This window comes from Manihot esculenta, chromosome 5, assembly GCF_001659605.2.
Source record: "Manihot esculenta cultivar AM560-2 chromosome 5, M.esculenta_v8, whole genome shotgun sequence".
Classification (NCBI taxonomy): domain Eukaryota; kingdom Viridiplantae; phylum Streptophyta; class Magnoliopsida; order Malpighiales; family Euphorbiaceae; genus Manihot; species Manihot esculenta.
In genome coordinates this window covers 19,006,103-19,150,281 of record NC_035165.2, presented here as the reverse complement: position 1 = coordinate 19,150,281, position 144,179 = coordinate 19,006,103, and the positions used below count along the sequence as shown (strand labels likewise).

At 37.2% G+C, this 144,179-nt stretch overlaps 2 protein-coding genes and 1 long non-coding RNA gene across 5 annotated transcripts; all 3 read right to left on the bottom strand.

Moving 5' to 3' along the window:
* Nucleotides 1–40: 40 nt before the first annotated feature.
* Nucleotides 41–2,866, bottom strand: LOC110614860 (60S ribosomal protein L5). The gene is made up of 9 exons (XM_043956389.1): nucleotides 2,711–2,866; nucleotides 2,330–2,399; nucleotides 2,142–2,233; nucleotides 1,836–1,962; nucleotides 1,641–1,720; nucleotides 1,433–1,549; nucleotides 954–1,088; nucleotides 660–829; nucleotides 41–437 (listed from the first exon to the last, which is right to left on the bottom strand). The coding sequence occupies exons 1-9, from the start codon at nucleotides 2,711–2,713 to the stop codon at nucleotides 338–340; spliced, it is 894 nt and encodes a 297-aa protein (XP_043812324.1). The 5' UTR covers nucleotides 2,714–2,866; the 3' UTR covers nucleotides 41–337.
* A 22,414-nt stretch (nucleotides 2,867–25,280) lies between these two features.
* On the bottom strand, nucleotides 25,281–88,103 carry LOC110615324 (probable phosphoinositide phosphatase SAC9). Of its 3 annotated transcripts, none has more exons than XM_021757162.2 (14): nucleotides 87,791–88,103; nucleotides 87,046–87,133; nucleotides 80,376–80,974; nucleotides 78,012–78,144; nucleotides 71,262–72,475; nucleotides 69,174–69,272; nucleotides 68,804–68,974; nucleotides 66,032–66,274; nucleotides 64,450–64,890; nucleotides 52,320–53,156; nucleotides 45,738–45,935; nucleotides 26,615–27,070; nucleotides 26,306–26,536; nucleotides 25,281–25,775 (listed from the first exon to the last, which is right to left on the bottom strand). In XM_021757162.2, the coding sequence occupies exons 2-14, from the start codon at nucleotides 87,056–87,058 to the stop codon at nucleotides 25,494–25,496; spliced, it is 4,917 nt and encodes a 1,638-aa protein (XP_021612854.1). In that variant the 5' UTR covers nucleotides 87,059–87,133; nucleotides 87,791–88,103; the 3' UTR covers nucleotides 25,281–25,493. The 3 variants fall into 3 exon arrangements, with proteins under 3 accessions (XP_021612854.1, XP_021612852.1, XP_021612853.1); XM_021757160.2 differs by having other exon boundaries at nucleotides 87,855–88,103; XM_021757161.2 differs by having other exon boundaries at nucleotides 87,897–88,103.
* On the bottom strand, nucleotides 44,121–45,731 carry LOC122723738. Its single transcript, XR_006350854.1, has 2 exons — nucleotides 44,471–45,731; nucleotides 44,121–44,380 (listed from the first exon to the last, which is right to left on the bottom strand). It is a non-coding gene; the product is annotated as an uncharacterized LOC122723738 (long non-coding RNA).
* Nucleotides 88,104–144,179: the final 56,076 nt, after the last annotated feature.

Below are 144,179 nucleotides of genomic sequence, written 5' to 3'. Positions count from 1 at the left end.
AACCACATAAAGACAACCTAGTCATATTTTGTTCTTAATATATCCTGAATAAATTATTCCTTGGTATCTATAAATGAGATAGCAAATAGTATTCGAGGAGTCAATCATACAGGATCCATAAACCAGAACCACAGGGTGCAAGGTGAGTACAGAATCAAATAAGCAAATGCATCATCCGCCAAGACATCCAAAATCTCGTTACCCAAAACGTTACAGTCAGCAATACACTAAGTGATATAAAAAAAATCAATCAGAACATGAAAAAAAAAAAAAAAGCTTCAGGTTGTGTGCCAAGGAAAATTTGGCATATTGAAGCATAAATGCTGATATTATACTTCTATTCATCATCCTCATCATCAGCTGCAGAGTTGAGTGCCTGCAATCGTTCAATCAACTTAGCTTTCCTTTCCTCATATGTCAACTTCTTCAAATTGTACCTGTGAACCACAAGACAATAAGATTTCAATCAGGAGTTATGTACACCACCCTTGATGCTTGATGGAAAATGACAGATTGATTAGCTAATGAAGTAAAATATTTCCCAATGTTAGAACTGATCACATGCTAGCTGAATTGGATGTTTATGTTTATTTAATCAAATCAGGCAAACAATAAACTCAAGGCAAATGTCCATTTTTATTAACCAAATAGCAACAAACCTCTTGTGCTCCTTTGGTGGTTGCTTTTCTGACTTCTTGGCAGTGGGATCTGCTCGAATTGCTGCATGAACCTTCTTGTACATCTCCTCCATACCATCTGCCTCAATCCCCCTCTTGAGGTATTCACTGAAATGAAGCTGGTATTTCTCTGGCTCATCCTCCATCAATGTCTGCGTAAAGAACAAAGCAAGTCAATTGAAACAAGAATGTGTAATTTACAATTGCAAAAACTTATAACTGATAATACTATAGTCACAAGACATGAAGCATCATAAAGTGGGTCAGCCAGATTACCCTCATATATGCAGCAACATGACCACCATAGATATACTTTCGGTGAACTTCTGCATCAAGTTGTTTGCCATCCTTCGAAAATCCAGCAAACCTCTTATCACTGTGAGGAATATCCAAACCCCCATCTAGTGCTCCCTACAACCAATGACACATCAACAAACAAACATTCCAACCATCGAACGGGCGGGGGGGGGGGGGGAGAGGAGAAAACTCTTATTATCATCAAACACAAACACTGAAATGCAAGCATGTTAAAACAAGACCAAACACCTAAGAAATAAGCTCAATCATTGCAGAAAAATTTAAACCACCTCCACAAGAAATATCAATACATGAAGTTATGGACAAAAGTATAATTATCAGGACAAATAGTTAATAGATGGGAATTCTGCATGTAGGGGGGAAACGATCAAGTACTTCTTACAACATACAAGTACTTCTTACAAGCATCAATTCACAGTGACAATAATTTTACATACCTTGAGAGCACCAAATACACGGTTTCCAGTTGTAGTCCTGACCAGCCCAACATCAAGTAAAGCACGGAAGGGCCTCCTGCTTTCTGCTGGTTCAACTGAGAAGTCCTCCCCAGTAGCCTAGTAAAACAAGTTATTAAAACTTAATATAATAAAATACATTCTCAACTTTACTGGGGTATAGAGGGGATTGTTTTAGTTGAAAATATACCTCCACATTTCCCTCATATTCCTCATCCATCTCAAGCATTTTCAAAGTACGACGAGCCAACAGAAGTCCAGTACAGTAGGCTGCTCAGTTTGTAAATCAAATATTACACGAGAAACAAGAAAATGCCAGACAAATGGGATGGATACAAATGAAGGGCAGAGAGAATAGCACAAGCAATACACAAAAATAAGATACCTGCTGCATAGTTTGTAAGCCCCACTTCCAGACCATATCGAGGAAGCTCATGAGAATAGGCAGAAGCGAGAACCATATCTCCAGCAATACTAGCCGATATTATTTGTGCAACTATGTCCTTATTGGACTGTAGATGGTGTCAAGAATCAAACTTAAAGCACCAATTTGTTAAGCAGTTAACAAAAGGATGCAACACTACTAGCTCTTAGCGGACCAACAAAACAACATAAAGGGAAAGTGAAGTTGCGCAGTGGGCAAAGGATAAATGAGCATTAAAATAATAAATAAAACAAATCAAAGGGATACAAATCGCACAACAAAACGGTATTTCGGAGTGTTGTACTTATTCTTGTCCTGATTGATCAGGCGAATCCTGGCTCTATAGTCGGTCTTCCCCGCTGCCAGATGTTTCCAAGAAACAGAAAAAAAAGATAAGTGAACAATGAAAGAGGCACATGTTTAATTGTTTATGAAGATACACACTAAGGCAATACCTCTTCTTCTCTTAAACTTGACCTGAAACCTCTTAAAGTAAGCTTTGGTTTTCTGAGCCTTAACAAAGGCCTGCAATAAAAAATAAAATTGTTCAAGCACTCATTCAATCCTGGCTATATGTTAGTTCCAATGAAATACAACAACGAGAACAAAGACAGATTTGTTTATGTCTTCCTTTGACATTCCTTGGAAAATGAAAAAGAAATATAATTAAAAGGAAATAGAAAAAGAAGACACATAAATTATGCCATATTATTCTGTTAAACTATACTTTTGCTTTTCATTTTCCTTCCTTCCATTCTGCTTTCACACATTTTCTCAGGAACCAAACAGATAGTTACTACTGAAATGAAAATAAATATATAAACACATACACTCACCATTGCTGCTGCTGCTGCTCGATCTGCTGAGGGAGTGAAAAGGGGAGACAGCGCCCGGCTACAGCCTTTTATGGTGAAGAGAAGCAAGGGCAAATATATAAACCCTAAGGTCAGTTTGGTCTATGGAGGAATGGGAATTTTTTTTTTTTTTAGTCAAAGGTAAACAGTTCATTGGGAGGCCTGAAAAGTCCGAGAGGCTCTCAATATGACCCACAAAGAAAGAGCCCAACCAGAAAGAAAGAGCCCAAACAGCCATAACAAAAAATCTATCTGGCCGAATATCTAATTAATGGTAATGGGAATAAGACTATGCGATCAAATCGCCCTCAATATGACCCACAAAGTTTTTTCACCCCGAAAGTAAAATTTTTAATTAAATATTTTATTATTACTAGTATTTTATAATGTGTATTATACATTTTTTTTAGTACTTTTATATATCATAATTTTTTATATATATTTTAGGGATAATATAAAAAAAATGAAACTATTTGTATTTTAAAGATATATTCTTCTAAACTTGAAAAGTGAGCTATGACTGTGCGGTTGTTGAAATCGGTCAAAAATAATTTTTTTTTGTTATCAACAATTTTACAACCGTAGATAGTGGCAAAATGATCGAATCCATAGAGAATCGATACTTATCTATTTTCCTTATCAAGACTAAGTAAATAAACTGAAAGTAAAATAGAATGGAGCTTTTGAGATTGATTGAGTTAAACTAATACTGAAAGCAATAAAGTAAAGCAAATAATTAAAGTAAAGAAATTCAAATATGAAAAAAGCTCTAGTTGAAGAATTGGATCCACTTCAGTTATTGGGATTGATCATTGATACTTAGATTCATTCGTTTGATTCAATAAATTAGTTATAGAGATAGAAAACGCTTCTCACCACCATATCCCTCCTTAAACATAAATCAATTAGGGAACGTCATCTAATTAATCACTAATCAACAAGTTGTCAAGGAACGTCCTTGGGCCTTTGACATCTAACAACTGTCAATTGTATTAAGAAATAGAGAGACCTAATTCTAACTATCAGTTTTGAGATTGATTGAGTTAAACTAATACTGAAAGCAATAAAGTGAAGCAAATAATTAGAATAAAGAAATTCAAATATGAAAAAAGCTCTAATTGAAGAATTGGATCCACTTCAGTTATTGGGATTGATCATTGATACTTAGATTCCTTCGTTTGATTCAATAAATTAGTTATGGAGATAGAAAACGCTTCTCACCACCATATCCCTCCTTAAACATAAATCAATTAGAGAACGTCATCTAATTAATCACTAATCAACAAGTTGTCAAGGAACGTCCTTGGGCCTTTGACATCTAACAACTGTCAATTGTATTAAGAAATAGAGAGATCTAATTCTAACTATCCAAACGCATAGTGATATTGCTAGATAATGCAATTTTCTTAGTTTTTACACCAAGAGTTACTTATGTTTGAATAAATCCAAACAATTACAGACTTAAAACTATCCAAACTAACAAATTATTACCTTGCAATCAAGAATCAATTGGCCCTATTGATCTAAACCGCAAAGCAACAATGGAATTAAGCATGAAATTGCATAAATATTGAAAAACAAAAGATAAACAATGTATGTTCAGATCTTCCAATCCATAAAACAACTAAAGTTTTACCTAATCCTCAACTAGAAAAAGAGGTTTCAGCCACTCATGACTGAAACAAAATACAAAATAAAAGAAAGAGAAGAAGGAGAAGAGTAGCTGGCGACTTGGCCTTGGAGAAGGAGTGTGCGGCCGAATGGGAGAAAAAGTCCAAGTGGGAGAGAAGAAACAAAGAGGCGTGCGGCTTGAAAGAGAAGCTTTTATAGAGGAGAGTATTGCCTTAAGTTTTCTTGTGAGGTGGAGCCTTCTTTTGAATTTTGAATGCTCTCCTTTGAATTTTGAATTTTGAATTCTTGGGAGGTAAGTGCATCTTCTTGAGATTTGGCTTCCTCAACAAGGAAGAGACTTCTTGAATATTTGAAATTTGAATTTCAAATTACTTTGCTGAATGTGCTTTCCTTATTTAACTCCTATTTAGCTGCAACTTGGCTTGTGCAAACATGCTTGTTCTCCTTTATCATATTTTAGGCAGTTTTAAGAGCATTTTCATCAAATTACCTCTTTATACCATTTTCTGCAAAATAAGATCAAAACCACATAATTAAGTAGAAAAAGTGTAAATTAACATTAATAACAACATGATAAAATGGTTTAAATTTGGACTGATCAAATACCCCCACACCTAGTCTTTTGATTGTCCTCAAGCAAATAAACTTAGTCAAATAAGCTCTCTTTGTTACTTGATCCTTTATTTTCACTTGAGCTCTTATTCTAGACCCCTACTTTGAAGCATTGCTGTAACGACCCGAAAATCTGGACCGCTACCGGCGCTAGGATCCAGGTCGGCATAAGGCCGCTGGGACCCGTAGCAAGCCTAACATTCATCCTGTAAACCTGTTTAATCCCATACATGATCAACACATACATAATAATTTTGAACTTTTCCTTACATTCATTCATTCTTTCATTCATTCACCAAACTCAACCTGTGCATGCACTAAACATAAACATAATCATAAACATTAACCCCTCTTTGGAGTCTCATCAATGCCCCAATGGGGTGACATAACATGTATTGAGTTTGGTTACATAAGCATCATTAAAATCATGTACTCAAAGGGATTAACAACATACTAGGGTCAAGCACAACTATAAACCTCAATAGACATCATTACATTACATTTCTATACTATACTTTTACATTACATCACATTCATGTCCACATCTAGCTATTACATACAACATAACTCTACTCCTGCTGACCTCCTGGTCTACCCTGTACCTGCAAGTCTGGGGGTTAAGGGAGAGGGGTGAGCTATAAAGTCCAGTGAGCAGAATAATAAAACATAGTATTTAAAACATATGATAACATGGAATGCATCACAGCACAAACAATTCACATCAAGGATGAACTTGTCACCATTTAACCATCCATACAGTCTAATCATGCCAGGGGCGTAGTGCAGGCACGCCTGGACTTCCATAGCATAACATACATATCCAATAGTGCCGGGGGCGTAGTGCAGGCTCACCCGGTTTTTCTCTTACATAGTGCCAGGGGCGTAGTGCGGCACGCCTGGACTTTCATATCATAACATCATGTCATAACGTGTGAGGGCTAATGGATCATTCAACATTCATCCACATCCACAACATAATATGCAATGCAGCATATTCGTGAATTCTAATGCAAGCACCCTAGTATATCTCATGGCATTCATGATGCGTGTATCATGCTCGGAATTTATTTAATTGCTTTAAAACATAAGTGTTTATTCCACTCACCTCTGGCTGAAGCTCTACTGACTCTGAAGCGACTGACTCACTGCTGGGGTCCCCGGTTCCTCGAGTCCGAACCTACATAGGTGGACTCAAATGAGGGACCATACATTCATAACATGAATCTAAAATACTCCCCAAAAACCCCCTAAAACACCTTAAAACAATCGTAGAAAACATGCAAAGGAGGGCTGCACAAGGCACTTTCGGCGGCAGGTTCGGCGACCGAAAGTCCCTCCAGAGCCGAAAGTCATGCAGGTTCGGCGGCACCTTCGGCGGCCGAAAGTGCCCTCCAGAGACGAAAGTCCATTTTCGGGGGCAGGCTTCGGCAGCCGAAAGGCTTGCCTCACAGACAGGTTCGGCGGCCGAAAGTTCTTTCGGCTGCCGAACCTGGTTTCTCCCAAAAGGCAGAAACACAGCTTTTCAATGCACACTTTCCTCCCAAACCCTCCAATCAAGCATCCAACTCTCTTAAATCATGCATAGACACTTGCATCAACACATAGGGGTCTCAAACTATCCTAAACCCCAACTCAAACACATCAAACATGCATACCTAACACACATTGTCCATATAATCACATAAAACCTAACAAAGTTTAACTAACCCAAACATGCATTTCTACCCCATAGATCAACTTAAAATTTGTTTAAAACATACAATGAGCTCAAGATCGGCTCTTACCTCTTGAAGATCGAGAGAGAGACGACCTAAACTTGGAAACCAAAAGAAAAGAGCTCCTGAGTCTTCCAAGCCTCAAAACTTGCTCTTTGCTAAAAAATCTTCAAAACAAGGTAGAAACTCATGAAAATCATGAAAGATTTGAAGAAAAGGACTCAAAATCGGCGAGGGACGGCGGAGAACTCACCTTGGCCGAAAATGGGGAGAAAAGCTCGCCCATTCGGACAAGGGGACCCTTTTATAGGTGGCAGGCCAGGCCACTTTCGGGGGCCTAACGTGCCTCCGCATGCATGCCATGTTCGGCGGCCGAACATAAGGTTCGGCGGCCGAACCTGGACTTCCCTCATTTATGCCTTCCGGGGCCTAAAGCACTCCCGAAGTGCATGCATGTTCGGCGGCCGAACTTGAGGTTCGGCTGCCGAACCTGAGTCTTCCTTTCAAGACTATTTTCATTCAAAACTTAATTTCTTTCTTGTTTAAACCCATGAAATACATTAAAACATTTTATAAAAACATGATTTTACTCTTCTAGAGATTTTCGACATCCGAGATTCCACCGGACGGTAGGAATTCTGATGCCGAAGTCTAGCCGGGTATTACATTCTTCCCCCCTTAAGAACATTCGTCCCTGAATGTTCACCAAACAAACATAGCATGGCATAAAACATAAACATTCATACAAAGCACATAAAAACTCACCTTAGAAGAGATGAGGATATTGCCGGAGCATAGACTCCCGTGTCTCCCAGGTACACTCTTCGATGTTGTGGTGATTCCAAAGGACTTTCACCATCGGGATTTCCTTGTTCCTTAGCTTTCTGATCTGGGTGTCTAGAATCCGTACTGGCTGTTCAACATAGGTGAGATCCTCTTGGATCTCCACATCAGGCTCACTAAGAACCTTGCTCGGATCCGACACAAACTTTCTCAACATGGAAACATGGAAAACCGGATGGATTCTCTCCATCGAAGCAGGCAAGTCCAGCTTGTACGATACATTCCCAATCTTTTGCAAGACTTCGAAGGGTCCGATGTACCGTGGAGCTAGCTTACCTTTCTTCCCAAACCGAATCACCCCTTTCATTGGAGACACCTTGAGCAATACCAAATCCCCCTCTTGAAACTCTACTTGCCTTCTGCGGATATCTGCATAACTCTTTTGCCTGCTTGCAGCAGTCTTGATCCTTTCTCTGATGATGGGTACCACTCTGCTGGTGATCTCTACTAGCTCAGGCCCTCCTGCCAAGGGCTTTTCTCCTACTTCTTCCCAACAGACAGGCGACCTCCACTTCCTTCCATACAAAGCTTCATATGGGGCCATCCCTATGCTGGCATGATGGCTGTTATTGTAGGCAAACTCCATTAAAGGTAGATGCTGCCTCCAAGAACCGCCAAAATCCAGCACACACATTCTGAGCATATCTTCTATTGTTTGGATGGTCCTCTCTGATTGTCCGTCCATTTGAGGATGGAAAGCAGTGCTAAAATCCAACCTGGTACCCATAGCGTTCTGCAGACTTCGCCAAAACCTGGAGGTGAACTGGGGCCCTCTATCAGACACTATTGAAACAGAAACCCCATGCAATCTGATAATTTCATCAACATACACCTGCGCCAACTTGTCCACAGAATAGCCACTCCTGACAGGGATGAAGTGAGCAAATTTGGTCAGTCTGTCCACAATTACCCATATGGAGTCCAATCTGTTGGATGTCGCTGGTAGCCCCACCACGAAGTCCATAGCTATATTCTCCCATTTCCACTCTGGAATAGGTAGGGGGTTAAGTATTCCAGCCGGCTTCTGATGTTCCAGCTTCACCCTCTGACACACTTCGCAGGCTGACACAAACTGTGCCACTTCTCTTTTCATAGCTGGCCACCAATAGACCTTCTTCAGATCTTGATACATCTTGGTGGCTCCAGGGTGAACACTGTATCTGGCATTATGAGTCTCTCTCATAATGTCTCCCTTTAGCCCTACGTCATCTGGTACACACAATCTGCTCCCATAGCAGAGGATTCCCTTGCCGTCGAATCTGAACTCACTATCCTTGCCTGACTGAACAGTCCTGGCAATCTTCACTAACTCTGGGTCCTCATGCTGTTTCTGAGCCACCTACTCCAGAAACACGGGTGCCACTCTCATCTGGGCAATTAAAGCACCTGTACTAGACAACTCCAACTGTAGACCTTCATTCATGAGCTCGAAAAAATGCCTCACCACTGGCCTCCTCTCTGCTGAAATATGGGACAAACTGCCAAGTGATTTTCGGCTTAAGGCGTCTGCCACAACATTCGCCTAACCCGGATGGTACTGGATTTTGCAATCATAGTCACTAAGCAATTCTACCCATCTTCTCTGCCTCATATTCAGCTCTCTCTGACTCAGGATGTACTGTAGACTCTTATGATCTGTGAAGATCTCACATTTTACCCCATAAAGGTAATGCCTCCACATCTTGAGTGCAAAGATTATCGCTGCCATCTCTAGGTCATGTGTAGGGTAATTCAACTCGTGCTTCTTTAGCTGTCTAGAAGCATAAGCAATCACCCTTTCATTCTGCATCAGCACACAACCCAGTCCCACACGGGACGCATCACAAAACACTGAGAAGTCTTCATTACTAGATGGCAGAGCTAATACTGGAGCTGAAGTCAACCTCTTCTTTAGCTCCTCAAAGCTCTCTTCACACTGGTTGGTCCACACGAACCTCTGATTCTTCTTAGTCAGTCTGGTCATGGGAGCTGCAATTTTAGAGAAGTCCTAAACGAACCTCCTGTAGTAACCTGCTAAACCCAAGAAGCTCTTGATCTCTGTCACAGTAGTGGGTCTAGGCCAGTTAGCTACAGCTTCCACCTTCTTGGGGTCTACCTCGATTCCATTTTCTGACACAACGTGCCCCAAGAATGAAATGTTCCTCAGCCAGAACTCACACTTGGAGAACTTGGCATACAAGCCATGTTCTCTCAAGGTCTGCAGAACTAACCTTAGATGATGGGCATACTCATCTGCATTCCTGAAATACACTAAGATATCATCTATGAAGACAATAACAAAGTGATCCAGGTACTGGCTAAACACTATATTCATGAGATCCATGAATGCTGCAGGGGCATTGGTTAACCCGAACGGCATCACAAGGAACTCATAATGCCCATATCTGGTCCTGAATGCTGTCTTCGGCACATCCTCTTCTCTTATCCTTAGCTAATGGTGCCCCGATCTCAGATCTATTTTGGAGAAACAACCTGCTCCGGCTAGCTGGTCAAATAGATCGTCGATCCTTGGCAACGGGTACTTATTCTTGGTAGTGACTTTGTTCAACTGCCTATAGTCGATACAAAGTCTGAGAGATCCCTCCTTCTTTTTCACAAATAGCATTGGAGCACTCCAAGGCGAGGTACTCGGTCGGATAAATCCTCTATCTACCAACTCTTGCAACTGCTCCCTAAGCTCCTTCAATTCTGCTGGTGCCATCCTGTAGGGAGGGATAGAGATCGGTCTAGTTCCAGGCATCAATTCAATTTCAAACTCTATCTCCCTAGCAGGTGGTAAACCTGGCAGCTCATCTGGAAAAACATCTAAGAACTCTCTGACCACTGGCACTGAGGCGGGCTCTCTGACATGACTATCCAACTCTCTCACATGAGCTAGAAAACCCTGACAACCCCTCATGAGTAGCCTACGAGCCTGAAGGGCTGATATCAAATCTCTAGGTGTACTCCCCCTGTCTCCTCTGAAGACAATCTCTGACCCATCCTGACATCTGAACTTGACTACCTTGTCTCTGCAGTCCAAGGTAGCACCATGGGTAGATAGCCAATCCATCCTTAGAATGACGTCAAAATCTGTCAAATCTAAAACCACAAGGTCGGCGGACAGGCATCTTCCCTCCACAAAAACTGGACTATACTGGCAGACTGACTCTGCCACTGACGGGTCACACTTGGGTCCACTGACCCACAGGGGACACTCTAACCCAGAGACCATCAAACCCAACCTCTCGACGGCCCTCGGAGCAATGAAAGAATGAGATGCACCAGGGTCCATTAATGCATACACATCAGAACAACCAATGATGAGATTACCTGACACCACGGTGTTGGATGTGTTTGCCTCCTGCTGAGTCATGGTGAAGATTCGTGCTGGAGCTGACGGACCCTCACCCTTGAAACCCACTGAAGAAGAGGCTGCCCCTCTTCCTCTGCCTCTGCCACTAGCCTGAGTCGCGGCTGGAGCTACTGGCTGAGCCACACTACCAGAAGCTGTCTGCTGAGACTGTGCCATAAAAGCTGCTCTAGGACACTCCCGAGCCATGTATCCCTCCTGCCCACATCTGAAGCAGGCTGTGGTCCCAACCAGACATACTCCCTTGTGCGGCTTCCCACACTTCATACATACTGCATTATCTGCACCTGAGCTCGAGCCACTTCCTAATCCCAGACCTGACTTGATCTTATTCCAGAACTTGTTCTTCTTTGACTTCCTGGGGCCTCTGTCCCACTTCTTACTGCCTGAACTCAGAGAAGAAGGGTCTAACCTTCCCCCACCTGGGGTCTTAGAACCAGAAGGCTGTGCCACTGACTGCTTGACTTTCCCTTCGATGATAGCACTAGCCTCCATCCTCCGAGCCATATCCACTATGGCATGGAAACTCTCCCTCTCTGCTGACTGAATCAAGGAGGAATACCTGGAATGGAGCCTCATGATATACCTCCTTGACTTCCTCTGATCTGTGTCTAGATTCTGCCCAGCAAATGGCAACAGCTCCAAGAATCTGTCTGTATACTCATCCACGCTCATCTCATCTGTCTGCCTCAATTGCTCAAATTCAATCATTTTCAGCTCCCTGGAACTGTCAGGAAAAGCCCATCCTGCAAACTCATTGGCAAACTCCTCCCAGGATAGACTATCCAACCTCGGGTTCACATAATTCTTAAACCACTCTCGGGCCTTCTTGCATTTTAGTGTGAACCTAGCCATCTGAATGGCTCTACTGTCATCAGCTCCTATCTCATCTGTAATTGTCTTGACCCTCTCAAGGTACACAAACGGGTCATCACCAGTTTCAAATTGGGGAGCACCCAACTTCATGTAGTCGGTCATCTTGACCTTGCTCCCTCCAGATGAGCTAGGTTTAGGCATTTGGGTTTCTGGGACAGTAGGTGCTGGTGCTGGTGGTGGAGGAGGTGCAGCATCCCCTGGGGTAGGGTTTGCTGTACCTGGATAGAAAGATAGGGGTGGGTACATAGGGTACTGTGGGTACGGTGGGTAGAAAGGTGGGTACGGCATCTGAGAGTGATAAGGGATAAAACTGGGGTGATCCGATGTACCTCCCATCAAATACCCGGGATTATGAGAAAAGGGTGGGTAGTAAGGTGGCTGAACAAATCCTGAGGCCTGAGTGCCTCCTTGGGACTCTCCCATTCCCTCTTCCGACATACTTACTCCGAGACTGCCATCCCTTCTCTGATCCACATCCATCTGATCCCCCACATTCTCTGACATATCCCCTTGCACTGTTCCCCTCACTGATCTGCTTCTACCCAGATCCAAAGACCTTCTAGGGTCTCTTACTGCTCTTTCTCTGCTGGACCTACTTGACATTGCCCTAGGCAATGCAGGAGGACGGGCATCAGTGCCCTCGTCCTGGGGTGGTACTCCAGTCAATCGTGCAGATCGACGAGTTCCTCTCATCCTGTTTACTGAAAAACAGCACACATCACATAAACATTAGCATCAAATGGTTCATGTGCAAACACATGAACCCGCATCACATACATCACATACATAGCATACCATTAATGCAAATACATATAGTCATGGCATTTCACATCATCATTCAAGACAGGACTCTACATCCTATCCTAGTGGACATGATCTTCCTATTGTGCTTGACCTTCTATAACCTCTATGAGCCCGACACTCTAGGTCCGACCATATGAACCTAGGGCTCTGATACCAATTTATAACGACCCAAAAATTCGGACCGCTATCGGCGCTAGGATCCAGGTCGGCATAAGGCCGCCGGGACCCGTAGCAAGCCTAACATTCATCCTGTAAACCTGTTTAATCCCATACATGATCAACACATACATAATAATTTTGAACTTTTCCTTACATTCATTCATTCTTTCATTCATTCACCAAACTCAACCTGTGCATGCACTAAACATAAACATAATCATAAACATTAACCCCTCTTTGGAGTCTCATCAATGCCCCAATGGGGTGACATAACATGTATTGAGTTTGGTTACATAAGCATCATTAAAATCATGTACTCAAAGGGATTAACAACATACTAGGGTCAAGCACAACTATAAACCTCAATAGACATCATTACATTACATTTCTATACTATACTTTTACATTACATCACATTCATGTCCACATCTAGCTATTACATACAACATAACTCTACTCCTGCTGACCTCCTGGTCTACCCTGTACCTGCAAGTCTGGGGGTTAAGGGAGAGGGGTGAGCTATAAAGTCCAGTGAGCAGAATAATAAAACATAGTATTTAAAACATATGATAACATGGAATGCATCACAGCACAAACAATTCACATCAAGGATGAACTTGTCACCATTTAACCCTCCATACAGTCTAATCATGCCAGGGGCGTAGTGCAGGCACTCCTGGACTTCCATAGAATAACATACATATCCAATAGTGCCGGGGGCGTAGTGCAGGCTCACCCGGTCTTTCTCTTACATAGTGCCAGGGGCGTAGTGCAGGCACGCTTGCACTTCCATATCATAACATCATGTCATAACGTGTGAGGGCTAATGGATCATTCAACATTCATCCACATCCACAACATAATATGCAATGCAACATATTCGTGAATTCTAATGCAAGCACCCTAGTATATCTCATGGCATTCATGATGCGTATATCATGCTCAGAATTTATTTAATTGCTTTAAAACATAAGTGTTTATTCCACTCACCTCTGGCTGAAGCTCTACTGACTCTGAAGCGACTGACTCACTACTGGTAGGGGTGAGCACTATTCGGTTTAAACCGAAATAACCGACCGAACCGAACCGAACTAAAAATTTGGTTCAGTTTTATTTTTAATTCGGTTCGGCTCGGGTTTAATTTTTTGAAAAATCGGTGATTTCGGTTCGGTTCAGTTTTAGATTCAAAAATTTCGATTAGACCGAACCGAACCGAAATCACTAAACTACGTCGTTTTGAAATGTACCCTTATATTTGCCCTAAATCTAAAAGCCTGAGTCACGCTACCAATCTCCATTCCACGCCGCCTCACATCACAGATCACACATGCCTGTGCCTTTCTCTGAGCATTGAGCTCCACCACTTCCAGCAGTTCCACAGTCCACCGTCCGACCTCCACTCTCCTCCCGACATCGACCGATTAACTATCGCGGCTAACTTGGGTCATCGATCTTCACTACGTTGCGGATGCGCGAATTAGCAACGTTGACGACTCCTCACCTCACTGTCGCTCTCTGGTCTCTCTCTCCACGGAATCATCGGCGTCGGTCGTCACTCTCCACGGAATCGTCGGCCATCGCTCTCCAGTCTATCGGCTCTCCGCACCGTCAACAACTTGGTTGCCCTCGGTCTTCCTTGGTCTTCCTCGGTCCTTCTCGGTCCTCCTCGGTCCTCCTCGGTCCTCCTCGCTCCTCGCTCCTCCCTCCTCCCTCCTCGCTCCTCGCTCCTCCTCCGTCCTCCTCCGTCCTCCTCCGTCCTCCGTCCTCCGTCCCCGTCCCCGTCCCCGTCCCCAGTCCTCAGTCCTCAGTATTGATTTTTTATTTGTAAAAATTAAAATTAAAATATTTTAATTGGATTTTAGAATGAATGTGAAAAAAAAAAGTTTAAAAATCGAATCGAACCGACCGAACCGAACCGATCCAAATCAGTTCGGTTCGATTCGATTATTCCTCTTATTCGGTTCGGTTCGGTTTGTGTAAAATTCTGCAATTCAGTTTTTGGTTATTTCGGTTCGGTTCGGTTTTGAACCGAACCGACCGAATGCTCACCCCTAACTGTTGGGGTCCCCAGTTCCTCGGGTCCGAACCTACACAGGTGGACTCAAATGAGGGACCAAACATTCATGAACATGACTCTAAAATACTCTCCAAAAACCCCCTAAAACACCTTAAAACAATCATAGAAAACATGCAAAGGAGGGTTGCACAGGGCACTTTCGGCGACAGGTTCAGCGGCCGAAAGTCCCTCCAGAGCCGAAAGTCATGCAGGTTTGGCGGCACCTTCGGCGGCCGAAAGTGCCCTCCAGAGACGAAAATCCATTTTCGGGGGCAGGCTTCGACAGCCGAAAGGCTTGCCTCACAGACAGGTTCGGCGGCCGAAAGTTCTTTCGGCCGCCGAACCTGGTTTCTCCCAAAAGGCAGAAACACAGCTTTTCAATGCACACTTTCCTCCCAAACCCTCCAATCAAGCATCCAACTCTCTTAAATCATGCATAGACACTTGCATCAACACATAGGGGTCTCAAACTATCCTAAACCCCAACTCAAACACATCAAACATGCATACCTAACACACATTGTCCATATAATCACATAAAACCTAACAAAGTTCAACTAACCCAAACATGCATTTCTACCCCATAGATCAACTTAAAATTTGTTTAAAACATACAATGAGCTCAAGATCGGCTCTTACCTCTTGAAGATCGAGAGAGAGACGACCTAAACTTGGAAACCAAAAGAAAAGAGCTCCTGAGTCTTCCAAGCCTCAAAACTTGCTCTTTGCTCAAAAATCTTCAAAACAAGGTAGAAACTCATGAAAATCATGTAAGATTTGAAGAAAAGGACTCAAAATCAGTGAGGGACGGCGGAGAACTCACCTTGGCCGAAAATGGGGAGAAAAGCTCGCCCATTCGGACAAGGGAACCCTTTTATAGGTGGCTAGCCAGGCCACTTTTGGGGGCCTAACGTGCCTCCGCATGCATGCCATGTTCGGCGGCCGAACCTGGACTTCCCTCATTTATGCCTTCGGGGGCCTAAAGCACTCTCGAAGTGCATGCATGTTCGGCGGCAGAACCTGAGTCTTCCTCTCAAGACTATTTTCATTCAAAACTTAATTTCTTTCTTGTTTAAACCCATGAAATACATTAAAACATTTTATAAAAACATGATTTTACCCTTCTAGAGATTTTTGACATCCGAGATTCCACCGGACGGTAGGAATTTCGATGCCGGAGTCTAGCCGGGTATTATAATTGTAGTGAAGAGTGTATGCACCAAGATTACTCTCCTTCTTTCCTTGTCTCCCTTTACCTATCATGGCTAGTATTTATTTTCCTCAAGAGAGACATTATACACGCACATATTCTTGTTCAGTTTAGACTTCTCCTAGCTCTCGGAGTGATTTGCCTTTACTTGAAGCACTTTATTCAGCATTTTGCACTATATTCTTACTTGAAAAAGTCAGCAACCTTTTGATGTGAAGGTACATATTTATGATACCCATCCCCAGTTACTCAGTTGGTCACCTGCCTAAGTGGTTACTAGCTCTGTTCATAGTCTTTTGACCATTGGAATAGTTTTTAATTTCTGCTTTTGAAGTCTCTGCCTTTACTGAATTTCTTTCTCAATGAATTGGGCAAATCAACACCAATTGCTAAAATAAGCCATGTTTCATTGTTCACACATCTTTGTTATTCTCTCTAATGAGTAATGTCATATATTTTTCACCATAGCAAGCTCAAAGATTCAATTCAAAAGGAAATTTCCAAAAATGAATACAACTCACTACAATTGATTCAACTTAGGTTTAAAGAGTCATCACATCAATGGGGTCATGGAATACAACTCACTGCAATTGATTTAACTTAGGTTTAAAGAGTTATCACATCAATGGGGTCATAGAAAGAAAGCTCATTCAACATAGCTTATGTGTTTGAGTAAAGCATATCAAAACAGAAAAAAGAAAAAAAATTGTGGCTAAATGTGTGTGCATTAAAAGCAAAAATAACAAAAATGAAAAAAATTTCACCTAATGCGTTCAAACTAAAAATTAAAGCAAAAATGGAAGACTTAAAATAAATATTCAGAGATATGCACCCCCACACCTAATTCATGCATTGTCCTTAATATATTGAAAATATTAAATGTAATACCCGACTAGACTCCAGTATCGGAATTCCTACCGTCCGGTGGAATCTCGGATGTCGGAAACCTCTAGAAGGGTAAAACCATGTTTTATAAAATGTTTTAATGTATTTTAAGGTTTTAAGTAAGAAAGAAATTGAGTTTTAAATGAAAAAGACCATGGAGGCATTTCCAGGTTCGGCCGCCGAACCTCAAGTTCGGCCGCCGAACGTGGGATAGTTTAGGGGGGGCACGTTAGGCTTCCGAATGTGGCTCATGTTCGGCCGCCGAACATGCATGCGTTTTGGAGTCGCCTTCGGCTTCCGAAGGTGGCTTGGCTTGCCATCTATAAAAGGACCCATGGCCGAAAATGAGCGAGCTTTCTCCCCTATTTTTGGCCAACGGTGAGTCCATGCCCTCCCATGGTTAGTTTAGATGTTCTTCCTCAAATCTTTCGAGTTTTAACAAGTTTCAACTTGGTTTTGAAGATTTTTGAAGCTTAGAGTAAGTTTTGGAGCTTAGAGGTCCAAGGAGCTAGATTTCTCCCATCTCCAAGTTAGGACCGTCTTTCCTCTCGATCTTCAAGAGGTAAGCCTAGATCCTACCTTTTTTGTATGTTTTAAACAAGTTTTATGAAGTTTTTTGGGGTAGAAATGCATGTGTAAGTTAGATGATTGCATGTTAGGGTTAATGTTGAGTTATGAGTAATGTATGTTGTTTGAGTTGCCTTTTGTGTTTGTGTTGGGGTTTAGGATAGTTTGAGACCCCTAAATGCTTATTTGCTTGAGTATGCTTGTTGTAGAATAGGTAAATGCATGTTTGAATGGTTTGGGAGGCAAATTGTGCTTGTAGAGGCTGAGTTCTGCCATTTGGAAGAACTCAGGTTCGGCAGCCGAAGGACTTTCGGCCGCCGAACCTGCCTGTGGAGGCCAGCCTTTGGCTGCCGAACCCTGCCCCCGAAAGTGGACTTTCAGCTCTGGAGGGAAGATTCAGCCGCCGAAGGTGCCGCCGAACATGCGTGAGTTTCGTCTCTAGAAGGGACTTTCGGCCACCGAAGGTGCCGCCGAAAATGGCTGAGTTTCGACTCTGGAGGGACTTTCGGCCGCCGAACCTACCGCTGAAAGTGCCCTGTTCAGCCTTCCTTTGCATGTTTTCTATGATTGTTTTAAGGTGTTTTAGGGGGTTTTTGGGGAATAGTTTAGAGTCATGTTCATGTATGTTTGGTCCCTCATTTGAGTCCACCTGTGTAGGTTCGGACCCGAGGAACCGAGGACCCCAGCAGTGAGATAGCTGCTTCAGTGTCTTGTCAGAGCTAGCCGAAGGACTTTCGGCTGCCGAACCTGCCTGTGGAGGCCAGCCTTTGGCTGCCGAACCCTGCCCCCGAAAGTGGACTTTCGGCTCTGGAGGGGAGATTCGGCCGCCGAAGATGCCGCCGAACATGCATGAGTTTCGTCTCTGGAAGGGACTTTCGGTCGCCGAAGGTGCCGCCGAAAGTGGCTGAGTTTCGACTCTGGAGGGACTTTCGGCCGCCGAACCTGCCGCCGAAAGTGCCCTGTTCAGCCTTCCTTTGCATGTTTTCTATGATTGTTTTAAGGTGTTTTAGGGGGGTTTTGGGGAATAGTTTAGAGTCATGTTCATGTATGTTTGGTCCCTCATTTGAGTCCACCTGTGTAGGTTCGGACCCGAGGAACCGAGGACCCCAGCAGTGAGATAGCTGCTTCAGTGTCTTATCAGAGCTAGCCTGAGGTGAGTAGAATGACTCTTTATGTTTCAAAGCAAATAATGAAAGTTTTAGCATGATTCACGCATCATGAATGTCATGAGATATATTAGGTTGTTTGCATTAGAATTCATGAATATGTTGCATTGCATATTATGTTGTTGATGTGGATGAATATTGAGTGATCCATTAGCCCTCGTATGGTATGATATGATATGATGATGATACGGTATGGAAGTCCAGGAAGACCCATTCTACGTCCCTGGCACCTTGGAATGTTATGTAAGAGAAAGACCAGGACCCATTCTACGTTCTGGCACTAATAGAAATGTAGAGGGCTATTGGTGACAAGTTCATCCTTAAGGTGATTTGTCTGTGATGTGATGCATTTCATGAAAGCATGAACTTTAAATATAATGTTTTTATTATTCTGCTCACTGGGCTCTAGTAGCTCACCCCATTCCCTTAATCCCTCAGGTTTGCAGGTACGGGATAGATCAGGAAGTCAACAAGAATAAAGTTATGTTTTATGTAATAGCTAGTTGTGGACATGAGAAAGACAATGTAATGTAAAGTATAGTACAATAATGTAATGTAATGATGTTTATTGAGGTTTAGAGTTGTGCTTGACCCTAGTATGTTGGTTAATCCCTCTTTGGTACATGATCTTTTTAATGAAATGTTTTATTGATGTTTATGTAAACCAAGCTTAATGTATGATATGTCACCCCATTGGAGCATTTGATGAGGGCTCCAATGTGGGGTTTTATGTTTATGAGTTTGTGCATGCACAGGTTAAGCTCGGTGAATGAAAGAAAAAGTTTAAGTTTTTATGTAAATATTGATCATGTATGGGATTTAACAGGTATACAGGATGTATGTTAGGCTTGCTATGGGTCCCGGCGGCCTTATGCCGATCTGGATCCTAGCGCCGGTAGCGGTTAGGTTTTCGGGTCGTTACATTAAAGTTCAAAGGAAACTGAGTGCTCCCCTGGTGTGGTTTGTGTAGTGCGATCCACTAAGCAAGCTGTGGAGGGTGGTTTAGTGGAACTTCTTCCACTACTTGCACTGCGAACCCTTCATAGTATGGTTTTAGACGATGCCCATTCACCTTGAAGATCTTCCATGTCTCTATGCTGCGAATGTCTACGGCTCTATGGGGATAAGTATGCTCCACAATGAATGGTCCAATCCACCTAGACCGTAGCTTTCCTGGGAACAACTTCAAACGAGAATCAAAGAGTAAGACTTTATCACCAACCTCAAATTGTTTTCTTGAAATACGGTTGTTATGGGAGGCTTTGGTCTTAGCTTTGTAGTTCCAAGAAGTCTCATATGCATCTCGTCTTATCTCTTCTAGTTCTTGGACTTGCAACTTCTGATGGTGTCTAGCCTTCTTAAGGTCCATGTTGCAATTCTTGACAGCCCAGTAAGTCTTGTGTTCAAGCTCAACTGGAAGATGACAGGCTTTTTCGTAGACCAATCTGTAAAGGGAAATCCCTATGGGCATCTTGTAGCTTGTCCTGTATGCCCATAAGGCATCTTCCAATCGTACACTCCAATCTTTTCTGCTGGGGCATACTGTCTTTTTCAAAATGGCTTTGATTTCTCTATTAGACACTTCAGCTTGCCTATTCGTCTGAGGGTGGTAGGTTGTGGATGTTCTATGTATGACATTGTACTTTTTTAGAAGGTTTTCCACTACCTTGTTACAAAAGTGAGTCCCTCTATCACTGATGATTGCCTTGGGTACTCCATGCCTAGCAAAGATGTTGGTCTTCACAAAGTCCATTATCGCCTTTGCATCATCGGTTCTGGTTGTTCTAGCTTCAACCCATTTGGACACATAATCCACTGCAAGGATGATATAAGTGTATCCAAAGGATGGTGAAAATGGCCCCATGAAGTCTATGCCCCATACATCAAATATCTCACAGACCATGATGGGGTTCTGCGGCATTTGGCTTATGTTGCCTAGATTCCCAGTCTATTGGCATTGTGCACATGACCTGCAAAACAAATAGGCATCTCAAAAAAGAGTAGGCCAAAATAGTCCACTTTCAAGTATTTTATGGGCTGTCTTTTGTGGTCCAAAATGTCCATCGCAACTGTATGAATGGCAAAATGTGAGTATTGAGGCTATCTCTTAATCTGGAATGCATCTCTTTATCATTTGATCAGAACAGTGTTTCCACAGGTATGGTTCATCCTAAACATAGTGTTTTGCACTCTTCTTTATTTTGTCTTTTGTGTGCTTGGGCATATAAGAGGGTAAGTTACCTGTGGCTAGGTAGTTCACAATGTCTACATACCATGGTTCATCAGTTTGGGCATGGAAGATTTGTTCATAGAACCCATTCTCACTTTTTTCAGATTCTGGAGGGTGTTGCATGGGGAGCTTCTGTTTGGGTAGACAAGATTCTACTTGTGTCAACTGCATGACTTGTGTGGGCAGACAAGTGTTGGCCTGCATTGGATTTCTGGCTGAACTGGATTCTGCTTGCTCTTTTTGGGCATTGCCTGTCTGCGAACTGAGCTGAAGAGGTGCGGGTGGCCCTTTATCTTTTTGCGTTTGGTCGCAGTCCACCTGCTGAATGTAGTAGACTGTTGCTTTCAGTTTTGGCTCTTTTTGGCCTCCTTCATATTTTTGGCTAGCCTCCCTGTAAAAGTCATTGTTTAGCATATCATCTTGATTCATGTCAAAAACTTCTTGGCTCAAACAATCAATGATATCTAAACCATAAACAGGGAACATGTCATGGGGATATTTCATAGCATCATAAACGTTAAATTTTATTACTTCCCCTTTAAATTCCATGGTCAATGTGCCATTATGAACATCTATCTTAGTTCTGATTGTGCTCAAGAAAGGTCGTCCAAGTAGGATGTCTGAAGTAGTGTTGCTATTGTCTTCCTTCATATCAATCACATAGAAATCTGTTGGAAAGACAAGTTGATCTACTTACACTAGAACATTTTCTAAAACTCCTTTTGGATATACTACAGATCTGTCAGCCAATTGAATGACTACTCTAGTGTCTTTCAGTCAACCTGCATTCAAAGAATTATAAATAGAAAGAGGCATAACATTAATTGATGCACCTAAGTCACTCATGGTCTTTTTGATGCCCACATTGCCAATTTTACAAGAAACAGAAAACATCCCTCTATCTTTGCACTTGGCTGGGAGTTCTCTCTTTATGGCAGCTGTCACAACTTCACCTACACTTACCTTTTCTTTCTCAGCAAGCTTTCTTCAGTTAGTGCATAGTTCTTTCAGAAAATTTGCATACCTGAAAATTTATTTCACAGCATCTAGCAACCACTTTCTTAAAGGTTTCAAGGATCTCTCTTTCTTCTTTTTCTTTTTGTGATTTTTTGAACCTTTTTGGAAAGGGAGGTGGAATTTTGAAACTTATTTGTTGATTTGTATTCCGCTGGTGTACTGGTTCTGTTTGACCAGTTTATTTGGACAAACAGTGTTCTGGTTGTTTTTCTTCAGCAGCTTGTCTTTGCACTTGTGAACTTCCATCATCAGCCTTGACATCCTGAAGCTCTTTACCACTTCTTAACATGATAGCACTTACATTTTGTCTGGGATTAGCTTCGGTTTGGGAAGGTAACTTACCTTGGGATTCAAGCTTGCTCACTGAGATGGCTATTTGACCCATCTGCTGTTGGAGACTTTGCACATAATTTGCCAATCTCTTCATCATCTTCTCAAGGTGCATATTGGAACTTGGAGGTGCTGGATTTCTTTGATAATTTTGGTAGTTGTTGGCCCTTGCATAGCTGAAGTTCGGATAGTCCTTCCAACCTGGATTATAAGTGTTAGAGTAGGGATCATGCCTTGGCTGGCTATTGAATCCTCCAATTGTATTTACTAGCTGGTCATCCTTATGAAGTGTAGGACATTGATCAGTTGGGTGTCCTACATGTGCACATATCCCACATTGTCTAATTTACGAAAGTTATTGAGCTTGTTGAGCTAGACCTATGACAAGACTTCTCACAGTAGAGGTTAGTTTACAAATTTGAGAAGTGAGAACAGATGTACTTACCTCATTGACTCCTCTTGACTCCTCTTGACAGCTGCTTCTCATCTCCATATTGTCTACATGCTGCTGTAAGTGTTGAAATCAACTCTCTGATTGCTTGAGGTGTTCTATCTTCAATTGAACCTCCACATGCTACATCAATGAATTTCCTTTCAGATGGTAGCAAATCTCCATAGAAGAATTCTATGAGTGATTTATCTGAAATGTCATGTTGAGGACAGCTTATACACAATCTCTTAAATCTTTCCCAATAATCATACAAATCTTCAGTTTCTTTTTGTTTAATACCACTTATCTCTCTTCTTATGCCTATGGCTTTAGAAGTTGGAAGATATTTATTCAGAAAAGTTCTTACCATACCATTCCAAGAAGTAATTGATCCAAGTAGCAAGTAAAATAACCAATCTTTGGCATAATCATCAAGTGAGAATGGGAACGTTCTCAGTTTCACATGCTCTTCAGTTATGCCTTGCGACCTCATGGATGAACATACTATGTGAAATTCTTTCAAGTGCTTATGTGGATTTTCATTCTCCAAACCTCTAAATTTAGGTAGTAGATGTATCAAACCTGTTTTGAGCTCAAAAGGGACTGTCAAAGGTGGATAGGTGATGCAGAGAGGTGCTTGATCACCTATAGGGCCTGCCAACTCTCTCAGAGTTCTTTCTCTTTGCATTGGTGGCCTCATTGCTAGATTTTCTGGTATTAATTCATCATGGACAGCAGGTTCAGCATGGGCAGTAGGTTCAGCATGGGCAGCAGGTTGTGTATAGACTTCAACCATTTCTATGGTTGTTTAGTGAGGTTCAGAAGATTCTGAATCAGTTCCTGCGATGGCAGGTTCCTCTGTGGCAGATTCGGTGGGGCTTGCTCCCAAAGTCGGGTTGCTTGGTTCCCTAATCGCTTGATTGTACGCTCAATTTCTGGATCGTAAGACAGAGTTTCCTTATGTCCAGATCTGGTCATGAAAGAAAAATAAATTAGTTAAATCAACTCATCGGCAACGACGCCAATTTTTGACTGTGTGGTTGTTGAAGCCGGTCAAAAATAACCTTTTTGGTTATTAACAATTTTACAACTGTAGATAGTGGCAAAAGGATCAAATCCACAAGGAATTGATACTTACCTATTTTCCTTATCAGGATCAAGTAAATAAACTGAAGGTAAAATAGAAGGGGGGTTTTGAGATTGATTGAGTTAAACTAATACTGAAAGTAATAAAGTAAAGCAAATAATTAAAGTAAAGAAATTCAAATATGAGAAAAGTTATAGTTGAAGAATTGGATCCACTTCAGTTGTTGGGATTGATCATTAATACTTAGCTCCTTCGTTTGATTCAACAAATTAGTTATGGGGTGGAAGACGCTTCTCACCACCATATCCCTCCTTAAGCATAAATCAATTAGGGAACGTTCTCTAATTAATTACTAATCAACAAGTTTCCAAGGAACATCCTTAGGCCTTTGGCATCTAACAACTGTCAAGTACATTAAGAAATAGAGAGACCTAATTCTAGCTACTCAAACGCATGGTAATATTGCTAGATCATGCAATTTGCTTAGTTTTTACACCAAGAGTTACTTGTATTTGAATAATCCAAGCAATTACGGACTTAAAACTATCCAAACTAACAAATTATTATCTTGCAGTCAAGAATCAATTGACCCTATTGATCTAAACTACAAAGCAACAATGAAATTAAGCATGATATATTCATCAAATCCCATGTCACTGGTCCACTAGTAAACGCCCTCTGAATTTGATGATGTGGCAATTTTAAAATAATTTAAAATAATGTTTAATATATAAATTATACTACAAAATTTTTCCGGATTAATAATAGATTTTTCCGTTACTAATAAATGAAAAATCCATTATTAACCTATTTAATAATGAATTAGTAACAGAGGTTGCTAATGCAATAGTAATGAATTAGCAATCTGTTATTAATAGTAAGACTAAAGAAGCTGGAAGATATTACGCCTAGCACTAGTAATGAGGATAGTGATTACTCTGGATACATCAACAACTAGTAGGAAAATAACGATTAGTTCTCAACTATCCCAAATGTTGGTTTGGGGAAGATTGAATGTGACGTTACCAATAATAAGAAGGTTCTGAAAAAGACCCTGAAGAAAGGAGAAGGATACCTAAAATTTTGAAATTTAGATAATAGAGCTAAATATTTTCAATTTGTAATAAATATAGTTAAAATATTAAATTAAATTTTAAAAAATTAACAATAGTTCCTAAAATTTAATTTGATTAATTAAAAGTTATTAATTTACATATTTTTACTTTAATAATATTATTTTTTTATTAATTTCATTATTTACTCTCCATTTTTATTTTAATATATATTTCACAGATTAATAAAAATTTAAAATATAAAATAATAAAATTTTACGGACTAAAAAATATATAATATTTTATTTTATTTAATATTATTGATATAAAGTAGAGTTTTCCGCATATTAAATTATGCACAAAACTTTAATATACAATATTATAATTTATTATCAATTTTCTCATTATTTATGCAATGTTATTCTACCGGTATCTTGATTTCACTACTACATTGTAATTAAGCTGTAATTGTTAATTAAAATCAGCTGCAATTACTCGTCACATGTTACATTCATATCAAGGAAACGTGTGAATCAGAAATCTCAAAGGAAAGAATTGCCATATTCTTTTACAAAATTTCTCTTGTAAAGAAGAGACGTTATTCTGATTTCTCAACACCAATGAATTATAGAACTTACATTTTTCCTAATATACAGTAAAAACAATTGTAAAATAGCAACAACAAGCAATCACAATCAATGCTCAAAAGTCAAAATCCTTTTTGTCAAAGCATGAATGGCAATCAAATTGCAGAAAGACTAGCCCATTTTCCAAGTTCATAAGGATCAGCGTAGTAATATAACTTAATCCTATTTGACAAAGACAACCCTGCTGCCAAAGGCACAGCTCGTAAGCTATTATCATCCTGTTCGGCTGGGTCATCTGTGAATGCAGTAACATCACCCAGAAGCTTGAAGGACACTCTGCGCGTTTGAATCTGTCTGGGAAAGTCAAAGTACATCGAGGTTCCGGACTTAGCCTCTGGCAGTCGATATTCACCAATAATTACCATGCTGTGTGGTTCCTGCGATTTTTTGTAATTTTTCAGTAAGTGCAAATTACTTGATAAGACAAACCACTGGCCAGCAAACTGGTGTTAACAAACCACAGCCCAGTGCACTGGTGCTGGCCACGCTTAATAAGAGTGAAAATGGGAAAGGAATAGAAGAAGGCAATTGCTGATGATTTCACAACGCTTAGGCATTTTACAGTCATTTTAATAAATGGATCAACCCTATCTCGCTCTCTTTTCATGTGGTTTTTCAACTGCTTCTTACAAGCACAGGAGCAAGAATAAGAATGGGCAAAATTTGCAATAAAAAGCTCCTAAAATCTGTGAACGGCCGGCCAGAAGAATTTATATTGTGATATTTCATCCACCAAAAAATGGGCAGACATCTACATCCGCTGTGTGTGTTGTAAAGGTGAGGAACCTAACAATTTATTTCCCTCCCACGCAAGTCCTACAGGCGACATCTACTTGCACTAACAAACTAGTATCAATTCTTTGGTTGCAATGCTTACTAAAAGTTAAAGCTGGTCTGATGATAATACCTGGAGTGCAGAAACTTGAAGATATAACACAGCAGGAGAGATGTGTCTGTCTTCCAAAAATGTGACTGACGTATCCCACGTATCTACATCTGAGGATGGAGAATGGGTAACCCGAGGCTTTATTGCAGTGAAGGCCTCAAAGCGAAATCCAGCAAGTATAGGTGAAGCGGGAGGCAAATATTGTTCCAAGGCAAGATCATTGTCCATTTGCCTCTCAGCCTCAATTGGAATCTGAGAAATGAAAAATATATAAGGGTCAGAAGAACGAGTTATCATGTACCATAACCAGATGTGAGAGAAATTTGATACCTTGAATCTATTCAACTGAGGAGTCCTCTCCAGCAAGCTATTAAAATTCATCTGGTCAGAGCCCTGTGATGTAAGCCCCATCTCTTTTTTCACTGGAGTTCCAACTACCAGAATTCTTCTAGCATGAAGACACAGGTCATTTTCAACTGATCCACCAAAAGAAGCACGTCGATTCACTTGTGCAAAAGGGTTCTCCTCCAAGGATAAAAGATTGAAGTCCCTCTCAAAATTAACAGAATTTGATCCAGGTCGTTGAAGACGTAATGTTATCCAAATGATTCGGCATCTAACAGGATTCTTAAAGGAAAAATTCACATGCCTAGGTACTCTATCATCTCCACCTGACTTTTCCGGTCCATAAATTTCTGAGGAAGATGGAACCAGTGATTGAACATCCCATTTTCCCATGCACGACCTTTCTTCCTTCTGTATTTTATTGCTTGCCCAGATTTGAACCTGTGAATAACAATTAGAGGGAACTCATTCTAGTTCAAGTAATGTAAAAGAAAAACAAAGTGCAGACAAAATAATTGCCACAAGGAGATAATTACTATGGATAATGGCGATAGAGTTTAACACAATAGAAAATTGATATTCATATAATAAAAATAACACAAATTAAGCAAAGCCACAGTAAACAGCTAATGAAGAACCAAGAAAGCAGAACAAAGAAACGAAAGGACCAGTCTTATTCAATCTTCAATAATTAGTTTTAGATGCATTAACGCTCCTTCAACTCCAGTATGACTAAACTCCCTAAAAAACAAAGGGGTAACGCATGACTAAACTACAGGCTATTTTCAGTAAGGTGCCAATTTTTTTCATTTGGTGACAATTTGTTGAGGATTATGAGTATGAGAAGACTGATAATTAATGCCCGAGAAGACAATATTTAATCACAGTATTTCAAGGACGTAGCTTAATCAAGAATTTATGCTCCATGAAAGAAAATCTTACAAGTTTATCAATCATAGTACAAATTTAAACATGATATCACCATACTTTTGTTGCAAAGACAGTGAAAGCCACAAGTATCAGTATTTAAAATTGAACACAGTTTAGAATTATATTAGAATCATTGGAAGAGTTTTAGATGCATGCTGAACAGCTCATGAGTAGAATTAATTTCTAATAAAGACAAAACATTTGAACCTAGTCTTGCCAGCTAGTGATTTGCTGAAAAATCTATACCCACATATGCATGACAGAAATTCAACATCATTTTTATTTTTGGGTTAGAACCTCATCAACTCTTTGATGCCTGATGAGTGATAGAGTTAGGAAGCATTCAAAATGTAAATAGAGAATTTGTAAAAGAAACCTGAGACTCGTATTGCTGTAATAATGGCAGAAAGCCCCTTTTACATTCACTATTTCAACTACAATGAGTATTCTGAAATATAAAAAAAGAAACAAGGAGAAAAATGGTTGATTAGCAACCCCCAGGAGAACACTTCCTGTATTAGCACAGCTAGTCCCAGCAATAGCTGAAAGAAAAACTAAGAAAAAGCATGCCCTAACCAATGAGAATAGCCTCTATATATAATATATTTAAATCCCTTTTTGCTGGTATCTCCAGATGGCAACACCCCCACATTTTTCTCTAACTGATTAATTTCTTTGCTAACCTCTTCCAGCTGTATATTTTTGGAATCTTTCCCTTTTTTTTTTTCCCGCTCATGTCCTTTTATTTGGTTTAAGCCTAATTTCCTAGCTTCAAGACTCCTTGCTATGTTGCTATCATTGCCAACCTCTTGAAGACCAACCTTGTCCTCAAAGCTGAAATAAGTACAGTTCATACATGTAACTTCATAAATCTCATTGGTTTTCTCAAACACCACTTTCGCGTTTTGAAACTTAGTCCAGAAATGAACCTTGGAAGCCTTATCGCCAACTTCTCTTGCCATGGGTAATGTAGCTTGCAGAGCTGCTATCCATAGTCCGCAAATATAAGATTCAACAAGACTTAAGGTTTGACACATGACCTTGAAGAATAACCACAGGCTTGTCTCTTGAATAATGGGCTTCAATGGTTGATTCATCAAACACTTTAGCCTTATTATCAATGGCCCAATTTCCACTAAAGTGAAATTAAAAACTATCATGAAAACAATTGTAGGGGTCATTGATTTTATCACAGTCCAACCTCCTTTTTCCATTGTATACACAAGATAAAATGATATACTGAAGATTAGAACCATGTTAGGAAGCTAAGGATTGAAAGAAATAGCACGGGAATAAAATTGATTTTCAGCCTCCAGTCAGCTATGTGAGAAATGAAATATGGAAGCAACAAATCTACCATGCTCCAAATATGAAGGTTAATCACTCCTATTGTTGCACTGAACCATTTCCATGATCAAAAAATGATATCTATCTCACTTGATTAAGTGTTTGTGGATACTGATCTAATTACTCTTCCAAAAAACAGTCCACCTCTCACTATAAAGTCATTTTGTATGGTTTTATGATTAATAGAAATTTTGGGTGTAATTTTCGAATTAATTGCAGCAGCTATGAAAGGATAAAATGCTCTGCAACAACCCAAGAAAATACCTAGCGACTGAAGTGTTGAGGAGGATGGGGTGTTGGTTTTGGTCTTCCTAAATCAGGAGGTTCAGGTGTTAGTTTTTTAAAGTGAAATAGAAGTGGGCTTGGCATATATTGGGCCAACAGTAGAGTGATGCAACTTTGTTTCTGAAGAATTTTAAGAGGAAGAGAATCCAATTGAATTGATTTTTACAAAGTTTGGATATTTATACACAAAGAATCAATCTAAATTAGGAATATTCATAATAAGAATAAAATTTCTATAATCAAGCCTTATAATTAAAACCTAATTAGGATCCCAAAAATTTGAATCCTACTAATTAGGAATCTTCTATATTGGTCAACGCTCCCCTCAAGTTGGTGCATAAATATCACATATGTCCAACTTGCTAATCAAGGTGTGATAGGTCTTATTGTTGAGCCCTTTGGTAAATATGTCAGCTAGCTGTTCATCATAAGTCACATGATTTAATTTCAAGACACCATTTATTAATTTCTTTTTAATGAAGTGTTGATCTATCTCTATGGGTTTCATTCAGTCACGTTGAATTGTGAGTGTTAAATTTGGGTCAGGCCTAACTCACCTCAAAAGCTAGCTCAAGGGGGAGGAGTGTCTATGGCTCATATAAGGGGCAAGTTACCCCCTTTCCACAATCGATGTGTGATTCAATACACTCCCCTCACACTCAGAATTTTACTGGTGTGTGACATATTTATAAGAGGTCCAACATTGGTCGTGGAAAGGGGGTAATGTGCCCCTTATATGAGACATAGTGTAACGGTCAGCTGCCTACTTCCGCTGCGGAAGCCGTCCCACATCGGGAGATTATAGAAAATCAGAATCGTATATAATAGCTAGCACGAAACTACTAAATATCTTGGGTTAACCATTTTGGGTCAAATGGAAAGTGGGTCCAAAAGTTATTTGAGTCAGTTTGGGCCGGACTGTTTCACATAGGCACTCCTCCCTCTTGAGCTAGTTTTTGGGGTGAGTTAGGCCTGACTCAAATTTAACATGGTATCAGAGCCACCCTGAATTAGACAAATTGTGCAGAACTAGTGGGTCTATGAGGAAATGGCTATCCGTGTGAGACGAGGTGGAGCCGCCTGAGGTACTAGCGAACCACAATACCTAAAGGTCCGGCCCATATAAGGGCCACATTATCCTTTCCACAACCAATGTGGGATTCAACACACCCCTTTATGTCCAAAATTTTACTGTAGCGTGACATATTTATGGGAGGCCCAATATCGGATGGGGAAGCTCTGATACTGTTATAAGTTATAAAAAGTAAATATGTTAATATGTTAATCTCTATTGTGATATACAACAATAAATATTATCTTTCTACATGGTATCAGAGCCTTTCTCATAGAGATTTTTTTTTTTCTCTTTTCTCTCTCGTAAAGTTTTAAAATTTTTTTTTGGAGACTTAGAGCTCCGTTCATTTGGGTTATCCATAAAGGGTAACATTTGGATCTCACCATCGCTGGAGTCACCACACCGACTCCTTGTCAGATTTGAGGTTTGTTTGCCGTTAGGGTGTTGGGTGGAGGTGTTTTATTTGGTACTGTTTATCGGCACTGTTCACGGCACTGTTCATCGGTACTGTTCACGTGGTACTGTTCACGCCGGGTACTGTTTTCTGATTCTGTGTTTCTTTTGTTGCTATCGTTTTTGGGTGGGTTGTCCTTATGGCTGGAGTTAAAACCACCACCGTAACTGATGTGATTCCTATGATAACTAAAATCATGGAACACAAATTGAATGGATCTTCCGATCAGGGAATTTTGATATCTGCAGATGAGTATGCACAATTCATCCAATACCAGGCATCTATAAAATCTTCTAATTCCTCCTCTATCACTGCAATTGCTGAGTCAGGTAACTCTACTGCATGTCTTGTGTCTTCATCCTCCAAATGGGTTATTGATTTTGGTGCTACCGATCATATGTCAGGTAATTCTACCCTTTTGTCCAATCTTGAGTCTCATACATCACCTTCTTATGTTACTCTTGCTGATGGCACTAAATCGTCTGTCATGGGTTCTGGTCATGTCAACTTAACCCCTTCTCTTTCTGTATCCTCTGTGTTATGTCTCCCTAAGTTCGCATTTAATTTGCTTTCCGTGAGTAAACTCACTCGTGCATTGAATTGTTGTGTCTCATTCTTTCCTGATCACTGTGTTTTTCAGGATCTTTCGACGAAGCAGATTATTGGTAGAGGAAGTGAGTCAGAGGGTCTTTACGTCTTGGATCAGCAACTACCTCGATCTCCTCGATCTCTGGTATGCTCCACGCGTTTAACACCTTTTGATGTTCATTGTCGTTTAGGGCATCCTTCTCTCTCGGTTTTGAAGAAGTTATATCCACAGTTTCATTCTTTGTCTATTCTAGATTGTGAGTCTTGTCAATTTGCCAAACATCATCGTTTACCTACACTGTCTCGAGTCAATAAACGGGCTTCGTCTCCTTTTGAGTTAGTCCATTCAGATGTTTGGGGTCCTTGTCCTGTTGTGTCTAAGTCTGGCTTTAAGTATTTTGTTACTTTTGTTGATGATTTCTCTCATACTACTTGGTTATTTTTAATGAAGAGTCGTTCAGAATTATTTTCTATTTTTTGTGCATTTTATGCTGAAATCCAAACCCAATTCAATACTTCCATCCGTATATTGCAAAGTGATAATGCTAAAGAGTATCTCTCTGGGGAATTTCAATCTTATTTGTTACAAAAATGGATTCTTCATCAGTCCTCTTGTGTTGCCACTCCTTCACAAAATGGAGTTGCTGAAAGAAAAAATCGACATCTTCTTGAAGTAGCCAGAGCCCTCTTATTCCAAATGAAGGTACCTAAATGTTTTTGGGCTGATGCTGTATCCACTGCTTGTTTTTTGATCAATCGCATGCCTTCCTCCGTCTTTCATGGTGATATCCCTTATAACATTTTATTTCCCACTAAATCTTTGTTTCCTATTGAGCCACGTCTCTTTGGTTGTACTTGTTTTGTTCGTGATGTTCGTCCACAGGTTACTAAATTGGATCCCAAATCACTCAAATGTGTCTTCCTTGGCTACTCTCGACGTCAGAAAGGGTATCGTTGTTTTTCTCCTGATCTGAATCGGTATCTTGTGTCTGCGGATGTAACATTCTTTGAGTCCACTCCGTTTTTTCCGCCATCATCTGTTTATAACACCCAGGAGGAGGAAGATGACCTCTTGTTATACACTGTTCGCTCTTCGTCTCCTTAGACTACTCCTACACCTTTCGCTCATGTGCCAGGTCGCCCTCCCATCTTTCATGTGTATTCCAGACGCTTAGAGGACTCTGACTCTGTTTCGCTACCCGCTTCTTCGTCGACCGATCCTGCTCCTACTGATCCTTCATTGTCTGATTTGGATTTGCCTATTGCTCTTCGCAAAGGTAAATGTACTTGCACTTATCCTATTTCATCTTGTGTCTCTTATGATCAATTATCCTCCTCTTCTCGTTGTTTTGTCACTGCTTTAGATTCTATTTCAATTCCCAAAACTGTTATTGAGGCTTTGTCCCATCCTGGTTGGCGTGCTGCAATGGAAGAGGAAATGATGGCCCTTGACACTAATGGTACTTGGGAGTTGATGTCCTTGCCCCCAGGAAAGCGGGCTATTGGGTGCAAATGGGTGTTTGCAGTGAAAGTAAATCCTGATGGATCTATTGCTCGCCTCAAGGCCCGTTTAGTGGCCAAAGGTTATGCACAAACTTATGGAGTTGACTATTCTGATACATTCTCCCCAGTTGCCAAGCTCGCATCTGTCCGATTGTTTATTTCCTTGGCGGCTACTCATGATTGGCCTTTGCATCAACTGGATATTAAAAATGCTTTTCTTCATGGTGATCTTCAGGAGGAGGTTTATATTGAGCAACCACCTGGTTTTGTTGCTCAGGGGGGAGTCAGGTAAGGTTTGTAGACTTCGAAAATCGCTTTATGGCTTGAAACAGAGTCCTTGGGCATGGTTTGGCAGGTTTAGTGAGGTGGTCCAACAGTTTGGAATGAAGATGAGTAAGTGTGATCACTCAGTGTTTTATAGAACTTCTGATAGTGGAGTAATTCTGCTTGTAGTATATGTGGATGATATCGTTATCAAAGGAAGTGACATTGCTGGCATCACATCCCTAAAAGAATTTCTTAAAACACAGTTTCATACAAAGGATTTGGGTTCCTTGAAATATTTCTTGGGAATCGAAGTTATGCGGTGTAAGAAAGGCATCTTCTTGTCTCAAAGAAAATATGTTCTTGATTTGTTGGCAGAAACAGGAAAATTGGGTGCTAAGCCTTGTAGTGCCCCAATGACCCCTAACCTTCAACTTACCACAGAAGACAGTGAGCCATTTGCAGATCCTGGAAGGTATAGAAAATTAGTTGGCAAGCTGAATTATTTGACGGTGACTCGTCCTGATATTGCATATTCAGTGAGTGTGGTAAGTCAGTTTATGTCTTCTCCTACTATTGCCCAGTGGGATGCTCTGGAACAGATTCTTTGTTACCTTAAAGGGGCCCCAGGGCGAGGCCTATTCTATGGTAACCATGGGCACTCAAATATTGAATGCTTTTGTGATGCTGATTGGGCAGGCTCGAAAGTTGATAGGAGGTCAATTACTGGGTATTGTGTTTTTGTGGGAGGTAACTTGGTCTCATGGAAAAGTAAGAAGCAAAATGTGGTCTCCCGTTCTAGTGCTGAATCTGAATATCGAGCTATGACACAAGCCGTTTGTGAAATCTTGTGGGTACGTCAACTGTTGGAAGAAGTTGGGTTCACAAATTCGGTGCCTGCTAAGTTGTGGTGTGATAATCAAGCAGCTATCCACATTGCCTCCAATCCAGTATTTCACGAGAGGACTAAACACATCGAGATTGATTGTCATTTTGTTCGTGAAAAGATCCAACAAAAGATAATGTCAACAGGATATATCCAAACTGGAGAACAATTAGGAGATATTTTCACTAAAGCTCTAAATGGGACTCGAGTTGATTATATATGTAACAAGTTGGGCATGATTAACATTTATGATCCAACTTGAGGGGGAGTGTTATAAGTTATAGAAAGTAAATATGTTAATATAGGAAGTAAATATTGATAGATGGCTCAGTTGCTTAATCTTAGAGATTGTATAATTATAGGCTTGATTTTCCTTCCTGTTTAGTTACCGTCTCTCATGTATAAATAAATTGTAATCTCTATTGTGATATAAAACAATAAATATTATCTTTCTACAGATACCATGTTAAATTTGGGCCAGGCCTAACTCGCCCCAAAAGCTAGCTCAAGGAGGAGGAGTGCCTATGCCCCATATAAGGGGCACATTACCCCTTTTCACAACCGATGTATAATTCAACACACTCCTCACATGCCCAGAATTTTAATAGTGCGTGACATATTTATAGGAGGCCCAACATCGGATGGGGAGGCTCTGATACCATGTTAAATTTGAGTCAGACCTAACTCACCCCAAAAGCTAGCTCAAGGGGGAGGAGTGCCTATGACCCAATATAAGGGGCATATTACCCCCCGTTTCCACAACCAATGTGGGATTCAACACACCCCCTCACGCCTACAATTTTACTGGTGCGTGACATATTTATGGAAGGCTCAACATCGGATGGGAGGCTCTGATACTATGTTAAATTTGGGCCAGACCCAACTCACTCCAAGAATAGAAGATTTGAGAGTTAGAAGTGGAAAAAATAGTACAATCCTTGTGACTCATATCCTGCTCCAATCATCTTTCCAGTACTCCGGTCCTGCACAACCACAGATTCAGTAGTAAAGATGATTGAACAGTGAAGATCTTTAGTCAATTTGCTAACAGAGATTAGGTTGTATGGACAGTCAGGGATAAATAAAACATTAGTCAAGGGGATAGAAAGAAGGAGATATACGTTACTGATCCCTTTAACTTGAGTTTGTGACCCATTAGCTAATGTGACTTTAGATAGTGTGGAAAGTGAAACAAGAGCAGAGAAAAGAGAGAGATTACCAGAGATATGATCAGAAGCACCAGAGTCGAGGATCCATGAACCAATGGGTAAACACTTGGTTAGATAAGTAAAAGAATTACCGGAATGGACAATATTTGATTGGACCATGGAGACTGAATCTGAGAAGGATCTGCGCCTGTGAACAGTAAATCCGACGTTAGACGGGCTGGGAAAGTGATCGGACCTACTGGGCTAGAGTCGCCGGTGCCGGGCGATGCTGGAGGAAGAGTCGTCGACGTGAAACGGTCGTCGGAAGATGGTGCATGCATCTGCGCATGGCCGGAGGGCGTGTGAAGGCGGGCTGAATAGGCGACCGGACTTGCTGAGTTGGAGTCGCCGAAGCAGAGCGATGCTGAGGAAGAATCGCCGGCATGAAACGATCACCGGAAGATGGTGCACGCGCGGAGGGCATGTGAAGGCGGGCTGAACAGGCGACCAGACTTGCTGGGTTGGAGTCGCTGGAGCAGAGCGATGCTGGAGGAAGAATCGTGGCATGAAACGATCACCGGAAGATGGTGCACGCGCTGGCGCGTGGCCGGAGACAGGCTGCTTGGGGTGGCGTGTGGGGCTGGATCTGGAGGCAGTGTCTATAGCCCATATAAGGGGCACATTACCCCTTTTCGCAACCGATGTGGGATTCAACACACTCCCCACACGCCCAGAATTGGCCCAATATCGGATGGGGGGATCTGATACCATGTTAAATTTGGGACATGCCTAATTCACCCCAAAAGTTAGCTCAAGGGGGAGGAGTGCCTATGGCTCATGTTGAGATTATTTCTGTAAATAGCCTAGATTTGTAGTAATAATTGGGGATATGATTGTGTGATATGATTGGGATATGATTAGGCTATAATTAGGGAATTAATTTATTTTCTTACCTAGTATGTACTCTTGTAAGTAGTATATATACCTCAATTGGCTTGAGGGGAATAATCAAGTATTTTCTCTCAAATCTTCCATTCTCTTTTTCTTCTTTTCATCAAAGGTTTTATGGTATCAGAGCCAAGAAACTTGGTTCACCTTTGAGTGGCAGATTTGCCACCTTGTTCTGGTGACTTTCTGGAAATCAGTTAGTATCACGACCCAATCCATTCTCCACGCCGGCTTCCGATCTACTTTCCGGTGAAGCACCACCTCCAGATCCAGCCCCACGCGCCACCCCTAGCAGCCTGTCTCCGACCACGCGCAGCCCATTCTCCACACCGGCTTCCGATCTACTTTCCGGTGAAGCACCGCCTCCAGATCCAGCCCCACCTGCCTCCACGCGCCTCCCCAAGCAGCCTATCTCCGGCCACGCGCCGGTGCGTGCACCATCTTCCGGTGACTATTTCACGCCGGCGATTGTTCCTCCAGCATTGCCCGGCGCCGGCGACTCTAGCCCAGCAGGTCTGGTCGCCTGTTCAGTTCGCCTTCACACGCCCTCCGGCCACGCACGGACGTGTGCACAATCTTCCGGCGACCATTTCACACCGGCGACTCTTCCTCCAGCATCGCCCGGCACAAGCGACCCCAGCCCAGCAGATCCGGTCGCTTGCCCAGCCTGTCTTCACACGCTCCTTGTGAACAATAACGTCAGATTTAGTGTTCACAGGCGCAGATCCTTCTTTTTGGTATATTCAGATTTAGATTCAGTCTCCATGACCCAATCAAATATTGTCCATTCTAGTAATTCTTTTGCTTATCTATCCAAGTCTTTTCCTATTGTTTCATGGATCCTTGACTCTAGTGCTTCTGATCATATTTCTGGTAATCCCTTTCTTTTCTCTACTCTTGTTTCACCTTCTACACCATCTAAAGTTACATTAGCTAATGATTCACAAACTCAAGTTAAAGGAATCGGTAACGTATGTCTCCTTTCTTCTATCCCATTGACTAATATTTTATTTACTCCTGACTATCCATACAACCTAATCTCTGTTAGCAAATTGACTAAAGTTCTTCACTGTTCAGTCATCTTTACTGCTGAATCTGTGGTTGTGCAGGACCGAAATATTGGGAAGATGATTGGAGCAGGATATGAGTCACAATGATTGTACTATTTTTCCACTTCTAACTCTCCCATTGCTTTTGTGTCTTCCACCTCCGCTAAACTCATTCATAGTCATTGGGGACATCCAAGTCTGAACAAGTTACAAAAATTGGTTCCTATTCTCTCTTCCTTGCATTCTTTAGAATGTGAGTCTTGTCAATTTGGGAAGCAAACTCGAGCTTCTTTTCCCAAACGAATCAATAATAGGGCCACTTCTATATTTGACATTGTTCATTCATATATTTGGGGTTCAAGTCGGGTTAGTACAACTCTGGGATTTCAATATTTTGTTACTTTTATTGATGACTATTCTCGTTGCACTTGCTTTTTCTGATGTAGAATCGTTCTGAGTTGTTCCCTATTTTTCAAAATTTTTATACTGAAATCCATAATCAATTTGGTGTTCGCACAAAGATAATGTGAAGTGATAATGCAAGAGAATATTTGTCTTCCTCATTCACTCATTTCTTGTCTACTCAGGATATTACTCACCAAACTTCTTGTTCTTATACCCCACAACAAAATGGGGTTGCCGATCGAAAAAAATCGGCATTTAATTGAAACAGCCCGCACTTTACTCCTACATCACAATGTTCCGTTGCGATTTTGGGGGGAAGCTGTCCTCACTGCCTGTTACTTGATTAACCGAATGCCTTCATCTGTTTTGCAGTATTAAAGTCCTCATTCTGTCCTATTTCCTAATCAGAATTCCACCCAGTTGTCTCTGCGTGTTTTCGGATGTATATGATTTGTTCATAATCAGACTCCTGGTAAATACAAACTCCAGCCCGAATCAGTTAAATGTGTCTTTCTTGGCTATTCACGACTTCAAAAAGATTACAAATGCTATGATCCTACTATTAACAGATATTTTGTGTCTGCAGATGTCACCTTTTTGAAACCTCTCCTTACTTTTCTTCTAGTCCAACACACAAAACTTTTATCCCTAGCGCTTTGCCTATACCTCCGAATCTTATTTCTCCTTTACCGCAAGTGTGTCGATCTCCCACTCCTATGCCACCTCTTCAGGTCTACACACGTCGGTCTCACCCTTCTGCTAATAACAATGACATTTTTGTCCCTAATGCAGGTACTTCTAATGTCTCACCTCCCATTCTGTCATCACCTACTTCAGTCATGCCTTCAACAACAGCAGCTACTCCTCTTGCTCTTCGAAAAGGTATTCGCTCTTCTTGAAATCCTCATCCCATTTATAATTTTGTGAGTTATCATCGTTTGTCTCCTTCCTACTATACTTTTGTCTCTGCTGTGTCTGCTGTCTCCATATCCAAGGCAGTTAGAGAAGCATTGGATCATCCTGGTTGAAGAAATGAATGCTTTGCATAACAATAGAACTTGGAAACTGCTATCCTTACCACTTGGTAAGTCTACTGTTGGTTGTCGATGGGTTTACATGGTTAAGGTGGGACATGATGGCAAAATTGATCGCCTTAAAGCTCGCCTTGTAGTTAAAGGTTACACACAGATTTTTGGGCTTGATTACAGTGATACTTTCTCTCCAGTATCCAAAATAGCTTCTGTTCGCCTCCTTATCTCATTGACTGCAATTAATTACTGGACCCTGCATTAACAGGACATTAAAAATGCCTTTCTTCATGGAGAGCTCGCTGAAAAAGTTTACATGGAGCAACCTCCAGGGTTTGTTGCTCAGGGGGAGTCACGCTTAGTATGTCGTCTTCGGCGCTCTTTGTATGGGCTAAAACAGTCTCCAAGAGCATGTTTTGGACGATTTAGTACTGTAGTTCAACAATTTGGAATGTCTCAAAGTAATTCTGATCGTTCCGTATTTTTTCGTTATAATGGTGATAGATGCATCTACTTGGTGGTCTATGTTGATGATATTGTCATTACAAGAAATGATTATGATGGAATCTCTTAGCTTAAGCAACATTTGTTAAGTCATTTCCAAACTAAAGATCTGGGGAAACTGAAGTATTTCTTGGGAATTGAAGTAGCACAGTCTAAAATAGGTATTGCAATTTCTCAACGGAAATATGTTTTGGATATATTGGAAGAAACAAGCATGTTAGACTGTAGACATGTGGATACTCCTGTGGATCCAAATGTCAAACTTGTTCATGAATAGGGGGAGCCACTTAAAGATCCTGCTAGATATAGAAGATTAGTTGGCAAGCTCAATTATCTCACTATCACACGACCAGATATTTCCTTTGCTGTAAGTGTGGTTAGCCAATTTCTTCAAACTCCATACAGTAGTCACTGGGATGCAGTCATTAGCATTCTCAGATATATCAAAGGAGCTCCAGGACAGGGTCTACTCTATGAGGACAAGGGTCACTCACAAATTGTTGGCTATTCTGATGCAGATTGGGCAGATTCTCCTTCAGATAGACGATTTACTTCAGGATATTATATTATCATTGGAGGGAATTCTATATCCTGGAAAAGTAAAAAACAGGGAGTGGTTGCAAGATCAAGTGCAGAAGCAGAATATCGAGTTATGGCTTTAGCAACATGCGAACTCATTTGGTTGAAACAACTCCTTCAAGAATTGAAATATAGCGATACTGGCCAAATAAAGTTGATATGTAATAATCAAGCTGCCCTCCATATTGCATCAAATCCAGTTTTTCATGAGAGGACGAAGCATATAGAGGTAGATTGCCATTTTATTAGGCAAAAGATTGAGTCCAGATGCATTTCTACTAGTTTTGTCAACTCAAATGACCATATTGCATCAAATCCAGTTTTTCATGAGAGGACGAAGCATATAGAGGTGGATTGCCATTTTATTAGGCAAAAGATTGAGTCCGGATGCATTTCTACTAGCTTTGTCAACTCAAATGATCAGCTAGCTGATGTTTTCACAAAATCACTTTGAGAATCACGAATCAAGTATATTTGTAACAACCTTGGAGCATATGATATGTACGCTCCAGCTTGAGGGGGAGAGTTGAGATTATTTCTGTAAATAGCCTAGATTTATAGTAATAATTAGGAATATGATTGTGTGATATGATTGGAATATGATTAGGCTATAATTAGGGAATTAATTTATTTTCTTACCTAGTATGTACTCTTGTAAGTAGTATATATACCTCAATTGGCTTGAGGGGAATAATAAAGTATTTTCTCTCAAATCTTCCACTCTTTTTCTTCTTTTCATCAAAGGTTTCAGCTCATATAAGGACACATTAACCCCTTTCCACAACCGATGTGGGATTCAACACATCCCCGAACACCCAGAATTTTACTGGTGCATAACATATATATAGGAGGCCTAACATCGGTTGTGGAAAAGGGGTAATGTGCCCCTTATATGAGCCATAGGCACTCCTCTCCCTTGAGCTAGCTTTTGGGGTGAGTTAGGCCTGATACAAATTTAACAGTGAGCTATACTGATGGCAGCTTTATTGTCACAGTACAAGAGGTGTTTGTTCCTCTCCAACAGATTCAATTCCTCCAACAGATTCAATTCCTCCGATAGTCTCTGCAACTATTGGAGTTCACAAACAACTTGTGGCATTGGTCTATATTCCGCCTCAGCACTTGATCGAGTAACAACACTTTGCTTTTTGCTTCTCCAAGTGACAAAGTTTTCTCCCACAAGTGTGCAGTAACCACTAGTCGACCTCCTATCAAGGGATCCAGCGCAATCTGCATGAATGCGTATATGCAGAGATAACCATGTATAGAGAATAGGAGACCTTTTCCGGGAGCAACTTCAAGTATCGCAAAATGCGAAAAACAGCTTGCATGTGAGACTCACGAGAATCATGCATAAACTGACTGACTAAGTTGATTGCATATGCTATGTCTTCGAGTATGCAGAAGATAAATCAATAAAGTCTACCAACCTCTAATATCTGCCAATACACACTTATTCACCAATTCCTGCTTATAGATTGTAATTGCCCTCAATTGGAGTCTCTGCTAGTTGCAATCTGACATACTAGTTTCTTCCAAAAAGATCAAGAATGTATTCTCTAAGAAATAAAAATTCCCTTTTTTGACCTGGCAACCTCGATTCTCAAGAAATACTGCATTGTTCCTTGATCTTTAATTTCGAACTCTTGAGCTAAAAGCTTTTTCAGCCGAGTCATCTCTTAGTGTCATCCCCTGTCATTACTATGTTATCAACATAGATTATGAGAAGAGTAATTTTAGCGTTATAATGTTTGATAAATAAAGTATGGTTAGCATTGCTTTGTTGATAGCCAAAGGAAACCATAGCTCTGTTGAATCAATCAAACCAAACTCTGGGTGACTGCTTCAACCCATACTGAAGAATTTTGGAAAAATTTAGAGTATTCTTGTATTTCCACTCTTAATCTTTACAATTGGTCTACATGACTATTTATACACAAAGAATTATATCAAAACAGAAAACAAATAATCAAATAATAATTACAGAGATAATTAAGGATCATAATCAAATCAAATCATATCCCTAGAATCAGCTAGGATTAGCAAATAAGTCAACACTCCCCCTCAAGTTGGTGCAAAAATGTCGCACATGCCCAACTTGCAAATCAAATTATGGTAGATCTTATTGTTGATTCCTTTAGTAAACACATCCGCAAGTTGCCTAGTAGAAGTCACATGATCTAGGCTCAAGACACCGTTTATCAATTTTTCTTTAATGAAGTGCCGATCAATTTCAATGTGCTTCGTCCGGTCATGTTGGACTGGATTTTGTGCTATACTTATAGCAGCTTTATTGTCACAATACAAAGTTATTTTGTCTCTCGAGAGCAACCTCAATTCCTCCAATAATTTCTGTAACCATAAGAGTTCAAACACACCTTGGGCCAGAAGTATTCTGCTTCAACACTTGACCGAGCAACAACATTTTGTTTTTTGCTCCTCCAGGTGATAAGGTTCCCTCCCACAACTGTGCAGTAGCCAGAGGTGGATCTCCTGTCATCAAGAGATCCTACCTAATCTGTATCTGTAAAAGCTTCAACTCGGAGGTGACCACGTTTGGAGTAAATAAGCCCTTTCCCTGGCGCAGACTTTAAATATCTTAAGATGCGAAGTGCAGCCTCCATATGAGTCTCGCAAGGGTCATGCATGAATTGGCTGACTAAGCTAACAGCATAGACTATGTCCGGTCGAGTGTGTGAGAGATAAATCAACCTTCCTACCAATCTCTGGTATCTTTCAACATCCACGGACTCACCAATTCCTACTTCCAGCTTGTGATTACTTTAATGGGAGATTTTGCTGGTTTACACCCCATCATACCGATTTCTTCCAAAAGATCCAGAATGTATTTTCTTTGGGAGATGAAAATTCCTTTTTCTGATCTAGCCACCTCGATACCTAGGAAATATTGCAGTTTTTCTAGATGTTTGATTTCAAATTCATGAGCCAACAACCTCTTTAGTTGAGTCATTTCCTCTTTGTTACCGCCTGTCACCACTATATCATCAACATACACAATAAGAAGGGTGATCTTACCCTTGTGATGTTTGATAAACAGAGTGTGATCAGTATTGCTTTGTTGGTAACCAAAGGACATCATGACTCTGCTAAACCTGTCAGACTAAGCTTTGGGAGATTATTTTAGCCTATACAAAGCCTTTTTTAATCTGCACACATTTCCTTGTGTCTTCTCATCAGCGAACCCGGGAGGAATTTTCATGAACAAGTCTTCCTCTAAATCTCCATGGAGGAAAGCATTCTTCACATCAAATTGTTGCAAGTCCCAGTCCAAGTTGGCTGCGCAAGATAACATAACTCTGATTGAGTTATTTTTGCAACTGGGGCAAATGTCTCTTAGTAATCCACTCCATAGGTTTGGGTGAATTCTTTAACAACCAATCTGGCCTTATACCGTACAATTGTGCCATCAGCTTTGTGTTTCATTGTAATCACCCATTTATAGCCAACGAGTTTCTTCCCAGTTGGGAGAGTGACAAGCTCCCAGATCTCATTTTTAGCTAATGCTTTCATCTCTTCAATCATTGCTTCCTTCCATTTAGGATCTGCAAGAGCTTTCTTCCAATCCTGTGCAGAGGAAATAAACAAGGCAAAGGCTCTATAGGAAGGGGACAAGAATTCATAAGAAACAAAGTTAGAAACAATCGTAGAGGAATGCATTTTTTACATCAAAGTGTTATAGGTCCCGATCAAGGTTGACAGCGCAAGATAATAATACTCTGATTGAGTTCATTTTGACAATAGGGAAATATATCTCCTGGTAATCTACTCCATAGGTTTGAGTGTATCCCTTAGCAACTAGTCTAGCCTTGAATTTTTCAATTGATCCATCTACTTTGTGTTTCATAGTAAACACCCACTTACAACCAACCAGTTTTTTCCACGTGGAAGAGATATCAACTCCCAAGTCTCATTTTTAGTCAAGACTTCCATTTCTTTAATCATTGCTCCCTTCTAATTAGAATCTTTAAGAGCTTTCTTCTAATCCTGTGGGATAGACATAGAAGAAATAGACAAGGCAAAGACTCTATAGGATGGAGACAAAGAATTATAAGAAAGAAAGTTAGGAACAGAGTGCTTTGTGCAAGACCTAACTCATTTTCTTTGAGCAATTAGTTTATTTATTATCAATGGGCTCAAGGTTTAGGGATGACTCACCAGATGGAGAAAAGGAAGATTCATGACATTGAGTAGGTTGTACAATGGCTTTTTCTGCTTCTGGTTTGTCTCTTCTTGAGTATCTCATTAAATCTGGTTTATCCAAATGCCCAATTTGGTCACTGTTGAGATGCTTCATGTAAATGCCTAGATTTATAGTAATTGTGTGCATAATTAGGTGTTTAGATTATGTGATATAATTGGGATATGATTAGGCTATAATTAGGGGATTGACTTATTTTATTTCCTATTGTATATTCTTATCAGTAGTATATATACCTCAATTAGCTTGAGGGGAATCATCAAGCATCTTTTTTTCAAATTCTCTGCTTCTCTCTCTTTTTTCATCTCTGTTTCATGGTATTAGAGCCAAGAAACTTGGCCTAACTATAAGTGGCAGATCTGCCACCTTCGTTTGGAGACTTTCTGGAAGTAAGTTGGTCTCACCATCTAGCCCACTGCCCACCAATCTCGCCGGCCTCCGATCGGCGACCCTCTGAAGCGCTGCCACCAGAACCGACTCCATATGCTGAATTGTCTTGGAGAAATCTTCTTCCTCACAGGACTGCATGAATTTAGCTTCTAAACTAGACCAAATTAATTTAAAACAAATCCAATAAAATACTAAAATACCAAAATAACAAAATTAGCCCAAGTACAATTCGGTCATACATGCATTACGCGATCTGAAATTGTATTGCGCATCTATATGTGTTGAAGAGTGTGTTGCTTCTTTCCTTATTCTCTCATGGTTCCCAAATATAGTTCTCATCTCGAATACCTTTCTCCACATATGATAATATGATATTGGATGATTCAGAAGTTGGTTTCGAGTTTCATAACTTGTATGTTTGAAGATTTTTTGAACTCTTGTGTGCCTCAGTTTGTTGAAAAGTAATGCTCTTGTGCATGCATCACTTGGTAATAGCTACTCTTGGCTCTGCCTTAAGGTTTAGCTCATTTGGCTAGCCATGGACCCATTTACGTCGTGCTCAATTAGTTCAGCTCACAAGTCTGGCTCATTGGGGCTGAACCCAATACGTGCTTGCCTTCCTAGAAATACTGCATTGAGGCCTTGCTGCTCTAATATCATGTTAAGAATCACAAGTCCAGGAGTGTGGATCAACAAACAGGAAGAACTTCATATTGAACTGGGAACTTCATTAACAAAATGGCCTAAGCCATTTCTGTTTGGTTTGCCAACACTTGTGCCCTTCAGTTTTCTTGTACATTGCATCTGCCACTAAGGGACTTGTGCCCACAAGCCACACTAAGATTACTCTCATCTACAAAATTAGCAGCTAGTAATTCTCATAAAAGGCTTACTTTCCATTTTAATTTAGTAATTCAAAATACCACTCTATACCAATTTATCACTTCTTCAACTAGGTCACAAGTTTTACATCGCAATTGCATATTCTTATATAATAATGTCTTTATACACTAAGTGAGTGCAGGTATAACTGAAAAAGATGAGGAAAGCATTTATAGACAATGATCAATGTTCCAAATAAAAAATTTTCAAATTGACCATTGTTAACAAACACTTTGTTTCCCATTCTCTCAGCAAATTGTCAAATTGCAAGTTTACTTCAAGGTATGCTTTCTTGAGATAAATTCTATCCAGACACAGGAAAGGAATAAGACCCTTTCTATGCTAAGATATTTGAATCTAACGCTAAATAGTTGTGGCATAAAAAATAGCCTAGAACTTGTTTCAATTCCAATAATTTTTATGATATAAAAACAGTATTTCAATTGAATCATAAACCTATACATGCATTGCATATGTCCGCGTATTAGGCTAAATATAGGGCTCCATTAATTGCAGCATTTAACATCAACAGAAAATCATTAATTGCAGCATTTAACATCAACAGAAAATCAAATAAATAAGAAATGGTCAGAGGAAACATGGAAAAAGGGCAGGTATACATACAATGGGAACATCAGCTGCAGAATATCCACAAGGACTGACAAGAAGGATAACTCCACTGACATCAGAAAGGGTACTAAGCACAATAACAAATTCGACAGAATTGGTAGTTGAAGGGGCTTTCCAATATGACTGGCCTGACCCAGATTTCAGTGGAGCAAGCAACGAGAAGAATGGAGCTGAATCTGCTGCTGTTTCGACCTACAATCACAAATAGATTATCAGCACCATGTAAAAGTACCAAAATGTTTTTCAACAAAAAGAGTACCATATTCTAAAAATTTACACAGCATGAAATCTTTAATCTTGTAGCAAAATACTCACATCTAGGCAACCATGGGTCATTCTATCAAGACTAACATTTGTAATATTTGCACATTTACTTCTAAAGCTTATTACCTCAACACACACACACATATAAAAGCACTGTTACGCCAAAGAGAAAAAGTATAAATGGTTTATTCTCTTATACACTGAATACATCAATTAATCAAAAAGCATTGCAGATAAGACTGTAGTGGGGTACAACAAAAATTTTTTGAGGGCCAGGATATAAAGAAACACAACAAACCAACTGTATATATACGTTATATTAAGTCAAAATTTCCCCTTATAACCTTTCTTGTTGAAGAATTTGAGAGTTCTATTGCTATTGAAAGTTATTTTTACAAGCTATGTGCACTCTAATTTATACATAAAGAATCAAAGCTAATAAGGAAATTACAAGGAATAAAATCTCTACAATTATGCCCTATAATTTAGTCTACAAATATGGCATGAGATCAACTCTTAATCTTTATAATTATGTCCTAAAGATCTCCTCATTAGTCAACACTCCCCCTCAAGTTGATCCCCTTCAAATTGGTGCATAGATATCACACAAGCCCAACTTACAAACCAAATTGAGGTAGATCTTTTTATTAAGCCCTTTAGTGAACAACATTAGCTAGCTGCTAGTCAGAAGTCATATGGACAAGATTCAAGGCACCATCTATTTATTTTTTTTTAATGAAGTTCAGTTCAATCATGTTAAAGCGGATTTTGAGCAATACTGATGGCAGTTTTATTGTCACAGTGTAGGAGTGATATGCCCTTTTCTAACAATTTTAATTCCTCCAATAATCTTCACGACCACAAAAGTTCGCATATTCCTTAAGTCATTGCTCTATACTCAGGTTCAGCACTTGACCTTGCAATAACATTTTGCTTCTTGCTTAGTGTGCAGTAACCAGAGGTTGATCTCCTATCATCAGGTGATCCAGCCCAATCTGCATCTATAAAAGTTTCTACTCTAAGGTGACCTTGTTTGTAGAAAAGGAGACCTTTCCTAGAGCAAACTTAAAGTATCGCAAAATGAGGAAAACAACTTGCATATATGAATCACGAGGATCATACATAAACTGACTTACTAAGCTGATTGCATATGCAATATTTGATTGAGTGTGTGAGAGATAAATCAATCTCCCCACAAATCTCGGGTACCTATTGATATCCATAGACTCACCAATCCCCGCTTGTAGCTTGTGATTGCTCTCGATAGGAGACTCTACTAGTTTGCTGCCTAATATACTAGTCTCTTCAAGAAGATCCAAAATATACTTCCTTTGAGAAATAAAAATTCCCTTCTTTGTTTTGGCAACCTCAATTCCGAAAATATACTGAAGCTTTCCTACTGAGCCAAAAGCTTTTTTAAATGAGCCATTTCTTCTCTGGCATCTCTTATCATAACTATGTCATCAATATCGACTATAAAAAGAGTAATTTTACCCTCATGATGTCTGATAAACAAGGTATGATCAGTATTGCTCTGTTGATAGCCAAAAGAAATCATGGCTCTGCTAAATCTGTCAAACCATGCTCTAGGTGATTGTTTAAGACCATACAAGGCCTTCTTCAGTCTGCACACCTTTCATTGTGTTATTTCATGAGCAAATCCTGGAGGAATTTCCATATACACCTCATCTTCCAAGTCTCCATGGAGAAATGCATTTTTCACATCAAACTATTATAAGTCCCAATCCAAATCAGCAGCACAAGATAACTTTCATTGAGTTCATTTTAGCAGCAAGAGCAAATATTTTTTGTTAATTCACACCATAAGTCTGAGTGAATCCCTTAGCAACCAGTCTGGCCTTGAACCTTTCAATTGAGCCATTAACTTTGTGTTTCACAATGAATACCCATTTGCAACCAACTAGTTTTTTTTTTTTTTTTTTTGGTGGAAAAGACACCAACTCTCGGGTCTCATTTTTAGCCAAAGCTTTCACTTCTTCAACCATTGCTCCCTTCCACTTAGAATCTTTGAGACCTTTCTTTCAATCCTGTAGGATAGATACAGAGGAAATAGATAAGGCAAAAACTTTATAGAATGGAGACAAGAAATCATAAAAGAGAAAGTTAGAAATAGGGTGTTAAGACATGACCTAACTCCTTTTTCTTTAGCAATTGGTCTATTTAGATCAGTAATGGGCTCAAGAGTTAGAGATAACTCATCAGATGGAGAAGAGGAAGATTCTTAACACTGAGAAGGCTGCACAATGGCTTTTTCTGCTTCTATGTTGTCTCTTCTTGAGTATCTCTATAAATCTGGTTTATCTAGATACCCATTTATCTCTCCCTGATCAATAATAGTCTCTCCATGTACAATAGTTTCCTCTTGGGTAAAATACTCTAGAGTTGTAGGATTAAAAATAATCTATTTTCTCTTATTGTCCTCCCCTGTAGAGGTAATGGGGCAGTACTGAAGTAAAGTTCAATTTTTCTCAACGAAATATCCATACTGACAAAATATTTTCTAGATGAAGGGTGGTAATACTTGTAACACTTCTGTGTGGGAGACAACACAACAAACACACATTTAAGAGCCCTCGAATGTAGCTTTTCACTTGTTCTAGCATGAATAAAACACGTGCATCCAAACACCTTTGGTGGAACAGTATAAACATTTTTCCTTTGTAACACCACTAAAGGGCTTTTAAAGGTAAGAGCTTTGAAAGGCATTCTATTAATGAGATAAGTTGCAACTAAGACTGTATCTTCCCAATAGTTTTTTGGAAGATTCATGGTGAAAAGAAGAAACTTGGCTATCCAACAGATGCTTATTTTTCCTTTCAGCAATACTATTTTGAGCACTAGTGTAAAGATTACAAGTTTGATATAGTATCTCATTAGACTCCAGATAAATAGAAAAACGACTATCCATGTACTTTGTGCCATTATCAGTTCTCAAAATTTTTATTTTAGCATCAAATTGAGTACAAACTATCTTGTGAAAATATTGAAAACAAGAAAATATATCACTTTTTGTTTTTATTAAATAAATCCAAATCACTTGGGTGCAACAATCAATAAAAATAACAAACCAGCGACTACCAAATAGGGAAACGGTCTGTGTAGATCCCCAAACATCAGAATGAATAGTCGCAAAAGGGATTGTACTCTTATTATTACTCACAGGATAAGAGTTTCTTCTATACTTAGCAAACTCACAAGCATCAAAACATAAATAACCAAACTGAGTCTTGGAAAATAGGCCAGAATAAAGTTTTTCTAAACATAAAAGGATGGATGTCCTAATCGTCTATACCATTATATGTTTTCATGGTTGACATCCGTCACATACCATAGCAGAAAGAAGAGAGAATTCTTGAATAAATGGTTATGAACTTATGATGAGCTGGACAAATGGGTTTACCATAGCATTCCCTAAAAGAATATTCTGATTTGATTGCATGCATTCTATTACACAGTATCAGTATATATTGTAGGAACAAGAAGGACAAAATCAATTTTTTATGAGAAATATACACACCCTTTCTCTACCTTCTTCTTCTTCTTCTTCTTCTTCTTCTTCTTCTATCTCTCTCCCTTCTTCTTCTTCCTTCCTCCTGTGCATCTTACACTGGTATTAGAGCAACAATCCACCCCTGTGGCCTCATAGCGAAGTATGAGCCGAAGCACAAAAAGGAACCAAACACCATCAACAAGGGAGATGGAAGCAACGTCAATCGAGGAGCAAATAATAACCCTTAGTCACAGGATGGAGATGATGAACTAGGATTATAATGCTCGGTTCAAGAACTTTCAGAGGGAACAACAACGCCTTCATGAACAGGTCTGCACCGAACAGTAATGTCTACACGACCAATCACAAAATGAGCAAATCAAAATCAACAGCCAATTGAATAAGTTATTACAGGCAATGAAAGGGGAAGATAAGGGAAAGGAAGCGGAAACGGATCCAACGCAGGGACAATTTGTTCCTCCTCTGGTTCCGATTGATTCTCGAGGATTACTGCCGTTGCCTCATAGACCTGGAGAAGGAAAGACAACCCATATATAGAAGTGCAAGGACATGGGTTTCTGAGCAGGCTATTACCCAAGATGGAGTTGTCGGTGTTTGGAGGACAAGAACTAGAGGGATGGCTTAGGAAATGCAGTAAGTATTTTGAGGTTTATGAAGTAACAATCAACCGAAAGGTGGATTTGGCGAGCTTGTATTTGATTGAACAAGCTGAGTATTGGTTCTCGGGTTGGAAGAAGGCGAACGAAACAGGGACATGGGAAGAGTTTTCCACCGCCCTAACAGCGCAATTTAGAGAAGTGGTGGTGGAAGATGTAGTAATCGCCTTCAAGGAGCTCTGGCAGTTGGGCACAATGGTTGAATATCAGGGCGAGTTTGAGAAGACGAAGTACCAAATGGAGTGGTTGAATCCCTTGTTCTTAAAAGCTTATTTCGTTAGCAATTTTATTGGCAGGCTGAAGAATGAAATCGCAATGGCAGTGAGGATGTTTAAACCAGCGACGGTGCTTGAAGCTGTTGAACAAGCCAGGTTACAAGAGCTGGTGTTACAGGCCCAGCAAACCGGTAGCGATCAACCCAAAGTTCTTTCACTTCAACCCAATGTTGTGTACAAGGCTAGACCCAAAACATACCCTGCCCACCAGCCCATTCTCTCTCCCAAACCCATCTCCTCTTATAATCCAAAGAACAATCCTAATCCCCAGCATTCAGCTGTCGTTCAGCCTAAACCGGTCGTAACTTCTCTCCCACCTACTTCCCAAAATGCTCCCGCAGTCTGATGAAACCCCAATACTCATTTTAGATGCAATGATCGCTACTTCTTGGGGCACTGTTGCACTATCAAACAGTTAATGGCGGTAGCGGCGGAGGAGGAGATTGAGATCAATGGAGAAGAAGTTAGGGTAGATTGCATGGGGGAAGATGAGCACGAAGGGGAAGAAGAAGAGACAACTCCCGTATTATCAATGAATGCGGTGAGTGGAGTCATTAGTAATAATACACTGAAATTGAAGGGTCATTTAAAGGGAAAGCCAGTGATGATCTTAATTGATAGCGAGAGTACACATAGTTTCATAGATTCGAAGGTGGTGACGAATTTGAAGCTTCTGGCCATTTATGTTTCTCCGGTGATAGTGACAATAACTGACAGCAGAAGGCTCATAGTGGATCAGAAACTCCCTCAAGCTAATTGGGTAATGCAAAGTCGTTCCTTCCAGTTTGATTTCCGAACCTTCGAATTGGGAGATTACGACATGATACTAGGGGTCGATTGGATGAAGAAGCATACTCCGATTACGTTCGATTTCGATGACAACACCCTCACAATTGTCTGAAAGGACCAACAACTGATTCTCAAAAGGTTAACCGAGCAAGGCACATTGAGGATGATTAGTGACAATTCCATCCACAAAATGGTGAAGAATGGTTGGAAGGGCATCTTTTGTAAACTTTTCATCCTTGCAATAGAGAATTCTAGAGAAAAGAGCAAAGATACTCAATCAGACACCCCGAATGACTTACAACCACGGCTGCAACGGTACCAAGAAGTGTTTCAGGAACCCAACAAACTAGATTCTATTAATATGGGATATATAGGGAGATAGTGTATACATATATATAATCTATTTAGATAGAACAAACTAGAACTATATAAACTATAACTAACTAATTTAATTAGTTAAATTATATAGTTAGAAATCTATAATAACTAACTAGAATATATGATTATTTTATATTGTTAAAAACTATTTAATAGTTATTATATAGTTATATATGTTATAATAATATATAGCTGTTATAATAATATATAGCTATAGCTATTTATATAATATACTAAAATGTAAGAAAAAAAATAGATATGTATAAGTAAAAGCCAATTATCTATTCAATCACTATTTGACTTATTGAATTCCTGTCTTAAAATAATAATTTAATATCACAGTTCTGGAGACGTTGCCCTCTTTTGTACAATATTCATCAAACCTGGCTTCATCAACTAGACCAAGCAAGGCATTCAGTTTGAGGAGAAGACAAGAAAGATGCAACATCTTTATCTATGTGAGAAAACAAATTAGTGTGAATGGAAAAATGTTATCTACTTAAGAAAATAATTGACCAATTAATAAGTTGAACACATAAAATACAATAGCAAGATTGGCTCCAGGTAAAAATAGAAAGAACTCTAAAAATGCATAAAGATGGACATCTAAAACCAGGAAATATCACAGCAATTACTCATACTCCAAAATATAAAAGCATGTTTGTAGAAGGAAAGACCATACCGAGTGTAAAAAGCTAGCCAATGGGAATTCTGCAAGCGATTCTCCCCCAGAAAGCAATTTTTGTAAGGCCTTAGCAGCTTGTTGACTATCAGAAGATGAGATTTTTTCATGGACACCACCCCTTAAGGGAGATCCTATAACATGGTCCAAAGCTTTGTAAGCAGCACTGTCTGCACGATCCCTTCTTCGTAGACTAATCAAGACTCTCAAATAATCCAATATCAGTGCATCAAGGACAATGTCGCGGCAGCATTGTTTACAAATAACACTATCCAGTGGCACTGTACGACTAGTAGAACTGTCAATTTGGCTGCCATGGCTTGACCCACCCTGACTCGCTAGACCATTATAATTTGTAGTCTCCCTCAAGTTACTGTTCATAAGCAAAAGAGCTCCTCTCCCAGCACAACAAACTTCACAAACTTTTCTTCCACATTCAGAACATATCAAGATGGATTGTGAAGCTCCCACAGGGGACGTGACAGAGGATGTATATGCTGGTGCCGTTGCTTCAGCATGCACCTCACATATGCTACCAGAACAGCTACCCCCAATTCCAGTAATATTCCAAAAATCTATTATATTATCATCAACATTACCCAGACCAATAGCAGCATTACGTTTGTCCTCAAGTGAAGCTTGCCCAAGTAAAGCAAGGGTGTTTGCAACCCTGCACAATCTGCCCATGTATAATTCATCAATCAAAGCATTTGGATTTATCGTAGCAGGGTCAATACCAATGGACAACAAAGCTCTATCCCTTTCAGCGGCAGAAAGATTCAGACGGAGCCTTTCAATTTCAAGTTTCATAGCTTCTATAAAGTCAAACTTTCTTGTCTGCAAAATTAAACTAAATTAGTTCAATGAATTTTCCAATCTATCATGTTATAAATGAAAATATGTCCACAATCCTAATTTAAGCACTTCAAAAAAGACACATGCATAGGCACATTAAATTTGTAGCATATTATTGATAATTGATATATGGTAATTTCATGTAGTTCTGCTTCTAAAGCATATGCACATAATCTTAATGAGATACATTCATACTTGTGAAGTGGATTACTGAGAGACATTTGCTCCTGTTGCCAAAACGAATTCAATCAGAATTTTGCTATCTTGCACTGCCAATCTTGACTGGGACCTATAACAATTTGATGTGAAAAATGCATTCCTCCATGGAGACTTAGAAGAGAAAGTATATATGGAAAATCCTCATGAATTTGCTGATGAAAAAATACAAGGAAAGGTGCGCAGACTACAAAAGGGTTTGTATGGGTTGAAGCAATCACCTAGAGCTTGGTTTGATTGATTTAGCAAACCTATGATTTTCTTTGGCTATCAACAGAATAATGCTAACCATACTCTATTTATCAGATATCATAAGGATAAAATTACTCATTCTCATAGTCTATGTTAATGACATAGTAATGATAGGGGATGATACTGAAGAGACGACTCAGCTGAAAAAACTTTTGGCTCAGAAGTTCAAAATTAAAAATCTAAAAAAACTTCAATATTTCCTGAGAATCGAGGTTGCTAGATCAAAGAAGGGAATTTTTGCTTCTCAGAGAAAATACATTCTAGATTTTTTGGGAGAAACTAGTATGCTAAGCTGCAAATGAGCAGAAATTCCCATTTAGAGTGTAGAAAGATAATATTTGTTGTGTATTACAATAGAGATTACAACCTATTTATACATGAGAGACTATCTAAACAGGAAGGAAAATCAAGTCTATGATCATACAATCCCTAAGATTAAGCAACTGACACATCTATCAATATTTACTTCTTATATTAACATATTTACTTCCTATAACCCATAACACTCCCTCTCAAGTTGGAGCATAAATGTTAATCATACCCAATTTGTTACATATATAATCAATTCGAGTCTCATTTAGAGATTTAGTGAAGATATCTCCTAGTTGTTCTCCAGTTCAGATATGTCTTGTTGATATTATCTTTTGTTGGACCTTCTCACGAACAAAATGACAATCAATCTCGATGTGGTTAGTCCTCTCTGAAATACTGGATTGGAGGCAATGTGGATAGCTGCTTGATTATCACACCACAACTTAGCAGGCACCGAATTTGTGAACCCACCTTCTTCCAATAGTTGACGTATCCACAAGACTTCAAAAACGGCTTGTGCCATGGCTCGATATTCAGATTCGGCACTAGAACGGGAGACCACATTTTGCTTCTTACTTTTTCCATAAAACCATGTTACCTCCCAAAAAAATACAATATCCAGTAGTTGACCTCCTATCAATCTTTGAGCCTACCCAATCAGCATTAGAAAAACATTCAATATTTGAGTGTCCATGGTTACCATAGAATAGGCCTCGCCTTGGAGCCTCTTTAAGGTAACAAAGAATCTGTCCCAGAGCATCCCACTGGGCAACAGTAGGGGAGGACATGAACTGACTACCACACTCACTGAATATGCAATATCAGGACGAGTTACCGTCAAATAATTCAGCTTGCCAACTAATCTTCTATACCTTTCAAAATCTGCAAATGGCTCACTATCTTCTGTGGTAAGTTGAAGGTTACGGGTCATTGGGACTGTTGAATCCCACATCGGTTGTGGAAAGGGGTTGAGCAAGAAACAATTGACGTATTGTGACAATAAAGCTGCTATAAGTATAGCACAAAATCCAGTCCAACATGACCGAACCAAGCACATTGAAATTGATCGGCACTTCATTAAAGAAAAATTAACAGACGGTGTCTTGAGCCTAGTTCATGTGACTTCTACGGGGCAACTTGCGGATGTGTTTACTAAAGGGCTTAACAACAAGATCTACCATAATCTAATTTGCAGGTTGGGCATGTGTGATATCTTTGCACCAACTTGAGGGGGAGTGTTGACTTATTTACTAGTCCTAGCTGATTCTAGAGATTTGATTTGATCTGATTAGGATCCGTAATTATCTCTGTAATTATTATTTGATTATTTGCTTCCTGTTTAGATACGATTCTCTGTGTATAAAAATAGTCATGTAGACCAATTGTAAAGATCAAGAGTGAAATACAAAAATACTCAAAATTTTCCCAAAATTCTTCAAACAAATCAAGAATATATTTTCTTTGAGATAAGAAGATGTCTTTCTTACACCGCATAATTTCGATTCCCAAGAAATATTTCAAGAAGCCCAAATCTTTTGTACGAAACTGTGTTTTAAGAAATTCTTTTAGGGATGTGATGCCAGCAACGTCACTTCCTGTGATAACGATATCATCCACATATACTACAAGCAGAGTTACTCCACTATCAGAATTTCTATAAAATACTGAGTGATCACACTTACTCATTTTCATCCAAACTGCCTGGTATTGGGTGAATTATGCATACTCATCTGCAAATATCAAAATTCCCTGATCTAAAGAGGTCCCAATTGCCATATGCGCCATTTGTGTGCGCTGATTCTTTTTCTGTAGTTTCTGACATGTCTTCTTAGTATGTCCAGGTTTGCGGCAGTAATAACAAATGATTCCTCCCAAGTCAGAAGTAGAACCTGTTTCCCCAGAACGCTGAGATCCTTAACCACCATTAAAACCTCCCATTTTCCCACCTCTGTTATTTTGCTTGCCACTGTCATTGCGACTAACAAGGGCACTAGTGGGGTGTAAAGGAGTGTTGACTTATTTACTAATCCTAGCTGATTCTAGAGATTTGATTTGATCTGATTAGGATCCGTAATTATCTCTGTAATTATTATTTGATTATTTGCTTCCTGTTTAGATACGATTCTCTGTGTATAAATAGTCATGTAGACCAATTGTAAAGATCAAGAGTGAAATACAAAAATACTCAAAATTTTCCAAAATTTTTCAAACAAATCAAGAATATATTTTCTTTGAGATAAGAAGATGTCTTTCTTACACCGCATAATTTCGATTCCCAAGAAATATTTCAAGAAGCCCAAATCTTTTGTACGAAACTGTGTTTTAAGAAATTCTTTTAGGGATGTGATGCCAGCAACGTCACTTCCTGTGATAACGATATCATCCACATATACTACAAGCAGAGTTACTCCACTATCAGAATTTCTATAAAATACTGAGTGATCACACTTACTCATCTTCATCCAAACTGCCTGGTATTGGGTGAATTATGCATACTCATCTGCAAATATCAAAATTCCCTTATCTGAAGAGGTCCCAATTGCCATATGCGCCATTTGTGTGCGCTGATTCTTTTTCTGTAGTTTCTGACATGTCTTCTTAGTATGTCCAGGTTTGCGGCAGTAATAACAAATGATTCCTCCCGAGCCAGAAGTAGAACCTGTTTCCCCAGAACGCTGAGATCCTTAACCACCATTAAAACCTCCCATTTTCCCACCTCTGTTATTTTGCCTGCCACTGTCATTGTGACTAACAAGGGCACTAGTGGGATGTAAAGGAGTTGGAGACTCTGTACGCAACACCCTAGTGAACACATCATGTAACGATAATATTTCAGAGTAAGAAAAAATCTGAGATTTAGCTGTCTCAAACTCTAGAGGGAGATCTGTAAGAAAGCTCATAACAACCATTTGCTCTCGTTGAACTTGTTGAGTTCTCACATCTGTACTAAAAGGCATCAATACATTAAGTTCTTCGTAAACTCTTTTAAAATCCATAAAATAGGATGTCAAAGTTCTATCATTTTTCTCAGCTCGGTAAAACGCCTTACACACATCATAAATACAGGAAATATTCCCTTTGCCAGAATAGAGAAATTCCAAATGCTCCATTAACTCTTTAACAAATTCACAGTGATTAATAAGACTAATCACCTCACTATAAATAGAATTTCGGATCTGCAGACACAATCAAGCATCATCCCTCATCCAATCTCTATGAGTTTCATCAGTTGGAGGATCCTTGGTAAGATGATCATCCATTTCAATACTTCGTAAATAAATACAGATAGTCTTACTCCAATCCAAAAAATTAGATCCATTTAATTAGTGTTCCGTGATTTTAGTCATCGCAAGAATCACATCAGCTATGGTGGTTTTAACTTCAGCCATAAGGACAACCAACCCAAAGCAATAAAAATAAACACAAAATCAGAAGTAAACAGTACCCTGTGAACAATGCCTGAATATGAACGGTACCAAAAACACTTCCACCCAACACCCGAACAACAAACGAACCTTAGATCTGACAAGGGGACGATGTGGCAAATCCAGTTATGGTGATCGGAGCAGGGACGCGCCTTCACGCGCCTGTGCGTGGAACTACAATAGGTTGTTGTGGCAGCGCGTGAGGCCCACTCGTCGGCTGAACGCCCGTCGGCTCTTCAGGGAAGATTTGCAGGCGTCCTTCCTAAAGGGGCGGTGAGATCCAAATGTTACCCTTTATGGGTAACCCAAATAAACATAGCCCTAAGTCTCCAAAAAAAATTTAAATCTCTATGGGTGAGGCTCTGATACCATGTAGAAAGATAATATTTGTTGTATATTACAATAGAGATTACAACTTATTTATACATGAGAGACTGTATCTAAACAGGAAGAAAAATCAAGTCTATGATCATACAATCCCTAAGATTAAGGGACTGACACATCTATCAATATTTATTTCCTATATTAACATATTTACTTTCTATAACCTATAAAAACAGTGAAACACAAAGCTGATGGCACAATTGAACAGTTTAAGGCCAGATTAGTTGCTAAAGGATTCACCCAAACTTATGGAGTGGATTATCAAGAGACATTTGTCCTAGTTGCAAAAATGAACTCAATCAGAGTCCTATTATCTTGCACAACCAACTTGGACGGGGACTTACAACAGTTTGATGTGAAGAATGTTTTCCTCCATGGAGATTTAGAGGAAGAAATGTTCATGAAAATCCCTTCTGGGTTCGCTGATGAGAAGACATAAGGAAGGTGTGCAGGTTAAAAAACGCTTTGTATGGGCTAAAACAATCTCCCAGAGCTTGGTTTAACAGGTTTAGCAGAGCCATGATGTCCTTTGGTTACCAACAAAGCAATGTTGATCATACTCTGTTTATCAAATATCACAAAGGTAAGATCACCCTTCTTATTGTGTATGTTGATGATATAGTAATGACAGGTGATGACAAAGAGGAAACAGCTCAACTAAAAAAGTTGTTAGCTCAAGAATTTGAAATCAAAGATCTAGGAAAACTGCAATATTTCCTAGGTCATCTCCCAAAAAAAGTACATCCGGATCTTTTGGAAGAAACTGGTATGTTGAGGTGTAAACCAGCAAAATCTCCCATTGAAAGTAATCACAAGCTGAAAGCAGGAACTGGTGAGTCCGAGGATATTGGAAGACACCAGAGATTGGTAGGAAGGTTGATTTATCTCTCACATACTCGACCGTATGTAGCTTATGCTATTAGCTTAGTCAGCCAATTCATGCATGACTCTCGTCAGACTCATATGCAAACTATACTTTGCATCTTGAGATACCTAAAATCTGTGCTAGGGAAAGGGCTTCTTTACTCCAAACATGGTCACCTCCGAATTGAAGCTTTTACAGATGCAGATTAGGCAAGATCTCTCGATGACAGGAGATCCACCTCTGGCTACTGCACAGTTGTAGGAGGGAACCTTGTCACCTGAAGGAGTAAAAAACAAAGTGTTGTTGTTCGGTCAAGTATTGAACCAGAATACAGAGCAATGGCTCAAGGTGTGTGTGAACTCTTATGGTTGCAGAAGTTATTGGAGGAGTTGAGGTTGTCCGATAGAGACAAGATAACTTTGTATTATGATAGCAAAACTGCTATCAGTATAGCACAAAATCCAGTCCAACATGACCGGACAAAGCACATTGAAATTGCTTGGCACTTCATTGAAGAAAAATTAACAATGACGTCTTGAGCTTAGTTCATGTGACTTTTACTGGACAACTTGAGGATGTGTTTACTAAAGGGCTCAACAATAAGATCTACCATAATCTGATTTGCAAGTTGGGCATGTGCGACATCTTTGCACCAACTTGAGGGAGAGTGTTGACTTATGTGCTGATTCTAACTAATTCTAGGGATATGATTTGATTTGATTAGGATCCTTAATTATTTCTGTAATTATTTTTTGATTATCTGCTTCCTGTTTAGATATAATTCTTTGTGTATAAATAGTCATGTAAACCAATTGTAAAGATCAAGAGTAAAATACAAAAATACTCTAAACTTCCCAAAATTCTTCAGACGTTAAAAGTGCCTTCCTTTGTGGAGATTTAGAGTATGACTTCCTTTGGATATTGACAAAGTAATGTTGATCATACCTTGTTCACTAGACACTACAAAGGTATGATTACACTACTCATTGTCTATGTTGATCACACTATGGTAACTAGAGATAATAAAGAAGAAATGTCTCGACTAAAAAATCTTCTCGCTCAAGAGTTTGAGATCGGAGATCTAAGAAAATTGCAGTATTTCTTGGGAATTGAAGTAGCCAAATCAGAGAAAGGAATCTTTATCTCTAAAAAGAAGTATATCCTAGATCTCTTAGAAGAAACTGGCATGTTGGGTTGCAAACTTGCAGAAACTCCTATCGAGAGCAATCATAAACTACACTAAGGAATTGTTGATTCAATTGACCAAGAAGGATATCAGAGATTGATAGGAAGATTGATATATCTATCTCACACCACGCCTGATATTACATATGCATTGAGCTTGGTAGCCAATATATGCATGATTCTCAAGAGCCTCATTTGCAAGCTGTTTTTCATATTCTACGGTATTTGAAGTCTGCTCCAGGAAAAGGATTTATTTCCTCCAAACATGGCCACCTTCGAGTAGAAGCCTTTACAAATGCTAATTGGGCTAGATCTTCAGATGATAGACGATCAACTTCTGGCTATTGTACTCTTATGCGAGGAAACTTAGTCACTTGGAGAAGCAAGAAGCAAAATATAGGTTCTCGATCAAGCGCTGAAGCAGAATATAAAGCAATGGCTCTTGGAGTTTGTGAATTACTATGGCTACAGAAATTATTGGAAGATTTGACATTGTTAAGGAAAAATAGTCGTTTATTCTGAGACAACAAAGCTGCCCTCAGTATAATTCACAATCTCGTCCAACATGATCAAATAAAACACATAGAGATTGATCGTCATTTCATAAAGGAAGAAGTGACAGATGGTTCTCCTTTAGTATACTACATGTGACATCTGATAAACAGTTGGCTAATGTACTTACGAAAGGTCTTAGCCACAGGACCTTTCACACTTTGATTTGCAAGTTGGACAGGTGAAATATCTTTGCACCATCTTGAGGGAAAGTGTTGACTAGAGCAAGATTGTAGGACTATTCAGCATAATTCCAACATGATTTATTTGATTTGATTAGCTTAATTTATGTGGATATTGTGATTGAATAATTAGTGTATTTTCCTTTTTGGACTAGAGAACATGTATAAATACTCATAATTTTCTCACTTCAATATACAAGAAAGAAAGAGTCTTTTTACTCTATAATTCTTCACAATTGGCACTTTCATCTCCTTAGCCACTTGCTCATTCAGGTGCCCCACTATCTATCAAAATGTGCAGCTTTCTGTTCTTATAATGCCCTACCATTCTTATAATGTCAACCCCTTGACTCCTTTCTAATGCATGGACTGAAAGAGTTGCCTCTTTTTGTATTTCATTCCCCTCACCCTCCACAACATCATGCCACTCCTCTTCACCTTCCTCTACATTATGACTCACTATCACCTCCCCACTATCCCCTTGCAGTGTCCTGACTTTACAAACATACCCAAGAAAATATCTATCTCCACACCTATAACAGAGTTTAGGTTGTCTAATAGCTGTAGGGTTGTTGGTATTCTGGTTTACTGAGGTTTGGTTGGCTGTAGGTGAGTTCTTCTGCAAGTGATTTGGTCTATTTATTGAGGTTGTATTGTTTATATTTAGGGGCTTAGTTGCTGAAGAATAACTTGGCTGAGAGGGTGCAGTTTTATAGGAATAGTTGGTAGAAAAGGCTGAATCAGTTGGTTTAAAATGGGCACGAATAGGTTTCATTTGGAAATTGGTCTTTTTGGAGCTGTTAAGGAGTTGCTCTTGAAATTTAACTATTTGGAAAGCAGTACAAGGGTGTTTGGCTTGGGCATTCTCAATACAGGCCAAATTTCATCTTTTAACCCTCCAATAAACACCGACAAAAAATAGGCTTCTATCAAATTAGGCATTACCCATTCCACCCTAATCCTTATGTCTTCAAACTTATCTTGATATTCCCATATAGTCCCTTCTTGTCTAGTTCTCATTAACTCCTCAATTACATCTTCCAACCCTTCTTCCCCAAACCTCACACAAATATCCCTATCAAAATCTGCCCAAGTATGATCTCTTTCTTCCTTGATCCAATTATAGTACCACGCATCAGCCTAATCCACCGAAAACAAACTAGCTATAGACACCATTTGCTCTCCAAAAACATTATAGATTTCAAAATATTTGAGGCATTTCCTAATTCAAACTCTAGGTTCCTTACCATCACTTAGTCACCAATTTAATTTTAGGGATGAATCTAGTCATACCTTGAGCATTTAATTTTAGAGATGAATCTAATCATACCTTGAGCATTTAATTTTAGAGATGAATCTAGTCATACCTTGAGCATCAACCACAAAACCCATGCTATTGGAGTCTTGCAAAGAAGAAGGATGACTAGGACCTCTCAGGCTCGGCAGAAGACCTCGACCCCCAAGAGACCCCATCGTAATGCCAGCTGCTGCAGTAGGCTCTCCCGCACCCTCACTGCTCTCGCATACCACTCCTTTTCCTTTATTTATGATATTAGCCCCAAATATGCTTCGCAACTCCTCCAGGATAGCATTCCTGTTTCTCAAAGCATTCTTCTTAATTTCTTCCCGCAATTCTTCTTTGTCCTTAACACTTTCCTGCAGCACCCGGATCTGCTCCACCATTTCCACCAATCTAGACTCCTGATTTACTGTTGTGGATCGAGTCATTCTTACAAAAATCTGGATTGTATTTCTTGCCGTAAAACACAGATCTGGAGTCAAAACGCCAAATCACAGCCTCAGCATCAAGGCTCTGATATCAAATTGTTAAGAACTAGAAGAGAATTTGGGGTGAGAAATAGGAAAGATTAGATAAGAAAGAAAAGAGAGGAAGAGATGCAGAAACAGAGGAGAGGGAAGGATTGGTTATTTCATTCATCAATATCTTGGCTGTTTACAATCTTCCCCTACTATACCCGTAGGTCTAGTAACAAATTGTTAACAAACTTGCAACAAACTTTTGACTCGCTAATCCCAATTCCCTCAAAAAACTCACAGCTGAGCTGTGATCTAATTATTCTTATTTCTTCTAGAATATGTAACATAACTCCTCACTAACAGCCACCCTATATATCAGTGCACGACCAGAGTTGTTGAGGAGCATCATGCAAAAATCTACTGTGTGGCCTCAGCCTATATACTAGATGTTATCATTTTTCATGTCTTCATTTAAGGGATCAGAATTGCTGCTTAATTAATCAGTTGATATGGTAAATACATGAGAAGGGCATTCTTGATAATTATAGATTGTGGCCTCTGTTGACAAAGTTGAGAATCACGGGCAAAAGAGCATGACCATCAAACAGGTAAGCTTCCATTGGGTTCCATATCACCAAAATGGCTAAAGGTATGCTTCACCACTGGGCTAACACTTGAGATAGAGAATTAGGGACCCAATTAACCAAGTTATCAGGTGTAAGAGTTGATAAGATGCATACACCATCTAGTAAAAGATTTTAGAGTGGTTTTAACAAAATTTATGGCATGATATGAGGATGGGTCTGTTTGGAATTGTTGTTTCAGTTGCTGTTGAGAAAAAAAAAATTAGATAGAGTATAAAAATTGATTCAAAATTAAATTTAACGTGTTTTAGTCATAAAAATTCTAAAACAACAAAACAACTTTTTCAACGTCATCTAAAATGGTGTTTTTTTTCTTAAAAAAAAAAGTGCTTTTTTGGCTTTGAACTTCAAAGCTGAATAGACACAAAATACTGAAAACAGCTAGCAATCACATTAAAAATGGGATGAACACACCTGACTTCCAAACATCAACCCAAAACTAGAAAAAGGAAAGGAAGGTAGAAAAGGTGGGCCATAGGGTGCAGTTTAGTTGTGGAAAATATGGCCTGCTTTCCACAATATTATTCTAAGAAACTGAAAAAAAGAACAGGTTGTTTAGTTATAAAATTTTCCAAATGAAATAGAAACTGCCTTTTTACTTTTTCTCAGTTTATTTGGGAAAGCCATTTGAAATTGTTCTCTATTTTCCCTCACAACAAAGTGCCAAAATGGAAAACAAGGTTTTAGTATCTTTGCTTTGAATCCAGCATATCTGCATTTCAAAATTTTGGTTTTAATTTCCTTCAATTTTTTCTTCCAATTTCATTTCTCACATATATGTAAAAGATAGTTAACTATTAACATAATCAAACTGCCTAGCAATTGGCCATGTGCTTTCACTTTTGTTGGGTTCAATAAACAAATTTTATTATGTTTTATATTTTTTAAATCCTTTTTATAATGTTATATATTGATAACATATAAATTTGAGATATTAGAAAATTACTTTTAAATAAAGATCTTTCATGACATTTTTTTTTTCCGTAAACAATTTGCTTGTTAATACATAAATTTAAAATTGATTTTTGAAATGATAAGACTACAATAGCTTTATATTAATCCTTAGGTTTAAAATATATCTCTTGATCAAAAAAGCATATATTAAATTATTAATTTTCTGAAACTATTTATATAATTACATTCAAATAATTATTTTCTAATACTATAATGGAAAATGTTGTAATATAATCTTATAAAAAGAAAATAGAAATTGGAGAAATGAACATGTCTCATTTTTCAACTTTCTATTTGGAAAATAGAAAGTAGGAAAGCAAAGGAAGAGAAGAGAGAATTAGAATGAAAATAGAAAACATTTTCTACAACTGAACAAGCCCTAGATATCTCAGCATTTAAAGACATCAGAATGAGACCCAAGATTTTTTTTTCTTTTTTATGAAGAAGAAGAAAGAAAATGTTAAGAACTACAAACACAACCTTACATGGATAAAGCAAGCAGCCAAGCACCAATTTTACTACACAGGAAAAGAAGCAACAACATACCATTTGTGGGCCTGCAAGGGTCTTCAGACAATTAATGTACTTCTGTACATTATTTGCATCATGTGATGAAGAAAACTTATTATCTCTTTCAGCACCATGATATTCAATGACAGCTTGGTCCAAGAAATCCAGCGAGTCACTTCCCTCTTGGACATTATTTTGTGCTAGTGGATGAGAAAAGGGTTCTGAAACAGGTTCTGAAATCTTATCCTCTCCAGTCAAAAGATCAAGCCAATTTGCAGAAGAACTATTTTGCATTGATGGCATCACAGTTTCATTAGTTAAAGAAGTGTTAGAAAATGGATTGCTCTCTGCACCAGATAAGAATGGATTAGCTTTAGTTTCTTTAAGACTCTTTTTGGCCGCTTCAGCTATTCTAGCACCAGAGCCTTCATTATTAAATACACCACTCCATGGAAGAGAAACTCCAAGGACTTCTATCTGTGACAAAATGCAATAAATCATCAACATCCCAACCAAACCTAAATAGCAGAATAAAACAAAATAAAAGAGAAGTTAAATCAAAACTTTATGATATCAAGCATGACAGACAAAATAAAAGATATTGCCTGACCATCCAAACCTCCCCACCATTCAACAAGGGAGGAAAATCATGCAAAAACATACACAAATCATGAAGTAGAAAAAACTGCTTCTGCAAAACATTCACCTTAATCAAGACATGCTGTGTTTGGGAGAGGGGGGAAGGGGAGGGGGTGAAAAAATTGTGGCCATGGGCCCACATATCAAGAAAAAATTCTGTGGGTCCTACCGTCCTACAGCCTATTTTCTCTCCCCTCCCCTTTCCCAAACATGGTCAATGATTCAGGCAAAAAGAAATTGCTCTAGACAAAGTCAATCACAACTTGCAAAACTAGAAAACAAAAGGGCATAGCAAGTTTGAAAACAAAGATTCAGCCAAATATGTCATTGAAATTGAAGAAGAGGTCTTAATTCTTATAAATGAAAGCCCAAACTTAGTACTATACATATGATATGTCCATCATCTCCATATCTGCTCACCAGAGACGCTCTAATGCCAATTCCACCTCCAGAATCTAGCCACTGAACTTGGCTAATACCATTAACAAATTGCAACAGATAAGCCTGCTCAGAAAAATACGAGCCACTCTGTCCAAATTCCAACAAAAATATATGTTTACATTGTTCTAGCCTTTGTATCTCATCTAAGAAGTAGAAACAACCAATAGAGTAGAGGTTGAGAGACTAAACACTTAAGATATGGTATATGACATGGTATTAAGCCTTCTTTACAAGGTTAATTCTATTATCCAGAGCAGGAGAGGATTAATGTCTCCAAGAATACAAATGGAAGGTCCACCCCTAGGTTCCTAATGCTGGATCATATATGTAAGGGCTTTTGTTTGCTCAGCAGTTCTTACATGCACAGATTTCCTTGATAACAGTTTTCATAAGCCAGTCTACTCTGGCAATACATTTAAAGAAATAAAACAAATTACTGAAAAATATTTACCATAATTCACCACAAAATAAATATTGATATGAATATGGAAAATAACATTTGATGCATCAAGAACATTTCAATGAAACTGATCTTTACCTCACCAAGAGTCATAGGACTTCTTCCACAGACAGCAGGATAAAATGTAATTGCCACTACACGAGTAAGGAAGTCTAATTCTCCCTCTAGTTCTTCAAACTCATACAGTAATGGCAGGGTGGCTGTATCTTGAGCATGAAGACGTGCACCAGCTCCTGTGATAGCCATATCCTCAGCACTAATTGGTCCTGGCAAGGGTATCAAAAGGTTTGTCCCATTTGCACACTGAGGTATTGAAGCACCCTGTAAAAGTTCACAAGTCAAAAGTAATACTCAAAACTGCAAAAGTTTGTCTCTGAACTTATTACATGCAAAATTCTCTTATTTTTGGTATCTATGCATGTACTCGTTGAAAACTCCTTCATTCTTCTTTGGCTGGGTAATAATAAATATATGCTAAAATTGAAAAACACCATGACCATTTGTTGGAATTAATATGTCTATTTGTGGAAACTAATGAGATTTCCCCTTGAGGATATTCTCATATTATAGATCTCATGATTAAGAACAAAAAATCATGTATTTGGTTAGCACAAACAATGGCTTAGGAGTGAGTTACGGTTTATTGATATCATGCCATATATTCCATTATAATATTTACTCTTATGTATTCTGTAAAGTGTAAACAACACAAGTGAATGAAATGTAACTCTTTGAGGTCATGAGTCCAAGGACGTGGACTCTCAATAGTTGAACTACATAAATCCTTCTCTTGTTATTTTCTCCCCATCTTTTCTATTATTTTAAATTTCAACACTATTAAAATTACAAAAATTGTTATCCACAATATTAGAATTGGATGCATAGTTGGATCAGGAACAAATTGCCAAGCAAGCAGCCATCATTTCCTCCTTTTTCTAATGCCATCAATCCCATCTCTTCCTCTTCCAAATAAGCTTCTACTCCTGATACTTTAATCCAGTAGGGACCACATCTCTTCTTCCTCCAAAATAAGCTCCCACTCCTCACTTTAACCCAAAGGGTAAAAGAAGAAGAAAGTAATCAAATTTCTAGTTAACCTATCAACTTACTAATAAACTAAAAAGTGAGGAAAATCTATATTCTTCATGTATTGCCAACAATTACAGGCTTAAGAGCGTGGAACATCAAGATGGCAGAGCTACACACTGAACTGAGCTTGAAACTAAATCTGCTTCACCAAAATGACTTAGGCGATTTGGATTGTGGTTATACCCGAAGAAACAGATAATTTAGAGAAGAGAAAGAATATAGAGAGAGAATGAAGAATTAGAGAGAGAGAGAGAGAGAGAAGAGATTTGAAGAATAGGAAGGAGAAGAGTGAACCAGAAACAAGATTTGAAGATATTATTCATTGACTTTTCAGAATAGTTCTACAGGCTTTCTTGATCCTTATTATACTCTTTACAACAAGAATAATTGCTCCTAACATAATCAACAACTTGCTCATAACTACCAATCTTCTAGAAGCTACCACTCACCAATCAACAGTTCTCTCATGCAACAATTCGATGCATGTCTCAATGACTTAGCTCGGCAAATTTCTAAGCTAGTTCGAATCTTCAATAGAGGAGTGAACCAGAAACAAGATAGAACAAGTAGCAACTAGCCAAATATTGATCAACACGCTAATGAGAGGACAAAAGGACGTGTAGTGTCCCACTATGCCAAACTTGACTTACAATCATTTGATGGCATAAATGACCCATTATTATCATACATTATGGAATCTATAAGAGTGGAGGTAGTATGTCATGCTTCAAAATAACATGATTTAGTTTTGAGTGAAATCCAAATACACTTATAGCAAGCATAGGCACAAATGAAAAAGTACTATGATAAGGTCACAGAGATGTAGACTTTGAACCAAGTATATGGGCTTGGCAAGTATTAGACAATTAGCAAGGTTGTCCTGATCCCGAAGCCACGTGGGAATCTATCAATCATTTCTAGGCTGGATATCCTACCTTTGAGCCTGAGGATAAGTTTTTTTCTCTAAGAGGGGAATGATGTTATGGATAACAGATAGACCAAATCCATAAAAAAACAAATTATATTTATCTTAAAAGTTTCTTATTAGATTTCTATTTTCTTATTCTAGTAGTTTTTTGTTTAATGGTTGCTTGTATTAGGCTTCTACTTTACTATATAAGGAACCTTTTTTTTATTCAATAAAGCAAGCATATTAATTTCAATCATATTTGAGATTTAAGACTCTCTCATTAATGAGTCTCATGTGTTAAGAGCTCTCTTAGATGAGCTCCTTCCCCATCAATCTTCCCACAATCCGATCCGTGACCTAAGTTCATAACAGCTTCACATGCCCAATTGTCACTTAGTATTACATGGAGTGAACAATCTACCTTGGGTCTAGCTCCTTTTGGATCTGCCCTCAAGGTCTAGCTCATTAAGCTAGCCCATGGATCGATCTAACTCTGGCTCAATTAGCTCAACTCATGGGTCTGCTCATTGGGTCCCAATTGATAATGCTTTCAAGTCCCAAATCAATAATTGTTAGGGCTCAATGCTCCAATACAATGTTAAAATCAATGGCCCGAGAATGTGGATCATCAACTAGGTAGAGCTACAACTGAATTGGATACCCATCATCAAAATTCTGGTTTTGCCAACACTAACATGCTTTTTAATTTTCTTGTAAACTGTTGATGTGCAGCTTCTTCCCACAAGGCACATTCCAACAATAATTAAGAACATATCATTTCCACCATAAAAATAGGTGACAATAAAGTCTAGACAATTTTCAAGCAGCGAAATGTAAGAAAGAGACAATACCTCTACAACAAGTTTAAGCCCATCTAGATAACGTCCTGTCCTCACATCAACTGTTGATGGATAAGTTGAATCATCTACCCCATGAGATATTGTTAGAAGAACTTGACAGACATGGCAAGGCTCCCCAAGATAGATAAAAAGTTCAACCACATCTGTAGCTTGTGGGCAAACCTGTTAGACCAAAAAATGACTTGTATCATGTGAATTTTAAGATCTAAAATGACCAAAGAAAAGCACTAAATGATTTCAATATGAATGATATAATGACAGCTGAACAAGGAGAAGCTTTTGCTGCAATTCATAACATTTTTCTGTAAAATTTAAGTATAAAAGAGAGAGAAATGAAAAAGAAGAGAGAACATTCAAATACCCATATAAGATCTTTTTTCTTGAAGCTCAAAGGACTAGACCCACTTGGAAACATGTTGGTAACTGACTTAAGAAAGAAACCACATGGTCGAGAAGGTACCTGTAATGGTCAATGTAATATAACATAAGGTGAATCACATGAAATTTGAATATAAGTTGGTCCTTGAAATGAAAACTGCTTACACATAATTGAATATTTCAAAAGAGAATGAGAAGTCCACTCATACTTGTTAAATTTGGGCCAGGCCTAACTCTCCCCAAAAGCTAGCTCAAGGGGGAGGAGTGCCTATGGCCCATATAAGGGGCACATTACCCCTTACCACAACCGATGTGGATTCAACACCCCCCTCACGTCCAGAATTTTACTGGTGCATTCAACACACCCCCTCACGTCCAGAATTTTACTGGTTCATGACACATTTATGGGAGACCCAACATCGGATAGGAAGGCTCTGATACCATGTTCAATTTGAGGTAAGCCTAACTCACCCCAAAAGTTAGGTCAAGGGGTAAGAGTGCCTAACTGCCTATAGCCGGGCTATATAAAGGGCACATTACCCCTTTCCACAACCGATGTGGGATACAACAATAATAAATGCTCTTGCATACCAAAGTTAGTAATTCTGTGAGCAATAGAGTTACTACAATGTCCAGATCTCTGAGCAATAGACATGGTTTGCTCAAGCCAAAAGTTCAAAAAAGTTGTTTGATAGGCAATAATATCAAAAGCTAAATTAATCAGCTTTAAAACCAAATTAGTTGTACAAAGAGCTAGCAACAAAGGGAAAATTTTGGTGCAAGGTGCTCTAACCTAAATGCAAAAGCCAAATCCAATAACCAGGAATCACTTCCACACATCAAATAATTGAAGACTAAAAGATAAATCCAATAATTTGGACTTGTCGTCTGTCTTACAACTACATTTTCACCATCTTAGTCTCCTGGTTGACGAAAAAATAGAAGAGGCTTTAGAGCACCTAAAAATATGCAGGTTTACAAGTAACTACTACTGATAACATCACAAAAAATTGACAATAATACGTATTGGAGGATATTTTCTATTTTGGAGACCTTTCCCACTAGGTGAAACTTTTCTTTTAAATTTCCTAATGATACAGAGGATAATTATATTCGTGATGCATTTCATTACTTAATCCTGGATCACTAAATCTTGAAGAGAAAAGATTAGCCATAGATTCACAGAATCAAAAGGGTTAAACTTTAAAGACTTAAAGCTTAAAACTCCACCAACTGATGTCTGCATTCTCTTATGTATTAAGAGTTGTCCATTTCCTTTCTCTGTCAGTCTGTCTCATTTTTATTAAAAAATTAAGGGAAAAGGGGGGAAAAGAAAGAAAATGAGTGCAAAGAGTTGAATAAGGTCTTATCCAAAAAAAAAGATGTGAATGGAAAATAACCACGAACACAAAAGGGCTCTGTAATCCTTGTTTATATCTACTAAAAACATCCCTCCACAAATCTATGACATATAAAATCATATAAAGCTAAAGAAGCAGTCAAATCCTAAGGAAGTTGCAAAGTTATATATGATCTTCAAACTATAGCATTATGCACCGGCCAAGTACACTAGACAAGTAAAAACATGTGACATCTCCAAAGCACCCTTGTTTCTTTCTTTCTCCTATGAAACATACCATATACAAAATACTAGAGAAGGGCTATTCCTATCATCGACTAGACTAAATAAAAACTTAACCTCAAAGGAAAAATAATTTGAATTGGAACGTGTAAACAAGAAAGGTTGCTTTAAACAAAGATGATGATCCAGAAGGCCCAGAACAATTCAAATTCCAAACCCAAATCTATTTATCAAACCTGAGATTGCAGAAAGCAACAAAGAATATTAAGCAGATCATAAACAACAAGAGAGAAACAGTAATCTTTCATAAGTATCCTAAGTTTTGAAGAGTATTCTCCTTTTAGTTATACAAATTCAGCAGTCTAACAATGTTGCTCATCATCTTGAAAAAGGAGCTAGAGCTTCTCTCTCATATTTTTCTCTCCATCATGACTTCTAACTTGTAAAATAAAGTAAAATAAAATAAACAAAAATGAGATAAGAACATACATGTAGAGGTTTAGCTAGAATTGATGGAAGATGCTTGAATAATCTTATTCCAAGAAAGATTTCCAGTTGCTTCTGACGAGAACTATCCACAACTGCATTTTTATATCTTCTTTGTAAAGTAATTTTCATATTCTGAGCTGCAGAAAACTGTTTAAACTTTCCTGCTTCTTCGTTGAATATGCTAAGAATCTGGCTATGCATGGCTTTAGAACCAGTATATAGTGTTGCATGAATATCACCAGCAAGAAGAAAAAGATCAGCTAGCTGAGATACAGGAGATAAAATTGTTGATCTCTTGAACTCCTCAAATGACATATCAAATCTCTTCCAAGGTTTATCTGGGCAAGGATGATTCCATGTTGTGGTCCTGGTGTTATGATCAATGTAGTATGTCTTACCAGTTACAGCATCAGATCGTTTCTCCCATCCTGGTGGCAAAGGACCACTATATCCACCATAGTTATCAACTGACTGATAAGCATATACCATATCACTATCAAGTGATATGGACAACCTCCTGCATTGTTCCACAAAAACTTGGAGGGCACCAAAGTAACTAGCAGCATTAGTTCTATCCAGAGAATCTGCACAATTAAATCGTATAACTCCATTTTGATGTGTTCGTAAGCAGAAGGCACCAACAACATCATCATTGCAGATGATTTCACCTCTGCAATCCTTAAGTCGTTGCCGTGAAGGTAAATAGTCCCCTTCAGATATGTCTATAGCAACAGTGGGTGCTTTTAGAAGTTTCCACAGTCCTTCAATTGTTTGTTGTTCACCTTTTAGTTTTACACTGGCATGCCAGTCATAATTTATTAGATGTAATCGAGTACAAGGAAGTTTTCCATTTGATCTAATATAATTTAGAGATTCCTCAAAATGCTGAACTAGGAGAGATTCTGACTTTCCTTCTCCATTCCTGAGCAGGTTGATGCACACAATGGGAACAAAGGCTTTTTTCTTTCCTTCCCCAAAAGTTGCATCAAAACTTCGAGCATCATATCGTTTACCCAACCTCTGATAATACTGTGAGCTTCCTTTATAAGGATCTCGATCTGAAACATAAATTTCTGCTTCTGCAGCTGTAATCTTTAGTTCTGCACCCCACCAGATTGGAATTGTGCCCCTCCGCCAAATGTATGTGTTAAAAGGAACACTCTGACCAGTCTTTTTGGGCACCCATACAAGTTGCTCACACTCCACTTCATTTCCTGTTTATGTGCATTCTTCACAAATTCAGCAAAACCCACTTAAAGCTCACAAATAAATAACATGAGATAAAAGACAATAAAATGAAATGGAAGCAATATCATTGGTATAGAGATGACACAAAAATGTAAACCAAAATAACCCAATAAATATATGTTGACTTATTTGCTGATCCTAGCTGATTCTAGGGATATGAATTGATTTAATTAGGATTCTTAATTATTTCTGTAATTATTATTTGATTATTTGCTTCCTGTTTAGATATAATTATTTGTGTATAAATAGTCATGTAGACCAATTATAAAAATTAGGAGTGAAATACAAGAATACTCTAAATTTTTCCAAAATTCTTCATGGTATCAAAGTCTTCTCCTGATTTTAGGGTTCAAATTCAATTTTTTCCTCTTTAGGGTTTCAAAATCCTAGATCTACTTTTTTTTATACTAACTCATTTAGGTGCCTTTCCTCCTCTCACCGCCAGCACTAGGAGAATCGTCGGACTGTCGCCAGCCGATCGCCCAGCTCCAACGCCGAAAAAAACCCGCGCGTGAGGCTCACGCGCCTCCCCTTGCCAACGAATTCCCGGCGCGTGACCCATCATCTAAAGCTGCTTTGCCGCTCCAATCACTCCGGCGACGATTCCGACCATCTTTCTGGCCTTCCCGTGTTGCTACCCGGTCTTTTGGTGAATCAATTGGGCTTTCTTGTGTGTACAACCTTGGGTACCCCTATTCTTTCACGGTTCATAAATCTTTTACCATGGCAGAAGGTAAAAGAGTCTCGATTCCTAACTCTGATAATCCTTCCTTGCAAATTAGTCCCATAAAACTTGATAGAACCAATTATCTTGCTTGGTCAAGGTCTTGTTTGTTGTTTATCAAGGCTAGAGGACTGCAGAGCTATGTCACTGGTAATAAACAACAACCAGATGAGAGTGATCCAGATTTTCCTCAATAGGACTCGAATAATTGTCTTGTTATGACATGGTTACTTAATTCTATGCAACCTCATATCTCTAAGTCCTATTTGTTAATTGATAATGCTGCAAAAATATGGAAGGCTTTGTCCTTAACTTATTCCAAGATTGGAAATGATGCCCAAATTTATGATATTCGGAATAAGATTCATGGTACTAAGCAAGGAGAAATGACCATCTCCCAATTTTATTCTGAGTTATGTGGCTTATGGCAGGAACTTGATTACTATCAAGACTTCCAGATAGACTGCACTGGAGATACAGTCAAATTTCAGAGAATGATTGAAAAGGAGCGGGTCTATGATTTTCTTGCAGGGTTGAATAACGAATATAATCTAATTTGGGTCCAAGTGTTGGGAAGAAATCATTTTCCTTCTCTAGAAGAGGCCTACGCCCATGTTCAACAAGAGGAAAGTAGTCGACATGCTATGCTCTATACAGCCCCAGTTGAAAAGGTTGGATTGACTACTAGTTTGAGCACACCACAACCTCCTATTTCTGAGAAAGATCACTTACACTGTGACTATCGTGGGAAACCAAGGCATACCAAAGAGACTTGTTGGAAGTTACATGGTCGTCCCACTAAAGGCTGTGGAGGAAAACGAGGTACCTCCAGAACTCAAGCTAATTTAACAGAAACTATGGAGGAGCCGTTTAAGGAGACAATAGCGACTGAGTTCCTTTCCCCTAATGAACTTTAGAGTCTCAAGCGCCTCCTGTCTCGTATTGACACCTCTTCATCCTCCGATGCCACATCTAACTTTGTAAAGTCAAGTAATGCTTCCTCTCTTAATAATGTTCCATGGATTATCGATTCTGGTGCAAATAGACACATGACAGGTTCTTTTAAAGGCTTTCTCAATTATTTTCCTTCTCTAACCAAAGATAGTGTCAGAATTGTTAATGGCTCTTTTACTCCCATATCCGGAACAGGTTCTGTTATTTGCACATCCAACATTAAATTGGCATCTGTCCTTTATGTTTCCCACTTTTCTGTCAACCTTTTATCTGTCAGTGCTATCACCAATGCCCTTAACTGTAAATTTGAATTCTTTCCTGATCATTGTGTTATTCAGGATCTTTGCACAAGGAAGAAGATTGGCAATAGTAGGCTGCATGATGGCTTATACACGTTGGAGGGTGATCCAGGTTCTTCGATATCTCAAGCCTGTTTTGGAGAAAATAAGGATGGCAATGAGGAAATAATACAGTGGCACAAGGGTTTAGGGCATCCATCATTTTTTGTCTTAGAAAAACTTTATCCTAATTTGTTTGCTAGCACTCAGTTTAGTTCTTTATTTTGTGATGCTTGTGAGTATGCTAAACACACTAGAACATCCTATCCTTGGAGTCATAATAAAAGTCAAATTCCTTTTGCGACTATTCATTCTGATGTTTGGGGGCCTACCCAAACTGTCTCCTTATCTGGTAATCGATAGTTTGTCACCTTTATTGATTGTTGCACCCAAATGACTTGGGTCTATTTGATTAAAGCTAAAAATGATGTCTTTTCTTGTTTTCAATCCTTTCATAAGATGGTTTGTACTCAATTTAATACTATGTGAAAATTTTGAGAAGTAACAATGGAAGTGAATACATGGATAGTAGCTTTTCTGCTTATTTGGAGAGTAATGGGATAGTACATCAGACTAGTTGTCCTTATACTAGTGCTCAAAATGGCATTGCTGAGAGGAAAAATAGGCATCTATTGGAGGTAGCTCGATCTCTTATGTTCACCATGAATCTACCTAAAGCATATTAGGGAGATGCAATCCTTGTATCTGCTTATCTTATCAATAGAATGCCTCTCAAGACCCTTGACTTTATGAGTCCTTTGGCAGTTCTACAAGAGAAGAATTCATACGTTATTCCACTAAAAGTATTTGGGTGTGTTTGCTTTGTCCATACTAGGATGACAGGAAAATTGGATCCCAAGGCCCTTAAATGTGTGTTTGTTGGGTATTCTCCGACACAGAAGGAATACAGGTGTTATCACCCTCTCTCTAGGAAATACTCCGTCAGTATGGATGTTACTTTCTGAAAAACTGAACCCTACTTCAGTACCATCCACTCACCTCTCCAGGGGGAGAATAATGAGCAAGAAGAGGTGATCCCGAATTCTGTGATTCTGGATGATATGGTTCAACTAGAGAGTTTGAGTTCTAGTAGACAGGGGGTGATGTCCAATCAGGGAGAGAGAATTGATCGTTTGGACAAGCCAGACTTGAGAAGGTATTCGAGGAGAGACAAGACAGAATAAGCCATTATGCAGTCTACTCAGAGTCAAGAATCTTCTTGTGGTGAGTTGCCCACAACTCTTGAATGCTCTAAAGACTTAGATAAACCTATTGCACAAAGAAAAGGGGTCAGATCTTGTACTAAACACCATCTTGTACTAAACACCCTATTTCTAACTTTATTTCTTATGAATCCTTGTCTCCTTCCTATAGAGTCTTTGCCTTATCTATTTCCTCTGTGTCTATTCCACAGGATTGAAAGAAAGTTCTTGCAGATCCTAAATGGAAGAAAGCAAAGATTAAAGAGATGAAAGCATTGGCTAAAAATGAGACCTGGAAGCTTGTCACTCTCCCACCTGGGAAGAAACTCATTGGCTGTAAGTGGGTGTTCACAATGAAACACAAAGCTGATGGCACAATTGAAAGGTTTAAGGCCAGATTGGTTGCTAGAGGATTCACCAAAACCTATAGAGTGGCTTACCAAGAGACATTTTGCCCCAGTTGCAAAAATAAACTCAATCAGACTTCTTTATCTTGTGTAGCCAACTTGGACTGGGACTTGCAATAGTTTAATGTGAAGAATGTTTTCCTCCATGGAGATTTAGAGGAAGAAGTGTTCAGGAAAATTCCTCCTGGGTTCGGTGGTGAGAAGACACAAGAAAAGGTGTGCACGTTAAAAAAGGCTTTGTATGGGCTAAAATAATCTCCCAGAGCTTGGTTTGACAAGTTTAGCAGAGCCATGATATCCTTTGGTTACCAACAAAGCCATGTTGATCACACTTTGTTTATCAAACATCACAAGAGTAAGATCACCCTTCTTATTGTGTATGCTGATGATATAGTAGTGACAGATGATGACAAAGAGAAAATGGCTCAACTAAAGAGGTTGTTGGCTCAGGAATTTGAAATCAAAGATCTAGGAAAACTGTAATATTTTCTAAGTATCAATGCGGCTAGATCAGAAAAAGGAATTTTCATCTCCCAAAGAAAGTACATTCTGGATCTTTTGGAAGAAACTAGTATGATGGGGTGTAAACCAGCAGAATCTCCCATTGAAAGTAATCACAAGCTGGAAGCAGGAACGGGTGAATCGGTGGATATTAGAAGATACCAGAGATTAGTAAGAAGGCTGATTTATCTCTCACACACTCGACTGGATATAGCCTATACTGTTGGCTTAGTCAGCCAATTCATGTATAGCTCTCGCGAGACTCATATGCAAGTTGTACTTCGCATCTTGAGATACCTAAAGTCTGCGCCAGGGAAAGGGCTTCTTTACTCCAAACATGGTCACCTCCAAGTTGAAACTTTTACAGATGCAGATTGGGCTTACAGATGCAGATTGGGCAGGATCTCTCGATGACAGGAGATCTATGGCTACTGCACAGTTATGGGAGGGAACCTTGTCACATGGAGGAGCAAAAAACAAAGTGTTGTTGCTCGGTCAAGTGCTGAAGCAGAATACAGAGCAATGGCCTAAGGTGTGTGTGAACTCTTATAGTTGCAGAAGTTATTGGAGGAGTTGAAGTTGTTCGAGAGAGACAAGATAACTTTGTATTGTGATAATAAAGCTGCTATAAGTATAGCATAAAATCTAGTCCAACATGACCGGACGAAACACATTGAAATTACTTGGCATTTTATTAAAGAAAAATTAACAGACAGTGTCTTAAGCCTAGTTCATGTGACTTCTACGGGGCAACTTGCGGATGTGTTTACTAAAGGGCTCAACAACAAAATCTACCATAATCTGATTTGCAAGTTGGGCATGTCCGACATTTTTGCACCAACTTTAGGGAGGAGTGTTGACTTATTTGCTGATCCTAGCTGATTCTATGGATATGATTTGATTTGATTAAGATCCTTAATTATTTCTGTAATTATTATTTGATCATTTGCTTCCTGTTTAGATATAATTCTGTGTGTATAAATAGTCATGTAAACCAATTGTAAAGATTAGGAGTGATACAAGAATACTCTAAATTTTTCCAAAATTCTTCAATATGGAATAAAAAATTCATCAATGCACGTCAACAGGACCAAAGTAATTGTAATGCTTTCTAAACAATTATGAAAGCACTTGAAAAAATGCACTTGCAATTCTTTGCATGATAGTATATTTCTACAAAAATAAAAGTCTTAGCCAATGGACTCACTACATAGCCACAGGTTGTGAATATTCAAAACTATAGAAAAAGGCAATATACAGTTAGAAGAAAAAACAAGCAGGATCCTTTATACTTCTCCACCATTGTGCATAATAAGTTGGGCATGTCCAACAAAAAAAAAGAACAGATTCGTAGAGGTGCTACTGGAGTATATTACCTGTGCTAAAACATGAATTTAACCCCCTAGCCAAGTACCGAGTGCCAGGATGTAGCCTACTACGACGTGCTATAAGAGCTACAAGCCCTTCTAACTGACCCAAGCTTCCAAAACTTCGACATTCTGCAAAGCCCTATACATTAATATCAAGCAAACAGAATCAAAATGTAAAACTTAAATCTCGATGACTTATTTATCTCCTGTTAAGATAAATAAGACTGCAGTACATGTAAAACTTGATAAGCATAAGTTAGGCGAAAATAAATGCAAAAAAAGAGAAAATACAAAGTAAAGCATGCAGATGTAGTTTACATTCAGACAATGATGAAGTAGCTGAAACTGGACTAAGAAAACTACAGGTTGTAGTTAGTCATAAGCTTCCAATAGCACGATTCATCAAATAAAAATTTTATCAGGTAAAACATAACAGGGAAAATGGAGCAACTTTCTATGGCTTGTGTGGTGTCAGAAGCTCAAAGAAAAATCATAATCGAAGATGAATAGAAGTAGAGAAAACTGCTTACTCCCAAACATTTGAATAGAGAAAAGAAAACAAACAACCCAAACTTCAACTTAAAGTTCATTTATACAAACCCAAATAATTAGAAAAAGTCGTGCAATCATAGTAATCTGAAACAAAGTAGTTTTAGCAATAAAATGGATTGGATAAGTTGATAAATATTTATATTACATTTTCCAAAAGGATTAAGTTAAAACTATAATTTCCTCAAACAAATGGAATGAAGCAACTCTAAGTTATCTGGTAGTGAACTGGAAGTTGCAGAGACATCCAAACTGGACAGTGTAGGGATTACTTCAAGATGATCTTCTGCCTGGATTTTAGGATGTGATCAGTTAAAGGATTAAAGAAATTCTAAGTTAGTTGTAGTGAACTGGAAGTAGCAGAGACATCCAAAATGGACAGTGCAAGGATACTTAAGCTTCATTTTGGAGCAGGTAACGTATAGCCTTCAAACTGTGTCGGATAGAGATGGCTAAAAGGCTATCGATTCTGAGGTGATGTTCAAATATTGTTACCAAACTTTTGCCATGTATATGCTGATCCATCAGTTTGGAAATCTGCCAATAAGATAAAATTAGTTTTGGAAGAAATGTGTAGGGTACAAATTTGGTTGACCAGACAACCAGTATAACCTACCTGCTCCAGCTAGGATTAGTTAAGCTTTATAAGTTTGTTGAGTTGCTTTTGACTCCCAAAAAAAGAACAACTGGGACAAGTTGTTTGATGAACCAATCTAATAGAAAAGTAAACCTAGAACATCCAAACCTATGTCTGTAAGTATATTATATTTGACATTCATTAAGAACTCTGTTGTCATTCTCTCCCATGACAAGACTTTATCATTTGTTAACCTAGTTCTCAAAAAGAAAAGTAGTTTGTGATTTTTTAGTCTCTAATCCAAGGTGTCTGTTCGTTAGGATTTTTATTTTGTTAGTGGAAAGCACATATTTTGGCTTTCACATCTTTATTTATCATATTTTAAGAATCAAGCCAGCCTGAACAGTCCACTATATATCACATTTATCCACAAGTATTATGGACAAGGAAAATCGCGAAAGAAACATAAAAGAATTGTGGCAACAGGACAAACCAGAACTAGTATAGTTGGTTTGATTCCAATTGTTTGCAAGTTAGCCAGGTCAAACATTTGCAAATTTGTTGATCCCTACTATAGATTTTCCTCTGGAGTACTTGAATATGGGCAGAAATAACCAACAAGTGATCATGAAATGAATAATGATTAAAAAATGAGAAAATTCTAGTGCCACATTTCATTCCTAATTTTTTCCTGGATAGCATACCCTACCTTTGTTGAATATAGTGTCAGCAATACTATCTATCAAATCAAGCTTTTAGAGGAAGTAGTTGTTTTAACTTGACATCATGATATAAAATTACTTTTCCAAGTCACAGACCATCAGTTGAACTCTCCACTCTCCAGTGTAGGGTTGAAACTTGAGAGTTAAGACCCCAAGGACAAGTGCAGATCAAAACATTTGTTTACAAATTATCAGTTTAAGCTTTTAGGGGAAAAAAACATTGTTCAACAGCCTGAGGAAAAAGAATGGAGTTTGACCGTCTAGCTGTCTATTCTACAGGCTTGCACCTAAAAACTAACAAAGCCGACTCATTAGCAGAAACCATTACATTCCTTTGTTTAATAATTTCCTGTCACTTCATCAGATTCAGTATATCATGCATGCATACTCAAGCATACAGCTCTGTAATCTGTATTAAATATACAAATATACAACATAACTGAAAACATCAACCAAGAGACTGTAGATATTTGGAAAAAATGTTAGGTTAAAGGCATGGGGCACTGAGTTCTGAATCAAAACCTGCAGAAGAGTGACACAGTGCAGCGGAAGTCCAATGTCTTTGAAAGCTGTTGAAAACCATCCATTCCAAACAAATTCATCATCAGGATTTTGCAAGGGCATTTGGCTTGGAAAAGGTCGAGTGATGTCTCTTGTCTCACAGAAATAGTGTTTCCCATCAATGTCAAGCTCAGTTAACTCTTGAATATTCTTTATTTCTCCTTTACCCTGCTGCTGAGGATTCTGAAGTGATATTTTGATCCATTGAGACTCTGTCACAGTATACACACAACCTCCACCAGGCAAACTAGGAATACTGGCAGTTAACTTTGTAGCTACAAGAAGCAACCCAAAGCTTCCTAGGGCAGCATAACCTAAAATTGCCCTTGCATAAGTTGTACTCCTGCATAGCCATCGGGATCCATTTGTGATGTAATATAAAGCTTCATCTTCAGATTTGAAGACATCAACTCCCAGATTTCCACTGTAGCAAAGTGCTCCAGTTGTTGGATCAATATATATCACCTGAGTGTCAGTCCTCAATGACAAACTGGCAATAATATAAACCTCACCAGAATCCAACGTCACAACAACAACAGACGTATGTCTTGAACCACCAACTGGTAAAAGCCAGACAGAAAGGAGTAAGTGAACAGACCACACTATATGAGCATTTACATTCAGTTGAAGTAATCATGAAATAAATAAAAAAATGCACTTTTGGGTATTATCAAAGTGAAAAACAAGAAGTGAATCATGATAGACCTACAAAAACAATAAATACAATTAATGAAAATAAAAAAGAAACAAAATTATATGAGATGAAGCATGAGGTCTGAAGCAACGTCAATATTTTGCCAACTGCAAGTTAAAGTAAACACCATACACCAAAAGCCAACAATGTTTTTGTTAGCAAATAATTCAAGTTAATTTTTACAAGTTAGTTGTCTTAATTTCAAGAGTCATATAATTAGTGGTTTAGCCATGTTCTTAGTGGTCAACTCATGATGTAGGTAGTGCAAATTAATTTTTATTTTTCCTTAGTGGTAGGACGGTAATCCTCCATGTTGCTTAATGGTTTCCTGTATTTAGGAGATGATTATGTCTCACTTTAGTATTTAAGTGCAACAATTCAATAAAAGAGGGATGAGAAAAAATTTTCAAAAAAAGGTCTTTGAGTACTCCAAACTCAAAAGGTCCAAGTTCTCTCTAACGAATCTGAATATTATCTCCAACATAGATCGCCGAAAGAAAACACCCTCAATCCTTCATAACCTTCACCCATCCAACCAAATACCCCAATACATAGACCCATAACTAGATCCGTATTAGGGGACATAACAAATTGGTATCAGAGCCAATAGTTATGGGCGAATTAGTTTAAGAACAACTTAACAAATTCTTCAACTTACTCTTAGCCGAGCAGTAAGCCAACTAGTCTAGAAATGAGAAAGTTGAACAACTTCATGCCAAATTGGACGCCACGTCTCTCGACTGAGAATCGACAAAGAAGGGGTTGTCTTCTTCAAGTGTTGAAAGTCAAACGAAAACACAAAAAGATAAGGAAATTTCTAGTGCGACAGTTTCTGAAAATTCTGGAGGAAACTCGATTGTGCCAAAATTCACAAAACTTAACTTCCCTCACTTTAATGGGCTAGAAGACCCTTTGGGTTGGCTTAGCCGTTGTCAACATTTTTTCCGCCATCAATCAACACCCGAGGAAGAAAAGATGAGCTTAGCCTCCTATCACTTAGAGGGAATTGCTCAATTGTGGTATATGCAGTTGTTACATGATGTTCCTAATCTGACTTGGGAGGAATTCTCTCACCAATGCAACTTGTGTTTTGGCCCCCAAACCGGAGCAATAAATTGGGCGAATTAGCAAAGTTGAAACAAATGGGTACTATTGATGAGTATTAAACCCAATTTGAAAAACTTGTCTCATGAGCCGGCCTCCTCAACCAAGACCAGAAAATACAGTTGTATATCAGTGGGTTGCAGGAATACATTGTTAGTGTATTTGTCCTAGGCCATTATTTTGGATCTTTTTGTATGTCATTTTGGTTATTAATAAAAGAGATTTTACTATCATTATTATTTGTTTGCATGTTACATAATAATAATTAACATCCCTGGTTACTTATTATGGTGACTAATCACATAAATAACTAGGGATGTTAATTATTATTATGGTGATAATAATAAAATATGACTAGTATGATTATTGATTGATAATCATGAGATGATTATGTGTATGTTGATATAATTCAATAATCATAGATACTTGTTAGAAAATAAAGTATTGCATGGACCCACATTGAGATCACTACATGGGTTATTGTCATAAGTGAATCTCAAAATAGTTATGTTTGAATCCTTTGACTTGAGATTGTCATAGTTTCCAACATAAAAACTGTTATGTTTTGACATAACCAAATATTGTCTTTAATCGGATAATCATAAAGGTTATGATTGAGCATAATAGAAATTATGTAGAGGAAATTAAACAATCAAGATAGAATTTGTCCCTCTCTTTGAGAGAGATATCTTCTAGACCCCTCGATAAGTCAGACTGAGAAATGCACGGCCGTGCTCGAATGAATTGATAGTGTGATCAATATCATTTGGTTTTATCAGTCTACTTAGAGATCGAGAAATCATAAGTTTGAACATTATAAGTTTGCCATTGACCATGACTTATGTTCAAACCAGATATCGTGTGACAAAGGGATTAATACATGTGTTTATTAGGCTTTATCGGACTATGGATCCTCATATTAATTGGATAGTCATAATGTCTTGCTAGAGACCGTTTATGATTTATGGGCCTTGTAGGACTGAGCCTATTGCCAATTAATGTGAGCCTATTGCCAATTAATAGCCTATTGCCAATTAATGTGAGCCTATTGGGTCACACATAAAAGAACGTCGTTGATATGCTATGTCATATTAATGGGCTAAAAGCCCATTAGTATAATTAATAATAATAAAGATGTTAATATTATTAATATTAATTATTTATTATTATAAGATAATAATATTTAAAAGATCTGCATTCTATCTGTAACTGTTACAGATAAAGGATTTTTCTGTTTTCTTTTCCAAAAAGGACTTATCACATAGATATTTGAGTATCTGCGAGATTGTGATAGTTGGTGATGAACACAAAAAACTGAAAAACAAATAAAAGACCTTTTTTGAATCGTGGGAGTAAGGTTTTTTTGTGTGATCGTTTTTCTGGGCTGCAGATTGGAGAGGACATAGCGTATCCATCCGTTGAGAGAGCTAGCACTCCAGACGGAAACGTTCGTGTGGATACCATTGAGGGTGTTTGTTTCAAAAGCAGCACCGTTCAGTCCGGAACTGTCTCTTTTTTCAAGTCTAAAAGATTAATCTCTTATCCTTCCTTTCGAATTAAACGAAGCACTCGGATCCTGAAATGGGAAACAGAGATTTTTATTTTCCGCTGCATAGTTTTTTGGGTTGCAGTAATCTCTGGGTTTCCTTACAGACATTGCAGTGGAAGTTGAGCTTCACCAGCCCAAGACTTGGTTTCAGCTATAAGCATGTCTCGACTCTATGAACGGAAAAATTGGTCCATATCTACTGCAAGTCCTTCAACTAATCATTCATCTCAACAAACAATGGAAGCAAAAGGTACGCGAATCATTAAGCACTTGAACCACGAGAAGATGGAGGAATGACGATAGAAAAGGACTTTATTTTAACTGTGATGAACCCTTTGTTCGAGGACATCAGTGCAAGAAATTATTCTGGCTGGATTTAGCAGATGACAATCCAGGAGATGTTGCAACGGACTAACTACTGGCTGAATAGTTTTTAGAAATTTCCCGAGTTTGCACTTGAGGACAACCACATAGTGGAAGAGGGAGTAATGTAAGCAAATAATGCTAGTTAGTTTTTGCAAGTTAGTTGTCCTATTTTTCAAGAGTCATGTAATTAGTGGTTTAGTCATGTTCTTAGTGGTCAACCCATGATGTAGATAGTGCAAATTAGTTTTTGTTTTTCTTTAGTGGTAAGAGGGTGTTCCTCCATGTTGCTTAATAGTTTTTTGTTTGTAGGAGATGATTATGTCTTACTCTTGTATTTAAGTGCAACAATTCAAAAAAAGAGAGATAAGAAAAATTTCCAAAAAAAGTCTTTTGAGTACTCTAAACTCAAGAGGTCCAGGTTCTCTCTAACGAATCTGAATATTATCTCCAACACAGGTCACCAAAAGAAAACATCCTTAAATCCTTCACAACCTTCACCCATCCAACCAAATACCCCAACACATAGACCCATAACTAGATCCGTATTAAGGGACCGTAACAGTTTTCCTCTATTTCTTTCTCCCAGTATTAATTTTCATCAACATATTAAATATGCACAATTCATAAAATCATCTAGATATAGTAAGATCTAGCCAAATGACTAATCACACAAGTACCCTATCTAAAAGGCATGAGAACCATTAGTATAGATTCATATAGTTCACAAATTTTTTACGATCTGATATTACATTAGCTATTCTCCAAGAAGCCCCTACTAACCAATAAGCCACAAGTAACCAATCTTCTACTAGAAGAAATAGTGGAACTGCTTACTTATGAGACAAGTTTGAGAAAAGGGATGTTGAACTCGCATCAAACTAATTTAGATTTATGGTATATGGAATCTCCAATAACACAATCCATAGGAATTTCCATTATCAACCGAAACCATCAAATTTGAATTTGACCCAATTGTGAATGAGATGTATCAATGTTCAGCCCATTGACGCAATTATACAAATCAATATTCTTCAAAGGCTTCAAAATTTATTCCTCAAGACTCCAAAAGTAATCCAGTTTCTTCTCAACAGCCTAAAAACAGAAAACTAAAGGACTGACTGACTTTTTACCTCCAGCAACCCAACAACAAGGGTTCTTTTCTAACATGTTGTTGAGATACTCAACGCTAAATTCAACTACACCCATGGGCTGTTTTAAATCTTAATACTCAAATATCTAATTTCACTTGACATATTGGCCGCACCAAATAGCAAAACCATTAAAGGTTCTTTTGGGCTGATGTTGATCAACATAACACTCACTTGCATAAATAGCTTAAGACTTACCTAAGGGAAGAGGAATAATTTACAGTAAATCTGTGAATCATGAGACAAATAGCATGCTGCTTGTCCACTAAAACCTCCTCAAGTGATGCAAGCGATAAGAGTTGTACTTCCCAAATGAGATAAGAACCTCCATCCACACTAGGGGAAAGTTCTTGCCAGTTTATGTGGCAAGTGATCCACAAAGCATGAAAACACAGTCACATCCCTCAGAAGGTCCTAAATCAGAAGATGGATCTTCATGGATGTCTTTGTACCCTTAGGTGATCTATGTTACTTGGACTTGAATATGGGTGTGAGAAATGGGTGCATTCCCTATGTCTGACTTGTCAACTTTCTAAATAGAAAATATGGGGATATGGATCTAAATTTACACATAGGTGCTTGGATATTCTATATCATATAAAATAAACTAGAATAAAAAATAAAAAGTTATGTAGTAATAATTATAGTCTAAATATATGATCGAATACAACCAAATGCATCATTTAAAATACAACCAAATAACTATTGTTTATCTAAATGCATGCTCTAGATGAAAGAAAAAAAAAATGCTCTGTTAACTATATGTCACTCAAATGTCCCAGCGCACAAATATGTGCCGGACACATATTTAATATCGTATCCTATGAAGTATCATGTCCACACGGGTAAAGCATGGCAAAATGAAGAGTCAGAGTATCAGAGCTAGTGATCATTCTTCTAGCCACCAAGTTAGAACCTCTAAAACATCCCTAAACTTTAAGAACTAATCTCCAATATGGGTCATAACTCATAAGTCACAACTACTAGCACATAATCAAGCTATAACGAGCCACAACATTTCGGCATAACTGTTAAAGCCAGCTAACACCCCTTGGAATGTGCTAAAACCTAACCTTCAAACATAATATTTGTAAAATCTCATAGAATGTTAATTTCCAAGGAGTCGGGAGTCCTCAAGCGTACGCTAGCTCTTTAAAATTCTGGACTTAAATCTCCAATGTGAGTCACAACTATTGACATATATCAAGCTATAATGAGTAAGAACACTTCAGCATAGCTGCTAAATTCACTTAACATTCCTTGGAATGTGCCAGAAGCTAGGCTTGAAATAGTAAGCTAATAAAATCTATTACAATGTTATTTCAAGGAGTTCTCAAGCCTATGACATCTCTTTAAAATGCTGGACTTAAGTTCTCAAAAACCCATTATAAGACATGTGGCTACGTAATCTGGGAGCCCAACATCACATCTTAAAGACATAATCCATGTTATATGTCCGGATATGTGGAAAAATTACTTGTGTTTCATGATACACTAACCACATCCCCTTGATCAAATGTAACATGACAACTTGAGGGTGGTTCTGTCATCAATAAAAATCATATGTAAGAAATCCATAAATTATGATGTCAATTGCATTAGTCTGACAACTAAAAAACAAGGCGCATAAGCTGTTTAAGACTTTCCCGAGCTCTTTTAAAAAATTACAAATTCCAACTATTTATTCGATTGATTGATGAGAATTGCATAGAAAATTTGACACTAGTCAATCGCAACATGTATTCATCAAATACATTGTATGATACTCACCAGGTGATTCCATGCGCACCCAATAAAGTTGACTAAAGATTACTGACAGCCTCAGGTTTTAGCATCCGTGAAAGAAAGAGCTAAGAATCTGATGAAAGAGAATTGAAACAAGCAGCAATAGTCATTGACAAATATGGTAATAATAGTAAACTAGTAGAACAAGCAGCAGGAAACTTCCTACGGCAAAATATTCTCTTGCAAAGTGAAATTTAAGAAGAGTGGGTCTCAACTATTGTAAAACAAGCAATATTCACATCCTTGGTTCAAAAAACTAAACATAATGCTACAAGTGGCAGAGTTCAAAATATAAGTAAAGCTCACCCAATTAAAAAACATAGTTTTATTTGCCTAGACTCATACAAGCATTACAAGTTAGTTTTATTTTCCTAGACTCATACAAGCATTACAAGTGCAGCTAAGAATCAAAAATAAAAGTCTTCTCTCTCCATATTTCCAGGAATTATAGTTAAGATCTGAATTAAGATCCAAAACAACCAAATCACCCTTCCCCAATATAAATCTGTCTGGTTTTCGATCTCAGAAGGAGCTCTCCTTTCTCTCCACATCCAATCAAAAGCAAAAGAAAACATTCCAGAAAGCAACTTCCTGCCCTCTAAATTAAAGATCTCAAGCTAGATTCCACAAACAAAAACAACTAAAATACCAAAAAACGAAGAAACTAAAAGAATAATCAAGCAAAAACTAACGATCTACACAAAATTTGAGGATGCTGTCAAATTGATACCAATTAAATGAAATTGAAATTAGATTGGAAGTGCGTGCACTGGTCGGATTTTTAGATAACATACATAAATGCTTATAGAGCGAGAGAGGAAGGGGGATGAACTGACTGAAGGTAAACGGAGAGATTGATGATTTCAGAGAAAGGAAAAGCAGAACGAGGTCCGAATGCGGAAGAGCAAGAAAAGTAGAATTTATGTGTTGAAAATGGCAAGTATACGAACAAATCAGAAGAAAATGATAGAAATTAAGATATGCACGGCCGTGATGAAAAATATAAACTTTTGTTCCTTTTTCCTTTTTTTTTTTTTTATCATTATAAACTTTTCTTTCCTGTAGAACAGAATGTAGACTAGGTGATCTGTATGTGTCGTTCTTTGAGAAAAAGAAGATATGTATATGTGGTTGAACCATCCGTCTGGAATTTCTATGAAATCAAATTAGACTTTTATAAAAAAAAAATGAAAATTATAATTTTGAGTTCTAAAAATAGAATATTATAAAAATATAAAAGAACTAAAATAATTAAATTGCAAAAATATTGGACATATTTATCATTATGTAACTAAAAATATATAATTAAAACTATAACATTATAGCAGTTATAATATATTTTACCAAAAATATAAAATTATTATTTTTTATATTAAAAATTATTATTTTACATTTTTAATATTAAATTCATTTTAATTCTAAAAATAAAAAATTAATAGAAAAATTAATATTTTAATTTTTTTTCCTTAAAATAAGCTAATATTGTCATGAATCAAAAAATTTAAGCAAATTATTAGATATCATTCAAAATTTAAGTTTTTTTTTTTTTGAAATGGAGATTGAGAGAGTAGAATATAATCTCTCAGATTTACTCAGGTGTATTTATTATCAAATTAAGTATGTAAGTGTCTCAAAATATTAAAAATAAAATTTCTTTCATATTTTAACATTTTAACAGTAAATAATATAATATAATATAAAATTTGGCCCTAAAAAAATTAATGAAATTAGTTTTGACCGTTTAAAATGAAATCCAATTTTAGACCATACAAATTATTTTATTTGTTCTTTAAATTTTGGCTTTGTCTTTATTAGATTTAAAATACTTAATTGCAACAAAGTAACTTTTTATAATAAATTTTCAATTTCATATTTTTAAAGTAGTATTATAGTTTGTAGAGAATTTCATTAGTTTTACTGAATTATTTTATAAATATTTTAAAGGATCAAAATTATTATTTTTAGTTTAAAATTTTGTAATGGTGATACAATTATAAAAATTCATTTTATCATTGCGTTGAAATATTCTAATTATAATTTAATTACTTAAATGTTATGAATTAAAAAAATATATTTTGACATTTGAATTATTTTATTAATAACTTGTACATTTTAGCATTATTTTAAATTACAAATGATTTCGTTTACATATGAGATTTTGTAAATAACAATTTTTAAGTTGCCTGGACTTAATTAAATAAGTCTAATAATTCTAGGGATTAAATTTTAATTTTATTTAAAAGGCTTAACCGAAAGTAACTTCCAATGGAGAGTATTTAAAAAGAGAAAAAAAAAATTTAATTCTTAAAATATATAATAATTAATGAATTTATCTCTTATTTTTAAAACTCAATTTTAATTTTATCAAAATTAAGATTTTTCGATTAAAATTACTATTAAAAGATTGAAATGATCATAATATTCTTAATTAACTTAAGAAATTTCTGAAAAGTCAATTACTCCATTATTAAAAATCTTACAGTTCCCTTTCCAAAACCTGAAACCCCTACCACAACCATTGTTTGTCCATATTAATTTTAAAAAATTCTGAATAGCCATTCACTCCATTAGCAAAAACCAGTGTGAAAAGCCACATGCCCATATAATAATACATTGACAAGAGCATCTCTGCTCTGCAGAGAGTGAGAATCCATGGCCAATCACTCTGAAGGCCGCATACCAATATAACAATTCTTTACAGAGTGTGCAATGTACCAGAGAAGAAGGAAAATTACAAACAAATAGAAGAAACTGTGAAAAACCAAAGGGCATTCCATGAAAAAAAAAAAAAAAAAAAAAGAAAACTTTGTTTTAATATTTTACTATTTTCAATATACCTCCTTTACTTTTGTTATCAACATAAAATGCTACACCAACGTAAATGGTTTTAATAGCATCCTGAAGCTCCAAAATCACTCTGAAATAATCACACAATCAACTCACAAAAATCAATTTCACACAAATCAAAAGAAATTTCAAAAAAAATCAAATATCATAAAAATCAATAAAAATTAAAAAATTAATTCCAAAGAAATAAGCACTTCATAGCCAACTATTCCAGCAATACAGTGGCAAATCTGTTGAAGGCGATCTTAAATTATAGTGATGAAATCAGGCGCCATTGGACCAGAGGATGAAGCTTGTTAATGATGAATAGGCAATGATGGCAGTGAATAAGGAAGCCAGATAATGAAACCAGGTGATGAAGCCACCCAATGAATTTAAAGCCCATTTTGTAATATCCAACTAAATTCTAGTGTTAGAAATTTTAACTTTCTAACGGAATTTTTGTTGAAATCCGAAATTTCAGAACCGAAAACTTTAAAAAAGTAAAATGGATTTCCTTATAAAATAAATTTTAAATATTCTAAAAATGTGTTTAAAAAATATTTTAAAAGATTTTATAGTTCGGTTGCCGAACTGCTTTTCCAGCCTGCCTGTAAAAGAGCCCAAACCCGAAAAGGAAAAAAATCTTTCTCCATTTTCAGGCAAAGGTGAGTGAAACACCTTCCTTGATGCTTATAAATTTTCTTTAGTCAATTTCCTCCCTCCTTCATATGTTTTTGGGTTTTGAAATTCAAGTTTTGGTTTTGGAGGTTGAACTCTTTTAAAAGTTTCCTCCATTCTTCCTTTTCAAATTATAAATTTTGGTTGAATCCCTCAAAAGGTCAGGATTCTACACTCAAACTTCTTTAATTTTAAAGTATAGAAAATCTTTTTTTGAGCTTGCATGTGAGGGTGTGAGCTTCCAAACATTTACATGTGAGTTTTTATTATTTTAAGGTTGATTAAATTCTATGAAAATTGAATCTTCAATAATTAATAAATGCATGTGGTTCCTTTACTTATTTATAAGTCATTTTGAGACCCTAGTTGTAATTTTGACTAGTTTTATAGGCTTATGTGCTGGTTTAGTTGCATTTGGGAGCTAGATTGCAGGAGCAAAATCAAGTTTGGCATTCTGTCAAAATCCAGGTTCGGCCGCTGAAGGTCCCTTCAGCCACCGAACCTGTCTTTGGTAGCTAAAAGTGCCTCCAAAAGCTTGATTTTTGAATTTGTAAAGGGGCTTTAGGTTGCTAAACCTGCTGCCGAAAATTCGCTATACAGTCATTTTCTGCATGCTTTCTTATATTCTTTTAAGGGTTCCTTAGGGTAGTTTTAAGAGTTATAAAAATTATGTTTGATCCCTTATTTAAGTCCATCTGTGTGGGATCGAAATTAAAAGACCGTAGAGGTTGGTACTAAGATAATTGCTTCAAAGCTAGACTTGCATTGACCAGAGGTGAATAGAACTAAACTAAACTATTATTTTTTGAAAAGAATCAAATGTTTTAAACCTACTCATGCATCATAAATGTCATGTGTATATGATTAGCTTATTTTGTATTAGAATTCATGAATATGATGAATTGCATAATTAGTTATTATTGTGGATAGATGATGGATGATCCATTAGCCTTCGAGCATGTTATATTATGCATGATGGATATGGAAGTCCAGGTCAAAATCCATTCTATACCCGTAAAGAAAGATCAGAGTACCATTCTATACCTTTGACACTATATTATGTTATATTAAGAGGAAGTCTTGAGTAACACTCGTTGTGGATTGCAATTATGGAGGGTTACTGGTGACAAATCCATCTTGATATGAATTATTTGTGTTAAAACGCATGATCAGTCCAAATTTAGACCATTTTATCATGATGTTATTAATGTTAATTTATATTTTTTCTGCCTAATTTTGTGGTTTTGATCTTATTTTGCAGAAAATGGTGTAAAAGGGTAATTTGGAGAAAATACCCTTAAAACTGCCTAAAATGGAGCAAAGGAGAGCAAGCATGCCAAGTGCAACTTGAGAGGAGACAAATAAGGAAAGCAATTTGAAATTCAAATTTCAAATCTCCAAGAGCATTCAAAATTCAAGATTCAGCTCATTAAGGGAAGTGCTAAATAAGGAAAGTGGCAAATAAGAAAAGTGCAGTCAGCAAAGCAGTTTGAAATTCAAATCTTCAAGAATCCTTTTCCTTATTAAAGAAGCCAAATCTCTAGAAGATGCACATTCAAATTTGAAATTCAAATTCAGCTTGTCAAGAAAGCCAAAGAAGACACACATGCCACCTCAAGTCTTGCACATTCAAAATTTAAAATTCAAAAGAGAGGCTCCACCTCATTAATGTGCATGGGCGACATGGGCAGCACCTTGGGCAGCAAGGAGATCAACTTGGGCAGCAAGTAAGGAGCTAGGGCAGCACCTAAAGACTATATAAAGACCTCTTCAAGCTAGCCGCACCTCTCTCCATTCATTCCACACATTCAGCCACACAAGGGCGCAAAGGCTCTCCATCGGCACCTCTTCGATTCTTCTTCTTCTCTTCCCCTTTTCTTTATTTTCTTGTTTTGGTTCAGCCTTGAGTGACTGAAACCTTTAATTCTAGTTGAAGATTGGTTGAAACTTTAGTTATTTTATGGATTGGAAGATCTGAACATATATTGTTTACCTTTTGTTTATTCAATATTTATGCAATTTCATGCTTGGTTCCATTATTGCTTTGTTATTTTGATCAATGTGGCCAATTGATTCTTGATTGCAAAGTAATATATTATTAGTTTGAATAATTTTGAGTCAGTAATTGCTTGGATTGTTCAAACATAAGAACTCTTGGTGTAAAAACTAAGGAAATTGCATGATCTAGCAATATCACCATGCGTTTGGGTAGCTAGAATTAGGTCTCTCTATTTCTTAATACAATTGATAGTTGTTTTGATGCCTAAGACCCAAGGACGTTCCTTAGCAACTTGTTGATTAGTAATTAATTAGAGGATGTTCCCTAATTGGTTTATGCTTAAGGAGAGATGTGGTGGTGAGAAGCGCCTTCTATCTCCACAACTAATTTATTGAATCAAACAAAGAAACCTAAGTATCAATGATCAATCCCAACAACTAAATTCAATTCTTCAACTAGAGCTTTTCTCATTATTGAATCCCTTTATTTTAATTATTTACCTTCTTTTATTGCTTTCAGTATTAGATCAACGGAATCAATCTCAAACCCCCCTTTTTTACATTACATGCAATTTGCTTTTATTTTGCTTTCAGCTTATTTAATTTTCAGTTTACTTTCAGTGTGTTCTCTCGGTCTTGATAAGAAAGATAGGTAAGTATCAATTCCTTATAAATTCGATCATTTCACTACTATCTGCAGTTGTAAAATTATTGATAACTGAAAAAGGTCATTTTTGACCGGCCTCAACAATCGCGAGTCAACGCATTCATACAATCATATGCTTCATTAAATTATTTTATGATTATATTTATGCTCATTAGACTCTAGTATCTTATCCCTTTTCCCTAACCTTAGATTTACAGGACCAGAATTAGCTCGAGAGGTCAACAATATTCTATGGTATAACTCTTATGTAAGAGTATAACTATGGACATGTAATATTTTGTGGTTGAGAATTATGCTTTGCTCGAGTTTTCTTTTATGATCTCCTTATTAATGATCTTATTATGTAAAAGTTTTAAGTTAAAGTTATATTTGAACCAAACTAAAGCATGAATGTTAACTATACTAGAGCATTTGATGAGGGTTTTAATATGGGTTTATATTTTAGTTATGTATTTATGCACATGTCGAGTTTTGTTCATAAAATGAAATATTTATGTACGTTTTTAAAATCATGTTTGAGATTATATCAAACATAACAGGATATATAGTAGGCTTGCTATGGGTTCCGACAACCTTAAGTTAATCTGAACCCTAGCATCAGTAGTGGTCCAGTTTTTGGATCGTTACACATTCTGAACCAGAGAATTATTGCTACTGTATCGGTTTAAACATAAAAAGGAGAAAAGGAAGAAACAAAGGAGGAGAAGGCAAACAAAAAGAGGGAACTTTAGGAAATAAAAATATAATATTTCACCTTTCACTATATGGGTCCTATAGATTTAAACGAAAAAATAGATGAAAGGACTAACATTTTGACGGAATTAAAACTCAGGCACTAAAGTGTATGATTTTAAAAATATAGGAACACTTCCATTTATTATGTCATAACTTGGGGAATAAAAAGTCATTTTTCATAAAAAAACTTTGGATGGAGGGAGCAAATTATAATTTTTCATATTGATGAATAATTACAAAATGGTCCTTGGCAAGTTTTAAAGAATAAGAACACACTATTTCTACACATCACCCGTAATGTGGTTAGATACATGGTTAAAGAGGAAGGAAAATAATAAAGGGAGCAAACGTACCTAATTCAAATATATTTTGACTTAAAGTATCAATAACATCTATGACATAAATATGAATACATCACTAGAATATTTTACAGAATCACAAACATTAAATTTAAGAGAAAATTAAATTTAGTCCCTAAATTATAGCATAATTAATAGAACGATCTCTCTATTTTTAAACCAAACATTTAAATCTTTGATTTTTCAATCCGTTCAAATCAAAGATCCTTCCATCTATAAAATATGTTAGTCAACTAATTTAATATGGTAAAAAGAAAGAGAATATATTAATCCCAATAATGCCCCTCCACACTCAATTTCTCTCTTATTCTCATCTTTCTCAACAAAAAACTCTTGATGCATAAATTCAGCTATTTCTTTTCCCTAGTTTTTTAACAGTAGTTAGAGATGCAGGATTTTTAAATTTTAATGATTCTTTATTAGGATCTATTGAGACTAGTTTAAGTGAAGGACCAATATCTTTTGAAGTTTATCCAAATATGACAATCTCTTTAAATGATTTAAATATTTTAGATAGTATAGTTTTAGAAATATAAAACCATAATTATAAAATGAAGCAAGGATCTATCCCGATAGCATTAATATATAAAATTCATTATAAAGCTATGAATTCAGCATTTGGGACTAAATATAAATTACAGCCTAAGAAGGGAGAAATAAGATTTTTACAGACAGATTTGACTAAAACAAATACAGTGATTCCTAAGACCATTTAGTGGAAGGATATAGCATTACCAGATGAGTGGATTTTAGAAGGTATAGTACCTCCACCAAAATAAGAAAAGGTAAAACCAAATACAAATTTGAGTAAGATAGAGCAGTTTGAAGATGGTAAGTCTCATTAAAGTTTAATAGAAGTGCAAGTAGTAGAGATACAGGGTCATCATCTTCAATAGTAACAGAAGATATTGGAAGAGTATCAAATATACCATCAGTAATATATGCAACCTATAGAGAGATGAACCTAAACCTGTAATCCAAACTATAGTAAAACCTAGGTTTTCAACATCAGATATTCCTGATAGACACCTTAAAATGAAAGGAGTAGATTATAGTTCATCAGTCCCCCAAGCAGTATGTAATCTGGTAGAAAATTATTTAAATCAGCAGGTTGAGGTAGCACCTTCATCACCATCATCACCATCAGCATCTGCTAGAACAGAAAATATAAATAATATAAATAGGGAATTAAATGTTCTTAGTAAAGAAAAGATTGAAAAGAAATTTCTAAAAGAATAAGACGAAAAATTTAAGAAAATTAAACAAAATTGTTAAAGAAAATAATTTTGAAAAACTAAAAGAGGAATATTTTGAATATGTTAGTAAAATAGGAAAAATAAAATTTTTTGAGTGGTTTGAGTTAAGAAAGACAAAAAGTATAAATCCAATAACTGTAAGAGATAAAAGACCAGAATGGATTATAAATGATAAAGTATTTCAGAGTGATTTTCCACCTAAAATGATTAGTAAAATAATGCATGGAGATAACGAAATAATTTGTGCACCATATAAGATAGCTAAACAAAATGATACAAATAAAAAGGTTATAGAGCAGAATAATTTTAGTAATGCAAGTTTAATATGTATAGGTACTCGGTTAAAAAAGATGGAAAATTTTTTTAAAAAGGAGGTAGAAATAGAAGAGAAAAGGGAAATAAAACCACATATTTTAAAGCCTTATCAGATATATAGCTCGAGTCAGAAATAATTAAAAAATAATAAAAATGAATTTTTACAGAGTTTAAAGGATCAGTTAAGTAAAATAGAATCTTCAGAGTCTACTAAAAATATAGCTCCAGAAACACCCCAGTCTAGAAATATAAATGTAATAGAAGAGGAATCAGAATTTGAAACTGAGCAAAGTCAGCCAAAATCAGAAAATATAAAGCAATTTAAAATAAATCTTGTATCACATAGAGAAATAGTAAGTAGAGCACCAGATCTAGGATTATTAGATAAACCAAATAATACTTCTCCTTTTAAATATAATGCTTCAATAGTTTATGAATGTAATATAGATAGATTGTCTAAATATAATATTTTAAGTTTATTAACACAGATGACTATGATAACTAATGCATATAAAACCCAGTCTTTTGCTTCAAATAGGGCAATAGCTTAAATAATTATAGCAGGTTTTACAGAAAAGTTAAAATGATGGTGGGATTACCACTTAATGGATATGCAGCAATTAGAAATTTTAAACTTAGTCCAAGTAAATAGTGAAGGTGAATCCATATATAATGAATTGGGAGAAACTATCCAGGATGTGGTATCCACATTAATTTTAATAATTTCTTTACATTTTATAGGAGACCCATCGCACTTAATGGATAAAAATCCTGAACTATTAAGTATTTTAAAATGTAAAAAATTAAGTGATTTTCAGTATTATAAGACTACATTTTTAACTAGATTAATGTTAAGAGAAGACTTAAATCAAGATCTTTGGAAAGAAAAGTTTCTAGCAGGACTTCCTTATTTCTGAGGATAGAAAGTTAGGAATAATATAAAACAACATTTTGAAAACCCAATACCTTATAATAAATTAATGTATGGACAATTAGTAAATATAATTCAAAAGGAAAGTTTGTAGATTTGTCACGATTTAAAATTACAGAGAACTTTAAAATATGAGATGCATAAGACTAAACAGGAATTAGGATATTTTTGTAAGCAGTTTGATTATAGAATAGCCCAGGATAAAAATTGTAATGGTCAGTGCTCTAAATCTAAACCAATAAAATATTATAAGAGAGATTAGAATTACAAGAAAAAATATATAGCAAAACTCATTAAAGAAGAATATTATAGAAAGAAAAGTTATAAACCTTATAAAAATATAGGAAGAAAGCCCCCATGAATAAAGTTTAGAATAAAAAATTATTTCAAGATTTAACTTGTTATAATTGTGGAAAGAAAGGATATACATCTAAATTTTGTAGGTTTAATAAAAAATTAAATCAATTAGGTTTAGAAGAAGATGTGGTAAATAAAATTCAAGAATTATATACTGATTCAGAATCTTCAGAATTAGAAATAACAGAGAGTGAGAATCAGATAGATGAGTTAGGAACTAGTTCGTCAGAAAAATCAGTAAATGTTTTGACAAAGGAACAAAGTTCATTATTAGAATTAATAAATAATATAGAGGATGAATTTGAATTTGCCAATATCCTGACTTCATATCAAACTTACTAAAATATTTGCATTAAATAATCTATTCAAAAGATCTCTTTTATTAGGGATAGGATACCTAATCCATTTTAATGTTGTATTTAATTGTTTATAATTTATAACTAACATAGGTGTACCTCTTTCTATATCTGCATTTTTATTAACATAGAAGGCTGCATAGGACCAAGGGGTTCTAGATTTACTTATTAACTTCTTGTCTTCTAATTCTTTGATTTCTTTTTTATAATGTTCAATTAATTTCGGATTCATTTGAATTGGTCTTGCCTTAGTAGAAATTGTTTTTTCATCAAAATTTTCTTTATAAGGTAGGTCTACTATATGTTGTATCCTATTCCAAAAAGCATTGGGGTGCTCATCACATAATTCTTTTTTCCATATAATTTTTTAATTTTTCTATTCTAGCCTTTATAATTTCACTTCCTAATTGATTTTTAATCCTAGTTAAATGTACATTATTCTTTAAATCTTTTAAATCCTCTGTTATAGATTTTATTATTGAATTTATTTCTATCGTCCAAATGGAATGTGCTTTTATTAAATTCAGATTTTTTATTTTAGGTTTCTCTGTAAAATCTATTTTAACCTTTTTATTTTTCATTTTAATTTCTATACAGTCATCTTTTACTGAATAAGGTGTTATTAGGTTTATAAACGAGGTTTCTAATATTACCATGTGATTTATCTATTGAGATAATAAAAATATAATCCTTATTTCTAAATCTTGATTTACTATTACGGTCTCTGTCTTTCCTAGAATATTTAAATTAGTCCTATTCGCCGTTTTTAATTTTTCTTTAGTTTCCTGCCAAAATCTCTTAGGTACCAAACTTGACTTTATGGAATTTAAATCTGCTCCTGTATCAAACAATGCTATAGTATCTATTTTAAAATCTTCTGATAACTTAATTGTTAATTTTACTAAATATTTTCTAGAAGTTATTTCTTGTAGTAATAATATAAAATTATTATCAACTTCTTCACTTTTTAATTCACTTATTTTACTATGTTCATTTCCTTCCTCTTCTGCTTCTTCTGATGAGGAGAATGATTCAGAAATTAATTGTTCTTCTAAAACCTTTTTGAATCCTTCTGAAGCTGATGCTTTAAGTCTTTTACTTCAGTCTTTATTATCCTGATTTCTTTTTGCAAATCTTCTATAGATACTGTCTTTTTAGGTTTTTTATTTTTACCTAATATTTTAGTTAAATCATAAGTTTGTTTCTCTATTTTAAGAATAGTATTTTTAACTTCTTCTGCTTCATCAAAACTTTTGATTATTTTTTAAAGAAATTTCTCTTTTGTAGTACTATCCTCTATATTATTTATTAATTCTAATAATGAACTTTGTTCTTTTGTCAAAACATTTACTGATTTTTCTGACGAACTAGTTCCTAACTCATCTATCTGATTCTCACTCTCTGTTATTTCTAATTCTGAAGATTCTGAATCTATATATAATTCTTGAATTTTATTTACCACTTCTTCTTCTAAACCTAATTCATTAAATTTTTTATTAAACCTACAAAATTTAGATGTATGTCCTTTCTTTCCACAATTATAACAAGTAAAATCTTGAAATGATTTTTTATTCTGAACTTTATTCATCGGGGCTTTCTTCCTATATTTGTTATAAGGTTTATAACTTTTCTTTCTATAATATTCTTCTTTACTGGGTTTTGCTATATATTTTTTCTTGTAATTTTGATTTCTCTTATAATATTTTTTTGGTTTAGATTTAGAGAGATCATTACAATATTTATCCTGAGCTATTCCATAATCAAACTGCTTACAAAAAGATCCTAATTCCTATTTAGTCTTATGCATCTCATATTTTAAAGTTATCTGTAGTTTTAAATCATGACAAATTTGCAAACCTTCCTTTTAAATTATACTTACTAATTGTCCATATGTTAATTTATTATAAGGTATTGGGTTTTCAAAATGCTGTTTTATATTATTTGTAACTTTCTCTCCTAAGAAATAAGGAAGTCCTGCTAGAAACTTTTCTTTCCAAAAATCCTGATTTGAGTCCTCTCTTAACATTAATCTAGTTAAAAATGTAGTCTTATAATACTCAAAATCACTTAATTTTTTACATCTTAAATTACTTATAGTTCAGCATTTTTATCCTTTAAATGCGATGGGTCTCCTATAAAATGTAAAGAAATTGTTAAAATTAACGTGGATAGCGCATCCTGGATAGTTTTTTCCAATTCATTATATATGGGTTCACTTTCACTATTTACTTGGACTGAGTTTAAAATTTCTAATTGTTGCATATCCGTTAAGTGGTAATCCCACCATCATTTTAACTGTCCTGTAAAAACTGCTATAATTATTTCAGCTATCGCGCTATCTGAAGTAAAAGACTGAGTTTTGTACGCATTAGCTGCCATAGTCATCTATTGTAATAAACTTAAAATATTATATTCAGACAATCCATCTATATTCCATTCATAAACTGTTGAAGCATTATACTTAAACTGAGAAGTATTATTTGGTTTATCTAATAATCCTAGATATGATGCTCTACTTACTATTTCTCTATGTGATATAGGATTTATTTCAAATTGCTTTATATCTTCTGATTCTGGCTGACTTTGCTTGGTTTCAGATTTTGATTCCTCTTCTATTACATTTATATTTCTAGACTGGGGTGTTTCTGGAGCTACATTTTTAGTAGACTCTGAAAATTCTATTTTACTTAACTGATCTTTTAAACTCTGTAAAAATTCATTTTTATTATTTTTTAATTCTTTCTGACTCGAGCTAAATATCTGATAAGGCTTAAAAATATGTGGTTTTATTTCCCTTTTCTCTTCTATTTCTACATTCTTTTTTAAAATTTCTTCTATCCTTTTTAACTGAGTACCTATGCATATTAAACTTGCATTACTAAAATTATTCTGCTCTATAACCTTCTTATCTGTATCATTTTCTTTAGCTATCTTATATGGTGCACAAATTATTTCGTTATCTCCATGCATTATTTTACTAATCATTTTAGGTGGAAAATCACTCTGAATTACTTTATCATTTACAATCCATTCTGGTCTTTTATCTGTTACAGTTATTGGATTTATACTTTTTGTCTTTCTTAACTCAAACCACTCAAAAAATTTTATTTTTCCTATTTTACTAGCATATTCAAAATATTCCTCTTTTAGTTTTTCAAAATTATTTTCTTTAACTATTTTATTTAATTTTCTTAAATTTTTTCGTCTTAGTTATTTCTTTTAGAAATTTCTTTTTAATCTTTTATTTACTAAGAACATTCAATTCCCTATTTATATTATTTATATTTTCTGTTACAGCAGATGCTGATGGTCATGATGGTGCTATCTCAACCTTCTGATTTAAATAATTTTCTACCGGATTATATACTGCTTGGGGGACTGATGAACTATAATCTACTCCTTTCATTTTAAGGTGTCTATCAGGAATATCTGATGTTGAAAACCTGGGTTTTACTATAATCTGGATTACAGGTTTAGGTTCATCTTCTCTATAGGCTGCATATATTACTAATGGTATATTTGATACTCTTCCTACATCTTTTGTTACTACCGAAGATGATGATCCTGTATATCTACTACTTGCACTTCTATTAAACTTTAATGAGACTTTACCATCATCAAACTGCTCTATCTTACTCAAATTTGTATTTGGTTTTACTTTTTCTTGTTCTGGTGGAGGTACTATACCTTCTAAAATCCACTCATCTGGTAATGCTATATCCTTCCACTGAATGGTCTTAGGAATCACTGTATTTGTTTTAGTCAAATCTGTCTATAAAAATTTTATTTCTCCCTTCTTAGGCTGTAATTTATATTTAGTCCCAAATGCTGAATTCATAGCTTTATAATGAATTTTATATATTAATGCTATCAAGATAGATCCTTGCTTCATTTTATAATTATGGGTTTTTATTTCTAAAAGTATACTATCTAAAATATTTAAATCATTTAAAGAGATTGTCGTATCTGGATAAACTTCAAAAGATATTGGTTCTTCACTTAAACTAGTCACAATAGATTCTAATAAGGAATCATTAAAATTTAAAAATCTTGCATTCTAACTACTGCTAAAATACTAGTATTTAATCCTTCTCGAGTTAAAGGTTTTATTCCTACTTGAATTAATCCTATATGAATATACTTATACTTTTTACTTCTATGATGACTTAATGTTTTTTCTGATAAAAGAGTTATTTTCTCAAAAGGTTTACTTAACTGAAAATCTCTTTCTTCTGTTTTTATGACATAATCTGTTTTAAAAATATTTAACTTTGGAATTTTATAAATCTGTTCCTTATCTACCTTAGGAATTTCCCATTCATCTATGGCTTTAACAAAATCTTCTAATATTAATTCATTTTTATTTATTACCCTTTTAATTTCTGAGGACTCTGAATCATCTGATTTAATTGTACTTGCCGATTTACACAAAAAATGATCCATTTTAAAAATATTGAATTATGTCGCGGTCACTGCCAGTTATATCCTATGACGCCTACCACAATGGCTAAAACGGATTCAGTTGGCATACCCAAAACATACTTCTTTCAAAATTTTCAAATATGGATTCTTTCAAAATTTTCAAATATGGATTAGCTGTGGGTTTGCCAAAAATCCAATCTTCCTATGGATATAGTACTGGTATTTATAAATGGTTTTTAAAGCATAATTCAGAATTTAAAATTGAAGTTGAAAACGGTTTTAATAATATAAATCCATGGGAAATAATAAGAAAATATTATCCTAAGAACTGGTATTTTGTGCCAAAAGATCTTTTAAAACTTAGGATTATTATAATAGTATTTTGAAAGAAACTGGTTCAGTTAAAATAAAATATAATTTTGATAAAAATCATAAAGAGATTATAGCATATTCCTCTATTGAAATAAAAAGGGTTATCCATCCAAAAGATTGGCCAACCTCAAATCTATATACTGCATTGACATTTAAAAATTTAAAAAAGTATTGTACTTCATATAATTATTTTGATTATATTGATGCATGGACAAATATTTTCAGTATTCAAAATCCGACCACAACTCTTTCGTGGTTAATATATTTTGACCAATATAGCATTAAAACAACCACCAGATTTCCAAATTGGTTTTTAAAATGGTGGCGGTATAGAGGTATTACTGAAGATATTTTATCTTAGGAAGTAAAATGGTGGCAGTATAGAGGTATTACTGAAGATATTTTATCTCAGGAAGTAAAATGGTGGCAGTATAAAGATATTACTGAAGATATAGTATAGAGGTATTACTGAAGATATTTTATCTCAGGAAGTACTTCATGTATATCAGTATTTTAAAAGTAATTATAAGCCAGCCCAAAATGAAAAGTATATCCCTCCTTTAATGTATTTTTATATAAACCTTTTTATTCCTTGGGTATACCAGTGGTATTTCGATTTTCAATATATAACAGAATTAAATATTCCAGTGATAGTAAAAAAGCACAAAATAAAATGGTGGGGATTATTCAAAAACTAGTTCCTAACTCATATATTTGATTCTCACTCTCTATTATTTCTAATTCTGAAGATTCTAAATCTATATATAATTCTTGAATTTTATTTACCACTTCTTCTAAACCTAATTCATTTAATTTTTTATTAAACCTACAAAATTTAGATGTATGTCCTTTTTTTCATGGATCGAAGAATTAAGCCAATCACCGGAGGTCATTAAAGCAATACAAAATTTAGATGTATGTCATTTCTTTCCACAATTATAACAAGTTAAATCTTGAAATGTTAGTAAAATAGGAAAAATAAAATTTTTTGAGTGGTTTGAGTTAAGAAAGACAAAAAGTATAAATCCAATAACTGTAAGAGATAAAAGACTAGAATGGATTGTAAATGATAAAGTAATTCAGAGTGATTTTCCATCTAAAACGATTAGTAAAATAATGCATGGAGATAACGAAATAATTTGTGCACCATATAAGATAGCTAAAGAAAATGATATAGATAAGAAGGTTATAGAGCAGAATAATTTTAGTAATGCAAGTTTAATATGTATAGGTACTCAGTTAAAAAAGATAGAAAAAATTTTTAAAAATGAGGTAGAAATAGAAGAGAAAAGGGAAATAAAACCAAATATTAACCACGAATGAGTTGTGGTCGAATTTTGAATACTGAAAATACTTGTTCATGCATCAATATAATCAAAATAATTATATGAAGTATAATATTTTTTAAAATTTTTAAATGTCAATGCAGTATATAGATTTGAGGTTAGCCAATCTTTTGGATGGATAACTCTTTTTATTTGAATAGAAGAATATGCTATAATCTCTTTATGATTTTTAACAAAATTATGTTTTATTTTAACTGAACCAGTTTCTTTCAAAATACTATTATAATAATCCTGAGGTTTTAAAAGATCTTTTGGCGCGAAATACCAGTTCTCAAGATAATATTTTCTGATTATTTCCCATGGATTTATATTATTAAAACCGTTTTCAACTTCAATTTTAAATTCTGAATTATGCTTTAAAAACCATTTATAAATACCAGTACTATATCCATAGGAAGATTGGATTTTTGGCAAACCCACAGCCTTCAACAGATTTGATGAGTCTTTACTGTCTATCGTTTGTGACAGACTACCTAAGGTAGATAAGGAACAGATTTATAAAATTCCAAAGTTAAATATTTTTAAAACAAAAGAAAGAGATTTTCAGTTAAGTAAACCTTTTGAGAAAATAACTCTTTTATCATCAAAAACATTAAGTCATCATAGAAGTAAAAAGTATAAGTATATTTATATAGGATTAATTCAGGTAGGAATAAAACCTATTATTTTAGTAGTAGTTAGAGATGCAAGATTTTAAAATTTTAATGATTCTTTATTAGGATCTATTGAGACTAGTTTAAGTGAGGGACCAATATCTTTTGAAGTTTATCCAGATATGACAATCTCTTTAAATGATTTAAATATTTTAGATAGTATAGTTTTAGAAATAAAAACCCATAATTATAAAATGAAGCTAGGATCTATCCCGATAGTATTAATATATAAAATTCATTATAAATGTAATACCCGGCTCGAGTCCGACATCGGAATTTTACTTTCCGGTGGGATCCAGGATGTCGAAATCCTCTAGACGGGTAAGATTTATGTTTTTCTAAAGTCTTTTCGTAGGATATATAGTTTGAAAGTGAAAAGGAAATGAGTTTTTGAAAGAAAAGCACCAAGGAAGAAAAGCCAGGTTCGGCCGCCGAAGGTGATGTTCGGCCGCCGAACATGCATGGCTTTTGGTTTCACGTTAGGCCGCCGAAGGTGGTCTGTCCAGCCACCTATAAAAGGCCCTCAGTCGGTTAAAGTATAAGATTTGCTTTTCCTTTCACAAACAAAGGTGAGACCATGTCTTCCTTGGGTGTTCTTCATGTTTTCATCAAATCTTGGAAAGTTTTGATAGGTTTTGATGTTGTTTTGAAGGTTTTGAGCTAAAAACCCAAGATTTGAAGTTTGGAGAGTTTGAGAGAGAGTTTTTCCATATCTCCATGCTAGGATCGTTCATCTTCTTGTTTTTCAAGAGGTAAGTGAAGATCCTGAACTTCTTTTTATGATTTGTGGAGGTTTTATATAGTTGATGGGTAGAGTTGCATGATTAGGGTTCTTGGTATGTTTTTGGTGTTTTGTTGATGAAAGCATGTACATATGTTGTGTTCTGTTGTTTGTTGGGGTTATAAGGTAGTTTTTGACCCCTTTGAGCATATACTTGGGTATATGTGTGTTGAGGATTTGTGGTGTTTGAGTTTGGGTAAGATTGGAGAAGTTTGGCGTGAGGCAGAGCAAGATTCTGCCTTGCCAAAGAACCCAGCTTCGGCCGCCGAAGGAAGAATCGGCCGCCGAACATGCTGAGGAGGTGGCTTCGGTTGCCTAAGCTTGCCCCCGAGAGTTTGGACTTTCGGCTCTGGAGGGGGGTTTCAGCCGCCGAAGGTGCCGTCGAAGGTTGTGGACTTTCGGCTCTGGAGTGCCTTTTAGCCCCCGAACCTTGCCCCCGAAAGGGTTCGGCTGTCGAAAGTAAAAGTTCGGCCGCCGAAGGTGCATGAGTTTCGGCTCTGGAGAGGACATTCGGCCGCCGAACCTGCCGCCGAATGTGCTCTGTCCAGCCTTCCTTTGCATGATTTACATGGTTGTTTTAGGGTGTCTAAGGGGATGTTTGGGGAGTTTTATAGAATTGTTCTTGAGCTAGTTTGGTCCCTCATTTGAGTCCATCTGTGTAGGTACAGACCAGAGGAACCAGAGAGTTCAGCAGTGAGTACTGCTTCAGAGTTTGCAGAGTCTGGTCAAAGATAGCCAGAGGTGAGTGGAACTAAACTTAATTCTTTTACTTGAGAAATTGAATGCTTTGAGCATATTTCATGCACCATAACTATGCAATAGGTTGATTGCATTAGAAATCACGAATATGTTGCATTGCATTCTATCATTGTGATGTGTGGGTGAAAGTGGATGATCCAATAGTCTCTGAGTAAGACCAGGTGCCCATTCTACGCCCTGGCACGAGGATAGGATGTCGGGACTATTTGGGGACATGATCACCCGAGTTGATGTGACTTACTTGTGTTGTGATGCATTCCATGAAAGCATATTTAATAACTGATTTTATTGTTCTACTCACTGGGCTATAGTAGCTCATCCCACTCCCTTAACCCCAGTGTTGCAGGTTCAGTGTACAGAGAAAGTTCAGAAGAGTTCAGGAAGAGAAAAGAGTTTTGTAATAGTATAGTGTGGACATGTAATATTATAAAGAGATGTAATAGTTGTGTATCAAGTTAGAATGGTGCTTGACTCATTTGGTTTGTAAATCCTTTTGTATACATGATCTGTTTATGTAACTGTTTTGTGAGTGTGTGAAAAACCAGGTTTAACAGATATTGTGTGGACCCAGTAAGGGGTCTGTGCACAGAGAGAGTGCATGCACAGGTTGAGCCTTGGATTAGAGAAGAGTTTTTGTTTTCACAGAAAATATATGATCATGTATGGGATTTTACAGGTACACAAAGAGTATAGCAGGCTAGTTACGGGTTCCGGCTACCTTAAGTCGACCTGAATCCTAGCGTCGGTGACGGTCCGATTTTTGGGTCGTTACAGATTGGTATCAGAGCCCTAGGTTCATATGGTCGGACCTATAGAGAGTGTCGGGCTCATAGAGGTTAGAGGAGGTCAAGCACAATAGGAAATCATGTCCACTAGGATAGGATGGTGAGTCCTGTCTATTTGATGTTGTGAAATGCCATGATGTATGCATGTGCATTATTGATATGTGTTGTTTATATGCTGATGTGCTATGTTATGTGTTGTGTTTTTCAGAGGTAAGACGAGAGGAACTCGTCAATCTGCACGATTGATTGGAGTCCCATCAGAAAGTGAGGGTTTAGATGCTCGTCCTTCTGCGTTGCCAAGGGCGAGGTCTCAGAGATCAAGCAGGGAAGGTACATTAAGGGACCCTAGAAGGTCTTTTGACGAGAGCAGAAGAGGAACAGTTCGAGGAGGGAGGTCAGAGGAAGTGAGGGAGGCTATGGAGGTTGATCAGTCAATAGATGAAAGCATGGGTGTGGGCAGGTCTGAAGAGGGTGTGGGAGAATCTCATGGAGACACTCAGGCCTCGGGGTCTGGTTATCCACCCCACTATCCACCCTTTCCTCAGGGCCCGGGGTATCCGATGGGAGGTACGTCGGAGTACTCTAGTTTTGCCCCATATCCTACTTACATGCCTTATATGCCTTATCCTCCTTTTTACCCACCATATCCCATGTATCCACCCTCACCTATCCATCCAAGTACAGCATACTCAGAGCCAAGTGATACAGTACCTCCTCCACCCCCACCTGAACCAGTAGTCCCTGTTGTCCAAGCACCTCAACCTAGCTCATCTGGGGGAAGTAAAGTGAAGATGACAGAGTATTTGAAATTGGATGCTCCTAAATTCAATACGGGAGATGATCCATTTGAGTACCTCAAAACTGTGAAAATGATAACTGATGAGTTGGGAGCTGATGATAGCAGAGCCATTGAAATGGCGGGTTTCACATTGAAGTGCAAGAAAGCACGAGAATGGTTCAAGAATTATGTGGATCCCAGGATGGACAGCATGTCATGGGGAGAGTTCGCCAATGAGTTTGCCGGGTGGGCTTTTCCTGACAGTTCTAGGGAGATGAAAGTGATAGAATTTGAGAAGTTGAGACAGACGGAAGAGATGAGTGTTGATGAATTTACAAATAAGTTCCTGGATTTGCTTCAGTATGTGGGTCAAGCCTATGATACTGACCAGAAGAAGGCAAGGAGATATACTATGAGACTGCATCCCAGGTATGCCTCCTTGATTCTTCTAGCAGAGAAAGAGAGTTTTCACTCTATCGTGGATGCCGCCAGGAAGATGGAGGCGAGTGCCATTATTCAGGGGACAGTTAAATAATCTAAGGCATAGTCTTCAGGATCCAAGCTTAATCCCTCTTCACAGAGTGTAGCAACGTCAGGCAGCAAGAGATGGGCAAGGGCAAAAGGTACAAAGAATAAGTTCTGGAGCAAGATTAAGTCTAGTCTGGGAATTGGTAGTGGCTCAAGCTCTGGCACAGATAGTCCAGTATGTGGGAGATGTGGGAGACCACACAAAGGAGCTTGTCGGGTGGGATCTTCAGCTTGCTATAGGTGTGGGCAGGAGGGACATTTTGCTCGAGAATGTCCTCAGGCGACCTTTGTGGCACCATCCCAACAGATGAGCTTAGGCAGTGTAGCACAGCCAGCAGCTCCAGCCATGCCTCAGAGTAGTGGCAGAGGTAGAGGGAGAGGGTCAGCCTCTATGTCAGCAACAGGTTCCCGAGGTGGAGGTCCGGTAGTCCCAGCACGGATTTTCATTGTGACTTAGGAGGAGGCAAATACGTCGAACACAGTGGTGTCAGGTAATCTCATCATTGGGTGTTCTGATGTATATGCTTTGATGGACCCCGGTGCTTCTCACTCTTTTATTGCTTCGAGAGCCGTGGAGAGGTTGGGTTTGATCATTTCAGAGTTGGAGTGTCCTCTCTGGGTCAGTGGACCCAAATGTGACCCATCAGTGGCAGTGTCAGTTTGTCGCTTCAATCCGGTGTTTATCGAGGGTAGATGCCTTCCAACTGACCTTGTGGTTCTAGATTTGACGAATTTTGATGTCATTCTAGGGATGGATTGGCTATCTGCATCTAGTGCTACGTTGGACTGTAGAGACAAGGTAGTTAGTCTCAGAGACCAGGATGGGTCAGAGTGTGTTTTTAGAGGAGATAGGAGGGGGACACCTAGAGGTTTGATTTCAGCCCTTCAGGCTCGTCGTTTGCTTAGGAGGGGTTGTCAGGGGTTTCTAGCTCATGTGAGGGAGCTAGATAGTCAGGTTAAGGAACCAGCCTCAATACCAGTAGTCCGTGAATTTCCAGATGTTTTCCCAGACGAACTTCCAGGACTACCACCTGGTAGGGAGATAGAGTTTGAAATAGAGTTGTTGTCTGGTACCAGACCTATCTCTATTCCTCCCTACAGGATGGCGCCAGCAGAGTTAAAAGAACTGAAAGAGCAGTTGCAGGAATTGGTAGATAAGGGTTTCATCCGCCCTAGTACCTCACCTTGGGGTGCTCCAGTGTTGTTTGTCAGAAAGAAGGATGGATCCCTCAGACTTTGTATCGACTACAGACAGTTGAATAAGGTCACTACCAAGAATAAGTATCCTCTACCTAGGATTGATGATCTATTCGACCAGCTAGCTGGAGCAGGTTGTTTTTCTAAAATAGATCTGAGGTCCGGGTATCATCAGTTGAGAGTCAGAGAGGCAGATGTGCCAAAGACAGCTTTCAGGACCAGATATGGGCATTATGAGTTCTTGGTAATGCCGTTTGGGTTGACTAACGCCTCTGCAGCATTCATGGACCTCATGAATAGAGTTTTCAGTGAGTATTTGAATCACTTTGTTATTGTTTTCATCGATGATATCTTAGTGTATTCCAGAGATGCAGAGGAGCATGCCCAGCATTTGAGGATAGTTCTGCAAACACTGAGAGAGCATGGTTTGTATGCCAAGTTCTCGAAGTGTGAGTTTTGGTTAAGGAGCATTGCGTTCTTGGGGCATGTCGTGTCAGCAGAAGGGATTGAGGTAGACCCCAAGAAGATAGAGGCTGTAGCTAACTGGCCCAGACCCATATCAGTAACAGAGATTAAAAGCTTTTTGGGACTGGCAGGTTACTACAGGAGGTTTGTTCAGGACTTCTCAAAGATAGCTGCTCCTATGACCAAACTGACTAAGAAGAATCAGCGGTTCGAGTGGTCGGACCAGTGTGAAGAGAGCTTTGAAGAGTTAAAGAGAATATTAACATCAGCACCGGTGTTAGCTCTGCCTGTCAGTAATGAGGACTTCACAGTGTTCTGTGATGCGTCTCGAGTGGGGTTGGGTTGTGTTTTGATGCAGCATGACAGGGTGATTGCTTATGCTTCTAGACAGCTGAAGAAGCATGAGTTGAATTACCCCACCCATGACCTAGAGATGGCGGCAGTTATCTTTGCACTCAAGATGTGGAGGCATTACCTCTACGGGGTTAAATGCGAGATCTTCACTGATCATAAGAGTTTACAGTACATCCTGAGTCAGAGAGAGCTGAATTTGAGGCGGAGAAGGTGGGTCGAATTGCTTAGTGACTATGATTGTACGATTCAGTACCATCCGGGTAAGGCGAATGTTGTGGCAGATGCCTTAAGCCGGAAATCACTAGGCAGTTTGTCCCATATAGCAGCAGAGAGAAGACCTGTGGTGATGGAGTTTTACAAGCTCATCGACGAAGGGCTACAGCTAGAGTTATCTGGTACAGGTGCATTAATAGCACAGATGAGAGTGATACCAGTGTTTCTGGAGCAGGTGGCTCAGAAACAGCATGAGGACCCAGAGTTAGTAAAAATTGCCAGAACTGTTCAGTCAGGCACCAGTGTAGAGTTCAAATTCGATAGCAAAGGGATCCTCCACTATGGGAATCGACTATGTGTACCAGATGACATCAGGCTGAAAGGAGACATTATGAGGGAAGCACATAATGCTCACTATAGTGTTCACCCGGGAGCCACCAAGATGTATCGGGATTTGAAAAGAGTGTATTGGTGGCCAACCATGAAGAAAGAAGTGGCACAATTTGTGTCAGCCTATGAGGTTTGCCAGAGGGTGAAACTAGAACATCAGAAGCCGGCGGGAATGCTTAACCCATTGCCGATTCCAGAATGGAAATGGGAGAACATAGCTATGGATTTTGTAGTGGGCTTACCGGCAGTATCCAACAGACTAGACTCCATATGGGTGATTGTGGACCGACTGACGAAATCAGCTCATTTCATCCCTGTTCGGAGTAACTACTCTGTGGATAAATTAGCACAGGTGTATTTGGAGGAGATAGTAAGGTTACATGCAGTTCCAGTGTCTATAGTTTCAGACAGAGGACCTCAGTTCACCTCTAGATTTTAGCGGAGTTTGCAGAGTGCGATGGGCACTAGGTTGAATTTTAGCACTGGTTTCCATCCACAGATTGACGGACAGTCAGAGAGAACCATCCAGACCATCGAGGATATGCTGAGAATGTGTGTGTTAGACTTTGGCGGTTCTTGGAGGCAGCATCTACCTTTGGTGGAGTTTGCCTACAATAACAGCCATCATGCTAGTATAGGGATGGCTCCTTACGAAGCTTTGTATGGGAGGAAGTGCAAATCACCTGTTTGCTGGGAAGAATTGGGAGAGAAGGCTCTTGCAGGACCAGAATTATTAGAGATTACCAGTAGAACAGTGCCTATTATCAGAGAGAGAATCAAAACTGCTCAGAGCAGAAAGAAAAGCTATGCAGATATCCGCAGAAAACAGATAGAATTTCAGGAAGGTGAGTTTGTATTGCTGAAAGTGTCTCCAATGAAGGGAGTGGTTCGATTTGGAAAGAAGGGTAAGCTAGCTCCACGGTACATTGGACCCTGTGAGGTCTTGCAGAAGATCGGACATGTGTTGTATAAGTTGGAAGTACCTGCGTCTATGGAAAGGATTCACCCGGTGTTTCATGTTTCTATGCTACGGAAATTTGTGTCAGATCCGAATAAGGTTCTTAGTGAGCCTGATGTGGAGATCCTTGGAGATCTCACTTATGTAGAGCAGCCAGTGTGGATCCTCGACACGCAGATTAGGCAGCTGAGAAACAAGGAAATTCCAATGGTGAAAGTCCTTTGGAACCACCATAACCTAGAAGAGTGCACCTGGGAGACACGAGAGTCTATGCTCCAGCAATATCCATATCTGTTTTGAGGTTAGATTTCCTCCTTTTATGTGTTTAATTGTTTGAGGAACATTCGGGGACGAATGTTCTTAAGGGGGGGAGAATGTAATACCCGGCTCGAGTCCGGCATCGGAATTCTACTTTCCGGTGGGATCCAGGATATCAGAATCCTCTAGACGGGTAAGATTTATATAGATAAGGAACATATTTATAAAATTCTAAAGTTAAATATTTTTAAAACAAAAGAAAGAGATTTTCAATTAAGTAAACCTTTTGAGAAAATAACTATTTTATCATAAAAAACATTAAGTCATCATAGAAGTAAAAAATATAAGTATGTTCATATAGGATTAATTCAGGTAGGAATAAAACCTACTATTTTAGCAGTAGTTAGAGATGCAAGATTTTTAAATTTTAATGATTCTTTATTAGGATCTATTGAGACTAGTTTAAGTGAGGGACCAATATCTTTTGAAGTTTATCCAGATATGACAATCTCTTTAAATGATTTAAATATTTTAGATAGTATAGTTTTAGAAATAAAAACCCATAATTATAAAATGAAGCAAGGATCTATCCCGATAGTATTAATATATAAAATTCATTATAAAGCTATGAATTCAGCATTTGGGACTAAATATAAATTACCGTTTAAGAAGGGAGAAACAAGATTTTTACAGGTAGATTTAACTAAAACAAATACAGTGATTCCTAAGACCATTCAGTGGAAGGATATAGCATTACCAGATGAGTGGATTTTAGAAGGTATAGTACCTCCACCAGAACAAGAAAAGGTAAAACCAAATACAAATTTGAGTAAGATAGAGCAGTTTGAAGATGACAAAGTCTCATTAAAGTTTAATAGAAGTGCAAGTAGTAGATATACAGGATCATCATCTTCAGTAGTAACAGAAGATATAGGAAGAGTATTAAATATACCATCAGTAATATATGCAACCTATAGAGAAGATGAATCTAAACCTGCAATCCAGACTATAGTAAAACCCAGTTTTTCAACATTAGATATTCCTGATAGATACCTTAAAATGAAAGGAGTAGATTATATCTATTATAGCTATCAGGAATATCTGAGTTGTTTTAGAAAGAATCCACTTTGGCACTTTAGCTATCTTATACTTTTATTTGCATAAGGAATAATCCATATTTGAAAATTTTGAAAGAAGTATATTTTGGGTATGCCAACTGAACCCGTTTTAGCCATTGTGGTAGGTGTCATAGGGTATAACAGGCAGTGACCATTACATAATTCAAGATTTTTAAAATGGATCCTTTTTTGTGTAAATCGGCAAGTACAGTTAAATCAGATGATTCAGAGTCTTTAGAAATTAAAAGGATAATAAATAAAAATGAATTAATATTAGAAGATTTTGTTAAAGCCATAGATGAATGGGAAATTCCTAAGGTAGATAAGGAACAGATTTATAAAATTTCAAAGTTAAATATTTTTAAAACAGATTATGTCATAAAAACAGAAGAAAGTAATTTTCAGTTAAGTAAACCTTTTGAGAAAATAACTCTTTTATCATAAAAAACATTAAGTCATCATAGAAGTAAAAAGTATAAGTATATTCATATAGGATTAATTCAGGTGCGAATAAAACCTTTAGCTCGAGAAGGATTAAATACTAGTATTTTAGCAGTAGTTAGAGATGCAGAATTTTTAAATTTTAATGATTCTTTATTAGGATCTATTGAGACTAGTTTAAGTGAAGGACCAATATCTTTTGAAATTTATCGAGATATGACAATCTCTTTAAATGATTTAAATATTTTAGATAGTATAATTTTAGAAGTAAAAACCCATAATTATAAAATAAAGCTAGGATCTATCCAGATAGCATTAATATATAAAATTCATTATAAAGTTATGAATTCAGCATTTGGGACTAAATATAAATTACAGCCTAAGAAGGGAGAAACAAGATTTTTACAAACAGATTTGACTAAAACAAATACAGTAATTCCTAAGACCATTCAGTGGAAGGATATAGCATTACCAGATGAGTGGATATTAGAAGGTATAGTACCTCCACCAGAACAAGAAAAGGTAAAACCAAATACAAATTTGAGTAAGATAGATCAGTTTGAAGATGGTAAAGTCTCATTAAAATTTAATAGAAGTGCAAGTAGTAGATATACATGATCATGATCTTCAGTAGTAACAAAAGATATAGGAAGAGTATCAAATATACCATCAGTAATATATGCAATCTATAGAGAAGATGAACCTAAACCTGTAATCCAGACTATAGTAAAACCCAGATTTTCAACATCAAATATTCCTGATCGACACCTTAAAATGAAAGGAGTAGATTATAGTTCATTAGTCCCCCAAGCAGTATATAATCTGGTAGAAAATTATTTAAATCAGCAGGTTGAGATAGCACCTTCATCACCATCATCACCATCAGCATCTTCTATAACAGAAAATATAAATAATATAAATAGGGAATTGAATGTTCTTAGTAAAGAAAAGATTGAAAAGAAATTTCTAAAAGAAATAACTAAGGCGAAAAATTTAAGAAAATTAAATAAAATTGTTAAAGAAAATAATTTTGAAAACTTAAAAGAGGAATATTTTGAATATGTTAGTAAAATAGGAAAAATAAAATTTTTTGAGTGGTTTGAGTTAAGAAAGACAAAAAATATAAATCCAATAACTATAAGAGATAAAAGACCAGAATGGTTTGTAAATGATAAAGTAATTCAGAGTGATTTTCCACCTAAAACGATTAGTAAAATAATGCATGGAGATAACGAAATAATTTGTGCACCATATAAGATAGCTAAAGAAAATGATACAGATAAGAAAGTTATAGAGCAGAATAATTTTAGTAATGCAAGTTTAATATGTATAAGTACTCAGTTAAAAAAGATAGAAAAAATTTTTAAAAAGGAGGGAGAAATAGAAGAGAAAAGGGAAATAAAACCACATATTTTTAAGCTTTATTAGATATCTAGCTTGAGTCAGAAAAAATTAAAAAATAATAAAAATGAATTTTTACAGAGTTTAAAGGATCAGTTACGTAAAATAGAATCTTCAGAGTCTACTAAAAATGTAGCTCTAGAAACACCCCAGCCTAGAAATATAAATGTAATAGAAGAGGAATCAGAATCTGAAAATGAGCAAAGTCAGCCAGAATCAGAAGATATAAAGCAATTTGAAATAAATCCTGTATCACATAGAGAAATAGTAAGTAGAGCATCGGATCTAGATTATTAGATAAACCAAATAATACTTCTCAGTTTAAGTATAATGCTTCAACAGTTTATGAATGGAATATAGATGGATTGTCTGAATATAATATTTTAAGTTTATTGCAACATATGACTATGGCAGCTAATGCGTATAAAACCAAGTCTTTTGCTTCAAATAGGGAGATAGCTGAAATACTTATAGCAGGTTTTACAGGACAGTTAAAAGGATGGTGGGATTACCACTTAAAAGATATGCAGCAATTAGAAATTTTAAACTCAGTCCAAGTAAATAGTGAAGGTGAACCCATATATAATGAATTGGGAGAAACTATCCAGGATGCGGTATCCACATTAATTTTAAAAATTTCTTTACATTTTATAGGAGACCCATCGCACTTAAAGAATAAAAATGCTGAACTATTAAGTAATTTAAAATGTAAAAAATTAAGTGATTTTCAGTATTATAAGACTATATTTTTAACTAGATTAATGTTAAGAGAGGACTCAAATCAGGATTTTTGGAAAGAAAAGTTTCTAGCAGGACTTCCTTATTTCTTAGAAGAGAAAGTTAGGAATAATATAAAACAGCATTTTGGAAACCCAATACCTTATAAAAAATTAACATATGGACAATTAGTAAGTATAATTCAAAAGGAAGGTTTGCAGATTTGTCATGATTTAAAACTACAGAGAACTTTAAAATATGAGATGCATAAGACTAAACAGGAATTATGATCTTTTTGTATGCAGTTTGATTATGGAATAGCCCAGGATAAAAATTATATTGGTCAGTGCTCTAAATCTAAACCAAGAAAATATTATAAGAGGTATCAGAATTACAAGAAAAAATATATAGCAAAACCTAGTAAAGAAGAATATTATAGAAAGAAAAGTTATAAGCCTTACAAAAAATATAGGAAGAAAGCCCCAATGAATAAAGTTCAGAATAAAAAATCATTTCAAGATTTAACTTGTTATAATTGTGGAAAGAAAGGACATACATCTAAATTTTATAGGTTTAATAAAAAATTAAATGAATTAGGTTTAGAAGAAGAAGTGGTAAATAAAATTCAAGAATTATATATAGATTCAGAATCTTCAGAATTAGAAATAACAGAGAGTGAGAATCAGATAGATGAGTTAGGAACTAGATCGTCAGAAAAATCAGTAAATGTTTTGACAAAGGAACAAAGTTCATTATTAGAATTAATAAATAATATAGAGGATAGTACTACTAAAGAGAAATTTCTTAAAAAATTAATCAAAAGTTTTGATGAAGCAGAAGAAGTTAAAAATACTATTCCTAGAATAGAGAAACAAACTTATGATTTAACTAAAATATTAGATAAAAATAAAAAACCTAAAGAGATAGTATCTATTGAAGATTTGCAAAAAGAAATCAGGATAATAAAGACTGAAGTAAAAGACTTAAAGCATCAGCTTCAGAAGGATTCAAAAAGGATAAAATTTTTAGAAAAACAATTAATTTCTGAATCATCCTCCTCATCAGAAGCAGCAGAAGAGGAAGGAAATGAACATAGTAAAATAAGTCAATTAGAAAGTGAAGAAGTAGATAATAATTTTATACTATTACTACAAAAAATAACTTATAGAAAATATTTAGTAAAATTAACAATTAAGTTATCAGAAGATTTTAAAATAGATACTATAGCATTGTTTGATACTGCAGCAGATTTAAATTGCATAAAGTCAAGATTGTTGTCTAAGTGATTTTGGCAGAAAACTAAAGAAAAATTAAAAACAGCGAATAGGACTAATTTAAATATTATAGGAAAGACAGAGGCAGTAATAGTAAATCAAGATTTAGAAATAAGGACTGTATTTTTATTATCTCAACAGATAAATCACATGGTAATATTAAGAACCCCGTTTATAAACTTAATAACACCTTATTTAGTAAAAGATGACTGTATAGAAATTAAAATGAAAAATAAAAAGGTTAAAATAGATTTTACAGAGAAACCTAAAACAAAAAATCTGAATTTAATAAAAGCACATTCCATTAGGACGATGGAAATAAATTTAATAATAAAATCTAGAACAGAGAATTTAAAAGATTTAAAGAATAATGTACATTTAACTAGGATTAAAAATCAATTAGGAAGTAAAATTATAAAGGCTAGAATAGAAAAATTAAAAAATTATATGGAAAAAGAATTATGTGCTGAGCACCCCAATGCTTTTTGGAATAGGAAACAACATATAATAGACCTATCTTATGAAGAAAATTTTGATGAAAAACAATTTCTACTAAGGCAAGACCAATTCAAATGAGTTCGGAATTAATTGAACATTGTAAAAAAGAAATCAAAGAATTAGAAGACAAGAAGTTAATAAGTAAATCTAGGAGCCCTTGGTCCTGTGCAGCCTTCTATGTTAATAAAAATACAGAAATAGAAAGAGGAACACTTAGGTTAGTTATAAATTATAAACCATTAAATACAATATTAAAATGGATTAGGTATCCTATCCCTAATAAAAGAGATCTTTTGAATAGATTATTTAATGCAAATATTTTTAGTAAGTTTCATATGAAGTCAGGATATTGGCAAATTCAAATTCATCCTAAAGATAGATATAAAACGGCATTTACAGTTCCTTTTGGACAGTATGAGAGGAATGTAATGCCTTTTGGATTAAAAAATACACCCTCAGAATTTCGAAGAATAATGAATGATATTTTTAATCCTTATTCAAAATTTTGTATTGTTTATATAGATGATGTTTTAATATTTAGTCAAAATATTGAAGAGCAATTTAAACACCTAAAAACTTTTTGTATGGTCATAAAAAAGAATGATCTAGCGTTAAGTAAAACTAAAATGAATTTATTTCAAACTAAAGTTAGATTTTTAGGACATTATATAGAGCAAGAAATTATTCAGCCTATAGAAAGAACAATAGTTTTTAGAGATAAATTTCCAGATGAGATAACTAATAAAACCCAGTTACAGAGATTTTTAGGATGTTTAAATTATGTTATTGATTTCTATCCAAATCTAAACAGAATAATAAAGTCTCTCCATGATAGGTTAAAGAAAAATGTGAGTCCATGGACTACTGAGCATACAAATGTTATAAAACATATAAAATCATTAGTAAAAGAAATCTCATGTTTATATCTCCCTAATCCAACAGCTTTTAAAATTATAGAAATAGATGTGTCAGACGTAGGATATGGAGGAGTCTTAAAACAAATAATAGATGATAAAGAGAGGATAATCCAGTTTACTTCAGGTCACTGGAATTCAGCCCAGTCAAATTATTCGATTATTAAAAAAGAAATTTTAAGTATTGTTATATGCATAAAAAAATTTCAGTCTGATTTATTAAATCAAAAGTTTTTGGTAAGAATCGACTGTAAATCAGCAAAAGATGTTTTGAAAAAAGATATTAAAAACCTTGCCTCTAAACAAATCTTTGCTAGATGGCAAGCACTTTTAAATATTTTTTATTTTGATATTGAGTATCTTGAAGGTAATAGTAATAATATACCAAATTTTTTAACAAGAGAATTCTTACAGAAGAATGGGGAGAAAGAAGAATAAGCAGAAAGAAGTAAAATCCAGTTCAATCAACGGAGGTCATTAAAGCAATACAAAATATGGCGTCTTCCTCGGGAGACTCAGGTATGATTTCTAAAACTAAAGCGATCATACCCGTTCATGGTATGACTAGTCTGTATCAAACGGTAGACAGTAAAGACTCATCAAATCTGTAATGACCCGGAAACCGGACCGCTACCGGCGCTAGGATCCAGGTCGGCTTAACGCCGCCGGGACCCGTAGCAAGCCAAACATTTATCCTATAAACCTGCTAAATCCCATACATGATCAACTCATACATAAAAATTTTGAACTTTTCTTTCCATTCATTCACCAAACTCAACCTGTGCATGCACTATACATAATCTTAAACATCAACCCACACTGGAGTCCTCAACAATGCTCCAATGGGGTAACATACATACATTAAGTTTGGTTTTCAATAATTATAATACCCGGCTAGACTCAGGTATCGGAATTCCTACCGTCCGGAGGAATCTCGGATGTCGGAAGCCTCTAGTTGGAAGCATTTTTTAACTCAAGTTCTAGTGCCTCATGGCTCAAGAGATTCAATGGGCCTCTTAAATTTTCAAGAAAACAACAATGAAGGTAACATAAAATAGAAATAAGATTAAAAGAATTGAAGCACATAACCTCACAACTTGAATAAAATCTCAATTTAAATTAACCTTTAACTGAAAATAATTGTTTAGCATCTAAGAGTCATAATAAAATTGCAAAACTAAAGAAAAGAAGGAGAAAAGAAGAAAAGAAAAGAAGATGGAGAAGAAGAGAGAGAGGGGCGACAGCACCAAGAGAGGAGGAAGGGGAGAGGAGAAAATATATGCATAGTTTTAATTTTAGGAGCCTTTATATAGGTACAAAAAGATAAAATTTAATAATTTAAAATAAACTCTACTATAGGGATATAAACGAACCAAACTATTTGTGATCTATTCGAGGCTCGACTCGATCGGGCTCGGCTCGATTGGGCTCGGCTCGATCAGGCTCGATTCGATTTCTAAACGAGCCGAGCTCGAGCTTAATTTTTAGGCTCCTATTATTATTATTATTACATTCATATGTTTATATATATATTTGTATAATTATTTTCTTATTTAATATTATTCGCTTAATTTTATAAATTAAAATTTTTATATAATTTAAATATAAATCAATATGATTCTATTGATAAAATTTGAGTATAATGTATGTATATAATAATATAATTTAAACTGATTATATTTATATTAAATGTAATATTTTATATTATATATATAGTATTTTTTATATAATAAAATAATTTAATATAAATTATATATTTAAATAAAAATAAATAATAATATATGAATAATAAAATAATAACATATGAATAATTAATGATAATATATTAATAAATTTTATGTAAAAATGTCTATTGATATTAACAATAAAATTATATAGATTTAATTAAAATTATGTAATTTTAAAAAAAATTCACTCTTTCTCTCAGCTGTATAAATTGTTTATATATAAATTTATATATTTATTGTATATATTTCAATTAATTTTTCATGTAATATAAATATTTAAATAAATAATTATTAAATTTAATATTATATGATTAATTTTATATTAAATATATTTTATATAATTAATTAAAAGTTTATAATTAGTATTTGAATAATAATTATTATTTGACATTATAAATAAATAAATAAATATTAAAACCTGAATAATAAAAAAAATAAAAGATTTAAATATTAAAATCTAAATAATAAAAAAAATTAATCATTTATTGTCGATTAAATTTTACCTATGAGATAAAATCACTACGCATTATTTTATCTATGAGGTATTCAAGATTACTGTAATAATATCCCCTATTCTACATCGAAAACTTATAGAGATGGAGGGTAAAGCTTCTCTATAAATAAAGATTTCAATTTCTATTGTATTTTAAATTAAGGATTTGATTATAATAGACTTTAATTAAATTATATTTAATTTTATTAAAGTGTCTTTTGATCTTTTAGTTTAAAATTTTAATATTTAAAAATTTAAATTAATTAAGTTTTGTTAACGAACTTTTTAATCGAGTTTTCGACTTCGAGCTTCAATTAGACTCGTTACTAGTTTAAATGTAGTATTTAATTTTTGAGTCGAGATCGAGCTCAATATTAGAGATTGAGTCGAGCTCGAGCTCGAACTTGAACTCGAGTTCTAACTTATAAAAGTTTTTAATAAACGAGCCGGAACTTTACAAAACTTGGTTTGGCTCGATTCGATTACACCCATATTCTACTACTCCTATCTTATCCCTATCCTAATCTGATTGTGTTTGATTCAACTTGAAGTTATCTGCTGACTGACGCTTTCTGAAGCTTTTCGTCATCTTGGGCTACAGATTTGGCCAAAGTTACAATCTTCCAGTCCAAGAATTCTTCAATTAAACCTCTTTTCATTCCTTCTCTTAATTTCCGCTCAAAAAACCCGTTTAAAATTAAATTTCAAGTAAAAATTAAATATTTATATAAAAATCATAGTAAAATTATGAAATTAAATAAGAAAAAAGCTATGAATTTTGCAACTCATCAAAACACTTATTGTTTATAAATTATTTAAAGTTTATAAATATTTAAAATTTTATTAAAAATTTTAAAAAATAAATTACATGAGACATATAAAAAATTTTAAATTAAATAAGAGTAATATATCAATTTATTTAGTCAAATTAACTTATAAATACTAAAATAAAAAGTTTTATTTTCTTTTAATTTATAAAATCTTGTAATGTTTAAATAAATAAATTATTTTATTTTTAAAATTTATGCTTATAAGTCATTATTACTCTATAGAAAATAAAATGGATTGCAGAATTCAGAAATCAAATAATAAGATATGAAAAAAGGTGGACGGGCTTAAAAGGAGGCCGGTTTGAGACAAATAATTAAAATAGATTGTTTTCATTCGCCTCTTCACATGAGAATAAGAAATAACATAAAGATTTCAAAAAGAATCAGTATAATTTATTTTTAAAAAATTATTTATTTATTAAATTTTTTAATACAGACGGTAATTTTTTTTCCTTATATTTAACTTTTTTTTTATTATCATTTGTACAATACTTTAAATTTTGTGTGCCTTGACCATTAAAAATGAAAATATATTATGTCAGATGATAATATATATATATATATATATATATAAATTAAAATATTTTTCATACATTCTTATAAAAGAATATATATTTTTATAATAATTTTATAAAAATTGTTAAATTATTAAAATCTAGTATTTTTTGATAAACATAAAAAAATTCAACTTTAAATATAAAATTGTAAAACTTGTTTCAATAAAAAAACATGTTATTTATAAACCATTTTATTTAGTCTTATTTAAAAAATTTTAACTTCATACATGCAGGGGAGTGATGCGGAATCTAGGATCAACATGTGATTAAAAAATATGTCACACAACTTGACAAAAAACAAGACAAAGATATCTTCCAGAAAGTTACTCTACTACACCCCTAACTAATGAATGTGCTTAGAAACATAGATAATGGAGCGAAAGTTGCTCTACCACACCCCTAACCAACAAATATGATTAGAAACATAGATAATCAAGCGATTCCAACTTCGAGAACGCTACAAAAAATTCTTGATAAGTTAAATAAGTATAGAAGAGATCCATATTATAATATCACAAGGTTAAACCTTGATAAGTTGCTAAATAATGGAGAAGAACCAAAATATTATTTAAAACATCATCTTTATTCATTGGCTTCTTGTGGCTGCCACCTTAAGGGTGTTTTTATAGCCTTCAAACCCTAATTCTATTGTAGGAATGTGTAATTACAATATAGGAAGGGTATCTAGTCAAATAGTCAAACCTGGATTACATTAAATATCATTTTTCTAAATTATATTGGAGAAATCTCCTTCCTAAATGGGGTGCACGAATTTGGCTTCTAATATAGGCCAAATTAATTTAAAGCAAATCTCACAAAATACTAAAATACTAAAATAACAAAATTGGCCTAAATGCAATTTGACCACACATGCATTACGCGATCTAAAATTGTATTGCGTGTCTACATGTATTGAAAAGTGTGTTGCTTATTTCCTTATTCTCCTATGCCTTCTAAATATAGTTCTCATTTCGTAAGTCTTGAATTAAGCTATCATTTGTCATGATTTGGAGTTTTCCATTTTAAATCTTTGAAGCATCGTGCAATTTCATTGCTTGTATCATTGAGTTTTATTATTAATAAGTTAGTCACTGCATTTTTAGAAATCTATTAAAATATTTTTATATTTTCTCTCCGTCAACAAACTCCTTTTGTTTATTTTTGCTATTAAAAACATAGTAAAAGGCCAAATGATCCCCTTTTGCTCCTCCTCTTTCTTCTTTTTCTTCTTCTTTTTTTTTCTTCTTCTTTTTTCTTTAGTTTTTTTTTCTTCTTCGGTTCTGTTGGACCTAAGTATTGTAATCCTTGTTTTGATGACTAATAAATAATTTGTGTGCTACTAATTATCTTCAACAATGTTTGTATGAGCTTGTAGGTCCCTTTTTAAAATAAATGAAATTGCTCTATTTTCAAGAATGAAAAGTGTCAAATTTGAAAGTATACCATAAGAAAGAGATCAAAATATAATTTTTGCTTTATGCATTATCAACTTCAATTAATTAATTGTGTTGGCTCAAGTTTTCTTTTAATCCTAAAAGCTTATAAATATGGCCAAGTTGTAAGTAATTGTTTTTGGGACCAAATGAAATTTGATATATCGAGCCTTTGTGGAGATATTTTTCTACCAAATAAGAGATTTCAAATTATAAGTTACAAAAAAAATTCAAATAGAATAAAAATTAAAAGTTTGAAACTTAAGTTTTTCACTCCATGACTTTGAGGGGCCAAAATGAAATTTTCTAAAAGGAGTACTTTTGACATTATTTTATATCAAAATAAAAGATCTCAAAATATAGGTTGCAATAATTCAAACGGATTGAAAAACGAAGTTTTATAGTCTAAGTTATGATTTTTCAAAGATTTAATAAAATATTTTTGTGTCCCCTAATGTCAAATATTCGGTTTTCAAAATTGGAGGGGCAGAGACAAAACTCTCAAATGTTCGGTCGCCGAACATAGATTTTAGGCTGCCGAAAGTTTGTTTGCAATATGTCCCCTAAAGTGAAACTTTTGGCTTCTGAAAGTGAAGGAATAGAGGTGAAGTTCCAAATGTTCGGCCGCCGAACATAGACTTTAGACCGCATAAAGTCTATTTTTAAGAAGTTGTTATTCACCTCTAAAGGTTCGGTCGCCGAACTTTAACCTTAGGCCACCAAACCTGAGTTTTTTTTCTAAGCACGGAATAACGGCTATTTCAGTATACAAACGGCTTCGTATTTAATGCATCCCCAATGGCCATGTTTATGATAAAACTATAAATATTATGTGTTTTGATCCGAAAGAAGTTACAACAACTATCTAAGCACATAATTATTGATATTCAAGCTTTTTACACTCTTTATCTCTCTAAAACCTTGAGTTATAGTATTAATTTCCTGAAAGTTTGCCTTGAGTTGTGATTGGTTTGTGTTTTAAGATTGAGTGAATTTATTATAGTGGATATGATTTTGAGCAAAGGTTTGCTATTATGAGAAAAAGAGAATTGTAAAAAGTAAGGGTTTTGCTCTAGAATTGTAATAGATTTTAATCTTCACTCAAAGATGATTTGATAGTGGACTTGAACTCTCAAGAGGATCTTAAAGAGAGAACGTAGGCGTGAGATAGCTGAACCTCTATACATCATTGTATTTATCATCATCATCTTCTTCTTTTTCTTCATCATTATTATCATATCCTTCTCATTCTCCTTCTTTTATGGGGAGGAGATAATATTTTATTAACGAAAAGAAAATATAATGACGTTTTAATATATTTGAAAAAAAAATAAACACATTACATTTTAATAAATTTGAGAAAAGATAAATATGTCTTAATATTTTTGAAAATAACAATACATAAAAACTAAATAAGGAGTTTTATTTGAGAACAAAACTAAGTTTTAAAAATTTTCTCATTCAATTTTTATCTATTTTTAATGGAAGAGATAATAGAAAGACTATTTCGTTAACCTTGAGAAAAAATAAAAATATTTTAATAAATTTTTTAAAATATAAAAACTGACTTATTAATAATTACAATACTCAAACACTAAATAGTAAATCTTCCGAGATATATATATATATATATAAATATATATATATATATAGTATAAAATACTTTAAATAATATAAAATATTTAAAAAAGCTTAATTAAAATGTAAAAAATAAAACTACATAAATGAAATCTTAAATATTTTATAAAAAGAAGATGTTACGACTTCCCATTCGCTACTGCAATCTCCTTCATTTTATACTTCTTATTTTAGTTAAATCAATATCATTTATTTTGATTTTAAAAATTTAATGGTTTATTTTGTTTTAGTTAAATTAGTATTTTATTTTTAATTCTAATAAAAAAGAAAGAGTAAAAAAAAGAAAATTAAAAAAAGAAAGATAAATGAAGAATACAAAATTTAATTTTAATTTTAATTTTAGTCACCTAATTTCTAACTTTTGAATTTTTAATATCTCCTTTAATAAAAAAATAACTTATTTTTTTATAAATTATTTTTAATCAGATATATCAACTTTTATTTATACTATTTAAAAATAGTTATAAGTTCACATATACCAAACTTTCCTTTAATTTTCAATCAATGAATCTAAGGTTTTGGAGTTTTGTATAGTCCTAATTTCTACAGGGAAATTGGGAGTTTGCGGACAAAATAGGTGTTTTTGTTTTAATATGCTGCCCAAGTTCAAAACCACGGTTGAAGGACTACGTGTTGAATGGATTAAAAATTCATGAATTTAAGTGTTCGATTTTAGAAATAGAGAGACCGATATGTTAATTATACTATAACCCAAAAACTAAGGTATAATTTATCTTAAAATTTAATTACTTTTCTATCAAATTTTACAATGAATGCATCATCATTGTAATACCCGGCTAGACTCCGGTATCAGAATTCCTACCGTCCGGTGGAAGCTCAGATGTCGGAAGCCTCTAGTAGGGTAGAAACATATTTTCATAAAATGTTTTAATGTATTTGATGCTTTTAAGTAAAAAGAAAATGAGTTTTTGCATGAAAATAGCATTTGAGGAAAACTCAGGTTCGGCCGCCGAACCCTAAGTTCGGCCACCGAACATGCATGCACTTCGGGAGTGCTTTAGGCCCCCGAAGGGCATAAGTGAGGGAAGTCCAGGTTCGGCCGCCGAACCTCAAGTTCGGCCGCCGAACATGGCATGCATGCGGAGGCACATTCGGCCCCCGAACGTGGTCTGGCCAGCCACTATAAAAGGGTCCCTTAGCCGAAAACGGGCGAGCTTTTTCCCCATTTTCGGCCAAGGTGAGCTCTCCGCCGTTCCTCACCAATCTTTGATGTTCTTCCTCTAAAACTTTCAAGATTTTCATTTGTTTTCACTTTGTTTTGAAGATTTGAGCTTTTGAGCAAAGTTTTGGAGCTTGGAGGTTCAAGAACCCAATCTCTCCCAACTCCGAGTTTAAGTCGTCTCTCTCTCGATCTTCAAGAGGTAAGAGCCGATCTTAAGCTCATTGCATGTTTTAAGTAAGTTTTAAGTAGATCTATGGGTTAGAATGCATGTTTAGGTTATGATTATGCTTATGGGTGTAAATGTATGTTCATGAACAATGTGGATGCTTGATGTGTTGTAGATGGGGTTTATGATGGTTTGAGGCCCCTAGTGTAACGACCCCAAAAAGGACCGTCACCGGCGCTAGGATTCAGGTCGGCTTAAGGCCGCCAGAACCCGTAGCAAGCCTGCTATACTCTCTGTGTACCTGTAAACCTCATACATGATCATACATTTTCAGTGAAAATAAAACTCTTTTCTGAACCAAGGCTTAACCTGTGCATGCACTATCTCTGTACTCTGTACTCATGTACTCTGTACTCTGTATCCCTGACTAGAGCTTGCTCTAGATGGGTAACTCATACCTGTTAAGCCTGGTTTTCACATGCAGGAAAACATATATATATATACAGATCATGTACAGAACATACATCACTAGGTCAAGCAACAACTATTATATCTCTTTAATATTACATGTCCACTCTAAGCTATTACAGATCTCTTTACTTTTTCTGTACTCTGCTGGACTGTCCCTTCCTGTACACTGTACACTGAATACTGAACCTGCAAAACTGGGGTTAAGGGAGTGGGATGAGCTCTATAGCCCAGTGAGTAGAACAGTAAAAACATCTCAGTAAAATATGATCTCATGGAATGCACCATATCACAGACAAGCCACATCACGAGTAAACCCGTCACCACATAGTCCCAGTAACTCTGTGCCAGGGCGTAGAATCGAGCACCTGGTCTTCCTGTCATATATGTATATGTGTATATAACACCTGTGAACTTACCATTGCCAGGGCGTAGTCAAAGGCTCCTGGACTTTGCTATATACCTGCCAGGGCGTAGTCAAAGGCTCCTGGTCTTTGCTATACGTGCCAGGGCGTAGTCAAAGGCTCCTGGACTTCCTGTCTGTGACTATTGGATCATTCAGCATTTACTCACATCATCAAATAACAATGCAATGCAACATATTCGTGGATACTAATGCAATCAACCTATGGCATAAACATGATGCATGAGATATGCTAAAAGCAGTTTGTGATTCAATTAAACGTCATCAGTTTAGTTCCACTCACCTCTGGCTATCTGGACTGACTGACTCTGCAGGCTCTGAAACTCTGGAGCAGTACTCACTGCTGCTCTCTCTGGTTCCTCTGGTCTGTACCTATACAGATGGACTCAAATGAGGGACCAAACTCACTTATCAATACCTCTATAAAACTCCCCAAGAATCCCCTGAAACTCACTTAACTAGCCATGCAAAGCATGCAAAAGAAAAGCTGAACAGAACACTTTCGGCGGCAGGTTCGGCGGCCGAATGTCCTCTCCAGAGACGAAACTCAAGCACCTTCGGCGGCACCTTCGGCGGCCGAATCCCCCAAACAGAGCCGAACATGCAAAAACACTCGGGGGCGAGCTGTGGCAACTAAGCTACCATGCAAGAGGTTCGGCGGCCGAATGAACTTTCGGCTGCCGAACCTGAGTTCATCCAGAACTCAGTTTCAACGGCAAACCATCTCCTTCTTTCCTTCAACTTCTCAAACCATGCAAACTTCACCTCCTCAACATACATATACTCATGTATATGATCACAGGGGTCCAAAACTAGCTAATAACCCCAAACAACAAAACAAACATAATATATAAACATGTAACCATGCATAATTCTTTAAAACTACCATTATTACCCTAAGCATGCATCTCCTTCCTTTATCCCCATAAACTCAGAAACATATACACATGTTCAAGTGCATCACTTACCTCCTGTAGCAAGAAGCTAAACACTCTGAACAAGGGAACACGGATCACCTCTTCTCACACTCTCAAACTCTCTCAAACTCACTTTTTGCTTCAAACCCTTCAAAACTTGGTGAATGAGCAAACTCCTGCATGAGCTGCTCAAAACACTTGCAGATGAGTCATAGAAGACGTGGCTAATTCATGGCAAGAATCTGAGGCCAACATTTGTCAAAAGCCATGACTCAGCTTGGCTAGCCAACTCATCGTCGGCTGCCCAATCACATGCAAGACCATGCAACATTCGGGGGCCGAACTTCCCTTCGGAAGCCAAACACTTTCGGCGGCCGAACTTACTTTCGGCGGCCGAACTTGGCTCAACTGCCTTAGGTCATTTCAACTCAAAACTCACTTCCCTTAACCTTAACACATTTAAACACATCATAACCTTTAGTAACACATAACTCCTACCCTTAGATAGAATCCCAACACCCCGGATTCCGCCAGACAATAGGAATTCCGGTGCCGGATTCTAGCCGGGTATTACATTCTCCCCTCCTTAAGAACATTCGTCCTCGGATGTTCCTAAAACACAAAAGAACACAAGGAGGAAACTAACCTCAAAACAAATATGGATACTGCTGGAGCATAGACTCCCGCGTCTCCCACGTGCACTCTTCTAGATTATGGTGGTTCCATAAAACTTTCACCATCGGAATCTCCTTGTTCCTTAGCTGTCTGATCTGCGTGTCCAGAATCCGCACTGGCTGCTCTATATAGGTGAGATCTGTATGAATCTCCACCTCAGGCTCACTCAGAACCTGATTCAGATCTGACACAAACTGTCGGAGCATAGAAATATGAAATACCGGGTGAATTCTCTCCATAGAAGCAGGTAAATCCAGCTTATATGACACATTTCCGATCCTCTGCAACACCTCAAAGGGTCCAATGTACCGTGGAGCTAATTTACCCTTCTTCCCAAAACGAACCACTCCTTTCATTGGAGACACTTTCAGCAATACCCAATTACCCTCTTGAAATTCTAACTGTTTTCTGCGAACGTCTGCATAACTTTTCTGTCTACTTTGAGTTGTTCTGATTCTCTCTCTGATCATGGGCACCATTCTACTGGTAATGTCTACTAACTTTGGCCCTGCAAGAGCCTTCTCTCCTACCTCTTCCCAACAAACAGGGGATCTGCACTTCCTCCCATATAATGCTTCATAAGGAGCCATCCCGATGCTAGCATGATGACTGTTATTGTAGGCAAACTCCACCAAAGGTAGATGCTGCCTCCAAGAACCGCCAAAGTCTAACACACAAAGGCGAAGCATATCCTCTATGGTCTGGATGGTCCTTTCTGACTGTCCATCAGTCTGTGGGTGGAAAGCAGTACTAAAATCCAATCTCGTGCCCATCGCACTTTGCAAACTCCGCCAAAAGCGGGAAGTAAATTGAGGTCCTCTGTCTGAAACTATAGACACTGGAACTCCATGTAATCTCACTATCTCATCCAGATAGACCTGTGCCAGTTTATTCACAGAATAGTTACTCCGTACTGGAAGAAAATGAGCAGATTTCGTGAGTCTGTCCACAATCACCCATATCGAGTCTATCCTGTTGGACACTACTGGTAAACCCACTACAAAATCCATGGCTATGTTCTCCCATTTCCACTCTGGAATCGGTAATGGGTTAAGCATACCGGCTGGTTTCTGATGTTCTAATTTCACCCTCTGACAAACCTCACAGGCTGTCACGAACTGCGCCACTTCTTTCTTCATGGCTGGCCACCAATAGACCCTTTTCAGATCCTGATACATCTTGGTGGTTCCTGGGTGAACACTATACCTCGCATTATGAGCTTCCCTCATAATGTCTTCCTTCACACTACCCCTATCTGGTACACAAAGTCGACTCCCATAGCGAAGGATCCCTTTATTGTCAAATCTGAACTCTGCACTATTGCCTGACTGAACAGTCCTGGCAATTTTCATCAACTCAGGGTCCTCATGCTGTCTCTGAGCTATCTGCTCCAGAAACACAGGTGTCACTCTCATCTGTGCTATCAACGCACCTGTACCAGACAACTCTAACTGTAATCCCTCGTCAAAGAGCTTATAAAGCTCCATCACAACTGGTCTCCGCTCTGCTGCTATATGGGATAAACTGCCTAGTGACTTCCGGCTTAGGGCGTCTGCGACAACATTCGCCTTACCCGGATGATACTGGATCTTACAATCATAATCACTGAGCAATTCGACCCACCTTCTCTGCCGCAAATTCAGCTCTCTTTGACTTAAGATGTACTGTAAACTCTTGTGATCAGTGAAGATCTCGCATTTAAACCCATAGAGGTAATGCCGCCACATCTTAAGTGCAAAGATAACTGCTGCCATCTCTAGGTCATGGGTAGGGTAATTTAACTCGTGCTTCTTCAACTGTCTAGAAGCATAAGCTATTACTCTATCATTCTGCATCAATACACAACCCAATCCCACTCGAGATGCATCACAGAATACTGTGAAATCCTCATTACTCACAGGCAGAGCTAATACTGGTGCTGTGGTTAATCTCCTCTTGAGCTCCTCAAAACTCTCTTCACACTGGTCTGACCAGATAAACTTCTGGTTCTTCTGAGTCAATTTGGTCATAGGAGCTGCTATCTTTGAGAAGTTCTGAACGAACCTCCTGTAGTAACCTGCCAGTCCCAGAAAGCTTTTAATCTCAGTTACTGTCATGGGTCTGGGCCAGTTAGCTACAGCCTCTATCTTCTTGGGGTCTACCTCAATACCCTCTGCTGATACCACATGTCCCAAGAAGGCAATGCTCCGTAACCAAAACTCACACTTCGAGAACTTGGCATATAAACCATGCTCTCTCAGTGTCTGCAAAACAATCCTCAGATGCTGGGCATGCTCCTCTGCATTTCTGGAATACACTAAGATATCATCGATAAACACAATGACAAAGTGATCCAGAAACTCACTAAATACTCTGTTCATGAGATCCATAAATGCTGCAGGGGCGTTAGTCAACCCGAACGGCATCACTAAGAACTCATAATGCCCATATCTGGTCCGGAAAGCTGTCTTAGGCACATCTGCCTCTCTGACTCTCAACTGATGATACCCAGATCTCAGATCTATTTTTGAGAAACAACCTGCTCCAGCTAGCTGGTCAAATAGATCATCAATCCGAGGTAAGGGATACCTATTCTTGATAGTGACCTTGTTCAACTGTCTGTAGTCGATACAAAGTCTGAGGGATCCATCCTTCTTTCTGACAAAGAGCACTGGAGCACCCCAAGGTGAGGTACTAGGACGGATGAAACCCTTATCTACCAAGTCCTGTAACTGTTCTTTCAACTCTGTTAACTCAGCTGGCGCCATCCTGTAGGGAGGAATAGAGATAGGTCTAGTACCTGGCAGTAATTCAATTTCAAACCCTATCTCCCTATCAGGTGGTAGTCCTGGCAAATCGTCTGGGAACACATCGAGAAACTCTCGGACTACTGGTACTGTGGCTGGTTCCCTCACCTGACTATCTAGCTCTCTCACATGAGCTAGAAACCCCTGACAACCCCTCCTAAGCAAACGACGAGCCTGAAGGGCTGAAATCATACCTCTGGGTGTACCTCTCCTGTCTCCTCTGAAGACACACTCTGACCCATCCTGGTCTCTGAGACTCACTAGCTTCTCTCGACAGTCCAACGTAGCACTATATGCAGATAGCCAATCCATCCCTAGAATGACATCAAAATCGGTCAAGTCTAGAACCACAAGGTCAGCTGGAAGGCATCTACCCTCTATAAACACTGGACTGAAGCGACAGACTGACACTGCCACTGATGGGTCACATCTAGGTCCACTGACCCAGAGAGGATACTCTAACTCAGAACTGATCAAACCCAACCTCTCTATGGCTCTCGAAGCAATAAAGGAATGAGAAGCACCGGGGTCCATCAAAGCATACACATCAGAACACCCAATGATGAGATTACCTGACACCACTGTGTTCGACGTGTTAGCCTCCTCCTGTGTCACTGTGAAAATCCGTGCTGGGGCTACCGAATTTCCACCTCGGGAACCTGCTGCTGAAGTAGAGGCTACCCCTCTCCCTCTACCTCTGCCACTAGACTGAGGCATGACTGGAGCTGCTGGCCGTACAACTGGCTGTACCACACTGCCTGAACTCATCTGCTGGGATGGTACAAAAGTCATCTGCGGACAATCCCGAGCAATATGTCCTTCCTGTCCACATCGAAAACAAGCTGTAGATCCCAACCGACAAACTCCGCCATGTGGTTTTCCGCATCGTCTGCAGACTGGAGCTGTGCCAGAGCTTGAGCCACTACCTATTCCCAGACCTGACTTGACTTTATTCCAGAACCCTTTCCTTGTTCCTCTCGCTCTATCCCATCTTTTACTGCCTGTAGAACCTGAACTGGGGGCCTTAGAACCCGAAACTTGTGCCCTTGATTGTTTCTGAATATTGGCACTAGCTTCCATTTTCCTGGCTGCATCTACTATGGTATGAAAACTCTCCTTTTCTGCTGGAAGAATCAAGGAAGCATACCTGGGATGTAGTCTCATCGTATATCTCCTTGCTTTCTTCTGATCAGTATCATAGGCTTGACCCACGTACTGAAGCAGATCCAGAAACTTATCTGTGAATTCATCAACACTCATCTCATCTGTCTGTCTCAGCTGTTCAAACTCAATTACTTTCATCTCCCTCGAACTGTCAGGAAAAGCCCACCCTGCAAACTCATTGGCGAACTCTCCCCATGACATGCTGTCCATTCTAGGCTCCACATAATGCTTAAACCATTCTCTGGCTTTCCTGCATTTTATTGTGAAACCTGCCATCTCAATGGCTCTCCTATCATCTGCTCCCAATTCACTGGTGATCATCCTAACTGCTCTGAGGTAATCAAATGGATCATCTCCCGTATTGTATTTAGGAGCATCCAATTTCAAGTACTCCGTCATTTGGACTTTACCTCCAGATGAGCTAGGTTCATGTCTATCAACAACAGGGGCTACTGGTTCTGGTGGTAGTACTGGTTCATTTGGTTCATTTGGCTCTAGGTGTACGGCACTTGGATGTATAGGGGAAGATGGATACATAGGATATGGTGGATATGATGGGTAATAGTGAGGATATGGCATATAAGGCATATATGTAGGATATGGGTCAAATCGAGAGTACTCCGACATCCCCTCCATCGGATACTCTGGCTCCTGAAACAAGGATGGATAGCCATAACCTGAGGCCTGAGCACCACCCTGTGATTCTCCCATACCTTCCTCAAAACTGCCTATACCCATGCTGTCATCTCTAGACGGATCAATCTCCATAGCTTCCCTCCTCTCCTCTGATCTTCCTCCCCTAACTGTTCCTCTTCTGCTCTCGTCTACAGACCTTCTAGGGTCTATCGACGTACCTTCCCTGCTAGATCTCTGAGACCTTGCCCTTGGCAATGCAGGAAGACGAGCAGCTGGTCTCTCATTCTCTGATGGGACTCCAGTCAATCGAGCTGATCGACGAGTTCCTCGCATCTTTACTCTGGAAACACAACATATAACATACCACTTTAGCACATAACTATCACATATCACTCATACACATGCAACACTCATGGCATATCATAGCAGATAGGACTCAAGACCCTATCCTAGTGGACATGTTTTTCCTATTGTGCTTGACCACTTCTAACCTGTCTGAGCCCAACACTGACTCTATAGGTCCGATCATGTGAACCTAGGGCTCTGATACCAATCTGTAACGACCCCAAAAAGGACCGTCACCGGCGCTAGGATTCAGGTCGGCTTAAGGCCGCCAGAACCCGTAGTAAGCCTGCTATACTCTCTGTGTACCTGTAAACCTCATACATGATCATACATTTTCAGTGAAAATAAAACTCTTTTCTGAACCAAGGCTTAACCTGTGCATGCACTATCTCTGTACTCTGTACTCATGTACTCTGTACTCTGTATCCCTGACTAGAGCTTGCTTTAGATGGGTAACTCATACCTGTTAAGCCTGGTTTTCACATGCAGGAAAACATATATACATATACAGATCATGTACAGAACATACATCACTAGGTCAAGCAACAACTATTATATCTCTTTAATATTACATGTCCACTCTAAGCTATTACAGATCTCTTTACTTTTTCTGTACTCTGCTGGACTGTCCCTTCCTGTACACTGTACACTGAATACTGAACCTGCAAAACTGGGGTTAAGGGAGTGGGATGAGCTCTATAGCCCAGTGAGTAGAACAGTAAAAACATCTCAGTAAAATATGATCTCATGGAATGCACCATATCACAGACAAGCCACATCACGAGTAAACCCGTCACCACATAGTCCCAGTAACTCTGTGCCAGGGCGTAGAATCGAGCACCTGGTCTTCCTGTCATATATGTATATGTGTATATAACACCTGTGAACTTACCATTGCCAGGGCGTAGTCAAAGGCTCCTGGACTTTGCTATATACCTGCCAGGGCGTAGTCAAAGGCTCCTGGTCTTTGCTATACGTGCCAGGGCGTAGTCAAAGGCTCCTGGACTTCCTGTCTGTGACTATTGGATCATTCAGCATTTACTCACATCATCAAATAACAATGCAAAGCAACATATTCGTGGATACTAATGCAATCAACCTATGGCATAAACATGATGCATGACATATGCTAAAAGCAGTTTGTGATTCAATTAAACGTCATCAGTTTAGTTCCACTCACCTCTGGCTATCTGGACTGACTGACTCTGCAGGCTCTGAAACTCTGGAGCAGTACTCACTGCTGCTCTCTCTGGTTCCTCTGGTCTGTACCTATACAGATGGACTCAAATGAGGGACCAAACTCACTTATCAATACCTCTATAAAACTCCCCAAGAATCCCCTGAAACTCACTTAACTAGCCATGCAAAGCATGCAAAAGAAAAGCTGAACAGAACACTTTCGGCGGCAGGTTCGGCGGCCGAATGTCCTCTCCAGAGACGAAACTCAAGCACCTTCGGCGGCACCTTCGGCGGCCGAATCCCCCAAACAGAGCCGAACATGCAAAAACACTCGGGGGCGAGCTGTGGCAACTAAGCTACCATGCAAGAGGTTCGGCGGCCGAATGAACTTTCGGCTGCCGAACCTGAGTTCATCCAGAACTCAGTTTCAACGGCAAACCATCTCCTTCTTTCCTTCAACTTCTCAAACCATGCAAACTTCACCTCCTCAACATACATATACTCATGTATATGATCACAGGGGTCCAAAACTAGCTAATAACCCCAAACAACAAAACAAACATAATATATAAACATGTAACCATGCATAATTCTTTAAAACTACCATTATTACCCTAAGCATGCATCTCCTTCCTTTATCCCCATAAACTCAGAAACATATACACATGTTCAAGTGCATCACTTACCTCCTGTAGCAAGAAGCTAAACACTCTGAACAAGGGAACACGGATCACCTCTTCTCACACTCTCAAACTCTCTCAAACTCACTTTTTGCTTCAAACCCTTCAAAACTTGGTGAATGAGCAAACTCCTGCATGAGCTGCTCAAAACACTTGCAGATGAGTCATAGAAGACGTGGCTAATTCATGGCAAGAATCTGAGGCCAACATCTGTCAAAAGCCATGACTCAGCTTGGCTGGCCAACTCATCGTCGGCTGCCCAATCACATGCAAGACCATGCAACATTCGGGGGCCGAACTTCCCTTCGGAAGCCAAACACTTTCGGCGGCCGAACTTACTTTCGGCGGCCGAACTTGGCTCAACTGCCTTAGGTCATTTCAACTCAAAACTCACTTCCCTTAACCTTAACACATTTAAACACATCATAACCTTTAGTAACACATAACTCCTACCCTTAGATAGAATCCCAACACCCCGGATTCCGCCAGACAATAGGAATTCCGGTGCCGGATTCTAGCCGGGTATTACACCTAGGAACATGTATGCTTGTGTTTGTGTGTTGTAGAATAGGTTTGATGCATGTTTGGAAGGTTTGGAGGCGAAATGTGCAAAAGGAGCCAAGTTTCTGCCCTTTGGCAGAAACCAGGTTCGGCAGCCGAAGGACTTTCGGCCGCCGAACATGGCTGGGGAGGCAGCCTTTCGGCTGCCGAAGCTTGCCCCAGAAAGGAGACTTTCGTCTCTGTCTGGTAGTTTCGGCCGCCGAAAGTGCCGCCGAACATGCATGAGTTTCGTCTCTGTCTGGGAGTTTCGGCCGCCGAAGGTGCCGCCGAACCTGCCTGACTTTCGGCTTTGGAGGGACTTTCGGCCGCCGAACCTGCCGCCGAAAGTGCCCTGACCAGGCCTCCTTTGCATGTTTTTCTATGGTTATTTTATGATGTTTTAGGGGGTTTTTGGGGAGTAGTTTATAGTTATGTTCAGGTATGTTTGGTCCCTCATTTGAGTCCACCTGTATAGGTTCGGACCCGAGGAACCGAGGACCCCAGCAGTGAGTTCAGTTGCTTCGGTGTTGTCAGAGTCAGCCAGAGGTGAGTGGAACTAAACTTAATCTTTTAAATTAAGAAATTAAATGTTTTATCATGTTTCATGCATCATGATTATGCAATAGGATGATTGCATTAGTTTTCACGAATATGCCGCATTGCATCAATTGTTGTTGATGTGGGTGAATGTTGGATGACCCAATTAGTCCATGACAAGAAGACCAGGACCCCATTCTACGGCCTGGCACAGAGTAAGGAAAGACCAAGACCCCATTCTACGGCCTGGCACGGTTATGGGACTCGAAGACCAGGAGCCCAGAGGAGGCCCTGGGACAATGGTAAGTAATGTATGTTATGACAGGAAGACCAGGACCCCATGCTACGGCCTGGCACAGAGTTAGCTTGGACTAATTGGTGACAAGTTCACCCAACCCTTATGTGAATTGTCTGTGTTATGATGCATTTCATTGGAGCATGTTTGCTAATATGTTTTATGGTTCTACTCACTGGGCTTTTAGCTCACCCCTCTCCCTTTACCCCCAGGACAGTATAGAGCAGGAGTCTGGATAGAGTAAAGAAGTCTTGGTTATGTAATAGCTAGCAATGGACATGATCAAGTTGTAATTATAATGTCTTAATTAGTATAGTTATGTAATGAGATGATGTATATGGATGTTAGAGGTGTGCTTGACCATAGATTGTTGTTATCCCTTTTAATACATGATCTTAGAGATTTTTTATGATGTTTATGTAAACCAACTCAACATATGTTATGGCACCCATTGGGGGCACTGATGAGATCCCACAGAGGGATCAATGTTATGATTATGTTATGTATAGTGCATGCTCAGGTTGAGTTTGGTTGATGTATATGGAAAGAAAAGTTTTAATTTTTATGTATGTTGTTGATCATGTATGGGATTATACAGGTTTACAGGTTATGTCAGGCTTGCTACGGGTCCCGGCGGCCTTAAGCCGATCTGGATCCTAGCGCTGGTAGCGGTCCGATTTTCGGGTCGTTACAGAATGGTATCAAAGCCCTAGGTTCATATGGTCGGACCTAAAGTGTCGGGCTCATAGATGTTATAGAAGGTCAAGCACAATAGGAAGGATCATGTCCACTAGGATAGGATGTGGAGTCCTGTCTTGTATAATGATGTGAAATGCCATGATTATGTGCATGCGCATTAATGATATGCTATGATATGTGATGTATGTGATGCGGGTTCATGTGTTCCCACATGAACCATATGATGCTAATGTTTATGTGATGTGTACTGTTTTTCAGAAAACAGGATGAGAGGAACCCGTCGATCAGCAAGATTGACTGGAGTACCACCTGAGGATGAGGGCACGAGCGCCCGTCCTCCAGCATTGCTGACAGTCGGTTGTCGAGGCCGGTCAAAAATAACCCTTTTGGTTACCAACAATTTAATAACTTGTAGACAGTGGCAAAGGGATCGTATCCACAGGGAATCAATACTATTTATTCTTCTTATCAAGACCAAGTAAATAAAGAGACAATAAAAGTAAAATTGGGGGTTTTGAAGATTTGATGTCTAAACTAGAATTGAAAGCAAGCAAGTAAAGCAAGTAATAAAGTAAAGAGAAATCAATAATGAGAAAAGCCTAGTTGAAGAATTGGATCCACTTTAGTTGTTGGGATTGATCATTGACACAAAAGTTCTCTTATTAGATTCAATAAATTAGTTTAGGAGGTGGAAGAAGCTTCTCACCAACCAAATCCCTCCTTAAGCTTAGATCAATTAGGGAACGTCCTCTAATCAATCACTAATCAACAAATTGCCAAGGAACGTCCTTGGGCCAAATGCAACAAACAATTGTTGATTGCATTAAGAGAAAGAGAGACCTAATTCTAGCTACCCAAACGTATGGTGATATTGCTAGATTATGCAATTTCTTGGTTTTTACCCCAAGTGTTCTTGTGTTTGAATAATTCCAGCAATTACGAACTGAAAATTATCTAAACAAACAGATTTATTACCTTGCAATTCAAGATTCAATGGGCCCTATTGATCTAAAACAACAAAGCAACAATGAATTAAGCACAAAATTGCATAAATACTGATTAATAAAAGAATAACATAAAGGTTCAGATCTCACAATCCATGAACAACCAAAGTTTCACCTTATTCTTCAACTAGCAAAAGGGTTTCAGCCACTCATGGCTGAAACTAACATAAAAGAAAAGAAAGAAAACAAGAAAAAGGAAGAAGAAGGGCTGGCGCAAAGGCGCAGCTGCTGGTGCAGCTTCTGCCGTAGGTGTCTTGATCCAAGGATAGTCCCCTGAATTCCAGGATGTCTTCTTTGCTGGTTTGCATCCCTTTTTATAGCTGAAGAGGCTGCCCCAAGTTTCCTTTTTAGTTTGGGACTCTTTTTTCCTATTTAGTCTTGAATTCTTGAAGGGCATTCTTGTCTTTTTATTTCTTGGCTTCCTGAATATGTAGGAGAGCTTGCTGAGGTGTACACAGGTGTTTCTGAGCTGTCCCATGTGTTTGGAGTGCGTGGGGATTCGTGTTGACCTGGTCAGCAAGTTTGACAGATTCTGCTGGTTTTCTGCCTGCTGGTGCTGTTTGCCCGACGCTGTTTGGGCAAACAGGCTGTCTGGGATCACTGTTGGCTGCATATGCTCTGTTTCTGACTTTCTTTGCTGTTTGCCCAGTGCTGTTTGGGCAAACAGTCTGGACAGCATACTTTATCATTTTTTCCTCTTTATCTCAGCTTCTCCTTGGCTTGGGCAATCAAGTTGGGCAAACCATGCTTATTCTCTTTTGCTGTCTTTTGGGCAGAATTAAGGCCATTTTAGCCAAATTACCATTTTGCTCCATTTCCTACAAAATAAGACAAAAACCACAAAGTTAGGTAGAAAATGTGTAAATTGACATAAATATAAACATAGAAAATGGGTCTAATTTTGGCTCTATCAAATACCCCCACACCTAGCCCTTTGCTTGTCCTCAAGCAAATAGGTTTAGTCAAACAAGCTTCTTTTTCCACTTGATCCTTATTACCACTTAAGCTCATACCCTAGACCCCTACTTTGAAGCATTGTAGTGAAGTGTGCATGCACCAAGGTTACTTTCCTCTTTTCCTTGTCTCCCTTTACTTACCATGGCTAGGATTTGTTTTCCTCAAGAGAGATCATGCACATTATATGTTAAGACTTTTTCTAGCTTTTGGATTGACTTGCCCTTACCTTGAAGTACTTTATTCAGGCTTTTGCACTTTAGATCTTGCTTGGAAACGTCACCAACCTATTTTTGATTTGAAGGTTTAGATTTTCAGTTGATCACCTATCCAAGTGGCTACTAGCCTTGTTCATAGTCTTTTTGACCATTGGAATATTCTTTTGTTTTGTGCTTTTGAGGACTTTGCCTTTGCTGAATTTTCTTTCTCTCAATGATTTGGGCAAATCAACACCAATTGCTAAATCAAGCCACATTAAGTTCATTCACACAAATTTAATTTTTTCTCAATCGATTGAGGGTCATCAATATATTTTTCACCATGGCAAGCTCAAGGATTCAATTCAAAAGGAAATTCCCAAAAATGAATGCAACTCACTACAAGTGATTCAACTTAGGTTTAAAGAGTTATCACATCAATGGGGTCATGGAAAGAAGGCTCATCCAACATAGCCTATGTATTTGAGTAAAGCAAACCAAAAAAAGAAGAAGAAGGTTGGTTGTGGTTGTGTGTGTATTATTGAAAGCATAAAAATGAAAAAATTTTGCCTAATGCAAGCAAACTAAAGATTAAAGCAAAAATAAACTTAAAAGTAAAATTCAGAGATATGCACCCCCACACCTAAATCATGCATTGTCCTCAATGTATGGAAAAATTAAAGTTCAAAAAGAAAAACTGGTACTTCCCTGGTGTGATTGTTTGCCCAGTGCTGTTTGGGCAAACAGCTGGGTGAACTAGCTGTCTCTGCGTGCAGGTGGCAAGATATGCTGTTTGGTGGTGGACTGCTGGTTGGTAGGCCTACTGATATAGGCTGCTTGCTGACCTGCTGCAGGTGTTTGACCAGCTTGTGTGGGCAAACAGTGTGCCAACTTTTTCTGAGTTATCTATGCTGTTTGCCCAGCTTGTGTGGGCAAACAGGTTGGTCATCCAACTTTAACCTGCAAAATAACTAAAAACCTGGAAGTGGGTTATGGTACTGATTTCTGCACTCCTGGTTGTTTGCCCATGCTGTTTGGGCAAACGATGACATATCTCTGTTTTTTTTTTTTTTTTTTTTTTTTTAGCTGAAAGCAAAAATGTGGCTATCCGAACTAAAACTAAAAATGACTAAAAATAAAATTAAAAAATGTGCACCCCCACACCTAGCTCATGTATTGGAAAAATAAAGTTCAAAGAAAATTGAGTACTCCCTTGGTGTGGTTTGTGTGGTGCGCCCTTGTTTAAGGTCACGGGCTGGACCTTCTCCATTTGATCAAGGCTCAAGTAATTGGGGGAGGGAAAAGGGTCCCAACTGCATTGAGTAAGAAGTGTAGCGCGCCTTTGGATTTGGTCATCACCCCTCCTATTTCTTTCATGTACTCATGAAGTAACATGATTAGCTCCTCCTCTTTGAGGTGAGGTGTACTTCTGGCCCTTGTGTTTGCATTTTTGAGATGATTGGGCAGCACTTGGAACTCCAATGCATGTTTCTCCATAGGTAGCTGCAATTTAGTATCGAATTCGGGCAAAATAAATTCTACCTTATGTTGCTGTTTGGGCGAACAGCAATCTGTCTTGACTTGCTGTTTGGGCAAACAGGATTCTGCCTTGACTTGCTGTTTGGGCAAACAGCAATTTTCTTGTACAATCTGCATAGCTTGTTTGGGCAAACAAGCTTCTGCCTCCTTTTCCTCTGCTGGTGGTTCGGGCAAACAGCAACTTGCTTGTGCCAGAAATCTGGTTGTGCTGGATTCTCCTTTTTCATGCCGTTTGGGCAAACAACAACTTTCCTCATGTTCCTTTGCTGGCTGTTGTTCGGGCAAACAAGAGTCTGCTTGTTGTTGCTGTTTGGGCAAACTGCAATCTTTTTGTTCTTTCTGTACAGCTGGTTTGGGTAAACAGTAACTTGACGGTTGCTTTTCTGCTGATTTTGCAGGTGAACAGTGTTCTGCCACAGCCGTTTGGGCAACTGATGTGGGCAAACTGAGGTTTTCTTGCTGAATTGACTTGGGTGGTCTGCATTCTGTCTCAGTTGGCTGCTGAACCTGTTTGGGCAGACAGAGGCTTGCCTGATCTGCCTTTGCGGGTTGTTTGGGCAAACAGTCATCTGCATGTTCTGCCGCCTGTTTGCTTGTTTGCCCAGTCTGTTTGGGCAAACAACAGTCTGTCTGCTCTAGGCAGAAGTCCTTTGCTGTGTGTTGCAGCTCCACTTGGCTCTTTTCATCTTCTTGGCTGTCCTCCCTACAAAAATCATTGGTTAGCATATCATTTTGATTTATATCAAAAGTTTCTTGGCTCCAATAATCAATGATGTCTAAACCATCAACAGGTTCTGGTTCAGTTGGGGCACTTCCAGAAGTTGCTGGTGTTTGGACAGCAGCAGGTTCTGTTTCTTGGGGACTTTCATCATCATCCCATACATCTTGAAGTTCTTGCTCTCTTCTCAACATGATTGCACTTAACGAGGTGGCCATTTGATCCATTTGCTGTTGCATCATTTGCATAGTCTTCACTACCTCATCAAGAGTGTCATTGAAATTTGGAGGTGCTGGTTGAGCTTGATTTCCTTGGTAGTTCTGGTAGTGGTCAACCCCAGCATAATCATAATTCGGATGGTCTCCCCAATATGGATTGTATGTATCAAGGTAGGGATCATGTCTTGGCTGGCTATAGTATCCTCCAAATGCATCTACTTGTTGGTCATCCTCATAAAGTGTAGGACATTCAGAGGTTAGATGTCCTACATATGCACATATCCTACATGGTTGGGATTGCTGAAGTTTTCGAGCCTGTAGAGCTAAGACATATCTTTCCACAATAGAGGTTATGTCAGGAATTTGAGAAGGGAGATTAGATGTACTTACCTCCTCCATGATTCAGATCTGCAATGGTTTGGTGTGATTAAGAATGTTGCTGGTTCTGTTCGAACAGCAACTCCAAGTTCTGTTATGGCAGATTTTGTATGTGCTGTCCCTTGTTTGGACAGTAGAGGCTTCAACAGGGGCTGTTTGGACAGCAGCTGTTGATGTGGATACTTTTGAGGCTTGGTTCCTCTTCTTTAGTTGCCTTGATGTGCGCTCAATTTCTGGATCGTAAGGCTGGATGTCCTTGCGTCCAGACCTGGTCATGAAAGAAAAATAGATTAGTTAAATTGATTCCCCGGCAACGGCGCCAATTTTTGACAGTCGGTTGTCGAGGCCGGTCAAAAATAACCCTTTTGGTTACCAACAATTTAATAACTGGTAGACAGTGGCAAAGGGATCGTATCCACAGGGAATCAATACTATTTATTCTTCTTATCAAGACCAAGTAAATAAAGAGACAATAAAAGTAAAATTGGGGGTTTTGAAGATTTGATGTCTAAACTAGAATTGAAAGCAAGCAAGTAAAGCAAGTAATAAAGTAAAGAGAAATCAATAATGAGAAAAGCCTAGTTGAAGAATTGGATCCACTTTAGTTGTTGGGATTGATCATTGACACAAAAGTTCTCTTATTAGATTCAATAAATTAGTTTAGGAGGTGGAAGAAGCTTCTCACCAACCAAATCCCTCCTTAAGCTTAGATCAATTAGGGAACGTCCTCTAATCAATCACTAATCAACAAATTGCCAAGGAACGTCCTTGGGCCAAAGGCAACAAACAATTGTTGATTGCATTAAGAGAAAGAGAGACCTAATTCTAGCTACCCAAACGTATGGTGATATTGCTAGATTATGCAATTTCTTGGTTTTTACCCCAAGTGTTCTTGTGTTTGAATAATTCCAGCAATTACGGACTGAAAATTATCTAAACAAACAGATTTATTACCTTGCAATTCAAGATTCAATGGGCCCTATTGATCTAAAACAGCAAAGCAACAATGAATTAAGCACAAAATTGCATAAATACTGATTAATAAAAGAATAACATAAAGGTTCAGATCTCACAATCCATGAACAATCAAAGTTTCACCTTATTCTTCAACTAGCAAAAGGGTTTCAGCCACTCATGGCTGAAACTAACATAAAAGAAAAGAAAGAAAACAAGAAAAAGGAAGAAGAAGGGCTGGCGCAAAGGCGCAGCTGCTGGTGCAGCTTCTGCCGTAGGTGTCTTGATCCAAGGATAGTCCCCCGAATTCCAGGATGTCTTCTTTGCTGGTTTGCATCCCTTTTTATAGCTGAAGAGGCTGCCCCAAGTTTCCTTTTTAGTTTGGGACTCTTTTTTCCTATTTAGTCTTGAATTCTTGAAGGGCATTCTTGTCTTTTTATTTCTTGGCTTCCTGAATATGTAGGAGAGCTTGCTGAGGTGTACACAGGTGTTTCTGAGCTGTCCCACGTGTTTGGAGTGCGTGGGGATTCGTGTTGACCTGGTCAGCAAGTTTGACAGATTCTGCTGGTTTTCTGCCTGCTGGTGCTGTTTGCCCGACGCTGTTTGGGCAAACAGGCTGTCTGGGATCACTGTTGGCTGCATATGCTCTGTTTCTGACTTTCTTTGCTGTTTGCCCAGTGCT

What these genes read in the sequence shown, in the direction of transcription:
- LOC110614860 (XM_043956389.1), bottom strand. An exon ending in AATATGAGGGAAATGTGGAG is followed by an intron (nt 1,550 to 1,640) that starts GTATATTTTCAA and finishes TTGTTTTACTAG; the next exon opens with GCTACTGGGGAGGACTTCTC. An exon ending in ATGTTGCTGCATATATGAGG is followed by an intron (nt 830 to 953) that starts GTAATCTGGCTG and finishes TTCTTTACGCAG; the next exon opens with ACATTGATGGAGGATGAGCC.
- LOC110615324 (XM_021757162.2), bottom strand. An exon ending in GTCCTATGACTCTTGGTGAG is followed by an intron (nt 64,891 to 66,031) that starts GTAAAGATCAGT and finishes ATTTTGTCACAG; the next exon opens with ATAGAAGTCCTTGGAGTTTC. An exon ending in TTCAAGTTTCTGCACTCCAG is followed by an intron (nt 25,776 to 26,305) that starts GTATTATCATCA and finishes AAAAAATCGCAG; the next exon opens with GAACCACACAGCATGGTAAT.